This window comes from Coregonus clupeaformis, chromosome 7 (assembly GCF_020615455.1).
Source record: "Coregonus clupeaformis isolate EN_2021a chromosome 7, ASM2061545v1, whole genome shotgun sequence".
Lineage (NCBI taxonomy): Eukaryota > Metazoa > Chordata > Actinopteri > Salmoniformes > Salmonidae > Coregonus > Coregonus clupeaformis.
In genome coordinates this window covers 30,020,802-30,164,980 of record NC_059198.1, presented here as the reverse complement: position 1 = coordinate 30,164,980, position 144,179 = coordinate 30,020,802, and the positions used below count along the sequence as shown (strand labels likewise).

The 144,179-nt window shown below is 43.6% G+C and overlaps 2 protein-coding genes across 5 annotated transcripts; both read left to right on the top strand.

Annotated features, from left to right (window-relative positions):
* Positions 1 to 13,104: 13,104 nt before the first annotated feature.
* Positions 13,105 to 33,031, top strand: LOC121569717 (cell division cycle protein 27 homolog). 2 transcript variants are annotated; one of them, XM_041880865.2, is made up of 19 exons: positions 13,105 to 13,321; positions 14,704 to 14,779; positions 15,339 to 15,486; positions 15,766 to 15,891; positions 16,849 to 16,946; positions 17,231 to 17,400; positions 19,181 to 19,398; positions 20,930 to 21,041; positions 21,267 to 21,385; positions 21,710 to 21,809; positions 22,358 to 22,559; positions 22,860 to 23,032; positions 23,255 to 23,407; positions 23,651 to 23,859; positions 29,648 to 29,765; positions 30,024 to 30,152; positions 30,293 to 30,367; positions 30,881 to 31,043; positions 31,415 to 33,031. In XM_041880865.2, the coding sequence occupies exons 1-19, from the start codon at positions 13,295 to 13,297 to the stop codon at positions 31,501 to 31,503; spliced, it is 2,505 nt and encodes an 834-aa protein (XP_041736799.1). In that variant the 5' UTR covers positions 13,105 to 13,294; the 3' UTR covers positions 31,504 to 33,031. The 2 variants fall into 2 exon arrangements, with proteins under 2 accessions (XP_041736799.1, XP_041736800.1); XM_041880866.2 differs by having other exon boundaries at positions 13,109 to 13,321; positions 31,418 to 33,031.
* Positions 33,032 to 35,524: 2,493 nt separating this feature from the next.
* LOC121570250 (KAT8 regulatory NSL complex subunit 1) lies at positions 35,525 to 142,469 on the top strand. Of its 3 annotated transcripts, none has more exons than XM_045221309.1 (15): positions 35,525 to 35,635; positions 71,107 to 72,478; positions 127,888 to 128,029; positions 128,656 to 128,748; positions 129,328 to 129,434; positions 130,860 to 131,046; positions 133,822 to 133,993; positions 135,336 to 135,527; positions 136,365 to 136,547; positions 136,974 to 137,140; positions 137,288 to 137,412; positions 137,751 to 137,808; positions 138,104 to 138,216; positions 138,982 to 139,279; positions 139,532 to 142,469. In XM_045221309.1, exons 2-15 carry the CDS (start codon positions 71,196 to 71,198, stop codon positions 139,799 to 139,801), a joined length of 3,390 nt encoding a protein of 1,129 aa, XP_045077244.1. In that variant the 5' UTR covers positions 35,525 to 35,635; positions 71,107 to 71,195; the 3' UTR covers positions 139,802 to 142,469. The 3 variants fall into 3 exon arrangements, with proteins under 3 accessions (XP_045077244.1, XP_045077243.1, XP_045077245.1); XM_045221308.1 differs by lacking the exon at positions 35,525 to 35,635 and adding an exon at positions 37,589 to 38,016; XM_045221310.1 differs by lacking the exons at positions 35,525 to 35,635; positions 128,656 to 128,748 and adding an exon at positions 37,590 to 38,016.
* The last annotated feature ends 1,710 nt before the right edge of the window (positions 142,470 to 144,179 follow it).

Below are 144,179 nucleotides of genomic sequence, written 5' to 3'. Positions count from 1 at the left end.
AGTTCCCGGAGACGAGCGATACGCACACAGGCGTAAACGAACAGGAAAAATACTAACGCGCACAACAAGTGCGAAAACCTTTCCTAAAACACAAGGAGGGAAAACCAATACAGACACGAAGACAGGAAGCTCAATAACTCAATAACACACAACACATAATCAACGCTAACTAACCACAGGTGTACAACAATCAGACAAAAGCAAACGAACATAGAAACTAGCTAGTACTCCGGGGACAACGACTGCCGAAACCTGCCCGAGCAAGGAGGAGGAGCAGCCTCGGCAGATTCCGTGACAATGCAGCACTCCATCACTCTCCTTCTTGGTAAAATAGCCCTTACACAGCCTGGAGGTGTGTTGGGTCATTGTCCTGTTGAAAAACAAATTATAGTCCCACTAAGCGCAAAGCAGATGGGATGGCATATAGCTGCAGAATGTTGTGGTAGCCATGCTGGTTAAGACTGCCTTGAATTCTAAATAAATCACAGACGGTGTCACCAGCAAAGCACCCCCACACCATAACACCTCCTCTTTCATGCTTTACGGTGGGAAATACACATTCGGAGATCATCCGTTCAGCCACATTGTGTCTCACAAAGACACAGCGGTTGGAACCAAAAATCTCCAATTTGGACTCCAGACCAAAGGACAATTTCCACCGGTCTAATGTCCATTGCTTGTGTTTCTTGGCCCAAGCAAGTCTCTTCTTCTCATTGGTGTCCTTTAGAAGTGGTTTCTTTGCAGCAATTTGACCATGAAGGCCTGATTCACACAGTCTCCTCTGAACAGTTGATGTTGAGATGTGTCTGTTACTTGAACTCTGTGAAGCATTTATTTGGGCTGCAATTTCTGAGGCTGGTAACTCTAATGAACTTATCCTCCGCAGCAGAGGTAACTCTGGGTCTTCCATTCCTGTGCTGGTCCTCATGAGAGACAGTTTCATCATAGCACTTGATGGTTTTTGTGACTTCACTTGAAGAAACTTTCAATGTTCTTGACATTTTCCGGATTCACTGACCTTCGTGTCTTAAAGTAATGATGGACTGTCGTTTCTCTTTGCTTGTTTGAGCTGTTCTTGCCTTAATATGTGTCACGATCGTCAGGGAGAGACCAATGCGCAGCGTGTTGAACGAACATAGTGAACTTTATTATCTTTAGTGATAATCGACACAAATAAACAAAACAAGAAACGACTCGTGAAGTCCACGGTAACAATGACCGACAAGGAACAAAAACCCACAAACACAAAGTGAAAAACAGACAGTTAAATATGGCTCCCAATCAGAGACAACCAGCCAACAGCTGACACTCGTTGCCTCTGATTGGGAGTCACTCAGGCCAACATAGAATACAACAAACTAGAACCCCCAACATAGAAATATAACACATAGAATGAACACACCCTGGCTCAACAAATAGAGTCCCAGAGCCAGGGTGTGACAGTACCCCCCCCTAAAGGCGCGGACTGCGACCGCGCCTCAATACGAGCAAAACGGGAGGGCTGGGTGGGCATTCCTCCTCGGCGGCGGTTCTGGCTCCGGGCTTGCCCACCACCCTCCAATAAACCCCCCATAGCGCCCCTGGTCCGGTCTGGCCCCGCTGGCTGGAGCTGACCTGGACGTAGCAGGAGCGGCTAGCTTCAGCTCCGTTGGGGAGCAATAAAGCGGTACCTGATTTGGCACCGATGACCAAGGCACGGGTTGTGCCGGACTGACGACGCGCACCCTAGGCTTGGTGCGTGAGGCAGGAAAGGACCGGACCTGGCTGTCGATGCGCACCCCTGGCTTGGTGCGTGGAGCAGCAACGGACCGGACCGGGCTGACGATACGCACCCCTGGCTTGGTGCGTGGAGCCGGAACGGGCCTCACCGGACTGATGACTCGCACCCCTGGCTTGGTGCGTAGAGCAGCAACGGGCCGGACCGGGCTGACGATGCGCACCCCTGACTTGGTGCGTGGAGCCAGAACGGGCCTCACCAGACTGACGACTCGCACCCCTGGCTTGGTGCGTGGAGCAGCAACGGGCCGGACCGGGCTGACGGTGCGCACCCCTGGCTTGGTGCGTGGAGCCGGAACGGGCCTCACCGGACTGACGACTCGCACCCCTGGCTTGGTGCGTGGAGCAGCGACGGGCCTTACCAGGCTGACGACTGTGCGAGTAGCAGGAACGGGCTGGACCAGGCTGACGACTCGCACCCCTGGCTTGGTGCGAGTGGCAGGAACAGGCTGGACCAGGCTGATGACTCGCACCCCTGGCTTGGTGCGAGTGGCAGGAACAGGCTGGACCAGGCTGATGACTCGCACCCCTGGCTTGGTGCGAGTGGCAGGAACAGGCCGGGCCGGGCTGGCGACGCGCACCGTATACTTGGTGCGAGTGGCAGGAACAGGCCGGGCCGGGCTGGCGACGCGCACCGTAGGCTTGGTGCGTGGAGCAGGGACAGGCCGGGCTGGGCTGGCGACGCACCCCGTAGGCTTGGTGCGTGGAGCAGGGACAGGCCGGGCTGGGCTGGCGACGCACACCGTAGGCTTGGTGCGTGGAGCAGGGACAGGCCGGGCTGGGCTGGCGACGCACCCAGTAGGCTTGGTGCGTGGAGCAGGGACAGGCCGGGCTGGGCTGGCGACGCACACCGTAGGCTTGGTGCGTGGAGCAGGGACAGGCCGAGCTGGGCTGGCGACGCACACCATAGGCTTGGTGCGAGGGGCAGGAACAGGCCGGACCGGGCTGGCGATGCACACCGTAGGCTTGGTGCGAGAGGCAGGAACAGGCCGGACCGGGCTGGTGACGCGCACCGTCCATTTGGTGCGAGGGGCCGTAACAGGCCGGACCGTACTGGGGACACACACCACTGGCTCTACCCCGGGAACTGGAACGGGCCGGACCGGACTGGTAACACACCCCAGTACCTCACGCCGTGCCTCTAAACCTCCTTTCCCTACTTTGACCAGTGGCCCCCGTAACCTGGTGGCCTTTTGAATACGCCCCTTTTCTGCCTTCGTCAGCCCCGTCGTCCATGCCCTGTGCCCCCCCCTAAAAATTTTTTGGGGTTGCCTCTCGTCAGTCTCACTCCATGGCCGGCGATCCTCCCATGTCCAGTCTGCCTGCTCCTGGACACGCTGCTTGGTCCTTGCATGGTGGGTTTTTCTGTCACGATCGTCAGGGAGAGACCAATGCGCAGCGTGTTGAACGAACATAGTGAACTTTATTATCTTTAGTGATAATCGACACAAATAAACAAAACAAGAAACGACTCGTGAAGTCCACGGTAACAATGACCGACAAGGAACAAAAACCCACAAACACAAAGTGAAAAACAGACAGTTAAATATGGCTCCCAATCAGAGACAACCAGCCAACAGCTGACACTCGTTGCCTCTGATTGGGAGTCACTCAGGCCAACATAGAATACAACAAACTAGAACCCCCAACATAGAAATATAACACATAGAATGAACACACCCTGGCTCAACAAATAGAGTCCCAGAGCCAGGGTGTGACAATATGAACTTGGTATTTTACCAAATAGGGCTATCTTTTGTATACCCCCCCTACCTCGTCACAACACAACTGATTGGCTCAAACGCATTAAGAAGGAAATAAATTCCACAAATTAACTTTTAAGGACGACTACCTCATCAAGCTGGTTGAGAGAATGCCAAGAGTGTGCTAAGCTGTCATCAAGGCATAGGGTGGCTATTTGAAGAATCTCAAATATAAAATATATTTTGATTTGTTTAACACTTTTTTGGTTACTACATGATTCCATATGTTATTTCATAGTTTTGATGTCTTCACTATTATTCTACAATGTAGAAAATAGTAAAAATAAAGAAAAGCCCTTGAATGAGTAGGTGTTCTAAAACTTTTTACCGGTAGTGTAGCTACACACAATAATACCAGTCAATATCAGCATGTGAAGTAGCTAGTTAGCCAACCTGGTCTCAGAGCATTTCGCATTATTCTGTATGTAAATCGGAGACACTCTATTTAGTATGATATGTTACGTTTGGTATGGTTACTTAAGGAAAAAATGGGTGGTTGGTCAGAGTGTATGGGTGGGTGTATAATGCGAACGTCTAGCAAACCAAAGGTTCGAATCTCATCACGGACAACTTTAGCTTTTTAGCTAATTAGCAACTTTAACAACTTACTACTTTTCAGCTACTTTGCAACTACTTAGCATGTTAGCTAACCCTTCCCCTAACCCTTTTAGCTAACCCGTCACCTAACCCTAACCTTAACCCTTTTAGCTAACCATCCATCCAGGGCCTTAGCATCAAAAAGTGAGCAGCAGATAAACAATTTGGTAGAGATGCTCTTTGGGATGTATTAATTGATATTAGAAGGGGTGCCCAAAAAATAAGTGGTGTAAAGTACTAAAGGGAAAGATTCAACCATTTTGAATGTTATTGTTTTTGTGGATCTCTGAGCAATGTTCTATCGATTCCTGGGGTCATTTCATGCTTTCATGTATATCTGAGCTATTGCCGTTCAAGCAGGCAGAAATTTGGCTGGTATGACATAGTACTGCGATAAAGCCGCTCTCACTACACTGGAAGTTAATAGGAATACGACGTTTAGATCATAAAAACGTCTATCATACATGTCAGATTTCAAAACTGGCCGATGTCATAACGTGAGAGGTTGTCTTCTGTTGAATGAGTCATCTTTTTGCAATATTCCTATCTCAAGAAATGTCCACCATATTTCTCCTATTTGTCTGCCTCTTCAGTCCAGGGTGCATTTCAGCTAACCCTTCCCCTAACCCTAACCTTAACCTTTTAACCTAAATCCTAAATGTAACCCTAACCCCTAGCCTAGCCAAAAATTGCAAGCTAGCTAACATTAGCCACCTAGTTAGAATAAGAACAAAAAATGATTTGTGTGCAAAAACTATTTACAAGATATTTACAGATGTTCACTGTTGCAGTGCCAATTTGTGGTCCTTAAACTCCTCTAGTCTGCCAGAGGTCGTCGCGCTGGATGGGGATGGTGATGGAGGCTCTGGTGGCTCTGGTGGTCCACACAACAAAGAAGCAAGTGTCCCTTCCTGTGATGTGGAGCTGCCCTTGGACCTGGTGCCAGTAAGGATGGTCTTCACGGATGGTCTGCCGTGATGCTGTCCTCTTCTGTGCCCCACTTTATATACAACACCCCAACCAATGACTGTGATCTGAGGAACCTTTTTAGCAGCAACGGAGTAACGCGCTTGGCCCTAACCACTGCTTCAAAATTGCTGGCTGTCAACCTCCCTCTCCTCATGGTGTGCCAGTTGAGGTTGGTGCGCTGTCCAACTGTTGCCTGCTGTATAGCCTCCTACTGCTCCACCAACAGCGCCATGCCAGCCAGGATGCCTGCATGCCCCAGGTGCCCTTGTTTTTTAACAATGTCCGGTACAGACAGGGATGACAGGGAGGGTAGCGGTTATTCTGGCTCAGGTTCAAGGAGCCATGCCATTCCGCTGAACCTGCCCCGGAGACAGTTCCTTAGCCACTGAAGATCTTCCTCTGTAGTCTTTGGCTGGGTACAGGTCCTCTACTGACTGCACCTGGTTGGGCACGGCTGGCTCCACTCGCATTCCACATCCGTACAACCAATATCGTGAACCGCAAAAATAGCCAATGCAGCCGCATCGCTACACTTATGAACTCCACAGGGGCATTCACATGTGGTAGAGAAAATCCCCTGGTCACCTACCTGCCAAGAGGAAGGATGTTAAGTGCCACATGCCTTTCAATGCATGACTTTGAACACCTTGAAATGCATTTGTTGTAAGAAATGTGCTATATAAATCAAGTTTGACTTGATTGATGACATAACAGCTGTAGAATATTTAATAAACTGTAATTTACACATGAGGAGAAGTGCAGATTTTCCATAAACCTTTAATTGATAATTTTGGATTTTATCACTTGACATATCAATCAAATAGTGGGAAGGATCATATAAACCAAGACTGTGTGAATGCATGTACCACCCCGAATAAATTAATACTGTGCCTTTGAAGATTTGTCACTGGTCATGAAACTACAATACTGGCTGGATGTCTAAACAAAGTCAATTCTGAATGTCAATATATTTTTTGATTCATTCTCCTCAATGACTACATTCTAGAACCCAGATATCGGTAATCTAGTTAATGATTATATAATTGATTAAGTGGCTCTTTTCTTGTAGAATGTTGACAGCAGTATAGAACACATTGTATTGCTAAGATGCTCAAACATAACTTAATAGCTAATATAAATAATAATATGTGTCGGTGAGCTACACTCACCGACACAGGATAAACGTTATCCCTCATGCTGGCCCTGACCAAACTGGTAAATTGCTCCTCACTATAGCTGCACTTCTCCACATGGCCAGACTTCCCTTTTAATACGCTTATACTCATCCTTGATAAATGCCATGAGGTCTGAAATAGACACCAAAGTCGACATACTGCACAAACAATTATCTAGGCTATGTAAAACCACCGTTGTTTTTATCTACTGCTCTGTTAACTAGATAACTAAAGTGTAGTCAGTGGCTAGCTAAGACTGAGAAACGGGATGGAAGAAGTTCATGGATTGGACAGGTCTCTGATCGCGCTGGTGAACGGTAGCTGACAATGTGGGCTAGAGATGATGTGCAGGAGCTTCCTGCAGGAATATTGGAGTCCTGCTGAGGTCTTCTCTGTTGGTAATTAGCATTTCAAATTTTGGGAGAGTAAATTGAGGCGAATATATTGATAAAACTCACCTTGTCTGAGAGAGAATTACATGGCTATCAAAAAATCACGCCAGGGTAAGCCTACATGAAACACAGACCTTATATGAAGTAGTTCTAAAATCCCAGATGCAAAAATGAATGGGGAAAAAACGATTGGAACCATTACTGGCTTTTACCGTTAGGTTTTATGGGTATTATGACGTGTCCACTGTGCCAGACTATATGAAACGTTGATACCATAGAGAATGATAAAAGCCTCTAGTGGCCAAAAGGCCGTTTTAGCATGGGCAGCGCCATTGAGGGCTTCCACCATTTAAAATTTTTCAAAGTAGTTAACTGAATGAGGATTCTCAATGGCACTGCCCATGCTGTCACAGACACTATAATGGCCAGCCTGGTCTCATAGACTAGATGTAAATCCAGGACATGCAAATTAGTATGATATGTTACATTTGGTATGTTTACATAGCAGGTTACTTAAGCAGTGCTTGACATTAACGCTTGTCCACTTCTCCGGGGCAAGTAAAAAAAAATGTTGGAAAAGCAGATTATAGATTTAAGTTGTCTGAATGGACAAGTAAAAATAATCACGCAAAAATCCCAATATCAAACTCTGATCATAATTAGATCAAAATTGGATCAAAGTGTCCTCCGGATGCGATGTTTTGCTCACTGTCCTCTCAATCTCTGCAGAGCTCATCGGAGTATAGTTATTGTAGGCCTGCATTGACAGGCACGAGCACTCTTTCAATCATGCAGTCGCGAAATGTGTTTTTTAGATCAAAGCGAACCGCGTTTGCACATTTGTTGATAATAATTGCTAGTGAGTTTTTTGACCAGTTATAGCTAATTTCTGGTAAGGAATGAAAATCTTGGAAAATTCATGGTGCGTGCATCACCTGCGTGTGTGCCAGTGGGCCGTTGCCAGAGGAGAGAGAGAGAGACATTTTCGCAGCAGGTAAAATAATGATATACAACAGACTAAATAGCCAATTCAAAACATATTGTGTAGTTTGGCTAGTGATCTCGCTAGTTAACTATTTAGCTATTAGCATGCCCTAATGTAATTGTCATGTCTGATGTGCTAAAATAACTTTCCACTGGCACTCGTGTATAACCGCAAATGGCCAACACACAGTTGATGAAACCAATGCTGCATACTCCGGTTGTAAAACCAACTTTCAAGCGCTCAAAATTGGCTAGGATTCTCCTCTATTCAATACTGGCCATGTAATTCTGACAAAGTAAAATAACATTCTTAGAATGGCCTAATTGACAAGTAACTCCTATGCTGCCAAGATCTCCCCTGAACACTGAATAATTTTAACCTTACAAATAGATAAACATCTTATTTAGCTACCTCGCCCACCTTAGCAATTTGATCCCTGGTTCATTGAATGAGGGAATTATTTTATAAAGACATAAAAAGTATTTGGCTGTAATTGTAATGTTGCAAGGTGGCCAACCCTCCTCCTGGAGAGTCCACGAGAGCTACTGGGAGTGCAGGCTTTTGCTCCAGCCCTGCTCAAACACACCACATTGTACAAAAAAAGAAAGAAAAAAAAAGGACCTTAATAAGCTGATTCTGGTGTGTTTGAGCAGGGTTGGATAAAAATCCTGCACACCAAGTAGCTCTCCAGATGGAGAGGGGTTAACGGACCACGTGTTTTATACAGTAGCCTATCAGTGCAGTATTTTACTTTATGGTGGTTAAGTGCCTTGCTGAAGGCCACAACGGCAGGATATATAATATATAGGATCAGAGACCAGCATCCTTCCATTGTCAATACCAGTGACAATAATGAAGGTTTTTTGTGAAGTGACTTGAGCTTTCAGACAAGTAAAAAATCTGTCCTACTTACAAGTGGCTAAAAAGGTTAATGTCAAGCCCTGTTAAGGCAAAAATGAGAGGAAAGTGGTTGGTAACGTGAACGTCTAGCAACCTAAAGGTTGCGTGTTTGATTCTCATCATGTACAACTTTTGTATTTTAGCAACTTTGCAACTATAATATAATATGCCATTTAGCAGACGCTTTTATCCAAAGCGACTTACAGTCATGCGTGCATACATTTTTGTGTATGGGTGGTCCCGAACCCACTACCTTGGCGTTACAAGCGCCGTGCTCTACCAGCTGAGCTACAGAGGACCAACAAACAACTACTTACTACTTTGTAACTACTTTGCAACTACTTAGCATGTTAGCTAAGCCTAACTCTTTATCATACATTTTGCAAATGCGTGACATAATGTAAGAATTGCATTTCATTTGAAATTGCATTCCATATGAAATGGATGATGGACATCCACAAATTAATACCATACAAAACGTAACATATAATACTAACTGTATGTAAAACTCGGATTTACTTACAGAACAATACGAAATGCTCTGAGACCAGGTTGCAATGGCACATATATAAAGATGAGTCCTATAGGCCCTTTTCACGTGACGTCAGACAACTTCCGTTCTGCCGCGATGCAGGTTATGTTTACATCCGGTGTCGCTTAGGAACGCTTAGCTAGTAGCACATCATTATGGAGTTCACCCAGTCCCTTTCACATCTGCCACCAATACGACTTAACGACGTAGAACGACTTGCTGACAAGTGGTCCCTTACTTCAAGATCGAAGCTTGATAAAGGCTACAAGTTCTTCGTTGAAGGTTACCTGTTTGATTATGAAGGTACGTGTTTATCTTTATTTAGCTTAAATTAGCCCTATGCTAGCGAAGGTTATGAGCTGACGAGTTTCTGTTTTGCAGCCTCTTTTTAATATTACTGCTGTTTGTATCGACCGTAAGATAAGAGTCAGTAATGTATTAATGGCTAATGCTGCGCCCTTTCTCCCAATCACTGTATTGAAACAGTCTCAAGTGTAGTTAACGGTGAGGTGACAGTGAGAGGGCGATGTTACAGGTCCATGAAGAAAAATGAGGAGGCTCATCGGCTTCAGGTTTCTCAGATAAACAGTTCTCTAACATTATGATAAGATAGGTTAAGATAGATAAGTTTTCTTTTTGTTGTGTTTTGCTGCGGTTGCAGATTTAATAAGAATGATTCCACAATGTTCCACTGTGGATCAGTTTGTTTCTCAGTCTGAGCTCTGATTTTGTATCATTAAACTTAATACACAACGAAATTCTTACAAACCGATGTGGGTTGTTGACGGCAATAAAGACTGGGAAAGATTCTGTGATAACTCAAAATGTTCAAATTTTCGATAAGTGTTGGCACTACTTGTCAAAGGTTTCAGAACAGCCAATTTTTCTTAATTAAAAAAGAAATTGGGTTTTGAAAATTGTGTACAGTAGTTTATAATGAAACGCAGAAAAAAATGTTTTGTAAGTACAGCACTAATTGTTATGTCTCTATGAACAGGTTACACTAGACTCTGCAGAGGTTCCTGTGGTACTCAATCACATGTCATGTTCCTGCTCTGCTGGGAAAGCACTATGTAATCACATAGTAGCACTTCTTTTCAAAGTGCTCACTATGTTACCATGGGCTTTAAGACAGTGCCATTGCCTCTGTCATGCACCAGCGCACTGCAGACCTGGCACCGGCCTAGGACACAGGTCAGACATTATTTGTTACACTGATGCAGAACTTTGCAGTTTGTATTGACTTTTGACAATGTATTGTTCATCATTATTATATCACAGGGAATTGTACCAGAGGCCACCAATGATATGGCGGTGTGTAAACCAGCGGCTAAGAAAAAACAAGTGTCAGAGCTGGTGTGAAGTGCACACTGTACCGAGCCTATGATGGTGAGTCTGAATGAGCCCCCGCCTGTACTAGAGCACAAAGACTTTAGTGCATTTCTAAAATAATACAAACATAAAAGTGATTATTATTTGTTACTTTTTATATAGACTTTCAGTGGATATTTTTTTATTTGTATTAGAAGCATGTACGAGACTGGATGAGTGTGGTTGTCTTTTTTAGTGAAAAAGATAAGGTGGCATTTAATGAAATCTAAACTTGACATATCTCACTTTCATGCCAGGGCCTATTCCGGATCCTCACGTCATGGCCAGTGCTGAGAAACTGAAAGACATCCGTCCACAACCAGGGATTTGCAAATTGCTGCACGGGCTTGAGGGCCTTAATTTGGTGGACTCTAAATTTGGCCCTGTGCCATTTGGGTCTGTGCTTTCTTACCAGTGCCCTCTAGAATTAAGTAGAGATATTATTAAACACCCTGGTGCCAGTGAGTTTCCTCAGTTGCCTATTGAAGGTTACAACTTTAAATTTCCCATTGATTTTGAGCCCAACTACATACAACAATGTCATTTGGACAGCCTGATTGTGTCAGAGGAGATGTCTGCTGCTATTGAAGCAGAAACAAGAATGCAGTCAGAATGCCAGCTGTGGAGCCAGGTACGCAAACCCCGACTGACAGCCAGCAGATTCCGTGAAATATGCCATGTTCGTGGGGAGTTGTCTGCCAAGGCTTTGGCAACCCGCATTCTGAGAGGAACTCCTCAGACAGCTGCTATGAGAAGAGGGTTGGATCTGGAACCTGAGATACTGAGGCAATATTCTGATTTTTGTGATGTCTCTCTGAAACAATGCGGGGTCATCATCCACCCTGATTCACCTCACCTTGCAGCCAGCCCGGATGCTAAAGTCTTCTGCCCAACAGAAGCACCACCATTTGGTCTTGCTGAGGTTAAGAGTTGCGATGTTGAAAATGTTACCCAAGTTAAACACCTGATCACAGTTAAAGGCCAGGCCTGCCTTAAGAAGAGCCACAAATACTACTATCAGGTTCAAGGCCAACTCGCCTTAAGCGGACTTCAGTGGTGTGACTTCATTACAGATACCCGCACTGACTTCACAGTTGAGAGAATCTTTAGGGATGAGGAGATTATCCACTCAATGCGACAGAAGCTTGATCATTTCTATTATAACATCTACATGGATGTCTTCTTAAGTTATAAAACATAAGGCAGAATTTTATGTGTAAATAGTGTTAAGGTAAATGTGGAAGGTGAACCTTTGACATTTTTTTCTTTAACTGCAAATTAACTTGTCATATACTGTATATCTCCTATGTACTGAAACACATTTTGAAAAGGATTGTGATGTAAATGTCGACATGTTTTTCTTTAACTGCAAATGAACTTAATTGTGTTATATACTGTATATCTATGTATTGAAATACAAATTTTGAAAAGGATTGCGATGTTGTAAATGCTCTTACCAAAATCAAAAAGGATTGGAAGCAGTTGCTTGCAAACATATATTTAATAGTTCCATCAGTGCCATGACACATAAGCACATAACATGGTTAATAGTTGGATATTTTTACAATATATCACATTAGGTTCATTAATAGCTATGAAAAAGTTATTACCCTTAACAAAAACATACAGTATAACATTAGATCAATTAAATTACCAACAAAGTTAATTCATATTTACATTTTTTTGTACATACAATACAGTAATATAAAAGTACTTCTATTTACAGCCCATCTAGCTTACTCAGGAAATATACAACTTCCAGTTGACAAAAACATCAGACTGGTTTGTCTCCTTTAATGTCAAGAGGTCCCTGATAGTTCGACATGAGGCAGCAGATGGCCCACAGCTGATTCACTGAACCCACTGTGGAAAGAGGAACAAGCCCATCCCAGATATGGTACTCCTTCACCCTCCGTATGGCCCTCTCGACTAAAATCCTCAGCCGGGCGATGGCCTGGGTCTTAAGAGTGTCCTCCCTGCTGAGCTGAGGAGATTTTTACGGGAAGATACGGGAATTTCTGTTTGTTGTTTGAACAAAATGGTACACTGCAATAGCATCTTCTCGAAGATTGTGCCATGCTTCGGTGTTGGATGGGATACTGTTGCGATACAGACACCGGGAGAAAAGAAACAGCTAAATTAACATTCAGCTTTGACCAGGAATCAATATTTATCTAGCTATCATGCACAACAGTATTTGAATAGGTGAGTTACTATACATTCATGAATAAACTAACTGCCTAACAAAGGGTTAGATAGCTAGCTAAGTAAACTTGTTACATTACAGCCAGGCAGCAATGTAACGCTACCTTTAACGTTATCGGTATCTGGTACTAAGTTGTTGTTAGCTAACGTTAGCCCACTTTTAAGTAACTAAGGCAGTGAACAATTATGAATTAACAATAACGTTAGCAAGTTACAAACCATTGCATATACGTAAACATTATTACTCTTAACTTTACTAATTTAACTTAAACGTACCTCAGAAGAGAAGTCTCAGGTTACGGGCGAACGGAAGTGAAGTTAACCTGCTACGCGGAAAGGCGGAAGTTAGATGACGTCATCGTGAAAAGGGCCTATTTATCTCTATGGTTGATACACGAGTTTATATTTCCGCTAAAGACTGTTTCGGTTATTTCCGCAAGTCTTCGATTCTATTCGTAAGATGATATGTTCGCATCGGTTTCGGATATTTTCGGGAGCTTTCGGCATGGTCGGTAACGGTCGTGTTCAAATCTTCAGAGCTACTTCTGGCCTGGATACTGAACTAAGAAAGGAACTGAAGAAAGAGGGAAACAAAAAACAGTGGACGAGAGAAGGAGCCTGACAACGGAATGACGGTGCTGCAGGAACCTGTTCAGGTAACGAAGTAGTTTGTTATACCAAGAAGAGAACTGTCACATGCAGGACAAGCGGAATGTATTGTGGCCTGCACTGTTCACTCCCTACCAGAAAGATCCACTACTGCTACACCGAGGCCTGAAAACAAATGGCTTGGCCTAGCCAGTTAACGTTAGCATTGCTTCGTTGTCAAAATCGGTAAACTAGTGCCTGTTATTCAATATATACCACACAGGAGTACTCTTTTATAACTGCCACTGTCAGCTACCAGCCAGGTATCCGAAATTAGATAGCGGTAGGTGCCAGGTAGCTAGGTACTCAGTCACTAGCCATATTTAGCTAGCTAGCTATTTTAACTAGCTAGTTATGGAGCCTCAACGTTTGTTTTGAATTATCTTGTTAATGTTAGCAAACTAGATTAGATAACCTAACGTAACTTGCTAACGTTAGCTAATTACTAGACTATGACAGTACATTGAGTGTTTATTTCCGATAACGTTATCTAAATGAACTAATTTAGATAAGGTTGTTAACTAAACATTACAGCTGATCAGATGGATGATGGTTTACATTATTTCGATGTCATTCTTTCTCTGCAGCATAACAGTAGTTAACGCTAAAGTCGTTACGCTTGCAGCTAAGTTAGCTAACTAACATGTCGTCCGAGGTAACAGTTCCTTCAGGTTGTAAATGGGCATTTTGACAGCTGAATTGAACATATTGAAAACCACTGGCTGGCTAACTACTCAGTACTAGCTAGCTACATGGTAACTGCTGTCTGCATTGTCATGGCGTTTGTTGAACATTTGATGCAGCTAGCCACTTGCCAGCTACCGTAACCTTAAAAATCATCAGATCTGACGTTACATAGCCAAGTAACGTTACCTCAACTAACATAGCCAAGTACCTCAACTTGTGTTAAGGTACTTGGCTAGACGTTACATTGCTAAGTTATCCTGTGGCCACAGATGTTGGTATTGATATCGAACTTTGAAATAACGTTAGCAAAGTGTTTGACACTTGCCACAAAAAACTGGAATTCGACTGAGCCCAATAACATTTTTTTGTTTTTTCACTGAAAAAGATAGCATTGCCTGCCCGTCGAATGTAGTTAGCTAATGGTTGGTTGTTGTGTCAACATTTCATAGACATCTAGCTAACAGCCAGCCATAAGATGGAGTAGTCATCTATAATAAGCTGCAAACTTTGTATTCAAAGACTGTGTTATCAACGCATGTGCTTATTGACTGACTAGGCCATTGATTATTAGTGAGTTGTAAAGCTTGCTGTCAGAGCGACAACCAGATCAGACAATCGCAGTAGGCTGTGACAATAGAGATGCAGATAGGGGAAAAGGGAGACATGACATCATGTATGTGTTTGTTTGTCTCACTGTGTCTAGGCTGCTGTTTGGCATGCACTAAACCACTATGCCTACCGAGATGCTGTGTTCCTGGCCGAGAGACTCTATGCTGAAGGTAATTAAATCTATCCCTCTTGTCTTGAGAAGATATTGTCCGTGCTGCAGCAAAGCTGAGCTCTTCCTCCTTCAGCTTACTGTGCTGACAACTGTACAGTTCCACCTGACTGCTTTAATCCACACAAATACTCCTGAAAGGTTTTGACATGATGGTGGCTTGTGGGGCCTGACACATGCAAAACAGGTTTTAGAAGACATTGTCATTTCTTATAGAATAGCCTGTAGGCTGCTGTTGCTTTAATGTGGAATGCAGAACACTGCAGTGGACTATTAGGCTATAGCGTAGACGTGAGGCGATCAAAATAACACATCAAGTATGAACCTTGGTCACATGCCAAAAGGAATCTAATGCTGTCAGTGCAAGTCAGAAAATGTCGGAGCCAAATGAATAACATTTATATTTATAACTCCTAGTCGTCTGGGAATGAGATTGTGCTTTTGGTGTTTGTGTGTGTGTGTGTGTGTGTGTGTGTCAGGGTATGTATCTGTATGTATGTTCATTTAAGTGCACATTTTGCAAATTCATTATTTGGATGCATCTCTTATCCTCCTCACAGTGCATTCTGAGGAGGCCCTCTTTCTGTTAGCCACATGCTACTATCGTTCGGGAAAGGCCTACAAGGCATACCGCCTTCTCAAGGGACACAGCTGCACAACGCCACAATGCAAATACCTCCTCGCCAAGTGCTGTGTGGAACTGAGCAAGTAAGGATGTTATTCTGTTTCTGATGTTTTAGTCCTCATAGTTATGACATTGTGCATGCTTTGAATCCAGAGTGCCACCATATTATTTTCTTGGCCATGCTGCATACTGCAGCCAAGTGGATTTAGGGTCGTACTCTTCTGTCATGCAAGAATTGAATACAATATTTCCTCAAACAAGGATTAAAGAGGGCCAGTCTGAGGACAAGAGGCCTGGATGGCTCCCCTCCCCTTTGACCCCCGTATGCTCACATCAGTGGTCCGGTCCTCTTCTCTTCCCAGGCTTGCAGAGGGAGAGCAGATCCTGACAGGGGGGGTCCTGAACAAGCAGAAGAGCCAGGAGGACATCGTCACAGAGTTTGGAGACTCTGCCTGTTTCACATTGTCCCTGTTGGGGCAAATCTATTGGTAGGATAACCATGTTCATTACTTCATTGTTGACCAATCTAAAGCATGTTCGGGGAACGTTTTCAATTGAGAGCTGATTGCTTGTGTGCTAGCTATCACATAGCAATACCTAATGTTTTACTATACAACTGAAGTATATCATTGCTAATGGATTATTGTACGTGGTTTGAGTAATAGACATTGGACCCTAGTGAAGAGGGTTGGGCGTAGCAGTACCTTGATGTTTGTTTGTCGAGATGGACACGTTTATTGTATCCTGAAGGAAACCTTGTTAATTGAGCTTCCCATGGTGTTGCTAATGAATTAAAGGGAGCAGAAATTGAGAATTGGAGAGGAGGCATGTCTGTGAATGATATTTGAATGTTACCTTGGTCAATTCAAATTGACTATTTGAATGCAGCAAGGGACTGCAGCAGGATGTGTCCCTTTCTACAGAGATACCGTATTTAGAACATGATGTAAGGTAAGCTCAGCCAGTGGGCTAGAATGTCTGAGCATTTAATTATCACTTAGTCATGAACATCATGTTACTATTTAGACGTGCGTGAACCACAATCAAAATGCTGTTGTCTCAATTTCAAAGGTGTAACCATCTCAAAAATCAGACCCTAAACAACAACGTGGTATGCTGATATATTTCAGTGCTGTTGCATTATTACTGTGTGATGTCAGGAAAACCAATGTAGAGGTGAAGCAAAGGTAATTGGTCTGGTATCTAAGATGTGTGACCGTAATACAACCATAAATGCCCAGTGAGTGGTTGCATCCTCTTATAAATTAGATTTGAGGTACAGGAACAAGCTAATCCTGGCAAAGATATTAGCTGGAATGTTCTAAATTAGATTAACGTGACCGGGTGCAATGTGCTTTGTTGTGTGATTGCACGTGCGTGGCAGTCACCCACATGCATCACTCAATATCGAGAATATCATTTTCTTCCTATTTCTGTCTGTGAAGCAAAACAGATCGTCTGGCCAAAGGTTCGGAATGTTATCAGAAGAGCCTGAGCATGAATCCTTTCCTGTGGTCTCCCTTTGAGTCCCTCTGTCAGATCGGTGAGTCAATCCGCTAGGGTGGGGTGGGGTGGGGTGGGGGGGGGGGTAGTTAGTTATATAATGCATATTAAGATGATAGAGTAGAATATGTTTTTGCATGAACAATAGAGTTTGATTCACTCGTCATAGTAAGAGAAAAAGGAGAAACTTCACACTGGTCCTAATCCCATGCATGATGGCAGAACCAAATCTAGTTCCCTGACCAGTGCTCAGGTTAAAATCCACTCTCTATTCCCTCTCCCTGTTCTTAAACTGATTGTATTAACCTGTATCTTTGTTGTCAGGCGATCGTCCGGACCCGGAGCAGATCTTCAGACTGACGTCCCTGCAGTGCTTCAGCGGCGGGAGTGGAGCCCCTCCCCTGTTCCCCATCAGCCCCGCCCACACGCCAAGCCACAACATGCCCCACCGCCAGGTGGACACGGTGCTCATGGAGACGCCCCAGGACACCTTAGTACGTCCCTTCAACTTTTTCTACGGCCAGGTTTGGCTCTCTTTACAATGATGGCTTACATTGCATTGTCTTGGTACCAAGATGAAGGAGTGTTTGACCTGGTGTTTGGCAAGGGGTTGGGACTGTGGAAGAATGTGATCTGTGAACTCTAGGGGTGTAACGGTACATATATTCTTACTGAACAGTTTGGTACGGGGACCTCGGTTCGGTCTGCACTGTGAAACCAAATTAATACATTATATATAAAAATAACACTAGTAAGCTATTCCTTTTAAAACAACTAGAGCCTATGTGCACGTTGTAATCAAAATTCTAATCTTAATTGGCGCATTTCAAATGATCATTTTGTAAGGAGCAGTCGGGAACTATTAGTTCTGTACTCCATCATTGTTTAAATCTCCAGTTTGGGAACATTTTGGCTTCCCAGTAGAAGCAAACATTTATTGAATTTAGAAGGAAATCAACTAAATGTATTGAATTTATTAGAACATTAATTTGCCCAAGATGATGATAAGACATGAACAAAATGCATAAGTCATTTGTATTTTCCTTTAACTTTCTGAAGAGGCAACGGTGTGGGAATTCACCTGTCTGTGTGTGTGCGCGTTTGTCTGCCACTATGTAACCGTTAGTGATGATGCTAATGACAACAGTCTTCTGGTAGATGGAAAGGCTTTCCCAAAAACCTTCTCAATGAAATGTTAACTACAAAGTAGTCTATGCTTACCTGGCAGAATGATATCATGATTATTTGCATCAATCCAGTGGTGATTTGTTCAGGAAAATCTATAATCACGTGTGCTACAGAATCACCGCTAACCAAGCAAGGCTCTTGCTGGCGCACACCTAAATTTAAAGTTGATCTACACCCAAAATGTGTAATTTCTTAGATTTCTCCCAGACCTCATTGTTTCCTGATGTGGTTTAAGAATTGTTGTGGACCTCCATAATTTTTTTTATTTTACCCCCTTTTTCTCCCCAATTTCGATCATCGCTGCAACTCCCCAACTGGCTCGGGAGGCGAAGGTCGGGCCATGCGTCCTCCGAAACATGACCTGCCAAACCGCGCTGCTTAACACCCGCCCGCTTAACCTGGAAGCCAGCCGCAACTATGTGTCAGAGGAAACACCGTTCAACTGATGACCGAGGTCAGCCTACAGGCGCCCGGCCCGCCACAACGAGTCGCTAGAGCGTGATGAGTCTAATAAATCCCCTTGGCCAAATCCTCCTCTAACCTGGACGACGCTGGGCCAATTGTGCGCCGCCCTATGGGACTCCTGATCACAGGCATTTGGGATACAGCCCGGGATAGAACCGGGGTCTGTAGTGACGCCTCTAGCACTGCGATGCAATGCCTTAGACCGCTGCGCCATTCGGGAGGCCCCAGGACCTCCAATTTTTGAGAGTGAACCTGAATAACGGGTCAAATCTGAGACCTGGAAAAACAAAATGGAACCAGGCAAAAAATAAAACAGATTTTATAGGGCCATACATTATATGGCTCATGATCTATTCCTGGGTTAGTTTGACATCTTTTGCCAACACTAAAATAATCTACAGTAACGTTTGGCATTTTATTTTCCCACTGTACCGAAACCGAACCGTGACCCAAAACCGCAATATGTACCGAACCGTGGGTTTGGTTACACCCCTAGTGAACACTTTATGATAAATAGCACTTCACAAGGAAAGACCTAATAACCTGTCTATCCAAATACCTATCCAAATGTGCACAGAAGAACTGACAACCGCTGTCTCGTTCCCTTTCCCTCCCCTGTAGGAATTAAACAGACTGAACCTGGAGTCTTCCAACTCCAAGTACTCGTCTCTGAACACAGACTCCACCATGTCCTACATCGACTCGTCCGTCATCTCCCCGGACACCGTAGGGCCTCTGGGGACAGGTGGCTCCTTGCTATCCAAACAAGTGCAGAACAAACCCAAGAGTGGGCGTAGTCTACTGGGGGGACCGGCAGCACTCAGCCCCCTCACACCCAGGTACCGGTGGTCTCACCACCTACACACACATATGAGATGTTTTTTCTCAGTAGAGGCTCTATTACATGTGTTGGACTGTTTTATCGTAAGTGGATAGATAACGCATGCCTGTGTCAATCTGCTCATAAGTGTCGTGTGGCACTGTATTTTGAGTGTGTGTGTATTCCCTATGTGTTGAGGCACTCCCGTGTTTCCCACTTCGACTACGTTTACAGTGTCATTATGTAGGGTGTCCACACACTCTGCCCAGAGTGGGTAAACACGCGCTTTGGTGATGAAATGTTACTTCCTTATGTTATAAAATACATTTTACCAAGACAAATATGATTATTCATGTTCTGAATCTTTCAGTGGGGTCTTTCTCTAACACATCAACATTCTATCAAAAAAGTTGGATTTCGTAACCTAATACATCCGTTAATAAGCACTAAGCTCTGTTGACATAGCGGTGCAGGTTTCTCGTAACAACTTTTGAGGATTTAGCATTTTGTGGTTGTCTTTAAAGTTGTTTCCGCGGGTCGCAAAGAGCTAAATTAGCATGACACGACCTGGATTAAATGTAAAAGGCTTTGAAGATAAAAAGCTTGGTATACGCTCAATGCTCCGTTGACATTTCACAGAGATACGTTTGTTTTTGTGAGAAATCTTCTAAAAAGAACAGGAATTTCGCATTAATATGAAAAGCATATACTAAAATGTGAAGGCACTACATATCATGTCTCAAAATCAATATATCTATCTTACCTCTATATTGTTTTATGTCCTCCGGATTTGAGAAGAAAGATGATGAGTTCAACTGTTTGCCTTAATTCTTGCACAGCATCCAGCCTAGCTGACACAATGTTATTTTCCTGTATTTTGACCAGTTTTCTTCTCTGGCCTCCATTGATTTAGTCACCCTAATTTTGGCCATCCTACAAGGGTGAAAACTCCAATAACTTGTGAATGGATTATGATAGAGACATGAGATTTGGAGCATTGGTTTTCTTAGAGGGTTATCTGCCCAATTTATGTTATTCTATCCATTGGTCAAAATATGCGTTTTTGATTGGACACCCTACATTATGGAGGCATATGAATTGGCATTCTGCTCAGAACATTATTCTATTGTCAGCGATCACTCCGCTAGTAATTTGTCCATGGCTTTGAAAATTGTAGTCAAGTAACATTATCTAGGCTATAATTTGATATTGTGCACCTGGCTGCAGTACATACTGGTCTCTCATTCATTCATCCTCCAGCTCCATTGTCCACTGGCCTGTAATTAGGGAGACTGTAATGATAACTGGCTTCAGAAGACATCTTGATTACTGCTTTCCAGATTTTGTCCTCTACGACGGCTTTGTTCTGTGTGGGCTTTTCTACCTGCGTTACAGGCTGCTCTGGTAGTGAGTGGTACTGTAACTGGATGTAAATGGCCTCCATGGGGACTTCTGAATGATAGGCTAAATTATAAAGAGCTGAATAAGTCTGCAATGTATATGATGATTATTTTTATACTGAGAATCCGTTTGAATCCTCTTATTCCCAGTTTTGGAATCTTGCCCCTGGAGCCCAGCCCAGGGGACCCCTTGTATCTGCAGAACTACTCTCACAGTGGCTCGGGGATGGATCCGCCCCCTCCCGGAGTCCCACCAAAGAAGGTACGCTATAATGAAGCCAACACGCCAAACGCTGTGTGGTTCTCCTATTTGGCGTGTTGATCGAAGAGCAACATACTGTGTGTAAAAATCGATCTATGCACGCTTAATAGAAAACAATTCAACTTCAGAGGAGATTCCTTTCATTTCAGTGAAGGATTGAACAAAGTGAAAGTCAAATATGTTTTGTTGGACATTTTTTAATGGCTTGTTCCCACTTTTCCACAGTCTGTAGCGAGAATCAGTCAGGCGGGGACGAAGTCGGTGTTTGCACAGAGTGGTAACAGCAGGGAGGTCATCCCTGTCCCTTTCAACCAGACTCAGACCACTGCCCCCCCACAGACCAGGTATGTGCTCATTACCAGGCCCATATGGACCCATGTTTACAGTATGGAAATGCAGAGATGTTGCCAAAAAAGACAGCTGTCCTCACATTACTTTTTTACGTATTATTTTCAGTGCGAATTCATGCAGGGTGAAATTGTGTAAATGTTATGAAATTGTGATCCATATTTGTTTTGAGTCAAGTGTTGTGCTTTAAACTTGAAACATTGCAGCATTTTTGCATGGTCAAAATGTCACTCATGGCGTTGGTGTTCTGTGCTAATGGTTGTCTAAGTATGAAGACCTGATGACCATTGTTCTGCTCTGTTTGTCTGTGCCTACTGTAGTACTACGCCTCAAGTGCTGAGCCCCACCATCGCTGCTCCCCCCAATGTGCAGCCCAGGCGGAGCTCCAGACTCTTCACCAGTGCCAGCTCTACTGCCAAGGTAACATAGCAGAGACTCCTTGGGAATTTGACATCTTTTTTTATTCAAAATGCATCGTCATGATGATATGGCAAGTGACACTTTGCTTCTTGAAAACTTGACTGCTGATATACAAAACATTATGGGACTGTATCAACAGTGGACTAATGAAAGAAATACCAAAAGATAGTTTGAGTGGATTTTTCCTTTAAACATATAACCAAATACTGGTATTGAGATGGACATTAGGATTTGTGGTGCATCTTTTTAACCAGGAAAACAAAAACATACATTCGCTCTCAAGTCTAGCATTTAAGTAGTGTAATGATATTTATGAGCAGAGATTTCATTTTATATGTATTATTTTGTTTCTTAATAGAATAGAGGTTGGCACAAAACAGACTGGCACTGGGCTGTGCTGCTGAGATTCTTGGCAAAGACGTTCTATTTCCTAGTAGTCTGTCTGTTCCAAATATCAAAAGCGAGGGGGGGGGGGGAGCAGACATGTTTCTGACGTCAGCAGAGGTCTTTGAGATGCTAAACACAAACAAACATGCATTCCTCAACAGGAGAACAGCAAGAAGCTGAAAATGAAGTTCCCCACCAAAATCCCCAACCGGAAGACCAAGTCAAAAACGGGCAAGGGAGGCATCACCCCCTCCAACCTGAACGAGAGCATTGAGATCCTCAAGCTGGACTCGTCCATGACAGAGGGGAAAGTCAGTATGGGCTCTCAGTTCCAGGCCTTCAGTCTGCAGAAGGCTGCTGCAGGTGAACTGGGACACTGTTAGAATGAACTCTCACACATTGACTTTTAATGAGTCTTCTTTACCTGACCATAGCAAGATGTTGAGCTGAGATGTAGGGATACACTGCCATTAAAAACAAATTATGTCAAAGTAATGCAGTAGTTTTCTGACTCTTTAAAAAAAAAAATTATTGAGTTGCTGTTATAATAGTCTTATTAGCCACCTTGTCATACTTTAGCTATGACTAACACAAACACAACGGAACAATGTCCTTACAAAGATGCCATCACAAGTCCTTATCTCCAACCCCTCTGTGTTCCAGATGGCCTGATGATGCTGATGCGAGACATCGGCCGGGGGTACCTGGCCCTCTGCTCCTACAACTGTAAAGAGGCCATCAGCATCCTGAGCCAGCTGCCCTCCCATCACTACAACACAGGGTGGGTCCTGGGACAGATCGGCAGGGCCCACTTTGAGCTGGCCGAATACATGCAGGTAAGGGAGGGCCTTTTGCTAGGTTCACCTTTCACACTTAAAACGGGGATTGTGGGCATCTGAATATAGATGTACTCCTGTCCTTGCTACAATTTCACAGGGTTTAGACTGTCAAATGGATGCAAAGAGTGGACGATGGGCTGTGTATGGTGGCTTTTGCTACTTCTCAATGGCTCGATTAGAAACTTTTCTCACTCTTCGCCTCCTGTCCCCTCCCTGCAGGCGGAGAGGATCTTCTCGGAGGTGCGGCGCATCGAGAGCTACCGGGTAGAGGGCATGGAGATTTACTCCACCACCCTGTGGCACTTGCAGAAGGACGTGGCCCTGTCGGCCCTGTCCAAAGACCTCACCGACATGGACAAGAATTCACCAGAGGTACGTAGTTAACTAACACAGACTGGGACTAACATTTGCATGTACCGTATCCACATGTCTAGTCAATTGAGACCTTTCCATTGGGAAATGCTTACAAGTGATTCTGTCTTGGAGTATGGTTGCCTAAATCTAAAATATCCATATTTTTGTTTCTTCTGCTCCTATTTCTATCATCACTCTTTTCTCTCCTCTTCTATTCCCTCCCTTTTCCCCCTCCTTAACTCTCTATTTTTGTCCCCTTAGGCATGGTGTGTGGCTGGCAACTGTTTCAGTCTGCAGAGGGAGCATGACATAGCCATTAAGTTCTTCCAGCGTGCCATCCAGGTGAACCCGGGATTTGCCTATGCCTACACGTTGCTAGGCCACGAGTTTGTCCTCACAGAGGAGCTGGAGAAGGCTCTGGCTTGCTTCCGTAACGCCATTAGAGTCAACACACGCCACTACAATGCCTGGTGAGTTAGTGTACAACCTTGGAGTGATAGTGGATGTGACAAAATCTGAATTACAATCGTAATAGATGTGAAATGCTCTAATATTATGTTATAATATTACCATACTATTTTATTTTATTACCTCCGTGTTGTAGTAGTCCGGTCTTGCTCTTGAGACCACATATTGAGTGTCTTGTCTCTGTCGGATACATTTGTACTCGGTCTTGACTCGGTCTCGGACATTGAGGACTCGTAATTTCTTCCCGAGACCAGCGGAGTTAAAAAAACTCATAATTATCATCTTCCATTCAGTCAGCGCATAAAACCGCTTCACCAGGCCAAATATATACACTCCTTTCTTGAAACATTAATATCTTAACAGCTTATCTATTATAGACATGTTTGTGTAGAGGCGAACCTATAGGCATTCAGTGTGTGACAGGTTTGTGACTCTGAAAGGACAGCAACCGTAATATCAGCGCACTCATGTAGGAGAGTGTACTTTTTGTAAACACAAAGGTGTAGTGGAGGGTATAGGCAGGTATAAACCCTATACCCTGTTTATTTTCAGTGGGCATTGCTTATACTCACTTCTTAATCCCTACTGATGCGTATCAAAGTAGTGTAGTGGAGGTATACAACTTATCAATTATGTAGTACAATTGAGAAATCATGCAAAAAGTAGCCTACACAATCGCAAAGCATGTGAAAAATATTCACATGCGCGCCACACACACAGCCTAGTTTCAGCAGAATATCATCTGCAGGCAGCAAGAGTGTGCAGCTGTCAACTGGTTTTGGCATGGAGCAGCACACAGAAGAATGACATCGGTAGGCGGAAGGGTAGGAAAGACGTTTCAACATATTTACTAGTAAATGCTAACTAAGGCAACAATGGGTATGCAAACCAGGTATTTAAAAAGTTTAGTCCGAAGTGTTGGTTAGTTGGCTATTTGTGATGTGCAACTGTTATCATGCTCTGTTTGCATCAGGGGCGTAGACATGGATGAGCCTGGGTGGACAGAGGCCCACCCACTGGGGAGCAAGGCCCTGACAGGCCCACCCAATCAGATAGATGTGGTTTAAGCATTGTTGTGGACTTAAAAAGTGTGATTTTGGAGAGTGAAAATCAGAAAAATCTATAGAAAAACTCATTAAAAAACATAGGAAAACAGGATTTTTCACACAGGGTGCCTTTTCTTCACTGGGTGGGCCATTTTGGATTTTTTTTGGCAAAATGTGAGTATACCCACTTCTCCAGGCATCACTACAACACTGCATAGGGCCGATGGAAAGACAGCAGTCACACACAGCATGATGTTAAAGGATAAGCAGTCCATAAACTCGGAAATAATAAGCCAGTAGGTCCCAATCGTAAGAATACAAAAACACAACCATTAAGCATTTCCCAACCAAAATGTACTACAACCACTTCCCATTGCAAAAAAACATTTCACGTTTAGCACACAAAGTAACCAACCGGTGACCTAAAGCTTAAAGGGAACTGACAGCGTTTGAACTACTTTGCAGATATGAAACAAACAATCATATCAGTCAAAAATATCAAATTCCCAGTTTATGCTACAAAACCAACTGTATAAGAGGTTTTAAAAATAGGTTATATTTGACTCAACATTCCATATTTGACTCAACATTCATTGGACACTGTGTTAACAAACCTCCAAACGAGCTTCAATGCCATACAACACTCCTTCCGTGGCCTCCAACTGCTCTTAAACACTAGTAAAACTAAATGCATGCTCTTCAATCGAACGCTGCTTGCACCCGCCTGCCCGACTAGAATCACTACTCTCGGCGGGTCTGACTTAGAATATGTGGACAACTACAAATACCTAGGTGTCTGGTTAGACTGTAAACTCTCTTTCCAGACTCACATTAAGCATCTCCAATCCAAAGTTAAATCTAGAATCGTCTTCCTATTTTGCAACAAAGCCTCCTTCACTCAAAGCCTCCTTCACTCATGCTGCTAAACATGCCCTCGTAAAACTGACTATCCTACCGATCCTTGACTTCAGAGATGTCATTTACAAAATAGCTTCCAACACTCTACTCAGCAAATTGGATGTAGTCTATCACAGTGCCATCCGTTTTGTCACCAAAGCCCCATATACTACCCACCATTGTGACCTGTACGCTCTCGTTGGCTGGCCCTCACTACATATTCGTCACCAAACCCACTGGCTTCAGGTCATCTATAAATCACTTCTAGGCAAATCCCTGCCTTATCTTAGCTCATTGATCACCATAGCAACACCCACCCGTAGTATGCGTTCCAGCAGGTATATCTCACTGGTCATCCCCAAAGCCAACACCTCCTTTGGCCGCCATTCCTTCCAGTTCTCTGATGCAAATGACTAGAACGATCTGCAAAAATCTCTGAAGCTGGAGACACTTATCTCCCTCACTAACTTTAAGCATCAGTTGTCAGAGCAGCTTACTGATCACTGCACCTGTACACAGCCCATCTGTAATTAGGCCACCCAACTACCTCATCCCCATATTGTTATTTACATTATTTATTTTGCTCATTTGCACCCCAGTATCTCCATTTGCACATCATCTTCTGCACATCTATCACTCCAGTGTTAATACTAAATTGTAATTATTTTGCACTATGGCCTATTTATTGCCTTACCTCCATAACTTACTACATTTGCACACACTGTATATAGATTTTCTATTGTGTTATTGACTGTACGTTTTGTTTATTCCATATGTAACTCTGTTGTTGTTTTTATTGCACTACTTTGCTTTATCTTGGCCAGGTCGCAGTTGTAAATGAGAACTTGTTCTCAACTGGCTTACCTGATTTTAAAATGTACTCTAAGGCATTGCTGGCAGAATAGATGGATGCAGTTCAATGCATTATTCATATAATTCACCAATACATTTCTTGGTAGTCCAAAAAATATTGCTATCAGGTTGTAAATCACAGCTGGCCTGGTACATTGTTTGCTGCCTCCATTCGGGATGCATTGTTTCAGTTTCAATTACTCAATATTCTGGATAAAAACGGATGAATGTAACTAACGTTGGGAATGTCAATACAATCAAACTAGCAAGGGCAATGATCACAAGTCAGTCATAACGCGGCTAATAGGCTAGCGTATCTATTTATGTAGCAAGCTAAAAACATGGAGCCTAACGCTACCTAGCTAGCTAGCAGGATGTCATGCCATTGGAGGAGTGGGTGAGTGACTGACCTTTTTTCCCCCTCATATCATTTTTCGGTGGCTATACACAGCTAGAGATGCAGGTGTCATTTGGTTAGCTAGCAAGATCTTGAAACAACTGTTATACAGTTAGCATATCTCTTGCGTTCGCAAATTCACTCTTGCTATCTACTCTGATTTCAGAGTACTCTCGTCTGATTGTGCCAGAGCGCAGGACAACTGATGAATTTACGAACGCGCAACACCTGCTGAATATGACCGGTGTCAGTAAACGTAGGCAAAAAAAGTTATAGTTAGTCAAGAACGCTCTAGATAACATGTAAACAGCCTAACCAGCTCTGCTACGGTGAGTAAAATGGTCAGAGTGAGGTGTTCTCTCATTTGTGTCTGGAAGCAGCTAGCTAGCTAGCAAGCTAGCCAACTTTAGCCAGTTAGCTTGGGTGCTTGGTTAGGACAAGCATGCATGGGCAGGCAAGCTGCAGAAGGATGAGGAGGCTACAATTCCCCATTGTTTAGCTGAAAAAGTTTGAGTGTTTATCTAATGTTCCTTCGTTAGATTCTAGCTCCTCTTGCTCTGGCTAGCATTAGTTGTTGATTATGTTGATGTGCATAACTGAGGTTGAGAGAGCCTGCCTTTTTATGGTTGTTTGATAAATAGAAATGTGAAGAGGACTACCGTGGCGTTTACATATTTGCAGAAATCAATTCAGGTGTATTTTGTGGCTTTTGGCGAATTCGTTCTAATGATCTAAAGTCACGCTGTTGCAACTGCCTGTAAACACACAGTCCAGTTCAAAGTGAATGATGGCTGGCCTGTGTGGCAAATGGCTTGTTTGTATAAAGGTATGTTGTAGCTCTGATTGGCTATAGCGCACCGGTCTGTGTAGACTCCGGTCCCGGACAAGACAGATGTTTTTATTCGGTTTTATTTACTGCACTGTCTATTAATTGTACAAACGCAAGGCCACTTTCCCACTCTATATTGCTATAGAATTTTCATAAATGCCTTAGTATACCTAATTCCTACATTTATGAAAACGTGAAAATGACCATATCGTGAAAATGGTCATTCTTCCTGGGATGTATATGAACTGTTCTTTTTAAATACGATTTCATGTTGCTAAAACGCTGTCAGTTCCACTTTAAATGCAACACTGTTTCACACACAAGTTATTTTCAAAGAGATGGCTATCAACAGCAAGCGTGCCGCAATAAAAAAAACAGTTCCACTCACCAGATGATGATCATTTGAAACTTCTTGTTGAAAGTTATTCTTGAAATAAGGAGAAGCTAACAAATTAGCAACAACATTCTCTTTGATAACACCTGATGCATCTGCTGCAAACTAGCCAACAACAAAAGCTAGCTAGCTAGACCGTGGGAAAACTACTGCTCGCTATTGCGCAGTGACCTGTTGGCCATCAAGAAGGCAGAAGTTTCCATATGTTTTTGTAAAAACGGTCCCACTCATTAAGTCCAAATGTGATTTGGTTGATTCCACTGTCACTCCAAAGTTTTTCCCAATTACAGTTGAATGGCAGATGCCTTTATCTAGTTTCTGATGGCCTAGCGAATGGCTGGCTTAGCTAGCTAGATGTATCTCCCCAGAGACAGCAAAGAAAAATCCTGATTTTGATCTTTTTTTCTCTTCATCGTTAACCCTTGCCTTTCCAACAAAAACTGAAGAGTTTCCTGAGTGGCGCAGTGGTCTAAGGCACTGCATCGCAGTGCTAACTGTGCCACTAGAGATCCTGGTTCGAATCCAGGCTCTGTCGCAGCCGGCCGCGACCTGGAGACTCATGGGCGGCGCACAATTGGCCCAGCGTCGTCCAGGGTAGGGGAGGGAATGGCCGGCAGGGATGTACCTCAGTTGATAGAGCATGGCGTTTGCAACGCCAGGGTTGCGGGTTCGATTCCCACGGGGGGGCAGTATAAAAAAAAAAAATGTATTCACTAACTGTAAGTCGCTCTGGATAAGAGCGTCTGCTAAATGACTAAAATGTAAATGTAAAAAATTAAATCAGAACATCATTGAACATATTATTATTATTATTATTATTATTGTCATTATTTTATCAAACCTTAGCCCTTCTCTGAAGGCGTAGAAGGCCCATTGTTCCCCACTGTGTTTGGTTTAGTAATAATTTGTAGAGTGTCTCTATTTTCCCTCAGCGTGCATTTTTTCACTTCTGAATGTCTAAAGAATCCATATGTTCTGAAATATGAACACAGAAATACTGGACATTTTGAACTCTTACAATCATGGTCTTGAATTGGACTCACATTTTTCTGGTCTCGGTCTTGACTCAGTCTCAGACCCCTTGTCCCCCTCCGGTCTTGGTCTTGACTCGGACTCGATTTGCTCCGGTCTTGGTCATGAATCGGTCTCACTTTAGGTGGTCTCGAACACAACACTGTATTACCTGTATTATGTTATTCTTTGACCTTATGTTATTATATGACCTTATAATGCAGATTAATAAGCTAAAGTCTCAATAAGGAATTAAAACAAATGCGTCATATTTTGATGTTTATGGATTATGGGAGACGCTTGTTATCTCACCTTTCGCTCGTTCTCTCTCTCTACGTCCCTCTTTTTATCCCTCCATTTCCAGGTATGGCTTGGGGATGATCTACTACAAGCAGGAGAAGTTCAACCTGGCAGAGATTCACTTCAAGAAGGCACTTAGCATCAACCCTCAGAGCTCTGTGCTCCTCTGCCACATCGGAGTGGTGAGTGGCCACTACACTCAGTCTTTCAGCTCACTCAGTCTGTCAGGGCACTTTAAGACATTGCATGCTGATTTTTATTTTTATTTTTTTTACTATCTTTGTGTTTTAGAAAAACACTTTTATAATTAATATGTATTATTATTGTTACTATTTTCATAGCCTGTAGTATTTTACATTTGGTACTTGAGTTATATTTCTCCAATGTCCTTTATGGCACGCTAACTAACTCGCTCCATGTTTCCTGTTGTTTCCACACAGGTTCAGCATGCACTGAAGAAGTCTGACCATGCTTTGGAAACCCTGAATAGAGCGATCAACATAGACCCCAAGAACCCTCTATGCAAATTCCACAGGGCCTCCATCCTCTTCGCTAATGAAAAGTACAAGGTAGGTCCATATGGCATTTCATAAGCCACCACTGACTAACCTACTTTTCAGCAGAATTCCTCTTCTTCCGTATTAATATTATCATTATTTTCTATTGGTTAAGTCTAATCAAAAAATTATATTTTGTGTTTGCTTTTCAGGCTGCTCTACAAGAGCTTGAAGAGCTGAAACAAATAGTGCCCAAAGAGTCCCTTGTTTACTTTTTAATAGGAAAGGTAAGCAAATGTAAACTTTTTTCTTTGTGGGGATTAAGAGGACAGGAGCAGACCGTAAGTGAAGAATTTACTGTCACTTTGATACTCATACTCAATAATAGACCATAATACACTCACCTCTCAAATCTCATACAGTCTGACTTTGTGCAATGCACTAAATAGCTATGAGAGGTTTATGACATCAAATGTTATTTGTCACATGCGCTGAATACAACAGGTATAGTTTAGATCTTACCGTGAAATGCTTTCTTATGAGCCCTTCACCAAGAATGCAGTTTTTAAAAGGTAATAGAAATTTGCTATATAAAGGAGAAATTGGATCACAATAAAATAACAATAACGAGGCTATATAGGGGTACCGGTAATGAGTCAATGTGGGTTAGTTGAGGTAATTGAGGTAATATGTACATGTAGGTAGGGGTAAAGTGACATATTTCCTAGTTTACGAATGTATTCATATGGATGGTGTGTCCTGCTCTAATCATATGCTTTCCTCCCTATTGCTCCCCTCAGGTGTATAAGAAGCTGGGCCAGACCCACTTGGCATTGATGAACTTCTCCTGGGCCATGGACCTGGATCCCAAAGGAGCCAATAATCAGATCAAAGAGGCCATAGACAAGAGGTACCTCCCTGACGACGAGGAGCCTGTCACTGAGGACTACCCCTATGACTCAGGTACAACCACTGTGACTGCCATGACCGACTGATGCATGGCTATGACCATTTAATTCCCTGTTAATGACGACAATGACCTGTACATTTGTTATGAGCTGCATCATCATTTATGAATGTAAAGTATTTGACAGCCTTAAAATTAAACATTGAGTACTAGTAGTAAATAATTTTGAGTCAATATACTTCAGAATTTGAATAGTATATGTTAAACACTCCAGAAAGGTGTGGCCTAGCACTAAAGTACAGATTTTAGGGCGAGGATGCCAATATGGTCAGGCTTCTGTCTATTCATGTTACTTCAGGAAAGAAGCTGAAAAGTTTCAGACTGTCAGGAGCCATGCTTTGACCTCTGACCTCCACCTTGTCCCCAGCAGCTGAGGTGGAGGAGTCGCAGGAGAGCAGTATGACCGACGCAGACGACACGCAGCTCCACACTGCCGAGAGCGATGAGGTCCTGTAACCCTCCTGACCCTACCCCTCCACCCCGACCCCTCCTTTGGACTTAAAAATCATGCCAACCTGGAGCTAACCTCTGGACTCCAGTATTTAAAAAAAGAGGAAGAAGAAAAAAAAGGAAAACAAACTGCTGCTAATACAGTACCTCCAATTGTTTGTTTTTTTATTTTTATAAATCATCTGCTATTTCTTGGTTTTGTTTTCTACCACCCCACCACCACCACCATCCTCGTCCTTCTCCCGTCATGCCTTAGTCCTCGCTGGCTTATCATTCTCGTCGGGTCCCATGCAGCCATGTGTTTTTGGTTTGTTTTTCGTAGAATACCTCATCAGCACCACATCGCCCCATCAGTGCTGATTTTGAATGTCCCACACCTCATCATTGAAAGACATCACTTTCACTTCTTTTAGGTTTGGAGCGCTGCGCTCATGCCCACGGAAGAAAAATAAAGTCCCTGTCTTAATGTTTAGGTTTTTTGTTAATTTTATCAGCGTTACTCTGAATAAACACTTGTGTTATAGCCTATAGCTCTTTGGTTCCTCTCTCCTGATTGGTCTGTGAGTAAATGTATGGGAGAGGAATGAGGACAAGCACATTTCTCGCCTTTTCTCCGGGGCGTTGGGATGTCCAAGGTGTTCCAACCATGGCTATGGCCCGGCGAGTTTCAGCTAAAGCAGACAGAGAATATCTCCCGACTTAAGATCTAGCAATGCCAGATGTCTCGATCACAGATAAATAAATAAAAGTGACATATTTAACCATGTTTGTTTCAGAAGTGCCTCTTATTGACACTGATGTGAAAAGCCAGTGGTTCGTCCAACCAGTCAACAAGATTCGATGTGCTGTTCTTTTGAGGTGATACATCATAAAATACTTCTAGAAACAAATGTGCTCAAATATGATAATCATCCACAGGTTTAGCCTGAGTGCCAGTCTGTTTGAGCTTTCATGCCATCATTCATCGTCATGTCAAACATGTTTTGGCTTGACAATGACAGTAATGGAGTTGAAAAGAGCACAAACCGATCTGGGACCAGGCTACCACAGGTTGGTCCTCACTGACCACACTAATACAAGGTATGATGACGGGGATTAAATGCCCAGTTTCAATATTTGGATGTATGTGATCCCCTAGAATTAAATCACCCAAACAGCCAAATGTGTGTTTGGGGAATTTCGCATTGATTCTGTGTGTATGTATAAAATGTTTCTTGATGTGCTTCTTAATGTACAGTTGGGAAAGGCAAAAATCTCAACACCTCATTCAGAAATATTGCCCCATATCGAGGAGTTGAAATGGCTTTCCTAAAGTTCTGGTGCTTTTTTTCTAAGGCATAGTTTATGCGATAAGAGCAACTTAAAATTTGACCTCCGCACAGCCTGGTCAAAATATGTTCTCATTTTGCAAGTGCGTTGGGGTCTTAATTTTAAATGTGTTCTGTCTTTGGGGATAATGTCTGTTCATGTATATATATATGTGCTATTCATTTTAAGGATATTTGAAATTATAGAATAAACTACTTTAAACATGTCTTCGATTTGACTACCTTGTACTCCCCCAAAATGTGATAATGTCAGTAAATGTAAGACTTGTTGGCTGCGTCTGCCTTTACAAACAACTGATAAGACAATGTGTCTTAGTAGATGCTAATCAGAGCAAATTGACCAATGATTGGGGGACTGAACAACAGTTTATAGCCTAGTTATTACAAGCAAAATGGTTAAGTATGGATTTATATAAAGTCTCTCATAATTAATTGCATCGAGAACACTAATGATTAGTTCATGATTTATAAGTGGGGGAAACCAAGATTGTTTCAGGACAGGAGATGAAGGAAGGATATGTTCATCATTGAGGACCTGGATCAGAGAAGAACTGGGATGAGCATCTGCTGTATCCGTGCCCTCACTGACATACCAGGACATTGCATCTTATGCGAGCAGGAACTTGGAGCCAGTGTATGGAGGTTAGGAAGGTTATTCTCTTCTCATGTAGAAGGACAGAAAGACCTCTGCAAGTGGGGCCTGACTTTCACTGACAATGCACCTAGTCCGTTTGTCAGGTTTCAGGTCATCAACAACTGGGCCACTCCACATAGGCTAGCACCATTATCTCTGGATAATGCCATTTTAGTCCAGCTATGTACTATTCCACGCTACAGCAGCCTGAAGAAAAGCCCCTTCAAATGACAGTGATTCAAATGGGTTTAATTGTTGTGACCCAGCATCTGCTTGTCAACACATCTAAAACCGTATTAGGTTGCTCAAAAAGCAAATAAACAGCTTCGACAGTTCTCAGTGGCTATTACTAGGTACAAATTATGCTCCGTTTAGCCAATTAAGGGGTTGAAATTTGGAGACTAAATACAAAGTAATTTGTGGTAAATGATTTGGTGGAGACCGGGATAATTTGGTCAAATTGACGTTGAAGAGCAATTGGCCAACTCTTTAGTCTAACCAAATTATTTTATTTTAAAGTATTGCACTGTTATTGAGCTTGTATATGAATGACAACAACTGGTAAACTTCCATATTATTCACTTTCAACTGGACGCCCATCCCGTGCAGAATAGCAGATAAATAAGCCAATTGCCATCGCTGCATAACCAAATTGACGAATCACAGAGCTAGGCAGGCGGGTAATTCCGGTTCAAGACTGGTTGAGTTGTGCAGGTAAGTGAACATGAATTCTTCACTCTGTCATGTTAAAACTGAGTTTATCTCAGGTAATTTTACAAAACGGATTATGTTAGAGGATAAATGAATAGAGATGGGATAGAAGTGTGTTATCTTGTATGTTATTGATTTATTTGATGATCCAATTTGAAATGCTAAGGTAAAACTGCTAACGTTACTGTGGGGTTGCAGTCAACAGGCCAAATAGTGTATCTAGCTAACGTTAGCTATCGTTCGTTGGGTGTCGTACAGTAGGCACACACACTTGCAAAATTATATACACTATATATTAAAGGATAATTGTGATAACATTGTGACATATTTACAGTAGAATTTCCCACAGTAAGTCACAGTGCGTGATATTTTGTATGGTTAGCTACGTTTATAAAGTAGTAATAGATTTTAGCGCAGGGATTGCTAGCAAGCTATGCTAGCTGCTCGGTAGCTAACTTACTTAGACAAGGGCCGTGGAGTTCGTTAGCCAGTTCGCTAACTATTAGCTAGCCAACATAGTTGATTATGGGCTACAGCCCGTTTCAACGATAAAATCAGTCAAGCTAACAAGAGTATTGAGTCTCAAATGAATACACTTTATTCTTAATTTAGAAGACTGTGGAAGATTGTGCCCTAGTCTAGTGTTACTGTAGCTGCACGTAAATCTTCACCAAAATTCAACAAGATAATTTGCAGAATAATTTTAGAATAAGGCACAATGCCAGGTCATTCTATAAATATAATATGATTGTCATACAGACTCAGAACAACACTTCTCTATAAATGGAAAAATAAATCACATAATGTTCTATGCAAATAGTGTTTTTAGACATTCTTTGTAGTGGCCATACCAAGTAGGCCTATGTCAGTCATATGAGTTATAGTTTTTTTGTTGTTGTCATTTTAGTCATTTAGCAGACGCTCTTATCCAGAGCGACTTGCAGTTTTTTTAGTGAGTGCATACACTTTTCAGGTATATTATTATATATTATATATGATTGATTTATAATGCCATTTGTTTGTATGTACAGGTCCCTTGGACAAAGAACTGGAGGGATTACCTTGTGGAAGTTACAGTGCATTCGGAAAGTATTCAGACCCCTACACTTTTTCCACATTTTGTTACATTACAGCCTTATTCTAAAATGTATTCAATATTTTTTTTCCCCTCATCAATCTACACACAATACCCCATAAAGACAAAGCGAAAACAGGTTTTTAGAAATGTTTCCAAATGTATTACAAAAAGTAAACCTGTTTTTGCTTTGTCATTATGCGGTATTGTGTGTAGATTGATGAGGGGGAAAAAACTATTTAATCCATTTTAGAATAAGGCTGTAACGTAACAAAATGTGGAAAAAGTTAAGGGGTCTGGATACTTTCCGAATGCACTGTACCTGGAAGACTCCTGGATATTTTTCCCCTAAGGATGGATTTGGTGGGAGGCGAGCTTTGCGATTGCAAGGTATGTATACATAACACAATGTGACATCATCATGCAGAGAGCTATTACATGCACTGTGCTTGGTTTAATAACTTTAGACAGATTGCCAAAGTGCATTGTTCCATAAATGACTATGGGTGATATTTCACTATTATCTGAAATGATGTATCACTATAACATTGTGTCACTGTCTGGCATAGCAACCTAAAGACTGTTTCACAAATATGGTGTGGGAGTCAGATGCTGACACAGGTGGAGGAGTGGTTTATCCAATATAGGGGGTGTTAACTCTACTAAAGACCACTAGATGGCGGAATGGCACTTTAGTAGAGTGGACAGTAGCAGAATACAGAACAAGTGGAATATCAATGGCGGGGATCATAAGGCAGGGGATATGACATCCATATATAGATGTTGATTGTTGTCTGAAACCGCAAGCAGTTTTGTGTTTGCCTAATGAAAGGAACTGGATTTGTAAGTAATATAGTGAAGGACTCCAATTCGATTCTCCTAGAGGTCACAGGACCATCCTTTGCCTGTATAGAGCTCGCCAGCTTGTAGTCCTAAAAACCGTAAATGAGTTACCTCTGGTTCATTCAGCCATTCCTATGGGGAAAGTATACGGTTTTGGGATAAATGCTGAAAATAAGGTCTGAGGTTAACACAGGCTTAGGAGATCTCATACGTTTTGTTCTATGCAATAATATCAGTCAGTTAACATTACCTTTATGAATTTTTAAACATTTGATGTGCTTTTTGTGCTTTTTTTAATTACATAAATGCTTTAAAATTCACAAAAAGTTGATAAATATTCTCATAGAATAAAACGTATAAGATCTCTTAAGCCTGTGTTTACCACAGACCTCATTTTCAGCATTAATCCAAAAACCCTACAAAACTCAATTCATTTTCCCATAGGCTTTGTCCAACTAACCATGGCGGAGTTAGTGCCAACAAAAAGACACCATTACTATTGCTCTCTATTGGTTACAGTTACACACATAGCCTATCTATGATTTTTTCTTCTTATTGGGCTTTGTTGAGAAGGCAGAGACACAGTTCAGGGGTGTATTCATTATGTCTTGCAACAGAAACCGTTTACTGTTTAAGAACCAAACGGAAGAAAACAGAACGAAACAAAGAGGGACCTACCTGAATTTTTCCAAAATAAACTCTAGTTTTCATTTAATATAATATGCCATTTAGCAGACGCTTTTATCCAAAGCGACTTACAGTCATGCGTGCATACATCTTTTTGTGTACGGGTGGTCCCGGGGATCGAACCCACTACCTTGGCGTTACAAGCGCCGTGCTCTACCAGCTGAGCTACAGAGGACCACGTTTTGCGTATGGAGTAATGGAGTAAACGTTTTGCAACACCCATATATTTCCTCTATGGGGGAATGGGACACACTCTTTTCACGACACTTTGATACAAGATGATTTTCGTAGCAGGTTAGGAGACCATTTTCCCTAACCCTTTTCCTAACCTTAACCTCAGTCTCCTGACCTGCTACTTTAAATATTCTAACCTGCTGCGTAAGTTCTCCTTACCTGCTATGAAAAAGTAACTTCGGTATCGAATTGGTGTGAAAAGAGTGTTTCCCATAGGGGAATGCTTTGGTGCACATGCTATCATAACATTGGAGGGTAGTGTCATAGATATTTATAAATAACCTGTGTCCTGGTTATGACCCCATAACCATTCACTTTCACCAATCCTTCAGAACCACGTTTTGATTCGGGGTTATAATGAAACTGGATCCATTCCGGCTCCTGGGTGAAATGTAATAACTGCAAGTCACGGTTTAATTGAGCCATGATGGAAGACACAGCAACCCAGTTTCAGTCATGTAGAAAATGGAACGCTTGACTTTGGCTCCCTCTAGCGGAGACAGGCTGAAGTTCCACTCTAGTGGCGAGTATGTGTAATGTCTCCCGCCGCGGTTTTGCTCTCCGGTTCTGTTTGTCAGACTTAAAATCCGAGGGAGAGGAGCGAGCCGCCATTTTCTGTGTGACGCTCTCCCTAAAACGGCAACAATAAAAACGGATTACCGGGGAAAATACATAGAAAAATCGTCGATAAAAGGCGTTGGGAAATATGACAAGACCAATTCGAATTGAATACAACCGCCTTTGAAATAAACTAGATTGAGTATCAATAATTGCACAGAGAGAAGAGAGCAAGCTGACTCGGTTCCTCAGCTACTCGTTGTTTCGCCCATTTCGTGATTCCGGGAGTAACACGGGGTTACCGAATTTGGAGCGCACGAGACGGATTTTGTGAAGAGGCATTATAGAATTATTTGTTTTTCCACATATTTTGTTCCCTTGATGAAATTACTATCAAAGTGCAGGATTTGTTTCTAAAAATTTCCCCGGACTCGGCTCCTCATCACGTGGTAGGTTCCTCCTTTTTTCTTTGTTACTTTTAACTCCGTAGTAAAAAAAGAACTTTGAAATGTTTTAACATCATTTAGCATTTCCCTTGTTAGGTAACCTGCACACCGGTCATTTCACATTCATAGTAATGCACAACTAGTTTTTGTGTGATTTTTATGTTGCATAACTGGGTCTACCTTCCTTTGAAATCCAAGTTCTAGCTACAGACAGTGTAGGTAGGTTTGTTACTCTTCTTTTACTGCATTAGCTGTAGCTGAACGTTCTGCAAAGGTTACAACATTATAGTAATCTACAACTAGCCAGTCAAGATGAGCCATGATATTCTTAAATTATGATTGGGAGAGTGATTTGGAAAATAGAGCTGGCGAGACACAATCATAAAACATTGTACCAGCTACAATTGTGTCAATGTCATGTGTGTCAATGAAGCTCTTGATTGAGTTTCCAAATTACCTCAAGTCAGTCTATTGGCATACTGATATAATGTATAGAGAACGTCTAAAAACGTAGTTTGCAAGCTTGCTGTATTGGCCACGATATAATGCATCTCTCCGCGCCGCCGCATTCTAAACTTAATCGTGCATAATGTACACACCCAGGCAATTCTATCGAATGATCGCAATCGCGTGAGAGGTGAACCATTTTCGCAATCCTTCAACGTTAACCTAGAAAATGCGTTGTCGCATAGATTACATTGTAATCATGTTGGATACATTTCCAATTGAGTAATTTATGGTGAGGTTTACATAATGGCGCAGCCACTGGCAGTTGCAGGCGCCACGTTTTCCACTAATTGTTTGATCAAAATAATTTCCTTTAGCAGAAAATTTAGTTTGCTAAATAATTGTACAATTTCAATTTAGCCTAAATTCTGACTTGGCGATATACACAAGGCCTCTAGAAAACAATATAATAATTGTATTCAATATCAACACATCAAGGTTTTGCCATGATCTCAACCGTCTCCTATGTGCTTGTATACTGTCTAACGTCAGTGCAGATAGTGTAATTTTGTCCCATCCCTTTATCAACCAGGAACTGTGTTTATGTGAATCCCTTTAATTGCACACTAACCTGCTCAACCCCAGGTTAGAGTGTGGCATGATCTGTAGTTTTCCATTATATAATGTGTTATGTTGCATATCCTTGCATCATATGTGATCTCAGCACTTCAATGCTGTCATTGTCTGATGTGATAACTTGCTCCAAGATCAAATAATCTCACCAATGTTTATCTTGTGGGGAGGGGGAGCTTATTTTCGTGATGATTGTTTGCTGTCATTATGGGTGGGTCCTCAACACTACAGTACACTCTTGGTGTAGCCGAGCAAGTGAGGCCTTGACTGTTGTGCTCTGCTGCTGTACTGGTGCCTCTGCAGTTTGCAAATCCATTGACTGAATTTCAAGAGAGATCAGGGTCTGGCTGACATGTGTTTTTTGGGAAATGGTTTCAGGAGGTTAAATACACATAAGCGGGACTAGCCCTGACTGTGGAGCGTAGAGAGAAAAAAGCCTACTGATTGCACATATTAGCGAGACAGGGTGACCTCCCCCACGCCCCTGTCCCCATTGCAGCCCACGTGTTGGAGTCAGAATGTGCTGCTGAAAGTGTGAGTCCTCTCACTGCCTGTTTTCACTCCTTTTATTTGTTTTGAAAAGCCATACAATTGACAAAGCAAGACTCATTGACCCTCTAGATCTGGGTGGAATCCTATCAGCCCTCTTCCAGATGTGTGTGTGGTATTGGCGCAACCCTAGGAGGAGGCTAACACAACAAGTATCTAGATTATGAATTTGGAGGCCATTGGTTGACCCAGAGGAAGGTCAACCAACAACATGAATGGAAAACAGCATGGATTCAAGCCACCCACTCAGCTTTTTTCCTTCCCAGCAATGATAACCTTATTTTAGGGCACAGTGTCCCACTTTAATCAGTTTTTCAGGGCATTCCACTCCAAGAAAATTGGTTAGTATTGTTGCAAATGTTACATACTGCCAGTGCCAACCAAAAGTATGAAATTATTATGCTTTGCTGGTTGCATTTTAAGTAAGAAATGTTGCATTATTTAACACTGTGTTGTGGACTAAGAAATAGTCCTATTGTAAGTTATTACAAAGGTGTGTGTAGACATTTTTGGCCTTGATTTAGGCTATCCTAGCACATAGCCACTTGGAGCATATGGCAATTTCCTTAGCCTATATTCTAGATCCTTCTATGTCCTAATTTAGCATCTAACCAATCAATATAGAAGCAGAGTTGCCAGGAAACCAGGAAACAACCAATAGAGGTATGGCTGGTTACTGCTGTAGGCTACAGACCATAATGTGCATAAAGCAACATCTATTTCTCTGGCTAGGCCTAAATGTATGCCTATTCCTGATGATTATGCAAATCTATATAAGGATCTGCTGTGTGTTTTCATAGGCGCACTGGGTTTGGGATTTATCCTGTCAGATGATTGAGTTGGAGAGATGAAAGCAGAGCCTGTTGGTATTTCTGCTGTTATTACTTGGTATTGTTCAGACCCCCTCAGACGGTTAATGTCTGGCTTCTCTGAAGACTTCAGCTCATGATGAATAATCTGTTCCAGTCAGACACACTTGAAATCAGTCCGAGCAATCACAGCTTTATTCATACATCAAAATGATCTGCTATTGTGGTTTTCTGTAGAAGCAGTTTTTGTCGCTCATGTTTTTGGGTTGCAGGTATTGTACACCTTGGTTTGGCATATTCTTGATCACGTTAGGATATTCTGCTGTCGTTTATGTGGAAACACACACACACAGTAGTCTCTTTCCTGGAATCCTGACTGAAGGATGAGCTGAAGGGTGACATTTGGCTCACTAAAACAACGCCGTTGCTGGTTGTTTTGATAGTACAAACCTAGTCTGCCGAGGCCAAGTACACTCAGACGCACACACCCTCCCGTTTCATGCCCTCAAGCCAACATCCCCCTCCCTCCACCTCAATCCATCTCTCCCCCATCTCAAACCAAGGGGCAGTGCCTCCCTCTGAACATAACCTTGCTCGGAACACACCTGAAACAATCCCTTTGTTCAAACTCTTCCCAGAATGCTCCATTCCTGAAAATATTTTACCTTTTTTTCCTCCTGCCCCCTCACATAAGAGGAACATGGACCAGCCAGCCAGGTGGGAGAAGCAGGAAAAAGTAATCAACCCCACTCAACAAGGAAGGAAAAAGGCGATCAATGTACATGGCCTGAAGAGAAACTAGAGAAGAAAATTACTTGAAAATCCCCAAATAAACTTTGATTAAAAAGGGAGGGGGAAAAAGATGGGTTAAGAACAAGGGCAATGGCCTAATTTACCAGACTCCTGCCTGGACTTGTCATGGCTCCTCTGTAGGATGATGAAAGTTAAAGGCCAAAGTGTTTCACCCCTCCAGGCCTGACTTCAGACAAGCGGGTTGCCCAGACCCCAGAGGTCAGGACAGTGTCGAGAGGAAGCCTGACCACTGGTAGGCTCAGCAGGGAGTGGTCCGACTGATGCACTGGCCCCCATTCGCTCCTGTGCTGAAGCCACCAAACCAGTCTGGAGGTCGAACCATATGCATCATATATCATTGAGTGAATTGTGGAACACAGAAGCACCACAGGTTTGCTGGTTCCTCAGAGTTTTACTTCTCTCTATGCCAGCTAGCCTATTCAGCCACTGGCTTTTGTTTTTGTTTGTGTTTTTAAAACCCTACAGTCAACTAATTGCCCCAGCTGGGAGTACCTCAGACAGCTGGTTGAAATCACAACCTTTGAGATTAGAGGAGCAGAGGAAACTCTGAATTATTTACAGACCCAGTTCCGTTTTTCCCGTTTTCCGGTGTGTATTTCTGTAGCTTTTTTTCCCTTCTCATGGAAAAACCTGAACGACTAAGAGACTTCAAAGGCAGAAACCACTGGCACAGTGTTTACAAAACCAGGTGCGATGTACCGTGTATGCGGAGATGAGTGAGTATACCCACGGGTTGAACCCAACCTATAGTCTAAAGTTCAGTGTGCTGTGGCCTGTGCTCCCTGATGGCCTAATGGCCCAATTAAAACATGCTTCCCTTCCTCTCTGGGTCGTTCCATATGATTTCAATCACTTTTTGACTACACCCCTTTTGATTTGAATGAAAATGTATATAGGCCTAGATATTTGCCCCCATGGTAGAAGTAGGGCTGGGCGATATGGACATAAGATCATATCATGGTATAAACAAAACAAATCTGATGGTATTTGACGGTATTCCATGTTTTTGAATATTAAAAGTTCTAAATTTGCTTTATGAGTTTTGTGACCCAAGGGTAGCAATGCATACATTCTAAGTGATTTTAACGGGTCTTTCTCCATTCTGATTGATTGTTTTATACCTGCACTCATTTGAGGTCATTTCCACACTGCCGCGTAGGGCTGCACGATATTGGAACCTGGCGCCGACGAAGATGACGAGCTCTGCGAAACTATTTTGTTTTTTTATGTATTATATTTTTTACATGATTAGCTCATTATTAGTTTTGTATCATTACATACAGCCGGGAAAAACCATTGGATATCAGAGCGGCGGTAACTCACCATCATTACGACCAGGAATACGACTTTCCCGAAGCAGATCCTTTGTTTGCTCTCCCCAGGGCAATTGAACTGATTCCAGCGGCTGACCCAAAACATCGCCAGCGAAGGAGAGGCACTCGGAGCGTCGACTTAGGAGGCGCGCACAACACCCACCGCTTCCAAGTATACTACTTGCTAATGTTCAGTCTTTGGATAACAAAGTCGACGATCCCAGGGCAAGGATTTCTTTCCAGAGAGACATCAGGGCCTGTAACATACCTTGTTTCACGGAAACATGGCTCTCTGGGGATATTCTGTCGAAATCGGTCCAGCCAGATGGGTTCTCAGTTCATCGCGCAGACAGAAATAAATATCTCTCCGGGAAGCAGAAGGGCGGAGGCGTGTGTTTCATGATTAACGACTCATGGTGTAATTGTAGTAACATACAGGAACTCGAGTCCTTTTGTTCACCCGACCTAGAATATCTCACAATCGCATGCTGACCGTATTATCTCCCAAGAGAATTTTCTTCGGTTATAGTCACGGCCGTGTATATCCCCCCTCAAGCCGATACCACGACGGCACTCAAAAGAACTTCACTGGACTTTATGCAAACTGGAAACCACATACCCTGGGGCTGCATTTATTGTGGACTAGGCTTTGAGGACTAGGCTGCCGAAGTTCTATCAACATATCGACTGTTGTACTCGGCTACTAAAATCCTCAACCATTGCTATTCGAACATCTGGGATGGTTATAAGCCCCCCCCGCCCTCTTTTCGGCAAATCTGACCACGACTCCATTTTGCTCCTCCCTTCCTATAGGCAGAAACTCAAACAGGAAGTACTCGTGCTAAGGACTATTCAACGCTGGTCTGACCAATCGGAATCCACGCTTCAAGATTGTTTTGATCACGCGGACTGGGATATGTTCCGGGTATCTTGCGGAAATAATTTAGACGAATACACTGCAACGGTGACTGAGTTTATCAGGAAGTGTATAGGAGATAATGTGCCCACTGGGACTATTAAAACCTACCCTAACCAGAAACCGTGGATAGATGGGGGCATTCGCGCAAAACTGAACGCGCGAACCACCGCATTTAACCATTGCAAGGTGACTGGGAATATTACAAAAAGTGTAGCTACTCACTCCGCAAGGCAATTAAACTTGCAAAACATCAGTATAGAGACAAAGTGGAGTTGCAATTCGATGGCTCAGACACGAGACGTATGTGGCAGGGTCTACAGACAATCACGGACTACAAAAGGAAAACCAGCCACGTCACCGACACCGACGTCTCGCTTCCAGACAAGCTAAAAACATTCTTCGCCCGCTTTGAGGATATCACAGTGCCACCGACACGGCCCATTACCAAGGTCCTTCTCGGTGGCCGACGTGAGTAAGACATTTAAGCATGTTAACCCCTGCAAGGCTGCCGGCCCAGACGGCATCCCTAGCCGCGTCCTCAGAGCATGCGCAGACCAGCTGGCTGGTGTGTTTACGGACATATTCAATCTCTCCCTATCCCAGTCTGCTGTCCCCACATGCTTCAAGATGGCCACCATTGTTCCTGTGCCCAATAAAGCAAAGGTAGCTGAACTTAAATGACTATCGCCCCGTAGCACTCACCTCTGTCATCATGAAGTGCTTTGAGAGACTAGTCAAGGATCATATCACCTCTACCGTACCTGTCACCCTAGACCCACTTAATTTGCTTACCGCCCCAATAGATCCACAGACGATGCAATCGCCATCACACTGCACACTGCCCTATCCCATCTGGACAAGAGGAATACCTACAGTTGAAGTTGGAAGTTTACATACACTTAGGTTGGAGTCATTAAAACTTGTTTTTCAACCACTCCACAAATGTCTTGTTAACAAACTATAGTTTTGACAAGTCGGTTAGGACATACTGCTCAGGAAGGAGACATAACCTGAAAGACCGCTCAGCAAGGAAGAAGCCACTGCTCCAAAACCGCCATAAAAAAGCCAGACTACGATTTGCAACTGCACATGGGGACAAAGATCGTACTTTTTGGAGAAATGTCCTCTGGTCTGTTTAAACAAAAATAGAACTGGTTTGGCCATAATGACAATCGTTATGTTTGGAGGAAAAGGAGGGAGCTTGCAAGCCGAAGAACACCATCCCAACCATGAAGCATGGGCTTTGCTGCAGGAGGGACTGGTGCACTTCACAAAATAGATGGCATCATGAGGAAGGGAAATTATGTGGATATATTGAAGCAACATCTCACGACATCAGTCAGGAAGTTAGAGCTTGGTCGCAAATGGGTCTTCCAAATGGACAATGACCCCAAGCATACTTCCAAAGTTGTGGCAAAATGGCTTAAGGACAACACAGTCAAATTATTGGAGTGGCCAGCACAAAGTCCTGACCTCAACCCTATAGAAAATGTGTGGGCAGAACTGAAAAAGACATGTGCGAGCAAGGAGGCCTACAAACCTGACTCAGTTACACCAGCTCTGTCAGGATGAATGGGCCAAAATTGACCCAACTTATTGTGGGAAGCTTGTGGTAGGCTACCTGAAACGTTTGACCCAAGTAAGCAATTTAAAGGCAATGCTACCAAATACTAATTGAGTGTATGTAAACTTCTGACCCACTGGGAATGTGATGAAAGAAATAAAAGCTATTATTCTGACATTTCACATTCTTAAAATAAAGTGGTGATCCTAACTGACCTAAAACAGGGAATTTGTACTAGGATTAAATGTCAGGAATTGTGAAAAACTGAGTTTTTAAATGTATTTGGGTAAGGTTTATGTAAACTTCCGACTTCAACTGTATGTAAGAATGCTGTTCCTTGACTATAGCTCAGCATTCAACACCATGGTACCCTCCAAGCTCATCATTAATCCCGAGGCCCTGGGTCTGAACCCCGCCCTGTGCAACTGGGTCCTGGACTTCCTGACGGGCCACCCCCAGTAGGTGAAGGTTGGAAACAACATCTCCACTTTGCTGATTCTCGACACTGGGGCCCCACAAGGGTGCGTGCTCAGACCACGCCTGTACTCCCTGTTCACCCATGACTGTGTTGCCAAGCACGCCTCCAACTCAATCATCAAGTTTGCAGACGACACAACAGTAGTAGGCTTGATTACCAACAATGACGAGACAGCCTACAGGGAGGAGGTGAGGGCTCTGGTAGTGTGGTGCCAGGAAAATAACCTCTCACTCAACGTCAACAAAACAAATGAGATGATCTTGGACTTCAGGAAACAGCAGAGGGTGCACCCCCTATCCATATTGAAGGGGCCGCAGTGGAGAAGGTAGAAAGCTTCAAGTTCCTTGGCGTACACATCACTGACAAACTGAAATGATCCACCCACGCAGACAGTGTGGTGAAGAAGGCGCAACAGAGCTTCTTCAACCTCAGGAGGCTGAAGAAATTTGGCTTGGCACCTAAAACCCTCACAAACTTTTACAGATGAACAATTGAGAGCATCCTGTCGGGCTGTATCACCGCCTGGTACGGCAACTGCACCTCCCGCATCCGCAGGGCTCTCCAGAGGGTGGTGCGGTCTGCCGAACGCATTATCGTGGGCAAACTACCCGCCCTCCAAGACACATACAGCACCCAATGTCACAGGAAGGCCAAAAAGATAATCAAGGACATCAACCACCCGAGCCACTGCCTTTTCACCCCACTATCATCCAGAAGGCGAGGTCAGTACAGGTGCATCAAAGCTGGGACTGAGAGAATGAAAAACAGCTTCTATCTCAAGTCTATCAGACTGTTAAATAGCCATTACTAACACATTAGAGGCTGCTGCTGCCTGTTGAAATCACTGTCCACTTTAAGAAATGGAACACAAGTCACTTTAATGTTTACATATTTTTGCATTACTCATCTCATATGTTTATATACTGTATTCTATAATATTCTACTGTATCTTAGTCCATGCCGCTCTGTCATTGCTTGTCCATATATATGTGTATATTCTTAAATTCCATTCCTTACTTAGATTTGTGTGTATTGGGTATATGTTGTAAAATTGTTAGATATTACTTGTTAGATATTACTGCACTGTCGGAGCTAGAAGCACAAGCATTTCGCTACTCCCGGAATAACATCTGCTAAACATGCGTATGTGGCAAATACAATTTGATTTGATATTGGCAAACATTGTAGGCCTTATTTTACAAATGTTACAATTGTGATTTGACTTGTGATTTAGAGCAAAACACTTGGGTGAACTGTTGGAATTATGTAAATTCTAATTCTATAGTTAGAATATAATAGTGAGCACTTTGAATACAGTGTTTGACATGACAACAAATAAAAATGCCAGGGAGGAGTAATTGTGACATGGTAGGAACCAAAGTGTTGACAAGTGCTTCTTAAGGGACCCTATACTCTTTGGCTACATTGAATGTTTTCTCTTAGCTACTTAACATATTCTTGCTTCGCGTATTCTTCTTTGATTTAGAAGATACTGTTGCACGAACAACATGCTGATTTAGGTCTACACCATCACTGGTATTATCAGGCTGTATAGCTAGTTACGTTTGCTCTGACTCATTTACATTTATTAGCTAGCCAGCGATTAGCATTAGCAATTAGCAATTAGCGGCTAACAAGATTTAGGCCCAACTTGCTAAGAAAATACAAACTAGCTGTTTGCAGATGTAAGAAACACAAACTAATAGTATAATTATAGACCGCTAGTGGGTTTATATTATGGCGCAAAGTGAAAACAGCATCATTGTCATCAACATTGTTGCCTGCGCTGCATTAACCATGTAGACTGAACGCAAGTGTCTCGTGGTTGACGAACAACAAATGTGCTCCTTGAGTGACGCGGTGCTAGGTCTGTGGAAAGCAGCATGAAGAGTGAGCTGAGAGAGATGACTGAAGTAGCGAAGTAAACTAAAAAAATGAATGTTCCACACGGCGTATCATATTTAAAGAACCGAACATTCAAATACCGTTTTATAGAAGGTAAAGTAAAAACCCAAACCGGTCCGTGCATCAGTAACGGTATATCGTAAAATACAGTATACTGCCCAGCCCTGGGTAAAAGTGGTCAAAGTAACTTTTTGGACCTGAATGGCAAAACATTTAGGAGATAGAGGTGCTCAAAGTTGACCCATTTTGCATACCCCACCCTACCATAAGCCACCCAACGGTTGAGTTTGAAATCATTTAAGCTTACAAACAGGGTTGCCAAACTATTTTTTAATTTATTGGGGAAAAGTGTTTTAATTCAAAAATAAAAATGTTTAATATAAATTATCTAAAAACGTGTGAGCTCCGATTTTATTTCATTTTAGCATATTTTGTAGCTTAGAACTTTTTGTAGCTTAGCATTCAAGAGTATGCTGTGTCTCAACTGATGGCGGGCACAACACAAACATCTCAGATGATGAATTGTTAGATATTACTGCACTGTTGGAGCTAGGAATACAAGCATTTCGCTACACCCACAATAACATCTGCTAAATATGTGTATGTGACCAAGAAAATTTGATTTTATTTAAAATAGGTTCGAAGCTATAACATAAGCGAAAATGGGAGGGGGGGGGAATCGCAGTTAGGCTAATCGTCATTCAATGCAAAACATTTCCCCCCCCCCATTCCTACCATTTGGCATTTCGCTACACCCGCTATAACATCTGCTAAACACGTGTATGTGACAAATAACATTTGATTTGATTTGACACCAGAGTATGTGAGCGGAGCTGAGCGTTCCCAATTTGACTGGAGCGTGGGACGAGATTCCCAAAGGCTGGAGCGTCGGCCTTCTCGCCCGCTCCAGGAGCGCTCACTTCACGAGCTCAGGGCATGCCCGCTCCAGCATGCATTTGTAGTCTACTTGTGTGCTGCTATAGCCCCTTGCTTTAGCTACTGTCATGGAGTTCACTAAATATTTTCATAAAGAAACTAATAAAACACAGGTGCTAAATCAAGGTGACTTACAAAGATGAGGACCAAGCGCAAAAGAGGGAGTGTCCACAACTAAATAATCATTGTGGAATCTGAATATACACTTATCCCAAAAGCATGATGGTGTACTTACTACGTGCACATGCTAAAAGAAAGGAATGAGGTGGGTAGATAAGTGTTTATAAACAAAAAATCAGATCTCTTAAAAGTTTAGTTATTATATCTATACAATAGGCCATAATTGATTTGGCCCAATAGGCCTGGCATATTCCCACGTTCAAGGTGCTTTCCGTTTTGATTGGGGTATTTTGCCTAAAAACCTTCAGGCCTACCTAATAGAAAAGATCAAAATGAAATCTCTGCCCAGCCTGGCAAGAGTGGCCAAAAATGATGTTTAGCATCCTCAGTGGCTCTGCAAGTGTGGAGAGGATATTCTCCGCTGCTTGCCGGCTCTCCAGGCACCATCGCATGAGCATGAAGCCACAGACTGGCCATGAGTAGTTTTTTGTTTAATTTGTATTTAATTCTAAGTAAGTCACAGCCTATATGCACAATTTCTAGACTAGAATGATTTAATACAACGAAATGTTTAAATGCTGAGCCCTTTATGTCCCTACCAGCCTAGTGTGTCGCACTCACAAATGCTTCACAGTGTATTTCTTTGTAGGCTATAGCCTTGAAATAATATAGCCTAAAGAATTCATTTTCGTTCCTTAGGCTCCCTTTCTGGTTCCTGACCTATTTAGAGTGTTTATGCTGTTTTAATATGACGTGTAGCCTATTTGAAATGATGTTCGCTTCTTACATTCACCTTTTCATGTTTATTCAAATACCCTTCATTCAAATCCATATGGTTTGGTTTCAATACTTAAAAAACAATTTTATAGGTCCAGGTAATCACAAACATAGATGGCTATTGGTTAAATTGTGATTGTAATGAATGGAGCGAATTTGGCGCGGGAGTTATTTTTTTTTCGTGAGCATGGTGCAGTTTTTAGCAGAGCTGTAGGAAAGGAAAGCGTTGTGCACCGCTCCATGAGCTTCCAACTGCTGAACTACGCTCACATGTCTGACACACACACACGTCAAACACGGACTAATGCATGGACACACAGTCATTATCAGTGTAGCCTGGGAACTTTGATCCGGACACATTAACTGCTGCATGTAGGAGAAATCCTTATCGCATTTAAGGACTAGGTTTAATGAGAGTTGGTGGATGGTTCCCACGGATGGCAGAGATAGAGGTTACGACCTTCAGCTGCAATACGAGTAGCTGGAGAGTCTGATGGATTTACCTGGTACTGGACCAGGTAAGGGAGAATCATTGATGTTTCTCAGAGTCAATAGGTAGGATATTGTTTTGTTGTAAAACATTTTTTAAAATAATTCTCACAATAGGCCCTATTCAGCATTTTGATTATGATTAAGAACCTTTTTCATCAACATTAGGCCTTTATGGTTAACCATCATCAATGGTAAGTACAGTATATTGTGTTATGACATAATTACAAGCCTGTTTTCCTAATTTAAACATTTTTAGCACAGCCTACATTCTTTCCTCTGTACTGGAGGTTGAACCATTTCAGGTTTTACTGGTGCTGCCTCTGCGATGGCTGCCTCCACCGAAGAATAGCCAAATGGTATTACATCTATGCATTGTGCTCAGAATATGTGATGGGTGTAGAATACGCATCATGTCTTGGTGGGAGGGGCCTAATCAGAATAAGGTGATCGTGTGAAATACGCATCTTCGCAGGGCATGTCCTAAACGGAGCCTGCGGTTTTTTGGACAGGGTATCGCTGGGTGGGTGGTGCTTTTTATACGCCTGCAACTGGTTAGACTGGGATGGTTGGTCTTACATGGCTCTGTAACAGGAGTCCTGTTTCCAACTCTCGGCTCCGCACACTGAGAGCAATATGGCTCAGGGTCGTCCATGAGAATGTGGATTTGTTCGTAACAACGTGTGTGTTTATAGAGCCACTCTTGTGGAATAAATGTGTCAAATTCAATGGTGAGGAGGAGTCTTGCTTTTTTCAGTGCGTTAATAGAATGTGACAACCACAACAAAAATAAATGGGATGACGCAACCCCATGATCTGTAGTTTTGAAGGACTGCCGTTGCAGTGTTTACTTCAAAAACAAAAGTTTTTTTTTTAGGCTTGCTGTTGCCTTTGTTTTTCTTCAGGATCATTATTTAGGGACTAGACGGCGCTCTCGTTTGTTAACTCCTGTAGGCTTCTGTTAATGATCTGCCGTAACAAGGCCCTATTGGAGCGAGGTCATCATATGACGAGACAGTTTCCATCTTTCCTCTTGTTAGGTTATGCCCTCAGAATAACTGGAGGATGCTGGAGAGTGGAGAACATATGTTTGACAGCCTAACATATGTTTTTGAGCTGAAATGACACTCTTGGTCAGTTCATTGAGATTTGAGCTGTCCTCTTTCCCGCCTTCTCTTCAGTCTGTGATTGACAGTCTGATTGGTCCCCTGCAGGAGGCCTCTCAAAGGTCACGTCTGTGACGGCTCTGTCTTTGTAGACCTAGCAGTTAGTAGCTCAATCACTAAACTAAAATTCAAAAATTGACTCAGCTTTTCAACATGGCTATTTCAAGACTTCCTGGTATTGTTCAAAACTTTTTAGGCTTATGAATGTCATAGTAGTAGGGCGTTAAGACAATGGATACATTTTCCTTAGTACTTTCATAACATAATAATTTTTAAGTAAATAAATAACACTAATACGACATTTTATTGTGTGTGCGACCAGCTTTGATAGATCTTTAAGCTAGCCTTTATTGGCTTTTCCTGGATATGTGCCAATACCTTTGACCATGTTACCTCAGCCACCTATCTGCACTTTCTTCCATGTTTATTTGCCTCATAACACTTCTTTCCTTTTCCTGTTCTTGCATAGTTCTCTTCAGACGCATGTTATGAAATCTTAAAGCAAAAAAATAAGCTTATTGTAGTTAGTATTAACCACTAGACCTGTCTTTGTCATAAGACAAGGCTTTCAGTTGTTTTGAAAAGTTTGAGCTTTTTATCTGAAGCAGACAATGGATGCCAAAACAATGGGTGCGTCCCAAATGGCGCCCTATATAGTGCACTACTTCTGACCAGAGCCCTATGGGGACCTGGTCAAAATAAGAACACTATATAAGGAATAGGGTGCCATTTGGTACGCCGCCAATATTTAATTCCATTAATATCAGTTTAGTTCACCGGGACAAGCAACTTCACTTGTAAAAAAGTATTATGTCCTTTTTTTGCACTACCGAGTGGCACAGTGGTCTAAGGCACTGCATCACAGTGCTAGCTGTGCCATTAGAGATCCTGGTTCGAATCCAGGCTCTGTCGTATGGGGCGGCGCACAATTGGCGCAGCGTCGTCCAGGGTAGGGGAGGGAATGGCATGCAGGGATGTAGCTCAGTTGGTAGAGCATGGCGTTTGCAACGCCAGGGTTGTGGGTTTGATTCCCAAGGGGGCCAGTATGAAAAAAAAAAATACATGTAAATGTAATTCTAAGGCTATATTGTAACAACAGCCACTTTGATTTAAAAAAAACCCGCCAACATATTATTTCGCCATTATTACACACAAACATTTTATGTAATAAATGGATTACTAGTAAGAAGTGATGTGGTATATTGCAAAGTTGTATTATATATTTTGTGACCCCAAGTCTTTTAACCAAAATATCAGACAAAAATGTTCAGCTGCCCCTTTAAGGGTGGGAGGTTACTGCGGCAACGAGGGCACTCGAGCTTCTTGCTCCAGTCATCAGTGACAGCAGTGTGCCTGTGAGATGGAGAATCTGACTAGTAGCCGTTTGGTCTTCGCTGAGGGAACTCAAACATTGAAATACAACCTTGCTTGTGCGCAAAACAATATAAATAGCCAAGAAACACAAGGACAAAGTCTCACTTTAGTAGACTTTTGAATAAGTTAGACCAACTTTTATGCCTGTTCACAGCTCTTCTAAAAAGTAATATTCAGCACTTCAATCACAGTGCGCACAGCTCCCCAGCCAGGAAGTTGCTGTGTGTCACACTAGGTGGGATATATATTATAAGATATACAGTGCATTCGGAAAGTATTCAGACCCCTTCCCCTTTTCCACATTCAGTTACGTTACAGCCTTATTCAAAAATGGATTGAATAAATAAAAAATCTCATCAATCAACACACAATACCCCATAATGACAAAGCGAAAACAGAAATACCTTATTTACATAAGTATTCAGACTCTTTGCTATGAGACTCGAAATTGAGCTCAGGTGCGTCCTGTTTCCATTGATCATCCTTGAGATGTTTCTACAACTTCATTGGAGTCCACCTGTGGTAATTTCAATTGATTAGACATGATTTGGAAAGGCACACACCTATCTATATAAGGTCCCACAGTTGAGAGTGCATGTCAGAGCAAAACCAAGCCATGAGGTCGAAGGAATTGTCCGTAGAGCTCCGAGAGGGGATTGTGTCGAGGCACAGATCTGGGGAAGGGTAGCAAAACATTTCTCCAGCATTGAAGGTCCCCATGAACACCGTGGCCTCCATCATTCTTAAATGGAAGAAGTTTGGAACCAGCAAGACTCTTCCTAGAGCTGGCCGCCCAGCCAAACTGAGCAATCGTGGGAGAAGGGCCTTGTTCAGGGAAGTGACCAAGAACCCGATGGTCACTCTGACAGAGCTCCAGAGTTCCTCTGTGGAGATGGGAGAACCTTCCAGAAGGAAAACCATCTCTGTTCAGCACTCCACTAATCAGGCCTTTATGGTAGATTGGCCAGACGGAAGCCACTCCTCAGTAAAGGGCACCTAAAGGACTGTCAGACCATGAGAAACAAGATTCTCTGGTCTGATGAAACCAAGATTGAACTCTTTGGCCTAAATGCCATGCGTCACGTCTGGTGGAAACATGGCACCATCCCTACGGTGATGCATGGTGGTGGCAGCATAATGCTGTGGGGATATTTTTCAGTGGCAGGGACTGGGAGACTAGTCAGGATCGAGGGAAAGATGAATGGAGCAAAGTACAGAGAGATCCTTTATGAAAACCTGCTCCAGAGCGCTCAGGACCTCAGACTGGGGCAAAGGTTCACCTTCCAACAGGACAATGACCCTAAGCACACAGCCAAGACAACACAGGAATGGCTTCGGGACAAGTCTCTGAATGTCCTTGAGTGGCCCAGCCAGAGCCCAGACTTGAACCCGATCTAACATCTCTAGAGAGACCTGAAAATAGCTGTGCAGGGACGCTCCCCATCCAACCTGACAGAGCTTGAGAGGATCTGCAGAGAATACAGGTGTGCCAAGCTTGTAGCGTCATACCCAAGAAGACTCAAGGCTGTAATCGCTGCCATTGAAGCTTCAACAAAGTACTGCGTAAAGGGTCTGAATACTTAGGTAAATGTGTTCATTTTAGTATATATTTTGTAACTGTTTTTGCTTTGTCATTATGGGGTATTGTGTGTTGATTGAGGGGGAAAAAACAACTTAATCCATTTTAGAATAAGGTTGTAACGTAGAAAATGTCAAGGTGTCTAAATACTTTCCGAATGCACTGTATATTATATGATTCTTAGTTCTTTGTGTGATTAGCTACCAGCTATGAAACAAAACAAACACTTTGAAAACAGTTAATGCAGCATTTATTTTTCTATACATGTGCTTATACAGTGGCTTGCGAAGGTTTTCACCCCCCTTGGCATTTTTCCTATTTTGTTGCCTTACAACCTGAAATTAAAATGGATTTTTTGGGGTTTTTTATCTTTTGATTTACACAACATGCCTACCACTTAGAAGATGCAAAATATTTTTTATTGTGAAACAAACAAGAAATAAGACAAAAAAACTACTTGAGCGTGCATAACTATTCACCCCCCAAAGTCAATACTTTGTAGAGCCACCTTTTGCAGTAATTACAGCTGCAAGTCTCTTGGGGTATGTCTCTATAAGCTTGGCACATCTAGCCACTGGGATTGTTGCCCATTCTTCAAGGCAGAACTGCTCCAGCTCCTTCAAGTTGGATGGGCTCCGGTGGTGTACAGCAATCTTTAAGTCATACCACAGATTCTCAATTGGATTGAGGTCTGAGCTTTGACTAGGCCATTCCAATACATTTAAATGTTTCCCCTTAAACGACTCGAGTGTTGCTTTAGCAGTGTGCTTAGGGTCATTGTCCTGCTGGAAGGTGAACCTCCGTCCCAGTCTCAAATCTCTGGAATACTGAAACAGGTTTCCCTCAAGAATGTCCCTGTATTTAGCGGCATCCATCATTCCTTCAATTCTGACCAGTTTCCCAGTCCCTGCAGATGAAAAACATCCGCACAGCATGATGCTGCCACCACCATGCTTCGCTGTGGGGATGGTGTTCTCGGGGTGATGAGAGGTGTTGTGTTTACGCCAGACATAGCATTTTCCTTGATGGCCAAAAAGCTCAATTGTAGTCTCATCTGACCAGAGTACCTTCTTCCATATGTTTGGGGAGTCTCCCACATGCCTTTTGGCGAACACCAAACGTGTTTGCTTATTTTTTTCTTTAAGCAATGGCTTTTTTCTGGCCACTCTTCCGTAAAGCCCAGCTCTGTGGAGTGTACGGCTGAAGGTGGTCCTATGGACAGATACTCCAATCTCTGCTGTGGAGCTTTGCAGCTCCTTCAGGGTTATCTTTGGTCTCTTTGTTGCCTCTCTGATTAATGCCCTCCTTGCCTGGTCTGTGAGTTTTGGTGGGCGGCCCTCTCTTGGCAGGGTTTGTTGTGGTGCCATATTCTTTTAATTTGTTAATAATGGATTTAATGGTGCTCCGTGGTATGTTCAAAATTTCGGATATTTTTTTATAACCCAATCCTGATCTGTATTTCTCCACAACTTTGTCCCTGACCTGTTTGGAGAGCTCCTTGGTCTTCATGGTGCCACTTGCTTGGTGGTGGCCCTTGCTTAGTGGTGTTGCAGACTGGGGCCTTTCAGAACAGGTGTATATATACTGAGATCATGTAACAGATCATGTGACACTTAGATTGCACACAGGTGGACATTATTTAACTAATTATGTGACTTCTGAAGGTAATTGGTTGCACCAGATCTTATTTAGGGGCTTCATAGCAATGGGGTGAATACACCACTTTTCCGTTATGTATTTGTTCGAATTTTTTGAAACAAGTAATTTATTTCATTTCACTTCACCAATTTGGACTATTTTGTGTATGTCCATTACATTAAATCCAAATAGATATCCATTTAAATTACAGGTTGTAATGCAACAAAATAGGAAAAACGCCAAGGGGGATGAATACTTTTGCAAAGCACTGTACCTGATTTATCACTCTATTTGTATTCACAAATGCGAGTGACATGCTTGCACTGTGGAGCCCTGACCACCCACCTAAGTTGCTGGTGAAATAGACATCTTACCCGCCAATGCCAAAATCTACAAACATTTGGCGGGTGTTAATTCTAGGCCCTGTTTCTTGCACCCCTTTCATCCTTTCAATGTCAGCCTGCTAGTCTTCCAAACTACACAGAGGGGCAATTCCACCGTAACGGAATAGCGCTGAGACTCAGATCTTTCACTTAAAAGTTTATGCCAAACAAACACCATTGATTTCAAAGTAACAAACCATGCGACTCTGCAGAAGGACTACTTTTAACAATTTACACTGAACATTAAACAAAAACACATTTACTGGAAGAACTGTGCAGATATAAAGTTTGGTACCAGAATTTCTCCAAAATCTCCATGTGTGTCACGGTTTCGGCCGAGGCTGCCTCTCTTCCTTGCTCGGGCAGGCTTCGGCGTTCGTCGTCTCCGGAATACTAGCTGCCACCGTTGAATGTTTCTATGTTCGTTTGCTTTTGTCTGATTGTTGTACACCTGTTTCTCGTTTAGTGTAATTAGTGTCCTATAAGTTCTCGTTGTGTTTTGTCTAGTGTTGTGTGTTATTGTTTTCACTGTCGTGGTTGTTGCTAGACGTATTTTGCATTTTGCTCGGTTGAGCTGTTCCTCCATAGTTTGGAGTGTTTTAGTCGCACCTGTTTGTGCGCGCGTATTTGTTTCGCCTGCGTGCGGAGTTTCGCCTTCGGGCTATTTAGTGTTTGCACTGTGAGTATTCACTAAAGTCTTTGGAATATACTTCTGCGTCCTGCGCCTGATTCCACCACCACACCCACCTACTACATCCCTGACAATGTGTTTTTTATGGGACCACAGTTTCCCAAAACTCTGTTAAATATCTGGTCTGAATTAAGATTCAAAGATGTCTGCAGAAAGACTGGTGTGTCAGCTATATCATGCAAAATATTTTTGCATGATATAGCTTGACTTTGAAAAAAGCTATTTTGGTTATTGAACTACAGTAAATTAAGTGGATATACACCCGGTAACATAATTTCATCATGGATCCCTAACCTGTACTACACAGAAATGCATAATTATGGATATAAATGTCATTCTCTTCATGGTGATGTACAGTTGAAGTCGGAAGTTTACATACACTTAGGTTGGAGTCATTAAAACTAGTTTTTCAACCACTCCACAAATTTATGGTTAACAAACTATAGTTTTGACAAGTCGGTTAGGACATCTACTTTGTGCATGACACAAGTAATTTATCCAACAATTGCTTACAGACAGATTATTTCACTTATAATTCACTGTATTACAATTCCAGTGGGTCAGAAGTTTACATACACTAAGTTGATTGTGCCTTTACACAGACTGGAAAATTTCAGGAAATGATGTCATGGCTTTAGAAGCTTCTGATAGGCTAATTGACATCATTTGAGTCAATTGGAGGTGTACCTGTGGATGTATTTCAAGGCCTACCTTCAAACTCAGTGCCTCTTTGCTTGACATCATGGGAAAATCAAAAGAAAAACAGCCAAGACCTCAGAAAAATTATTGTAGACCTCCACAAGTCTGGTTCATCCTTGGGAGCAATTTCCAAACGCCTGAAGGTACCACGTTCATCTGTACAAACAATAGTACGCAAGTATAAACACCATGGGACCACACAGCCATCATACTGCTCAGGAAGGAGACGCATTCTTTCTCCTAGAGTTGAACGTACTTTGGTGTGAAAAGTGCAAATCAATCCCAGAACAACAGCAAAGGACCTTGTGAAGATGCTGGAGGAAACAGGTACAACATTATCTATATCCACAGTAAAACGAGTCCTATATCAACATAACCTGAAAGGCCGCTCAGCAAGGAAAAAGCCACTGCTCCAAAACTGCCATAAAAAAGCCAGACTACGGTTTGCAACTGCACATGGGGACAAAGATCGTACTTTTTGGAGAAATGTCCTCTGGTCTGATGAAACAAAAATAGGACTGTTTGGCCATAATAACCATCGTTATGTTTGGAGGAAAAAGGGGGTCACTTGCAAGCCGAAGAACACCATCCCAACCGTGAAGCACGGGGGTGGCAGCATCATGCTGTGGGGATGCTTTGCTGCAGGAGGGACTGGTGCACTTCACAAAATAGATGGCATCATGAGGAAGGAAAATTATGTGGATATATTGAAGCAACATCTCAAGACATCAGTCAGGAAGTTAAAGCTTGGTCGCAAATGGGTCTTCCAAGTGGACCATGACCCCAAGCATACTTCCAAAGTTGTGGCAAAATGGCTTAAGGACAACAAAGTCAAGGTATTGGAGTGGCCATCACAAAGCCCTGACCTCAATCCTAAAGACAATTTGTGGGCAGAACTGAAAAGGTGTGTGCAAGCAAGGAGGCCTACAAACCTGACTCAGTTACACCAGCGCTGTCAGGAGGAATGGGCCAAAATTCACCCAACTTATTGTGGGAAGTTTGTGGAAGGCTACCCGACATGTTTGACCCAAGTTAAACAATTTAAAGGCAATGCTACCAAATACTAATTAAGTGTATGTAAACTTCTGACCCACTGGGAATGTGATGAAATAAATAAAAGCTGAAATCATTCTCTACTATTATTCTGACATTTCACATTCTTAAAATATAGTGGTGATCCTAACTGACCTAAGACAGGGAATTTTTACTAGGATTAAATGTCAGGAATTGTGAAAAACTGAGTTTAAATGTATTTGGCTAAGGTGTATGTAAACTTCCGACTTCAACTGTATCCTAAATAGGTACTAGGCCTACACAAAGGTATACAAATGCAATATACTCCTTTGCATATTTGGGTATTATTCTATAAACTGGCTATTTTAATGAGCTCCGCTCCCAAACAAGAACACATTTTGTTGGACTGGACCAAATTTGAACCAATCATAGACGTCTATGTTTCAGCAGTTTTGACATCAAAGTACAGCACAGTAGAGTACAGCACAGAACAGAGTTCAGTACAATAGAGTTATGTAGAGTTTTGTGCAGTGCAGTAGAGTACTGTAGAGTATAGTATACTACTCTGTACTGTACTCTACTGTACCGTAGAGGACTTTACTTAACTATACTCTACCCATCTTTAAAAAATATTAATTGTACTGAACGGTGCTCTTCACACTTGTGAAACATAAACGTCTATGATTGGTTCAGATTTGGTTCAGACTGGACCGAATCTGGACCAATCATGGATGTCTATGTTTGGGCCAAATCAAGGCCGTTCCGGACCGGAATCAAAATAAACATCTGTGGACGTTTAAATTAATGCCGGTCCAGACTGTACCAAAAACGTCTTCAGTGGACGTTGAAATCAAGGCCAGGGCGGACGGACCAAATTTCTACTACTTTTCGACTTCCATGGATGTCTGGTGTTGGTCGGTGCTCAGTGGGTAAGAATGCGGTTTACAGTAAATGGAAAGAGAGGGAGCTCGTGTGTGTGTGTGTGTGTGTGTGTGTGTGTGTGTGTGAGAGAGGGAGAGAGAGACACACCAAGGAGGGCCTACAGCAGCACCTAGATCTTCTGTCGGACCTGGGCCCTGACAGTAAATCTCAGTAAGACAAAAATAATGGTGTTCCAATAAAGGTCAATTTGTCAGGACCACAAATACAAATTTCATCTAGACACCGTTGCCCTAGATCACACAATTAGACCCAACCCAATCATGAGAAAACAAAAAGATAATTACTTGACACATTGGAAATAATTTACAGATAAACAGAGCAAACCGGAATGCTATTTGGCCCTAAATAGAGAGTACACAGTGGCAGAATACCTGACCACTGTGACTGACCCAACATTTATGGAAAGCTTCGACCATCTATAGACTCAGTAGGCATAGCCTGTCTTCTCTTGAGAACCAGGCTGCCTACGGCGGCCTCTCAATAGCAAGGCTATGTGCACACTGCCCATAAAATGAGGTGGAAACTGTGCTGCACTTCCTAACCTTCTGCCAAATGTATGACCATATTAGAGACACATATTTCCCTCCGATTACACAGACCCACAAAGAATTCAAAAACAAATCCAATTTTGATAAACTCCCATATCTATTGGGTGAAATACCACAGGGTGCCATCACAGCAGCAAGATTTGTGACCTGTTGCCACAAGAAAGGGGCAACAGTGAAGAACAAACACTATTGTAAATACAACCCATAATTATGTTTATTTATTTTCCCTTTTATACTTTAACTATTTGCACATTGTTATAACACTGTACATAGCCATAATGACATTTGAAATGTCTCTATTCCGTTGAAACTTTTGTGAGTAATGTTTACTGTAATGTTATTTTTTTATTTTATCTATTTCACTAGGAGAGAGGGAGAGGGATGGGAGAGAGAGATTTGACAACCAGATGACAAAGAAAACTGTTATGAGTTGAACGTAATAGTATGCCAGTGGAAGGGAGGACTGTGGTTTGTGACTACTATGATTTCCCATTTTTTCCCCTCATCAATCTACACACAATACCCCAAAATGACAAAGCAAAAGCAGGTTTTTTGACATTTGTGCAAATGTATTAAAAATAATAACGATAATCACATTTATGTAAGTATCAGAGCGGAGTGGAGTGGTGAGAATCTCAGCTCCTTGCTCACGGAGCTGTTCACCCCTCCGCTCCCCCCGCTCAAAGCCACATCAGTCCGCTCATTATCGCTCAGCGCTCAACGCAGTTTGCATCGCGCTCCACTCAAATCCCCCCCTCGCTCCAAAAAAGGAAAGAAATCTGCATGTATTTCACTTTTAGCTTAAACCACAGCCTTACTTTATCTCCCCGAGTTTGTTGCATACAGACTCATCTCGGATTATCCATTCTGTCTTGAAACGGGGATCTAACACTGATGCTAAAATGAGATGTTAATCAGTATAGTATATTCCATAGCGAATTGACACGTTGTTTGCCAATGTTTCTGAAAAAGCAGCGATGCCCATTGGAAGTGCAGCGTGAGTGTCATCGGTGAGCAGGGATTTGATTTCTGTGACAGCAGGGAGGATCATCCCCAGGTTCCCCAGCTCCTTCTGCATTTTGTCTGTGAGGTCTGCCAGTGGCGTCAGCACACTGACAAGGTGCATCAGCTGCCGTACTTGATTCAGGGTGATGTTAGCAACATTAGACTTGAGTTTGTTTTGCCATAACGTGTCTTTTTGGAACAACCGGATGAACGACTGAATAATCCGCAGCTGGCTGCTCCATCGAGTGGCGCAGGCATTTGTGGGGTGGACACCTAATTGGTCGGTTTCCTCTGTGTTCAGGGTGCTCTTGCGTACACTTTTCACCAGGTGCCCGACTTTCACTAACAGCCTATTAATGTTGTCGTGCTCGTTAACGGCGTCTTTGATCGCCAGCTGAAGCATGTGAATGGGGTATCTCAGATGTAAATTTCACACAGTAAAGTACTGATTTATCATAGTTTCTACATTAGAGGTTATCACTTCCACATGGACTTGCGAGGGCGCAGGTGGTCCCTCATCCTCCTCTTCATGTTCTGCGCTGCTGCTGGCATCCGCGGTCACTTCATCCTCCGCCTCCTCTTCAGTGCCAGGGAGGAGGTTAAACGCCTTGATCATGTTGCTGGCACTGTCAGTGACGACCCGTCGTTGCACGTTCCAATATTTGAGTACACTTTCATACTTTTGGTAAATATGATCTGCGGTATGGTGCCCCTGTATGTGCTCACTGCCCAACAAAACCGTGTGCCCCCGGAACGTCCCATCAATTAAACTGGCCATGATGCTAAGGAAGCTGTGCCCTCTTCTACTGGTCCAAATGTCCGCTGACAGAACGAGCCCATCACCATTTTGCAGTAGGTCTTGCAGTTTGGCTTCCATCTCTTCCAGGGCATGTGGCATGAGCGTGTCCCGTACGGTGTTGTAGCATGGGGGGGGTGTAGCCCGGTTGAGCTACACCCCCCCGCGTTCTCCTTTACTCAGCGGTTCATAGTCAAAATGCTACATCCAGCTCTCTTTTTCTCTCCCTTGTTATGGTTGGGCCTTTGTGTGCAGTGAAGAAACTTTTGAATTCCTCAACCCTTTTCTCTTGTTGCTGCTGCTGCTCCTCTCGCTCTATAAAATACAAATTCATGGACGACACAAATTAAATTAAACAGATGGATTCTGGGTCAGGCTTGAGCATGCTTCAGACTCGTAATGTGAGCGAGCGAAATTGGATCGGGACATAGGGCAACGCTCTGCCCTTTTAAAAATGCTGCTCTGCGCTCTGTCCAAAATCCGTCCCGCTCGCGCTCCACGCTCGCTCCCGCTCCACTCCGCTCACATGCTCTGGTAAGTATTCAGACCCTTTACTGAGTACTTTGTTGAAGCGCCTTTGGCAGCGATTACAGCCTCGAGGCTTCTTGGTTATGACTCTGCAAGCTTGGCACACCTGTATTTGGGGAGTTTCTCCCTTTGTTCTCTGCAGATCCTCTCAAGCTCTGTCAGGTTGGATGGGGAGCATCGCTGCACAGCTATTTTCAGGTCGCTCCAGAGATGTTAGATCAAGTTCAAGTCCGGGCTCTGGTTGGGCCACTCAAGGACATTCAGAGAATTGTCATGAAGCCACTCCTGCGTTGTCTTGGCTGTGTGCTTAGGGTCGTTATCCTGTTCGAAGGTGAACCTTCACCCCAGTCTGAGGTCCTGAGCGCTCTGGAGCAGGTTTTCATCAAGGATCTCTCTGTACTTTGCTCTGTTCGCCTTTCCGTCTATCCTGACTATGATTATTCAAATTCTATAGTTAGATAAGTGGGCACTTTGAATACTCTGTTTGACATGACAACAAATGAAAATGCCATGGAGGAGTTATTGTGACAGGGTAGTAACCAAAGTGTTGACAAGTGTTTCCTAAATGACCCTAAAATCTTTGGCTACATTTAATGTTTTCTCTTTGCTACATTATGTAGCTAATATATTCTTGCTTTGCGTATTCTTCTTTGATTTAGAAGATACTGTTGCGCAAAAACATTCTGATTTAGGTCTACACCATCACTGGTATTATCAGGCTGTATAGCTAATTACGTTTGCTCTGACTCAGTACGTTTATTAGCCAACTAGCGATTAGCATTAGCGGCTAACATTATTTAGGCCAAATTTACTAAGAAATTGACAAACCAGCTTTTTGCAGATGTAAAAAACACAAACTAATGGTGTAATTATAGAACGCTAGTGGATTTATATTAAGAAGCAAAGTGAAAACCGCATTGTTGTCATTAACATTGTTTCATGTGCTGCGTTGACCATGCAGAGACTGAACGCAAGTGTCTCGTGGTAGAGGAACAACAAATGCGCTCCTTGAGTGATGGGGCAGGTCCGGGTCTGTATGAAAAGTGGCATGGAGAGAGATGGCTTAAGTAGCCAAGTAAACTATAGAAATGGACGTTACACACGGTGTATCACATTTAGCAAACCAAACATTCAAATACCGTTATAGAAGGTAAAGTAAAAACCCAAACCGGTCCGTGCATTAATACCGATATATCGTAAAATACGGTATACCGTCCAGCCCTAGGCCATAGTGCACTATATTTGACCCTGGTTGCATCAAACATCCTCCAGAATGTTCTCTGTAGACTACTTTGCTGCCTGGCGAAGGGTAAGGGTATTGCTGAGTCATTGCCATAGTCTGAGCTCACTTTCTGACACGACAGCCCAAGCGAGGTCACCTTACATTCCAAACACTCACTGGATCTTTACTCTCCTGGGTTATGAGTGTGACGCTGAGCGCCAGCCCAAGTTGTTTCTGCCTACTCGTTTGTGTGTGCGCGCGCACATACATATCCGTGTGTGTGCGGACGTTTGTGTGCGCAGGTTGGTCAACATACAATGATTTTCTCTCTTGAATGTGAATACAGTGTTCTCTTTATAGTGGGAGCTCCATCATGATTACATCCCAACTGTAACATAGTTTGGAGAGTGTAGGACGGGACTTCCCCAGACAGCCTCCCTCATTTCTATCCCTCCCTGCTGCCTCTCAAAGGCTTAAGTTGATGAGAGGTTTTTCTATGTAGAGACACATGGGAAAGCACCCATTAAGAAAACCTGCGCCTGCAGTTGCTGATACAAGAGGTAACTGGCAGCTCTGGAAGACTACGTACCAAGCTGTTCTTGTCACACACAGACAGTTTTAGGCTATTAGATTATTCTTGTTTGTCCTATGTAACTCGGGCCATATTTGCAACTTCATTTTACTAAGTACAGTACCAGTCAAAAGTTTGGACACACCTACTCATTCAAGGGTTTTTCTTTATTTGTACTATTTTCTACATTGTAGAATAATAGTGAAGACATCAAAACTATGAAATAACACATATGGAATCACGTAGTAACCCAAAAAATTTTAAACAAATGAAAATATATTTTTGATTCTTCAAAGTAGCCACCCTTTGCCTTGACAGCTTTGCACACTCTTGGCATTCTCTCAACCAGCTTCACCTGGAATGTGAATTTCCAACAGGAGTTCCACATATACTGAGCACTTGTTGGCTGCTTTTCCTTTACTCTGCAGTCCAACTCATCCCAAACCATCTCAATTGGGTTGAGGTCAGGGGATTGTGGAGGTCATCTGATGTTGCACTCCATCAGTCTCCTTCTAGGTCAAATAGCCCTTGCACAGCCTGGAGGTGTGTTGGGTCATTGTCCTGTTTAAAAACAAATGAAAGTCCCACTAAGTGCAAACCAGATGGGATGGCGTATCGCTGCAGAATGCTGTGGTAGCCATGCTGGTTAAGTGTGCCTTGAATTCTAAATAAATCACCAACAGTGTCACCAGCAAAGCACCATCACACCACCTCCTCCATGCTTCACGGTGGGAACCACACATGCGGAGATCATCCGTTCACCTACTCTGCGTCCACAATGACACGGCGGTTGGAACCAAAAATCTCAAATTTTGACTAATTAGACCAAAGGACAGATTTCCACCGGTCTAATGTCCATTGCTCATGTTTCTTGGCCCAAGCAAGTCTCTTCTTCTTATTGGTGTCCTTTTAGTAGTGGTTTCTTTGCAGCAATTCGACCATGAAGGCCTGATTCACGCAGTCTCCTCTGAACAGTTGATGTTGAGATGTGTCTGTTACTTGAACTCTGAAGCATTTATTTGGGCTGCAATTTCTGAGGCTTGTAACTCTAATGAATTTATCTTCTGCAGCAGAGGTAACTCTGGGTCTTCCTTTCCTGTGGCGGTCCTCATGAGAGCCAGTTTCATCATAGCACTTGATGGTTTTTGCGACTGCACTTGAAGAAACTTTCAAAGTTCTTGACATTTTCCGTATTGACTGACCTTCATGTCTTAAAGTAACGATGGACTGTCGTTTTTCTTTGCTTATTTGAGCTGTTCTTGCCATAATATGGACTTGGTCTTTTACCAAATAGGGCTATTTGAATTTTTTTTGACCTTTTAGTCATTTAGCAGACACTCTTATCCAGAGCGACTTACAATTAGTGAGTGCATACATTTTTCATACTGGCCCCCTGTGGGAATCGAACCCACAACTCTTGCGTTGCAAGCGCAATGCTCTACCAACTGAGCTACAGGAGGGCCAATGGGCTATCTTCTGTATACCACCCCTACCTTGTCACAATACAACTGATTGGCTCAAACGCATTAAGAAGGAAAGAAATTCCACAAGTTTTGATGTCTTCACTATTATTTTACAATGTAGATAATAGTAAAATATAGAAAATCCCTGGAATATGAGTACGTGTGTCCAAACTTTTGACTGGTACTGTACATTCAACTTATGTAGCCCTACTTGAATCAACCTGTCATTCACCCCCCCTCCCCGTCCGTTCACAAGGGAATTGTGAACACATACATTGAGCAGGGAGGGGATGTACCGTAGCCTACTTGTTTTCTACTGTAGAGAATGGTGAGAGGTTTATTCGATTGAGGTTTGTGGGTTCGTTTCCCACGGGGGGGCAGTATGAAAATGTCGCTCTGGATAAGCGCGTCTGCTAAATGACTAAAATGTAAAAATGTAAACTGAGATTGAGCCTGGCTGCTGTATTAATGTGCTACTAGCCCTCCACGTAGCTTCTACTGTAGGCAGGCTATGGTTACGTCCCAAATGGTACCCTACTCCCTATATAGTGCACTACTTTTGACCAGGGCCCATTAGGGAATAGGGTGCCAGTCGGGGCATATCCTTTGAGTTTCACTGTGAATTTCTCTGCTTGAGTTTGTGTGCCTGGACATATTCTGAGTGAACAAAAGTCCAGTTTGACAAAAAAGGCTACACTCCTCTACAGAGCAAGGATCTGAATAGCAATGTGACAAATATAACATTTTGCTTAACATTTCAACTGTCATTTTTGAATCTGTTTTCCATTAAAATAAGAACAAATCATAAAATTCCACATCAATTCATAATGCATAAAAATGGTCCTATTACGTATGTACAGTGCTTGACTTGGGCAGGAGCTTACCGGAGGTGAGTACCGGCACCTCACATTTTGTACAGCTTGAGCTCCTGCACCTCTTATAGAACATTAGCTCGAAGTATTGTGGAGCTCCTGCACCTAAATTATAAACAGTCTAAGTCAAGCACTGTATACAGTGGGGGAAAAAATGTATTTAGTCAGCCACCAATTGTGCAAGTTCTCCCACTTCAAAAGATGAGAGAGGCTTGTAATTTTCATCATAGGTACACGTCAACTATGACAGACAAAATGAGAAAAAAAAATCCAGAAAATCACATTGTAGGACTTTTAATGAATTTATTAGCAAATTATGGTGGAAAATAAGTATTTGGTCAATAACAAAAGTTTCTCAATACTTTGTTATATACCCTTTGTTGGCAATGACACAGGTCAAACATTTTCTGTAAGTCTTCACAAGGTTTTCACACACTGTTGCTGGTATTTTGTCCCATTCCTCCATGCAGATCTCCTCTAGAGCAGTGATGTTTTGGGGCTGTCGCTGGGCAACACGGACTTGCAACTCCCTCCAAAGATTTTCTATGGGGTTGAGATCTGGAGACTGGCTAGGCCACTCCAGGACCTTGAAATGCTTCTTATGAAGCCACTCCTTCGTTGCCCGGGCGGTGTGTTTGGGATCATTGTCATGCTGAAAGACCCAGCCACGTTTCATCTTCAATGCCCTTGCTGATGGAAGGAGGTTTTCACTCAAAATCTCACAATACATGGCCCCATTCATTCTTTCCTTTACACGGATCCATCGTCCTGGTCCCTTTGCAGAAAAACAGCCCCAAAGCATGATGTTTCCACCCCCATGCTTCACCGTTGGTATGATGTTCTTTGGATGCAACTCCTCATTCTTTGTCCTCCAAACACGACGAGTTGAGTTTTGACCAAAAAGTTCTATTTTGGTTTCATCTGACCATATGACATTCTCTCAATCCTCTTCTGGATCATCCAAATGCACTCTAGCAAACTTCAGACGGGCCTGGACATGTACTGGCTTAAGCAGGGGGACATGTCTGGCACTGCAGGATTTGAGTCCCTGGCGGCGTAGTGTGTTACTGATGGTAGGCTTTGTTACTTTGGTCCCAGCTCTCTGCAGGTCATTCACTAGGTCCCCCCGTGTGGTTCTGGGATTTTTGCTCACCGTTCTTGTGATCATTTTGACCCCACGGGGTGAGATCTTGCGTGGAGCCCCAGATCGAGGGAGATTATCAGTGGTCTTGTATGTTTTCCATTTCCTAATAATTGCTCCCACTGTTGATTTCTTCAAACCAAGCTGCTTACCTATTGCAGATTCAGTCTTCCCAGCCTGGTTCAGGTCTACAATTTTGTTTCTGGTGTCCTTTGACAGCTCTTTGGTCTTGGCCATAGTGGAGTTTGGAGTGTGACTGTTTGAGGTTGTGGACAGGTGTCTTTTATACTGATAACAAGTTCAAACAGGTGCCATTAATACAGGTAACGAGTGGAGGACAGAGGAGCCTCTTAAAGAAGAAGTTACAGGTCTGTGAGAGCCAGAAATCTTGCTTGTTTGTAGGTGACCAAATACTTATTTTCCACCATAATTTGCAAATAAATTCATAAAAAATCCTACAATGTGATTTTCTGGGAAAAAAAATCTCATTTTATCTGTCATAGTTGACGTGTACCTATGATGAAAATTACAGGCCTCATCTTTTTAAGTGGGAGAACTTGCACAATTGGTGGCTGACTAAATACTTTTTTTCCCCACTGTATGTGTGATGATTGTGAGGTACTTTACAATGGCTATGGCACGTCAAGGGAATTGTAGCTTATTGTTCAGATGGGTTAAATGGGAACTTAAATCTGGACACTGACTATAGGTCTATAACCTCTCACATAGTCTTAATATTAATTCCTGCAGAATTAAGCATTTGTTGCTGTAAAATTATACACCAAATGTAGGCTACATTTTGACTGGGGAACAGGAGTGGAGAAACATTATTTCTTTCAGCATCTTGCAGAATGCAAATGCTCAGTTAGCACCTCTACAGACGGTATCTATCTTTATCAGCATCATAAAAGCTGATTAGTGTTTCAACCACATACAATATGCATCCAAAAGGAACTTAAATCTTATCAGAAACATGTTAGGTTGTTTTCACAGCTTTCTATTTCCTTACAACCAATGTCATTAGGACATTTAGCATTTTCTCCCCGGTCCCTAAAAGGTTTTGCTCCACGAAAGAAGCAGAGATGATAGCGAACTTTACCGATGTCAACTAGATTGAAGCATTCACTCTATCGATTTATGATATTCTGTTTAGAAGCTGCATGTATCAAATTATAGACAAGTTGACTAACATATAGCCTACCAAAATGTTTGAAATTATAAGCAGAAACACATCTAAATCAGGCCCCCATGTAAAATATTTTTTTCTCTCTGCCTGTAGCCTAGAAGGCATTTGATATGTTAGCGGGTTAGGGTTGGGTGCGGGCCTCAGATTTTCACTTTATCACATATAGTTGGGCGGTTGCGGATGGGTTAGCAATTGCCGGCTGGTGCGGGTGAACAAACGGCTGACACTAGTGTGTGTGTGTGTGTGTGTCCATAAACAAATAAACACCTGGGACCCTGTCCACAACTGGAGAGTGATTCCACCCCTCCATTTAAAGTGGGGCCTTCCATCCCCACCTTACCCCTCATCATATGGTAGCAGCACAGATGAGATTAGCACGTTTAACTTGACCTCTCATGCATGTCAGATAAACATACCCCTCCACAATGTTCTAGAATCTATTCACTACTTAAGCCATCTCCCATCTCCCCACTCAACCAGCAACGTGGGGGAGCAGCCTTACGAAAACAACTCACCAAAGAGCATTTCTATAAAGTGCTTCCAGAAATGGCTTGAGATAAACTCAAATGCCTTAGCCCTCCCCGTCCCTCTATTCTACCCTTTCTCTCCTTTACATTTTCCCTCAACATTTTGTGAGTAGATAGGCCCCTATCTGCATTGCTGTTCAACATTCCCCACCTACCAATCATGCAGATCCATCCGATTGGTTGCCCTGACTGTCAGTCAGCTTCGATTGGTTGCCTTGACTGTCAGTGTTTTCCTGTCAATAAGATGTGGTTGGCCAGACTGGGGACAACTTGTTTCCTCACACCTCTCCCCTCCCCCCTAATGCAGCAGCTCCACGTCCCAGCCCATCCATGGCCTTCACACGCAAGGCCTTTTGAGTAAAACATGATCACAACAAGATTAGGACAAATAATACATATGTCCCGCCTCCCCTCGTCAGTTCTTAGCAGCTGCCCTTATTTTGAAGGTGTTACTATTTGCATTTTCAGTTTCTTTTTAGGAGCTTCTTGTCTTTTTGCTTGCTAGCGCTGTTGCTTAAAATAGTGCAGCTGTTCAGTAATATTGAATTTAGTGTCATTCAGGGACACAGCGATAGGTCAATATTTGCTCATTTACTTGTGACAGTTAAGAAAACACCCTCCCCCGTTGAGGAACATTCACTATTGTAACATCTTTTTGTTGAGTCAAATTGAAAAATGAATTTTACATCTAGGAAATCGGAATAGTTTGAATGCCTGATTTTACTGGGTCAAATATCCCAGTAAATGCTTTGCATTTAGCTTGAAGATGAAATATGGGGACATTTGTTTTTGCACTCTAATAAAGACATAGGCTACATGATTGCATAAAACAAGCCTACGTGATTCTTTACATTATTGCATTTCTTTACATTATTGCATTCTTTGTAGACAAATGTAATAAAGCTGAACACAACACTGCCTTTTTTTGTGATTTTAAGCTTAGGCCTAATTTAATAGGAAATGATGGAGCATGTAGCCTAGCCTATTATGCTGCTGCACAATGTTACCCAACACCTGTCATCCATCACCACACCCTTCGGGGCTCTGCAGTGTTACAGCACGGCACCCTTTCAGAAATACATACAAATCTGCTCTCTCTCTTAGTTGACTTCTCAGAAAATGAATAGTGATTTCATGTAGTGTCGTGTCACCCTGGCCTGTATTTTTTTCATGACTGAACATTTCTTCTGCATATTTTTCCTTCCACCATTATGATCTACCTCCCTTCTCCTCAGTCTGTACCCTCCCTTGTTCTTGAATTACATTAGCCAGGCAGCCTGCCAACATCTAACCAAATTCCACATTGAAATGGTGAGCTTAGCTTGGCTATGGGGTCTTAAAAGCCCCTCTGAGCTCTAGGAGAATACTTTGAAAATACCGAAATTACCCCTGGTCGGGTACTTTTCCCTTTTCTCTTCACACGGCTCCTTCCTTTTTTACCCCGTTAGCCTACCGCTCGGCTGCTGAAATCCCCCTTGTCCAGATGTGTTTCGGTAGGCCTTCGCTCCAGGTAGGGCTCTGACCTACATTTGGTGAGATCAGCTGTTGCTCCTGTGTCCCACGCAGACATAAATTAAGCTGCATAGCTCCTCTCAATGTAGTACGGCTGGTAAATGAACCCCCCCCCCCCTTCACTCTCTGTCCCTCCAGCTATGGTTTCATCTACACACCTGCTCCTCTGTGCTCCAGAAACATGTCATTGATGTCTGATGTATTCAAAGCTTCACTGTCTGTCAGCAACCGGTTTTCTTGCAGAGTAGTAATGTGGGATTAGGACCAGATCATTATGACTACTATAGGCAAATTTGAAGCGTCACATAGAATGCTCTTGGTGTAGTCGAAGACTGGTTTGGATGACAGTGAATTATGATTTATCAAGGATGAACGGTTTAAATGGCACATGGATGTTGTGCTGTGTTTTGAATGTAAAGCTCTGTCTGACACACACTCTCTCTACCCCTCTTTCTCCCTCTCTCTGCCTCCCTCTCTCTCCTAGGCTGTCCTCTGGCGAGGCGGTAGGTGGGTGGTGTGGAGCTGGCCTCGGCACCGGGAGAGGCCCCCTCGCCCGCCCCCTCCCTGTGCTGCATGGCTGCGATGGCGCCCGCTCTAACCGACGCGCCGGCCGAAGCTCACCGCATCCGCTTCAAACTGGCTCCACCCTCCTCCAACCTCTCCCCGAGCGGCGTGGAGAGCAGCGGAGGCACCAGTCACATCCTCGTCTCCAGCAACGGCGCCGTCAAGCGCAAGGCCTCCGAAGAGCGCGGTCCCCACGGGGGTTCCATCACAGCTAAGGGGAGGGAGGAGTCGCCGCGAGGCAACGAGGCTCCTTCCACACCTCTTGGGAAACTACAGCCGCTGGTGGCGTCGTACCTGTGCTCGGACGTGACGTCCGTTCCCTCTACCAAGGAGTCACTGAAGCTGCAAGGCGTCCTGCTGCAGAAACACGGCCTTCTGCCCAGCTTCCTGCCCAGGAAACACAAGACACTGGAGATCTCAGAGGTGCAGCTCAAGAGCATCATGAGTAGCAGCAGAGGAGGTGGTCTCCCTGCCCTGTCAAGCCCGCCGCCACCGGTCAACGGCGTGGCCAAGAAGTTGGCCAAAAACGGGCCGGACCGGGACAGTATGACAGCGGTCAATGGCGGTAATAACTGGCCTCCTGCTGGACATGGACTGGACTCCCCAGTGCTCCAGCCCCAACCCCACACGGCTGCCTCTAGAGGAAACTCTCCTCTCAATGGGGGAGGGGAGCACCAGCAGCCCACAGGACTGTCCTATAACCTTGCCGGAAACCCTGAACAGCCAGCACACCCCGCAGCCTCCACCAACACCCCCATAGACTGCCCCGACAGCAAACCCTCCGATAGGCCACCATCGCTGGCCAGTGACACATCATCCCTTTCCCCAACGGACCGACAGACCTCCCTGGGTCTGGGCAGCCTTGGAATGGACATTAAGGAGCGGACTCAACAGAGCCAGAGCCGGCAGGGCGAGATCGAGGGGCGTCTGAGGCGCCTGAGGAAGCGCCTCCAGGTGGTTCAGGCCAAGCAGGTGGAGCACCATGTCCAGCAGCAGCTGGGGGGCCTCCTGGAGAGCACGCTGGGGCCACTGGATGCCCTCCGACCTGGCGGAAGACGAGGAGGCCAGGACGCCCCCCTCACCCCGCAGGAGAGGGAGGGGCTTGGGCGATTCTTGAAGGACGGTTCTGTACCAGCGGAGCTGGAGCGCCTGTCCCTCAGCGGAACCACCAACCTGAGGTCCACGGAGAGCGCCTTCGACTCAGACGCCACGGAGAGCAGCTCCGGAGGAGAGACGGATGTGGAGGAGGACGAGCTCACCAGGGTGGACATCGAGCAGCGACACATCTCTCTGTAAGTACCTAGTACCTGGACAAAAAAAATTAGGGGGGTTGTTCGTAGGAAAATTGGGTTTTGCCGCTTAACAGAAAATGAAATGGATAAAGAAAGAGTGGAATGGGCCTTTTGAAATGAAGGTATGTTGACTAAATTGGCATTTACGATGGGGAGAAAGCAGAGAGAGACGGAGACTGAAGTAGTGGAAAATACAAAGATGCTAGAGTGAGTGAGTGAAAGGGAGGGACTCCGTCCTGGCTTGGTTTGTTGGGTTGTGTTAAGTTGTTAGCCACTGGGGATCTGTAGCCTCGTTTTAGCAGAAACACAATGCCAGTTTCAGGGTTCATCTCCAGTTTACCACTCTCTGCTGCTGAAAGGTAGCCTTATACAGGCCTGTTCATGTCACATACAAGCGCGTGTATGTGAAGTCTACATTTTCCTTTTCCTGTGTTCATGAGGATGTGGCTTGTGCTCTCATTTGTGTGGAAGGTGACCCTGATGAAGTGATGGCTGATGGGTAATGAAAGTGAATGAAAACCCTGTTTAATAACAGGACTGCACTGCTGTGGTGCAGTGCAGTCCTCTGTTTCAAACACACTTATGTCTTCAGGGATAAGCCTGGCTCTAATGCACTTATCAGAGAAAGAAACCACAATTTTCTTCAGAGAAGTGAAGGCAGAGATATCCAGAAGAAAAAGCTAGCTTGGCCCCAGGTTAGATTAATTCCAGTGCGGTTAATATCCAATGTCTGATATTGCTGATATTTTGCCTTGTTGACGCCATTGGATGAGGCACTTAATGTGATCAACGCAAGAGTAGATTTTAACCCATAGATGGTGTTTCCATCTCTTTTTACAGGCAGATGAAATGATGTGGGAGTAGATGGGCATTCCACCCTGAAGTATTCAGTATTGGTCCTATGTTATTTCATGTTACGTTACCTTTTGAATAGCAGTGGCTAGCTCTTGCTGGTTATGCTAGATGTTCCTATTCAGTTGGATTGGCCTTTTCTTTATGATCCTCAGTTGAGTAACATGTGAGCACCTTGTTTGGATCTTTTTATAGTCAGCCCTGCAGCATTTCTTTCTGACTCCAGCTCTACAAGGCCCACTGATTATTGTGTGTAGTGAGTGGCCCATGGGCACCCTAATCCCTCTATATAGTGCACTACTTTGTACCATGACCCATAGAGCTGGGATCAAAAGTAGTGCACAAAATAGCGGATAAGGAGCCATTTGGGACTCCATGTGAGCCTGACTGTGGGTCAGAGTCACAGAGGCCTTGTTTGAATGTGAACTAAAGCTAAAGACGGACAGACTGCATGAGGGATAACCTACATTCAGGCATGATGAAGGCAGTTGGTCAGTCACATGGCGAATTGCGTAAGACCAAATAGGCTTACTTCCAGCCAGATTATAGTGAGCGAGAGAGAGAAAGGGCGAGAGAGCATGATGACACTGCTGCTGTTTTTTACAGACTCTGTCTGACTGTCCCTGTGGGAGTAAATAGGGGCGCCTGCACCTTTAAGACGTGACAGGGCGGGGGGGACTTTGTTTTTATTAAATGTTTTCTTGTACATGACTCATAGAATGTTATGGAAGGGGATATGATGAACAGATATAACATATTTACAAACACTTCAACTCACCACACAGACCCATTCCTGCTTTTCATAGTTTAGGTTGGCAGCTTGTTGATTTTACCACCTTGTGGTGTCTGTCTGGATATCTGTTATGTCTCTTGTGTAAGGAAAGCTTGTTATTTCCAGACCAGTTGAAGTTGCTATGGTGGTGGTGATGCAGCCACAATATGGTCATTTTAACATTTAGCTCTGAGCAACCCTCTGAGGATCAGTTTGATTTGTGTGATCTGTCTTGTATGTCTGTCTGTCTGCACACAGTGTTTGTCCTGACACACACATACGTACACTAGGGGTGTAGCGGTTTACCAAACCCCCACGGTCCGTTACATATTGTGGTTTTGGGGTTAAGGTACAGCAGGAAAATGAAATGCCAACAGTTACTCTAGTTAATTTTAGTTTATTTGGCTAAATACCATATTTGTGGCCAAGTCCAGTTTCTGTGACATCATTCACAATGTTCCTGGCATTGTCTGTTGTGACAGAGATTGTTATGTTGGGCCTCTCAAGTAGAGGTCTAAAAAGTTGGACCCGTTCCGAAATGGACCTGGGGCTTTCCCACCCGGACAAATATGCATAAATACATTTTTCACTATAGAGACCCGTTCCGAACCGAGGACCACCAGTTCTATATAGACATGGTCGGATCAGAGTTAGGGAAGCAGCAGAAAAGTCCATTTGTAAGCTACTTTATTAACCAGAGCTTATACAGCGCGAGGGAGAGCAGGTGGAGAAGGGGCATTGTGGTGTGTGAGAGGCAGAGGGACAGCAACCAACCATAACAAGCCAACTTGCGCTAGAATACTAACTTCTGGCTTGTCATAGCTAGGTTACTTATCATCCAATATGATATGAAAGTGTGCGCTTTCTCTTTAAGACCCATGATGTCATTTCGAGGCTTGAGCAAAGATGATATTGAGAGACGTGAGGCGGGGCCCATAGGACGATGAAAATGAAACATTTTTGGTGACAATCAGCTTTGAAATCAGCAATATTTTGCTTTATGGCTTGTATATTATTTTAAAGGTACTAGGGCAGTGAATTCATGTTAGCTTCAGCTGTAAGCTACCAAGGAAAGCTAGCCTACAAAGCTGGGTTCTACCGGTATCTTCTTGCATTGTAAAGTGTTCTAGCCTGTAATGGATATTGCTTTGCGAACAGTAATTACGTCTCAAAATGTATACATACCGTGTTGCATTATTCAAGTTTAACTTCTTTGCAGCATAAGTGGTGATGTAGCCCAGACTACCAGTGAGTACAGTGGTTCCTCAGGATGGGCTAGAGCTAGCAATGAGTAAGTGGAGTAGGCACGGAGCTCTCGCTCTATAAGGGGACATCGGCTGCGCTGATAGACATACTTGATTCTCAATCAGTCGACGACACGAGACACATTTGACTGAAGTACCGAAGGTAACAATTCTAGTACCGAACGGTTTTTCATGTTCTAGTATCGAAAAGGTTCTGCAGTTTCGGTATACCGTGCAACAATGCACACACACACTATATAAAGAGTTGTCTGTTGCTAAGCAGTGATGGTTACCCCGGGAGTGTTAACTCCAAGGTGTTTGCCTTCCTTGTGAAAATCTTAAAAGCAGCGCAGTTCCGTCTTGTTTTGAGTTGGTCTCATTTTACAACCCAATCGTTACCTTTGACACAGAAATAGTAGGGTCTCTGTGTACGAGTCTTCTTATTTGTGTGTGGCCTTTTGTACGTGTCATAGTGACGCAACAAAGCTTATGTAAAGATTAGCGTAAGTGAGGGTTCTACTGGAGGGCTTGATGGTCAGTTGGCAGGGCCTAAAACATTTTTTTTTTGTATACCAGCCACTGTGGCAGGTAGATTAAACAAATAAAAGCCACTCCAATTATTTTAACTAGCCAAAATATTTGTTTTGCCATAATTACACAAAGAAACACACAAAAAAAAACTGATGAGCATGCTTAGTAATGTTTCTAAAACAGGTAATGTATTACTAGTAAGAAGTAATGTGGTATATTGCTCGATTTAATTTAATATTCTGTGACCTGAGTATTTTAACAAATGTTTAGCTGCCCCTTTAAGGTTACCTTGCTAACAGGGCCACTCGATGTCATCACATGTGCCTGCAACAATGTCACTAGTAGAGGCCAATGATGTCTCTTTTTGCTAGCTGTGGGAGCAAACTCAAACATTGAAAAGCAACCGAGCTTGTGAACAAAACTATGTAAATAGCCAAGAAACACGAGGACAAAGTAGTAGACTTTAAAGCAAATTAGACTAACTTTTATGCCTGTGCCCATTGCTTCTAAAAACGGGCTTTCAGCACTCAGTGCTCACAGCCTCCCAGACAGGCAGTGTTGCTGCGCAAGGTGGGATAGCTATAACGTTAGGATTCAGGTTTCTTTGTGCATTACCAGATATGAAACAAAACGTCAGAAATACTTAGAAAACCGCTACTGCACAATGTATTTAGCTATAAATCACAACTCGCACTTGTATCCATACTTGACTGTTTTTATGAAGCGCTCACACTGTGGAGTCCGGAGTGTTACCACCAACGTGGCTGGTCGAGAGCATCCTGACTGGTTGCATCACTGCCTGGTATGGCAACTGCTCTGCCTCCAACCGCAAGGCACTACAGAGGGTAGTGCGTACAGCCCAGTACATCACTGGGGCCAAGCTTCCTGCCATCCAGGACCTCTATACCAGGCGGTGTCAGAGGAAGGCAAAAAAATCTGACTCCAGCCACCCTAGTCATAGACTGTTCTCTCTGCAAGCGCACGGCAAGCGGTACCGTAGCGCCAAGTCTAGGTCCAAGAGACTAACCGGTGCCCCCGCACATTGACTCGGTACCGGTACCCCCTGTATATAGCCTCGCTATTGTTATTTTTACTGTTGCTCTTTAATTAATAGTATTTTTTTGTGCGTTTTTTTGCGGGGGGGGGGGGTATTCTTAAAACTGCATTGTTGGTTAAGGGCTTGTAAGTAAGCAGTTCACTGTAAGGTCTACACCGGTTGTATTCGGCGCATGTGACAAATAACATTTGATTTGAATTAGACATTCTTTCTTTCTACCCGCAGGTGGCCGGTGTTAATTTTAGGCCCTGTTGGTTGGTCTTATATCCTCCTTTTGTAATCATTCACCTTCGGCTACCTTCCAGGCAAGGTCTTGTAGCACCCTGTAGGCCAAATGTTTCACTCACTCCCATAACCCACTAGGCCTAAATATTATGCATTCATGAATAAAATTGCTATATTATTTCATTGCAAAATCAATTAACTTATGTTGCTTTCAGTTCTACCTAACTGGGGTTGTGTTTAGATTCATATCTACTCATCCATAGGCTTAATATGTTTATGAAATACTGTTGCGTTGAGAACTATGTGCATTCTGGTGACCTTTCTCCTCCCTGTGAACCCCTTTCCCACGTCAAAACACCCTCGGGCAACCCGTCTTGCTCCTGGAGTTTTTTTGGGGAGCAACAGGAGCATGTTTGAAATGCAGGACAGGTCACCTGTGCAGGGAAGTGTCCGATAAACATGGCCTAGTAGGCTCTTGGCCCGTATCCACAAAGCGTCTGAGTAGCAGTTCCTTCCTTCAATCCCTTCAAATGATATATGGAGAGCTTGGTCCTTATCTTTCCTCCCACTGATGTTAAACTTGGTGTGAAATATATTTAGTGATGGTGGGGTCCATATCATCTTATTCATTATGATCTACAAGCCAAAACTGATCCTTGATCAGCACTCCTACTCTAAGACACTTTGTGGAAATGGGCTCTGATGTTCTGCTCCTTCAGCCTTATTGCTGCAGTGCACTGACTCAGGATGATAAAGGCCTATTCTGGTGCATTCCACTGTCTGCTCCATTTTGGCCTCTTCCAGAGACCAGCGCGTCCTATGGTCCCCAGTAGCAGCTGTCTGTCTCAAAGTCTGGGCCTTGCCAAGTCTCCATTATGCAAACCCACTGCCTTTGATAACAGGATGTTTATATTTTTTGTAGTGCAGTTTTTTCTCGGTCTCTTCCTCGTCTGTGCACACATCTCAAAGGCTCCTCTTCATATTAAGGAGATTCTCCACAAAGCCTCTTTCATGTATTACAGGTGCAGCTCAATAAATTAGAATATTGTGGAAAAGTTTTAAAGAATTTCAATAATTCAATTGACAAAGTGAAACTCATATATCGTGGATTAATTACACAAAAAGTGAAATAGTTCAAGCCTGTATTTGTTTTAATCTTGATGATTACGACTTACAGCTCATGAAAACCCCAAATTCAGTATCTCAGAAAATCAGAATATGACATAAAACCAGTGAAAAAATGAAATTTAATACAGACATGTCGGCCTTCTGAAAAGTATGTTCTTGTACATGCAGTCAGTACTTGGTTGGGGCTCCTTTTGCATGAATCACTGCATCTATGCGGCGTGGCATGGAGTCGATCAGCCTGTGGCACTGCTGAGGTGTTATGGAAGCCCAGGTTGCTTCGATAGCGGCCTTCAGCTCGTCTGCATTGTTGGGTCTCGTGTCTCATCTTCTTCTTGACAATACCCCATAAATTCTCTATGGGGTTCAGATCAGGCGAGTTTGCTGGCCAATCAAGCACAGTAATCCCATGGTCATTGAACCAGGTATTGGTACCTTTGGCAGTGTGGGCAGGGGCCAAGTCCTGCTGGAAAATGAAATCAGCATCTCCATAAAGCTTGTCAGCAGAAGGAAGCATGAAGTGCTCTAACATTTCCTGGTAGACGGCTGAGTTGACTTTGGACTTGATGAAACACAGTGGACCAACACCAGAAGATGACATGGCTCCCCAAATCATCACTGACTGTGGAAACTCCACACTGGACTTCAAGCAACTTGGATTCTGTGCCTCTCCACTCTTCCTCCAGACTCTGGGACCTTGATTGCCATATGAAATGTAACATTTTCTTTCATCTGAAAAGAGGACTTTGGACCACTGAGCGACAGACCAGTTATTTTTCTCCTTAGCCCAGGTAAGACGCTTCTGACGTTGCCTCTGGTTCAGGAGTGGCTTGACACGAGGAAAGCGACAGTTGTAGCCCATTTCCTGGATACGTCTGTGCGTGGTGGCTCTTGATGCACTGACTCCTGCCTCAGTCCACTCCTTGTGAAGCTCCCCCACATTTTTGAATGGCCTTTGCTTGACAATCCTCTCAATGCTCTGGTAATCCCTGTTGCTTGTGCACCTTTTCCTACCACACTTCTTCCTTCCACTCGACTTTCCATGAATATGCTTGGATACAGCACTCTGTGAACAGCCAGCTTCTTTAGCAATGATCTTTTGAGGCTTTCTCTCCTTGGTGTTGATGACTGTCTTCTGCACAACTGTCAAGTCAGCAGTCTTCCCCATGATTGTGAAGCCTACTGAACTGGACTGAGAGACCATTTAAAGGCTCAGGAAACCTTTGCAGGTGTTTTGAGTTAGTTAGCCGATTAAAGTGTGACACCTTGAGTCTACAATATTGAACTTTTTCACAATATTCAAATTTTCGGAGATATTGAAATTGGGGTTTTCATGCGCTGTAAGCCGTAATCAACAAGATTAAAACAAATACAGCCTTGAAATATTTCATTTTTTGTGTAATTAATCCATGATATATGAGTTTCACTTTGTCAATTGAATTATTTAAATTCTTTAACTTTTCCACAATATTCTAATTTATTGAGCTGCACCTGTATAGTACTGTTGTGTCAATGCTGCTGCTGCTGCAACTCATTCTCACATGGTCTCGGTGCAATACCTTCCTTCCTTCAAGCCCTTCAAATGCAATATGGAGAGCTTGGTCCTTATCCTTCCTCCCACTGATGTTAAACTTGGTGTGAAATATATTGAGTGATGGTGGGGCATGTGAATGCGGACCTAATGCAAATTGAGTGTGAGATTAGTTTGTACCAATACTTTCGGCATCCCAAGTGCAAAACAGTATTTTACATTCTTCTGCACCAAAACAATGGTAAGGAAATTGGGAGAGAGATTACTTTATGATGTGTGTGAAGGTTTTAAATAAGTAAAGCCTTCTCTCAAGCACTTACCGACCTCTTCCGTCTGTTACTGGTGTGTTAGCGCTTAGTCCTGATTGGTTCCCAGTCTGTCTGTTTTATTACCATAATTGCAACAGTTTGGGTTTCCTGTCATGCTAGCGCAGCTTCCTTTTTTGAATGGCTGTTTGGCACATAAAACTGTAGCCTAGGCCTACATTAGGCTAGTTAGCATGGGAGGAACTAAGCTCCTTCTAGCCAAACAATGGAACAGCCGTTGCCTTTTGTGCCATGTCCTTCAATTATTCTGTGTGCTTCACCGGGCCGTGCCAAGAGTCCTTGTCCATGTGATTTAAGGACCTGAGTCGCTCATTTACAAATGGATCCACTACGTCGTTGCTCCTTCATGCTTGCTTCCTGTTGGTTGACTTTCCAGTTTAGCCAGTTAACTCGCAGGATCCTCGAAGCAAGCGGGTTGGTTTGGATTTCTTCGCGTGCGGGTTCTCATCTTTACAGTGGGGAAAAAAGTATTTAGTCAGCCACCAATTGTGCAAGTTCTCCCAATTATAAAGATGAGAGAAGCCTGTAATTTTCATCATAGGTACACGTCAACTATGACAGACAAAATGAGAAAACTAATTCCAGAAAATCACATTGTAGGATTTTTATTGAATTTATTTGCAAATTATGGTGGAAAATAAGTATTTGGTCAATAACAAAAGTGTCTCAATACTTTGTTATATACCCTTTGTTGGCAATGACACAGGTCAAACGTACACTGTTGCTGGTATTTTGGCCCATTCCTCCATGCAGATCTCCTCTAGAGCAGTGATGTTTTGGGGCTGTCGCTGGGCAACACAGACTTTCAACTCCCTCCAAAGATTTTCTATGGGGTTGAGATCTGGAGACTGGCTAGGCCACTCCAGGACCTTGAAATGCTTCTTACGAAGCCACTCCTTCGTTGCCCGGGCGGTGTGTTTGGGATCATTGTCATGCTGAAAGACCCAGCCATGTTTCATCTTCAATGCCCTTGCTGATGGAAGGTTTTCACTGAAAATCTCACGATACATGGCCCCATTCATTCTTTCCTTTACACGGATCAGTCGTCCTGGTCCCTTTGCAGAAAATCAACCCCAAAGCATGATGTTTCCACCCCCATGCTTCACAGTAGGTATGGTGTTCTTTGGATGCAACTCAGCATTCTTTGTCCTCCAAACACGACGAGTTGAGTTTTTACCAAAAAGTTATATTTTGGTTTCATCTGACCATATGACATTCTCCCAATCCTCTTCTGGATCATCCAAATGCACTCTAGCAAACTTCAGACGGGCCTGGACATGTACTGGCTTAAGCAGGGGGACACGTCTGGCACTGCAGGATTTGAGTCCCTGGTGGCGTAGTGTGTTACTGATGGTAGGCTTTGTTACTTTGGTCCCAGCTCTCTGCAGGTCATTCACTAGGTCCCCCCGTGTGGTTCTGGGATTTTTGCTCACTGTTCTTGTGATCATTTTGACCCCACGGGGTGAGATCTTGCGTGGAGCCCCAGATCGAGGGAGATTATCAGTGGTCTTGTATGTCTTCCATTTCCTAATAATTGCTACCACAGTTGATTTCTTCAAACCAAGCTGCTTACCTATTGCAGATTCAGTCTTCCCAGCCTGGTTCAGGTCTACAATTTTGTTTCTGGTGTCCTTTGACAGCTCTTTGGTCTTGGCCATAGTGGAGTTTGGAGTGTGACTGAGGTTGTGGACAGGTGTCTTTTTTTACTGATAACAAGTTCAAACAGGTACCATTAATACAGGTAATGAGTGGAGGACAGAGGATCCTCTTAAAGAAGAAGTTACAGGTCTGTGAGAGCCAGAAATCTTGCTTGTTTGTAGGTGACAATACTTATTTTCCACCATATTTAAAAATAAATTCATTAAAATTCTACAATGTGATTTTCTGGAATTTTTTTCCTCAATTTGTCTGTCATAGTTGACGTGTACCTATGATGAAAATTACAGGCCTCTCATATTTTTAAGTGGGAGAACTTGCACAATTGGTGGCTGACTAAATACTTTTTTCCCCCACTGTATATCCATCTGTCTTTTCTTCCTTTTCTCTTCTTTCCCTTCTGTTGATAAGGTCACCTGGTGTGCCTGTTCATCAGTCTGTCAGCCTGACGCCAGGCTCTTTTGTTAGCCCGTTTCTAGACGTTACCATGCAACGTGTCCTCTCCGCAGTCCGCAACAAATGTCGCCATATCCTGGGTCCTGTTCAGCTGCACCCCTGGGCAGTGAATGGGGAAAAAACCCACCCGGACTGACTCAAGCTGCTCAGTGCTCAACAGTAATGTGGCGTCTCAAATGGCCCTCATCTGCTCCTCTCACACACTACTGGTCCATCTGTAATGACCACCTTATCTCTCCCCAAAGCAAAGGTACACTACAAAATGGTTTTTGCAATGTTTCCCTTGTTATAAGTAATCATTTTGTGTCCTCTGCATAAAAATATAAACGCAACAATTTCAACGATTTTACTGAGTTACAGGTCATATAAGGAAATCAGTCAATTGAAATAAATAAATGAGGCCCTAATCTATGGATTTTACATGACTGGGCAGGGGTGCAGCCATGAATGGGCCTTGGAGGGCATAGGCCCACCCCCTTGGCAGCCAGGTCCACCCACTCGGGAACCAGGCCCAGCTAATCAGAATGAGTTTTTCCCGACCAAAGGGCTTTATTACAGACAGAAATGCTGTTTAATCAGCTTCTTGATATGCCACACCTGTCAGGTGGATGGATTATCTTGGCAAAGGAGAAATGCTCACTAACAGGTATCTAAAAACATTTGTGCACAAAATTGGAGATAAATAAGCTTTTCTCCTATGGAAATGTTCTGGGATTTTTAATTTCAGCTCATGGAACATGGAACCAACACTTAACATGTTGCGTTTATATTTTTGTTCGGTGTAGATAATCATTGTCTTATTGTTCATTGTTCTTATCTAACCAGAAGGTTTCCAACAAAACAATATTGATTTAAAAAGAAGGCAGTGTTGGGTTGCACATGGGGCTTTAGACGTCTGTTTAATCAGTCTGGAGATTACGAGTCTGCTGGATTAGCAGACACACACCACCACCAGCACCACCACTAGATTAATAGGATGGGATTGAAACGACAACACGCCTGCCTTCTCAGGATGGCTTTCTGGAGCTTATGGTAGAAGATATGGTTCACCCACCCCCTCCTCCCCCATAATGAACACCTTGGGGGTTGGATGGTAGTGTTTTCCTCATCAGGTTTGTGTTGATTAGGGCACAACGTAACAATGTTTTGCAACGGAAAACGAACATGAGCGTTTATTATTGGACAAGTCCAGGTAGTCCCTTCTTCTTTCAGTCAAGTTTCTTCCATTTAGTGCCTAATGAACACAACCCAGCTGAAGGGTTCAACTGATGTTACTGCAAGGCTGTGCCAATGCATCTGATCAAGTTTAGGCCTATCCCAGGGCCAGGGGACAGAATGCTGGTGCCTTCCGTTGCTATCAGATGTATTGGTCTAACTGGTTTGGGAATTTAAATTGTGCTCTACTAAAACAATCGCAAGCACACTGATTGAATAGTTCGCTAGGGCAACCACCACAAAAATGGTCTCGTTTAAATAGGCCGGTGGGCCTTGTCCTTTTACAGGTACAAGACAAGCCTGAAGTGGTATTGAAATGTCTTGTTCTTGGTTCGTTAATGTTTCCTATGATTCATTGAAATGGAAGCTGCTATATGGCACACCCATAGCATTGCTGCACAACACAATGACAATGGGAAGCAATAGCTACAGAGTAAAATTATAAAGTGGTCTTAAGACTCATTCTTACTCAAATGCAATCATATTTATGTTTAATGCCTTTTTTACATCTGCAGTTGTCTCAAAGTGCTGTACAGATACCCAACCTCAAAGAACAAGCAATGCATAGGCAGGCAATGGCATTAAGTAATTTTTTCCAGGGAGGTTGGCCTCGGGTCTCTTTGTTCTCTGTTGCATTTGTAACAGGCACATATTGTATGCTTCCCAGTGTGCACTTTGGGAGTCTGTTATAATGTAGGCCTCATGAATACTCCTGGGATGTACCCTTGGGATTTGGCACACATTATGATGGTAGAGATGGTAACCTGGCTTTTTAGTATTACTGGGCAGTAGCCCCTTTTTAAAAATGCATGAATCGATTAATGTTCAAATTGGTATGGCGGTCAAGTCCTCCATTCGGTGTGTTTGCAGTCACTATGACACTCCGTATCCGCAGTAGTGCTCTCCAGAGTCATTCACTCTCTGTGATAGCAGGAAATGCCATACAAATATTAGTTAACCACCACCACACACTTCTCTGCCTGTGGTGGTGTGACTGCAAAGATTTGAAGCATAGCCGTTCTCTCTCTCCCTCACCCTCTTTCTCACTATCTCTTTCTTTCACCCTCTGTCTCTCTCTCACCTACCCCCTCTCTCTCTCACCACTGTGTTTGCTCTTCGCTAATGGAGTCAAGAGAACCGCTCTGGCTCAGCGCATCATCTCTAAAGATCATGGAGGTTCTCTTAGAAAACCAGCATATCTTAAATCCTAGGACGAATACCACCGAAAGATGGATGGGGTACAGACAGTCATGTTCATGTGTGGTTTCAGGGGATGGTAGGCTACTAGGTTTAGACCGTATTCTCAAATGAATGGGAAATGGGAGTCTCGTTTTCCATGATGTTCCACATTTCCATAATATCGTTATATAGACTGATGAATTGACATCAATCTTATTTACATTCCAGGGGGACAGAAAAACATGTCAACAAGAGGTGTCTCTTTACGTGCATCTTTTTTTGTGCAGTAGACAGAGTAGGCCTATATTTGGTGCTCTCTTTTGAAAGCTTCTGTGAGAAGGTGGTATAGCTACAGCAGTGTTTATCAGACCCTGAGACATCCCCAAAATCGGTCTTCTCACGAAAACGTGTGTAGCGTCCGACTGGTTTGAGCTACAAACTAATGACTATGGAAAGGGGAGACTCACGAACACGATGGTGTTCTCAGTTTTGCTCTACGACCCCCACAAGTGTCACAGGACTCATCTGAAGGTAACCCATACAAACAAATGGAAGTATGGAGGTAGTTTTGTGCCAACAAAAATAAGGGGTTAAATACACTGAGTATACCAAACATTAGGAACACATCGCTAATATTGAGTTGCATCCCCCCCATATTGACTCCAATGCATCCCACAACAGTGTCAAGTTGGCTGGATGTCCTTTGGGTGGTGGACCATTCTTGATACACACAGGAAACTGTTGAGTGTGAAAAACCCAGCCGCGTTGCAGTTCTTGACACAAACCGTTGCGCCTGGCACCTACTACCATACCCCGTTCAAAGGCATAATCTTTTGTCTTGCCCATTCACCCACTGAATGGCACACACACGCAATCAATGTCTCAATTGTCTCGAGGCTTAAAAATCCTTCTTTAACCTGTCTCCTCCCCTTCGACTACACTGATTTGAAGTGGATTTAACAAGTGACATCAATAAGGGATCATAGTTTTCACCTGGATTAACCTGGTCAGTCTACATCAAGGAAAGCGCAGGTGTTCTTAATATGTTGTATTCTCAGTGTATGTGTCCAAAAAAAATAATATTTTCTGAGGTTTCTTGAATCTGCTAGATATAGGACAGACACTTCAAAACCTTATTCCTTATGATACATTTTGACTGTCTTTTTTCGCCATTTATGAATGTGCTATTCAATGCGTTTCAAATGGATATAGTATACTGAACAAAAATATAAATGCAACATGTAAAGTGTTGGTCCCATGTTTCATGAGCTGAAATAAAATATCTCAAATGTTCCATACGCAAAAAAAGCTTATTTCTCTCCAATTTTGTGCACAAATTTTTTTTACATCCCTGATAGTGAGCATTTCTTCTTTGCCAAGATAATCCATCCACCTGACAGGTGTGGTATATCAAGAAGCTGATTAAACATCATGATCATTACACAGGTGCACCTTGTGCTGGGGAAAATAAAAGGCCTCTCTAAAATGTGCCGTTTTGTCACACAACACAATGCCATAAATGTCTCAAGGTTTTTGAGGCAGAGTGCAATTGGCATGCTGACTGCAGGAATGTCCACCAGAGCTGGTGCTAGATAATTGAATGTTCATTTCTCTACAATAAGCCGCCTCCAACGTCGTTTTACAGAATTTGGCAGTACGTCAACCGGCCTCACAACCGCAGACCACGTGTAACCACGCCAGCCCAGGACCTCCACATCCGGCTTCTTCACCTGCGGGATCATCTGAAACCAGCCACCTGGACAGCTGATAAAACTGAGGAGAATTTCTGTCTGTAATAAAGCCCTTTTGTGGGGAAAAACTCATTCTGATTGGCTGGGCATGGTTCCACAGTGGGTGGGCCTGGCGCCCAAGTGAGTGGACCTATGCCCGGCCTTGTGAAATCCATAGATTAGGGCCTAATTTAATTTATTTCAATTGACTGATTTCCTTGTATTAACTGTAACTCAGTAAAATCGTTGAAATTGTTGCGTGTTGCTTTTATATTTTTGTTCAGTATAGTAAACACCAAATTCAATATTTGATCAAATAATTTCTGTATATCATTTTTTTATACCTAAAGGGGTCCTAACAAATAGCTGAATGATCCATGGTATGGCCAGCTTAAAACAATTCCATATTTTAGCAATTGGGTACTTTTCTACCACTGACACACATACACAAACACACACACACACACACACACAGCTAGCTGCAGCAACAGTGTGGGCGGGCGTGAAGGAAAGCTTTAAACATTCTGCCTCTACAGTTTCTTTCCCCCAGCAGCAATGCAGCGAAAACACTGACTCTGCAACCTGCCTTTGCATCATGTGGGTGCACCTGTGTTTTTGTGTGAGCGTGTGTGTAGTGTGCATGTTAGTGATGTGCGGTTCGAATGATTCGTAGTTTCTGGATTACTCTTTTTACTGACTTGAGAGTCATGATTAGTTTTTCTTAGTGACGCGTTCATTTAAGTCTTTCGTTTGACCTGCTGGCCACAATTAATTCTATACAGCAGGATTAAAACGCACTCCTCCTCTGACTTTGGAGACGTGCTCCGACCAACAACTGTCTGTCATATATGGGTCTTTCTATAAATAAAGGGGCCAATATGGGATAAACATTTCTAAATGGTTTGAAACAAAAATAAGAATGATTTTTTTAATGCAGTTCCACATTTACTTAGAGGAATTTACGCAAATTGGCCCATAACTCCACCTATACAACAACATAGGCCAAGGATTACACATCCTTCAGAGTTCATACAGACATTGGCATTAATAAGTATTTAACCCCCTCTCAATCAGAAAGATTTCTGGCTCCCAGGTGTCTTTTATACAGGTAACGAGCTGAGATTAGGAGCACACTCTTAAAGGGAGTGCTCCTAATCTCAGCTTGTTACCTGTATAAAAGACACCTGGGAGCCAGAAATCTTTCTGATTGAGAGGGGGTCAAATACTTATTTCCCTCATTAAAATGCAAATCAATTTATAACATTTTTGACATGTGTTTTTCTGGATTTTGTTGTTGTTATTCTGTCTCTCACTGTTCAAATAAACCTACCATTAAAACTATAGACTGATCATGTCTTTGTCAGTGGGCAAACGTACAAAATCAGCAGGGGATCAAATACTTTTTTCCCTCACTGTATAGGGCCTAATAATTATTAGTACATTGTAATATATTTGAAAATAATGTGGACTTGCCTGACTAAATAAATTGGATGCATGCATGGTGATTTTTCTGTGGCTGACGCAGGCACAGATAATAAAGAGAAAGTGACCAAAAACCACTTATTTTGTAATGGAAGGATTTGTATGCAAAGCCAATTTGAAGCCAGCATTAGATGTTGTCTTCCTTATAATAACCGCACGTGGTTTTACCTCAATAGAAAGGGGCGGGAAACAAATGAAAGTGGCCACACCACAGAAAAATGAATCAAAAATGAGGTCCCGGATAATTATAAGGGAGCAGGAGAACTTTTACATTGGCTACAATAATTACAAGGACACTTCAAGGACCATATTTAGGAAATGTCTGATTTTCAAGGTAGGCCTATTCCAGTAGCCAAATTTCAAGTTCAAGTAGGCTATTTCAAGACCCTTGTATTGTTTAAAAATGCAGATGTAACATGGTTACCAAAATGTATTTGTCATGTTATTTTATTATCGGATCATATTGTGAAGAAGCTCACTAGGCTATGTAATGTGTGGTCATTATATCCAGAATATTTAATAGGAAGAGTGTTGGGTGATGCCCAATAGTCGATCCTACACAATTGTTTTAAGTATCAAGGGAAGGTGACTCTTTTGTTTAGAAGCATTTGATTTTGCAGTCGCATAAATTATTTTGGATTTGTGTGCCCATAAACTGTTTTCACACCGTAACATATGGAGACACGGAATGTTACGTAGTGACACTGCATTTCTGAGATCTCTACACAAAAAACTGCCCGACAGCTATATCCAGGATTCGTACAGGGTTCAAGTTCAATGTCTAATTTAACAGTTTAATATATGATATAACAACAATTTACACTGCCATAAATGGAAGGACAAAAGTAATGTTTAATGTCACATGATTTTGGACAATTCCGTCAAGACACCAACTGTGAGAAAGGGTTAACCCTTTCAGGTTTTAAATAATCTCGTGAGTTGTATTGAATATAGCTATGTTCCCACCTTGTATCTTAATGTAATGACATGAAAGAAATTGGCAGATTATTATCAATGACTTATCAACAGCTGTAACAAGTTGTCCAGCGTAGGAACTCCTCACTGGTACCCTAGTTTATCGAAAGAGCCATATGCGCACAGGCAATATAGATAATACTGCAGGCAGCATAAACAAGAAAAATACATGTTTAGATCTGATAATTGATCGCATGGTGCAAGAATTAATGCAATTCATTGATTATGGAATGTTATGATGGACACGGCTTTGTAAAACCAAAACATAGACCACCTCTGCTCAACAAAGTCGAACTTGAGAATGAATCGTTTGCGGTGCTGCAGTTCGCAAACGATATTGTGCTTATAACCCTCACAGCAGTCAAGCAATGCATCCGCCAACAGTCGTTCACAATCTAGTCCGGTTGCGGCGACAATTAGACCTTGTTTAAAATGTACCAAGAAATAATCGTATTTGTAGGCCTATGCCTAGCAATCAACACATGTTCATTGTTTAAGCACGCTTTTACAAGTTTGTCACAAATTACAGCTCCAATAATCCCCTTATTGTGAACAAGAGGTTTGTAGAATCATTACTATTTTGAGTTGTCAGTTCATCGTTCACCGGTAAGGGGTCCTGCGTGGGTATTACTGACTCAAATGAACTAAATAAGTCAAAATATTTGTTATTTTGACTGAACAAGTCAAAGATAAGTCAGTAAAAAGAGCCCAACTTCCCATCACTGTGTGTGTGTGTGTGTGTGTGTGTGTGTGTGTGTGTGCGTGTGCGCGCGCACCTGCCTGTGTCTTCCACACGTGCATGTGTTAGAAATAAGTAATCCTAACCTGACCAGTTCCTTCCTTTCCCCTTCACAGGTGATAACCTGGATTACATTTCTAGTGGACAGTGCTTCCTTTAAAAATAAACTTGTGTGTTCCTTCATGGTTGAGAGCTTTATTCATTGTGGCTGCAGGTGTACACCTTGCCTGAATCTGCATGAGTCTGCATTCTGCATATAAATGACCTCTAAGCCATTTGATTGGCCAAATGTCCCTCTGCTGCACAATTTAAAGGGAAGTGTGGACTGTGGATGAATTTCCCACCCCTGCCCCCACCTACTTATATTAACCTGTGGTTACTACATTGCCTCCCTTTTAAGAGGAACTCCTAGCTCTACAGTTGGAGATATGCTGGGGGCTGCAGTGGCAGGTGAACTGGTTAGTGGTTATAAAACCTGGTCATGTCCCTGTGAAATGAGTTCCTCTGCTGCTCGAGAAGGAATTGAAGAACCCTTCGCTGTGGTGTGTGTGCTCGAGGGGTCGGGTAGAGGGGAGCAGGTCGCACATGTAAAACATCTGTCACAGTTCAAGTATCAGGAACAAAATAACAAACAGTGTAGTTGGGCTCAGCGCTATTGTAACACGAATACCACAGCTCATATTCTGTTTGTGTGTATGAAAGGTTAGGCGTGTTAGTGTCAGGTTTGGATTAACTGCTAACGTGCGTTGCTGTAGTAGCATGTTATGGAGAGAGAAAATAAGTGCGAACCTATTGGAGTGATGCCTCCCTCATACACAGTACATAATATACAGTCGTGGACAAAAGTTTTGAGAATAACCTAATACTAATTTTCACACAGTCTGCTGCCTCAGTTTTGATGATGGCAATTTGCATATACTCCAGAATGTCATGAAGAGTGATCAGATGAATTACAATTAATTGCAAAGTCCCTTTTTGCCATGAAAATGAACTTAATCCCAAAAAAACATTTCCACTGCATTTCAGCCCTGCCACAAAAGGACCAGCTGCGAGAATCATGTCAGTGATTCTCTCGTTAACACAGGTGAGAGTGTTGACGAGGACAAGGCTGGAGATCACCCTGTCATGCTGATTGAGTTAGAATAACAGACTGGAAGCTTTAAAAGGAGGGTGGTGCTTGAAATCATTGTTCTTCCTCTGTTAACCATGGTTACCTGCAAGGAAACAAGTGCCGTCATCATTGCTTTGCACAAAAAGGGCTTCACAGGCAAGGATATTGCTGCTAGTAAGATTGCACCTAATTCAACCATTTATCGGTTTATCAAGAACTTCAAGGAGAGAGGTTCAATTGTTGTGAAGAAGGCGTCAGGGCGCCCAAGAAAGTCCAGCAAGCGCCAGGACCGTCTCCTAAAGTTGATTCAGCTGCGGGATCGGGGCACCACCAGTGCAGAGCTTGCTCAGGAATGGCAGCAGGCAGGTGTGAGTGCATCTGCACGCACAGTGAGGCGAAGACTTTTGGAGGATGGCCTGGTGTCAAGAAGGGCAGCGAGGAAGCCACTTCTCTCCAGGAAAAACATCAGGGACAGACTGATATTCTGCAAAGGGTACAGGGATTGGACTGCTCAGGACTGGGGTAAAGTCATTTTCTCTGAATCCCCTTTCCGATTGTTTGGGGCATCTGGAAAACACCTTGTCCGGAGAAGACGAGGTGAGCGCTACCATCAGTCCTTTGTCATGCCAACAGTAAAGCATCCTGAGACCATTCATGTGTGGGGTTGCTTCTCAGCCAAGGGAGTGGGCTCACTCACAATTTTGCCTAAGAACACAGCCATGAATAAAGAATGGTACCAACACATCCTCCGAGAGCAACTTCTCCCAACCATCCAATAACAGTTTGGTGACGACCAATGCCTTTTCCAGCATGATGGAGCACCTTGCCATAAGGCAAAAGTGATAACTAAGTGGCTCGGGGAACAAAACACTTCGACATTTTGGGTCCATGGCCAGGAAACTCCCCAGACCTTAATCCCATTGAGAACTTGTGGTCAATCCTCAAGAGGCGGGTGGACAAACAAAAACCCACAAATTCTGACAAACTCCAAGCATTGATTATGCAAGAATGGGCTGCCATCAGTCAGGATGTGGCCCAGAAGTTAATTGACAGCATGCCAGGGCGGATTACAGAGGTCTTGAAAAAGAAGGGTCAACACAGCAAATATTGACTCTTTGCATAAACGTAATGTAATTGTCAATAAAAGCCTTTGACACTTATGGAATGCTTGTAATTATACTTTAGTATACCATAGTAACATCTGACAATAATATCTCATAACACTGAAGCAGTGAACTTTGTGAAGACCAATACTTGTCATTCTCAAAACTTTTGACCACGACTGTAGAAGTGCCTGTGTGTGAGAAGTAGCTGTGTAAATAGAATAGATTGGCTGCTCAGGTATCCTGTTGTCTGCAGCAGAAAGTGGAGATTGACTTGTTTTAAAGGGCAGCTCCCCCTGTGCATTGCTCCGGAGCTGTCAATGTGAGCCACCGCCGTCTTTGTTTGTGTCACCGTGTGTATGTGTTTGTGCGCACATGTGGGTTGTGTGTTTTAAGTCAGAGGCTCAGAGACCGATCGAGCAAGCTTTATTCGTTCAACAAACCAGATGTCACATCGCCCTCTTTGTTTCTCCTCCCTCTCTTTAACAGATACAGGAAGTGTGTATGCATGCATTTGTGTGGTGGTGGTGATGTGTCGTGTGTTTGTGGCAGTGTTTCCTGTTGTGCATCACTCTCCAGTCAAGCTAAGGTGGCTGACAGACCCGTTTGTGTGTGTGGGGAGCTGAGAGAAGGAAGGAGGAGTGCCTCCATTGTGAACTGTGGTGTATCATTACACATAGGGTTAGATTTCTTTGTTGACCTGCGCATCTCCTCCATTTTACGCTTGCTTGGTTTCTTTCTATGTTTGGATATTCTGTTTTATCAGGCCTTACTATTCCAGTGGGAGCATTTTATAATAATATTATCATCTATGATAATATTTCTACACCCAAGGCTAATAAAGACCTCTGTGACTCACATCGTATACCCATTGGACTACACAATGCACCCTGGTAAGAAGAAAACAGAACATAGAAAACGAAACAGGGACAGTGCTACCAACTAATACAAAATGGAGCCTTTATTAGTCAACCAACCTCTTTTTATGGACGTGGCTTTTCTATTTCAGGCAAAGCAGCATATCCCCTCTTGCTTTGCTTGTCAGATTCTTCAGGGCCTTCCTCCTCAGAATGGCAGAATTACTTTGGGACATCAGTCTGATAACGCTTTATCGGCGAGAACTCCTCTGACCTTTTGCGAGACAAAGGGTTGATTGAATATGACATTTGGATGCTCTATCAAGGTTGCCGTTTTTAATTCATACAGAACTTAGCAGCCTTGGGCTTTGTCGCCCTACCCTTTGCATGGCGTTCATCAAAGTGAGCTTTTGCTGTACAAGCTATACGACAATTTATTCCAGACGTTGAATAGCGAGGCCTATTCGTGACGGCCTGCCCATGTTCAATGGAGCACATTCTAGTTTGTGTGGATGTACTGGATAGTGTTGGATGCGGTCGACATTTCGGCGGCAACAGTTGCCTACCGTAGTAAGGTGCTTGGAGGCACAGCGGAGGTATAAGCTAGTATGCTCATCAGTTCCTGGTTTCAGTTGGTAGATGCAGCACATCCTTGGTTTCATTTGGAGTGCTGCTGCCCCGCCTCCTCCTCCTCCCCTATCCCAATAGGCCTAGCCCGAGCTCAGTGTGTGTGAAGAGCTCTTCTCTCCCGTCTCTGTGTGCTGCCTCAGTACCTACAGCAGAGTCCCTCCCTCCCTCCTCTAGTCCTGTCTATCCCTCCCTCCCTCTCTCTCGCTCTCTCTCACACCCCATCTGTACCTGGCAGCGCCCGCAGAGCCTGGCCCATAATGAAAGGGCTCCAGTGTGTGTGTGGTAGTGTGAATAAGGCTAATGTGCCTAGTTTGTTAGTGCCCGCATGCCTATATGGCACTTTTCTGATTGCTTGTGAATGTGTGTAGTTTGCAAGGTTTGTGTATGCAGTTTATTCCGCTGTGGATGGTGGTCTTGGCCTATGTACTTGTTCTCTCTTTTCTTAGCTTTTTTAGAAAACCCTTTGACTTTTAATAACTTTAATAAGGATCTAAAAATAAAAGAGATGGCACTGCTATTCATTTGGTCTCCATATCTCTTAGTCTCCAGTATATTTGTAGTTAAGGGGGAGATGGGGTGGTGTCCTCAGGCCCCCAGGAGCATGCTTCATCCCTGGGCCAAACGAGTCCTGTGTCTGCTGCTCTGTGGAAGGAAGGTCTGCTGGATGGATAATGAGATTACAGGGCAGAGAGAGAGGCGAAGACAGGCTGGTTGGGGTTCAGGCTGTCTGCTGCCTCAGGACCACTGGGAACCGCACCGCGCTGGTCCACTATACTGTAGCACCCCAAGGCCTGAATCCTCTAGAAACACAACATCCTCATATTGCGGTGGATTTTCATTTGCTATAGGCTACTACCCCCATAATGGTCCCTCACAGCTCAGAGTGGGTTTATTACAAAATGGAGGCAGTCCTTTTTTTAAGACCAGGCCATAAACAAATTGATTTTTCACGCTATACATCTGTTGGGACAGGACGACTTCTGGTGCCCTCCAAACTTGGAGGTTGGCAGATTTGACGCACTAAAATATACACACTAAACTAAAGGCCTACACACTGCTACACAATACAACTATTCAAATGTCATTATAAATGGTGTAATTCAAAGGTTACACACGAGAAAGGGGAAAATGTGAAAACAAACGCAAAGGGTGTAATTGGACAGGGTTTTGGCATCAGATTTTAAGAGGTCTCGTTATGTTTTCCTCAAGTTGACACCCCCACATGGTTTCTCTTAGACCATTATATGTTTAACAAGAACTTGTGACTACATTTGAAATTGCATGTCATTTTACAAAGAAAAAGAAACAGTCAACAGAAAGCAGCTTGCATATTAACCATACTAGCATGACATCATCAGTCATGGGGCCGCAGATAACTCAATATTTGCACATTTTCCCCAGGTTGGGGGGGGTGTGTATCAATCTGTCTGTGAGTCAGGCTTTACTTAAGTCACTCATGTAATCCTAAACCTGTTGAAAGCGCTTGAAAGACTACAAGCCCCGTCGCTCCCTGCGTGAGCCTCCTTCCCCTGCCTTGTGCGTAGGCCTATATGCACACACAGTGGCCAGTTTATTAGGTACACACATCTAGTACTGGGTCGGACCACCATTTGCCTCCAGAGCAGCCTGAACTATTCGGAGCATGGAAAAGTTGCTCAATTGATATCAAGGGAACTAACATGTGCCAGGAGAACGTTCCCCACACCACCGCCACCAGCCTATACCGTTGACATCAGGCAGGATGGGGCCATGGCTTACACCAAATCCTGACTCTGCCATCAGCATGATGCAACAGGAACCAGGATTCGTCGGACCAGACAATGTTTTTCCACTCCTCAATTGTCCAGTGTTGGTGATCCCGTGTCCACTGTAGACGCTTCTTCTTGTTTTTAACTGATAGAAGTGGAACCCTGTGTGTCGTCTGCTGCAACAGCCCATGAGGGCAAGGGCCGACGAGTTGTGCTTTCCGAGATGCCGTTCTGAACACAACTGTGGTCCGCTTGTTAGCTTGCACGATTCTTGGCATTCTCCTTCGACCTCTCATCAACAAGCTGTTTTCACCCACAGGACTACCGCTGACTGGATGTTCTTTGTTTGTTGCACCATTCTTGGTTAACCCTAGACACTGACGTGCGTGAAAGGCTCAGGGGCCGGACCGTTCTGAGATGAAACGTTGATTAATGTGCACTGTCCCTGTAAAAATAAACTTAAACTCAAACTCAGATACTGGAACCGGCGATCATACCACGCTCAGTTGTTTAGGTCCCTCATTTTGCCAATCAGTCGAACAGTAACTGAATGCCTCGATTCCGGTCTGCCTGCTTTATATAGCAAGCCACAGCCACATGACTTACTGTCTGTAGGAGCGAACCATTTTTGTGAATGGGTGGTGTACCAAATAAATTGTTAATTCAGAGGAGGCACTAATGCGTTGGAGATAATCTTGTTGTTTTCTGACGTTGTCTGGGGACAACAATACAAATTCCTGGACCGGTGGACTGTACCATGGAGGAAGCCGCTGGGTTCTTGGTGAGTTTATTTTCCGGCAGGCAGGACAGACGCTGGGAATGGGGGCAGAGAGAGCAGTCTACTGGGCTCGGCTTAGTGTTTGTTTGGAGAGAGGATTCCTGTCCTGATGCTGCCGTGGTAAAGATTTGGCCCTGCCAGAAGCTCAGTGACTCAAGGGCTCCTCAGCCTTCCGCCCCCTCCTCAGCCCCCTTGGCCCTTCTCATTCAACAGCCTAGAAAGTGGACTAGATCCTCAGAGGTGGACTAAGAAGACATGCACATTTGGTATTGGCTAGGCCTACTCATGCAAATCAACTGAACTACTGCCAATTTATTATGAGTATTTTAGTAAGCGTGGGCACTGGACATGGTGCATGCATACTCCCTTCCCTGTTGGACCTATGGCAAAATTCCACGGTTAAAGTAGTGGACTATATAGGAAATAGGGTGCCATTTGGAATGCAACCCATGTAGCGTCAAATAGGGTCAGTTTCATTTAATCCCCCAGTCCTTATTTCAACCGCAGTCCTTTCAGCAGATGAATTGCCATAAAAATGTTTTGCATCTGGATCATTCTATTTCATCGGTACACAACGCTTTCCCGTGATTGTAATGTGCTGGTCTTTGTCCACACTTTTACATTGGCAACTGGTTAAAAGCCCAGGCAAAAAACTGTTGGTCATCTCCCTTGCCAATCGGACATAAAACCATACGACACAGAGAGGAAGCTAGGCTAGGATGCTACATTGAGACGGTCTCCTCCAGGGTTGGTGCAAAGCCTAGAGTGAGGGAGGGCCCAGCCTGGGCCTTGCAGTGAGGTAGCTGCAGCCTGCCTGCCTGGCCTGCTCATTAATACATAGAGGAGAGGAGAGCTGCTGCCGGTCAGATGGTGCGGTAGTCTGGAGGTGGAGAGGAGTGGAGCCTAGCGCCCGGCTGTGACACAGCAGACCAGCCCGCCCCAGCTCCCGCTTCTATTTAAGGCATTTGTCATTTGTAGGCCTTCCACGAACTGGAAAGGGTGTTTTGGTTTCCATGGCAAAAGATGTTCAAAGGGTAGGCTAGCCGAGTCATGGCTCATAACCTATGGAGGCAATTTACAGTGGGGGAAAAAAGTATTTAGTCAGCCACCAATTGTGCAAGTTCTCCCACTTAAAAAGATGAGAGAGGCCTGTAATTTTCATCATAGGTACACGTCAACTATGACAGACAAAATGAGAAAAAAAATCCAGAAAATCACATTGTAGGATTTTTAATGAATTATTTGCAAATTATGGTGGAAAATAAGTATTTGGTCAATAACAAAAGTTTCTCAATACTTTGTTATATACCCTTTGTTGGCAATGACACAGGTCAAACGTTTTCTGTAAGTCTTCACAAGGTTTTCACACACTGTTGCTGGTATTTTGGCCCATTCCTCCATGCAGATCTCCTCTAGAGCAGTGATGTTTGGGGCTGTCGCTGGGCAACACAGACTTTCAACTCCCTCCAAAGATTTTCTATGGGGTTGAGATCTGGAGACTGGCTAGGCCACTCCAGGACCTTGAAATGCTTCTTACGAAGCCACTCCTTCGTTGCCCGGGCGGTGTGTTTGGGATCATTGTCATGCTGAAAGACCCAGCCACGTTTCATCTTCAATGCCCTTGCTGATGGAAGGAGGTTTTCACTCAGAATCTCACGATACATGGCCCCATTCATTCTTTCCTTTACACGGATCAGCCCCAAAGCATGATGTTTCTACACCCATGCTTCACAGTAGGTATGGTGTTCTTTGGATGCAACTCAGCATTCTATGTCCTCCAAACACGACGAGTTGAGTTTTTACCAAAAAGTTCTATTTTATTTTCATCTGACCATATGACATTCTCCCAATCCTCTTCTGGATCATCCAAATGCACTCTAGCAAACTTCAGACGGGCCTGGACATGTACTGGCTTAAGCAGGGGGACACGTCTGGCACTGCAGGATTTGAGTCCCTGGCGGCGTAGTGTGTTACTGATGGTAGGCTTTGTTACTTTGGTCCCAGCTCTCTGCAGGTCATTCACTAGGTCCCCCCGTGTGGTTCTGGGATTTTTTCTCACCGTTCTTGTGATCATTTTGACCCCACGGGGTGAGATCTTGCATGGAGCCCCAGATCGAGGGAGATTATCAGTGGTCTTGTATGTCTTCCATTTCCTAATAATTGCTCCCACAGTTGATTTCTTCAAACCAAGCTGCTTACATTTTACATTTACATTTTAGTCATTTAGCAGACGCTCTTATCCAGAGCGACTTACAGTTAGTGAATACATATTTTTTTTTATACTGGCCCCCCGTGGGAAACGAACCCACAACCCTGGCGTTGCAAACGCCATGCTCTATCAACTGAGCTACATCTCTGCCGGCCATTCCCTGCCCTACCCTGGACGACGCTGGGCCAATTGTGCGCCGCCCATGAGTCTCCCGGTCGCGGCCGGCTGCGACAGAGCCTGGATTCGAACCAGGATCTCTAGTGGCACAGTTAGCACTGCGATGCAGTGCCTTAGACCACTGCGCCACTCAGGAGATTCAGCCTTAGACCACTGCTTACCTATTGCAGATTCAGTCTTCCCAGCCTGGTACAGGTCTACAATTTTGTTTCTGGTGTCCTTTGACAGCTCTTTGGTCTTGGCCATAGTGGAGTTTGGAGTGTGACTGTTTGAGGTTGTGGACAGGTGTCTTTTATACTGATAACAAGTTCAAACAGGTGCCATTAATACAGGTAACGAGTTGAGGACAGAGGAGCATCTTTACATTTTAGTCATTTAGCAGACGCTCTTATCCAGAGCGACTTACAGGAGCAATTAGGGTTAAGTGCCTTGCTCAAGGGCACATTTACGTCATTTAGCAGACGCTCTTATCCAGAGCGACTCACAAATTGGTGCATTCACCCTATAGCCAGTGGGATAACCACTTTACAATTTTTTTTTTGGGGGGGGGTAGAAGGATTACTTTATCCTATCCCAGGTATTCCTTAAAGAGGTGGGGTTTCAAATGTCTCCGGAAGGTGGTGAGTGACTCCGCTGTCCTGGCGTCGTGAGGGAGCTTGTTCCACCATTGGGGTGCCAGAGCAGCGAACAGTTTTGACTGGGCTGAGCGGGAACTATGCTTCCGCAGAGGAAGGGGAGCCAGCAGACCAGAGGTGGATGAACGCAATGCCCTCGTTTGGGTGTAGGGACTGATCAGAGCCCGAAGGTACAGAGGTGCCGTTCCCCTCACTGCTCCATAGGCAAGCACCATGGTCTTGTAACGGATGCGAGCTTCAACTGGAAGCCAGTGGAGTGTGCGGAGGAGGGGGGTGACGTGAGAGAACTTGGGAAGGTTGAACACCAGACGGGCTGCGGCGTTCTGGATGAGTTGTAGGGGTTTAATGGCACAGGCAGGGAGGCCAGCCAACAGCGAGTTGCAGTAATCCAGACGGGAGATGACAAGTGCCTGGATTAGGACCTGTGCCGCTTCCTGTGTAAGGCAGGGTCGTACTCTCCGAATGTTGTAGAGCATGAACCTGCAGGAGCGGGTCACCGCCTTGATGTTAGCGGAGAACGACAGGGTGTTGTCCAGGGTCACGCCAAGGCTCTTCGCACTCTGGGAGGAGGACACAACGGAGTTGTCAACCGTGATGGCGAGATCATGGAACGGGCAGTCCTTCCCCGGGAGGAAGAGCAGCTCCGTCTCGCCAGGGTTCAGCTTGAGGTGGTGATCCGTCATCCATACTGATATGTCTGCCAGACATGCAGAGATGCGATTCGCCACCTGGTTATCAGAAGGGGGAAATGAGAAGATTAGTTGTGTATCGTCAGCGTAGCAATGATAGGAGAGGCCATGTGAGGATATGACAGAGCCAAGTGACTTGGTGTATAGGGAGAATAGGAGAGGGCCTAGAACTGAGCCCTGGGGGACACCAGTGGTGAGAGCACGTGGTGCGGAGACAGCTTCTGCCACGCCACTTGGTAGGAGCGACCGGTCAGGTAGGACGCAATCCAGGAGTGAGCCGCGCCGGAGATGCCCAGCTCGGAGAGGGTGGAGAGGAGGATCTGATGGTTCACAGTATCAAAGGCAGCAGACAGGTCTAGAAGGACAAGAGCAGAGGAGAGAGAGTTAGCTTTAGCAGTGCGGAGAGCCTCCGTGACACAGAGAAGAGCAGTCTCAGTTGAATGACCAGTCCTGAAACCTGACTGGTTTGGATCAAGAAGGTCATTCTGAGAGAGATAGCAAGAGAGTTGGCTAAAGACGGCACGCTCAATAGTTTTGGAAAGAAAAGAAAGAAGGGATACTGGTCTGTAGTTGTTGACATCAGTGGGATCGAGTGTTGGTTTTTTGAGAAGGGGAGCAACTCTCGCTCTCTTGAAGACGGAAGGGACATGGCCAGCGGTCAAGGATGAGTTGATCAGCGAGGTGAGGTAGGGGAGAAGGTCACCGGAGATGGTCTGGAGAAGAGAGGAGGGGATGGGGTCAAGCGGGCAGGTTGTTGGGCGGCCTGCAGTCACAAGTCGCAGGATTTTATCTGGAGAGAGAGGGGAGAAAGAAGTCAAAGCATAGGGTAGGCCAGTGTGAGTAGGACCAGCAGTGTCATTAGACTTAACAAACGAGGATCGGATGTCGTCAACCTTCTTTTCAAAGTGGTTGACGAAGTCATCCACAGAGAGAGAGGAGGAGGGGGGGAGGATTCAGGAGGGAGGAAAATGTGACAAAGAGCTTCCTAGGGTTAGAGGCAGATGCTTGGAATTTAGAGTGGTAGAAAGTGGCCTTAGCAGCAGAAACAGATGAAGAAAATGTAGAGAGGAGGGAGTGAAAAGATGCCAGGTCGGCAGGGAGTTTAGTTTTCTTCCATTTCCGCTCCGCTTTCCGGAGCTCTGTTCTGTGAGCTCGCAATGAGTCATCAAGCCACGGAGCTGGAGGGGAGGACCGAGCCGGCCGGGAGGATAGGGGACACAGAGAGTCAAAGGATGCAGAAAGGGAGGAGAGGAGGGTTGAGGAGGCAGAATCAGGAGATTGGAGGGAGAAGGATTGAGCAGAGGGAAGAGATGATAGGATGGAAGAGGAGAGAGTAGTGGGAGAGAGAGAGCGAAGGTTGCGGCGGCGCATTACCATCTGTGTAGGGGCAGAGTGAGTAGTGTTGGAGGAGAGCGAGAGAGAAAAGGAAACAAAGTAGTGGTCGGAGACATGGAGGGGAGTTGCAGTGAGATTAGTAGAAGAGCAGCATCTAGTAAAGATAAGGTCAAGCGTATTGCCTGCCTTTTGAGTAGGGGGGGACGGTGAGAGGGTGAGGTCAAAAGAGGAGAGGAGTGGAAAGAAGGAGGCAGAGAGAAATGAGTCAAATGTGGACATAGGGAGGTTGAAATCCCCCAAAACTGTGAGGGGTGAGACATCCTCAGGAAAGGAACTTATCAAGGCGTCAAGCTCATTGATGAACTCTCCAAGGGAACCTGGAGGGCGATAGATGACAAGGATATTAAGCTTAAATGGGCTAGTGACTGTGACAGCATGGAATTCAAATGAGGAGATAGACAGGTGGGTTAGGGGAAAAATTGAATGTCCACTTGGGAGAGATGAGGATTCCTGTGCCACCACCCCTCTGACCAGATGCTCTCGGGGTATGCGAGAACACATGGTCAGACGAGGAGAGAGCAGTAGGAGTAGCAGTGTTTTCAGTGGTAATCCATGTTTCCGTCAGCGCCAGGAAGTCGAGGGACTGGAGGTTAGCATAGGCTGGGATGAAGTCAGCTTTGTTGGCAGCAGAACGGCAGTTCCAGAGGCTGCCTGAGACCTGGAACTCCAGGTGTGGGGTGCGTGCAGGGACCACCAGGTTAGAGAGGCAGCAGCCACGCGGTGTGAGGCGTTTGTGTAGCCTGTGCAGAGAGGGAGAGAACAGGGATAGGCAGAGGCATAGTTGACAGGCTGTAGCAAATGGCTACAATAATGCAGAGGAGATCGGAATGAAATGAACTAAACATCTGGAAGAAGAGAGAGCAGGGCCTCCCTCACCAAAACTTCCACCTCAGAAACTATAATTGTTTCACTGAACCACCCGAACAAAAACTCTCCCAACTTCCACCTTTAGAAATCAGAATTGTTGTGAACCACAGCGGTTCAATGTTTAAAGGAGTAGACTCAACCCACTTTATTCAGCTAGCTAACTATGACACCATAGCTAACTAGCATGCTAGCATCCAATAACACACAGTTTAGCACCAACACTTGGTCACAACAAACCACCAATAGTGTGTTAACACACTAAGCAGATAATTCGTGTCCGTGTCTAGTTCCTTTCATAACGCAGCAATAATTAAACGTTGGCTAGCTTAGCACAAATATATTGTATTTAGCTGCCACAGTACAGCACACAATGGCTACTGTGTTGACTCTGTTCGAAAAACGGCTAGCTAGCTAGCTTCGTGCTACACCGAAGACAATGCCAACCTACAGTAACTACCCACAACAGCCCACGATGCCTAACTATGACACCATAGCTAACTAGCATGCTAGCATCCAATAACACACAGTTTAGCACCAATACTTGGTTACAACAGACTACCAATAGTGTGTTAACACACTAAACAGATCATTCGTGTCCGTGTCTAGTTCCTTTCATAACGCAGCAATAATTAAACGTTGGCTAGCTAGCATAAGTATATTGTATTTAGCTACTACAGTACAGTTAGCTGGTCGTGTTGGCTAGCTAGCAATGGCCACTGTGTTGACTTTGTTTGAAGAACGGCTAGCTAGCTAGCTTCGTGCTAGACCCGGCACCGCCGAAAAACAATGCTAACCTACAGTAACTACCCACAACAGCCCACGATGCCTAACTATGACGCCATAGCTAACTAGCATGCTAGCATCCAATAACACACAGTTTAGCACCAATACTTGGTTACAACAAACTACCAATAGTGTGTTAACACACTAAACAGATAATTCGTGTCCGTGTCTAGTTCCTTTCATAACGCAGCAAAAATTAAACGTTGGCTAGCTAGCACATTAACATTGGAAACAACTCTCCACCGTTGTTAAACGTTACCAGTAGCTACCCGCTAGCTAGCTAGCCTCGTGCTTTCTCCGGGCTCCGCCGTAAACAATACTTACCTACAATAATTACCTACGGAAACCTACAATAACTACCTAAATAAACTACCTACAATACCTAACTACAACTACCTACCTACGATCAAATGCATGGTTTAAGCTTTACTCAACACCATATAAGAAGCCAAGCTTACCTCAAGCTTACCTCCTGCTAGAGAAAACACAACCTCTCCCGACCACAGCGTTCGAAGTAAGTGTATGTAAACTTAAAGAAGTTGTTACAGGTCTGTGAGAGCCAGAAATCTTGCTTGTTTGTAGGTGACCAAATACTTATTTTCCACCATAATTTGCATATAAATTCATTAAAAATCCTACAATGTGATTTTCTGGATTTTTTTTCTTCTCAATTTGTCTGTCAAAGTTGACGTGTACCTATGATGAAAATTACAGGCCTCTCATCTTTTTAAGTGGGAGAACTTGCACAATTGGTGGCTGACTAAATACTTTTTTCCCCCACTGTATATTACTGATTCTGATTTTGACTCCACCGCAAAGTTGTTTTGTCCTTTTGAAAATCTATAGTGGATTACGGTGTGAGCCACCATTTTAATGTCCATAACAGATATAGTTCTGTATACCCTGTCATCCTTCTCATACAACAATAAAGGGTGGCTGTTTAGATTTGATTCGTACACCTCCTCTTTTTGAGGAGATTCGTACACCTCCTCTATGTATTTCTTAGTGTTAACATCTATATTTCAAGGTTGTATGTTTGTAGGGCCAACATCCCTGCATCTGTCTGCTTGTATGGCCAGTATGGACTGTGTGTCGTGTACTGCGTTTGTTGTCAAAGCGTCGACTAGGAGCTTGGCTTACTTTGATGTGGGTAGCTTTGATCGCTGCTCCCATCTGTTGTTGTAATTTGCACAGCCTTCCCCTCCCCCTCCCGTTCAACAGTCACTGTTCTGCTCTGCTGGGTGACGTCCCTGTCTCCCTGTCTCTGGCCCTATCTTGTCATCAGCATCACTGTGCTAATTGAGCTAGTAGCACACAAACACCACGCCGTGACCATTGTTACCGCTCTGCTCGGTTCTGTCTGGGTAATGTTTTTTGTTATATTCTCTGACATACAGACAGGCAGGAGGAGAACATGGTACACTGTAGGTAGCCCTAGTCTAGTTTTCAAGGCCTGTGTACTGTCTGTTTAGTCTTTTGAGTAATGTCTGGGTTGTATTCTATGCAGGTACATACAGTTGAAGTCGGAAGTTCACATACACCTTAGCCAAATACATTTAAACTCAGTTTTTCACAATTACTGACATTTAATCCTAGTAAAAAGTCCCTGTTTTAGGTCAGTTAGGATCACCACTTTATTTTAAGAATATGAAATGTCAGAATAATAGCAGAGAGAATTATTTCTTTCAGCTTTTATTTCTTTCATCACATTCCCAGTGGGTTAGAAGTTTACATACACTTAATTAGTATTTGGTAGCATTGCCTTTAAATTGTTTAACTTGGGTCAAACGTTTCGGGTAGCCTTCCACAAACTTCCCACAATAAGTTGGGTGAATTTTGGCCCATTCCTCCTGACAGAGCTGGTGTAACTGAGTCAGTTTTGTAGGCCTCCTTGCTTGCACACACCTTTTCAGTTCTGCCAACAAATTGTCTTTAGGATTGAGGTCAGGGCTTTGTGATGGCCACTCCAATACCTTGACTTTGTTGTCCTTAAGCCATTTTGCCACAACTTTGGAAGTATACTTGGGGTCATTGTCCACTTGGAAGACCCATTTGCGCCCAAGCTTTAACTTCCTGACTGATGTCTTGAGATGTTGCTTCAATATATCCACATAATTTTCCTTCCTCATGATGCCATCTATTTTGTGAAGTGCACCATTCCCTCCTGCAGCAAAGCACGCCCACAGCATGATGCTGCCACCCCCGTGCTTCACGGTTGGGATGGTGTTCTTCAGCTTGCAAGCAACCCCCTTTTTCCTCCAAACATAGCGATGGTCATTATGGCCAAACCAGTTCTATTTTTGTTTCATCAGACCAGAGGACATTTCTCCAAAAAGTACAATCTTTGTCCCCCATGTGCAGTTCCAAACTGTAGTCTGGCTTTTTTATGGCAGTTTTGGAACAGTGGCTTCTTCCTTGCTGAGCGGCCTTTCAGGTTATGTCGATATAGGACTTGTTTTACTGTGGATATAGATACTTCTGTACCTGTTTCCTCCAGCATCTTCACAAGGTCCTTTGCTGTTGTTCCTGGATTGATTTGCACTTTTCGCACCAAAGTACGTTCATCTCTAGGAGACAGAACGCGTCTCCTTCCTGAGCGGTATGACGGCTGCGTGGTCCCATGGTGTTTATACTTGTGTACTATTGTTTGTACAGATGAACGTGGTACCTTCAGGCGTTTGGAAATTGGGTGAACCAGACTTGTGGAGGTCTACAATTATTTTTCCTGAGGTCTTGGCTGATTTCTTTTGATTTTCCCATGATGTCAAGCAAAGAGGCACTGAGTTTGAAGGTAGGCCTTGAAATACATCCACAGGTACACCTCCAATTGACTCAAATGATGTCAATTAGCCTATCAGAAGCTTCTAAAGCCATGACATCATTTTCTGGAATTTTCCAAGCTGTTTAAAGGCACAGTCAACTTAGTGTATGTAAACTTCTGACCCACTGGAATTGTGATACAGTGAATTATAAGTGAAATAATCTGTCTGTAAACAATTGTTGGAAAAAATAACTTGTGTCATGCACAAAGTAGATGTCCTAACCGACTTGCCAAAACTATAGTTTGTTAACAAGAAATTTGTGGTGTGGTTGAAAAACGAGTTTTAATGACTCCAACCTAAGTGTATGTACATTTCCGACTTCAACTGTAGGCTATACTAATTCTTACGCCTCTGTAAACACCGCAATTACACCTAATCGTATTTTTATGAAGCAGCATGTAACCTAGTTTGAATACGACCCTGCTGTCAATTGTTGAGTGCTTGCTATGAGCAGTGCCTGGGAGGAGGGATTTTCTTGTCAAGCAAATTCATATTGCGATCAAGTATTAATAATACGTCCTGTTGCCAAGTAACAGAGCGCATTTGGCCTTCGGTGGTAGTTGTATTGAGAGTTCATTAATCTAGCTTTTCGATTTGAATATTCAAATGATCCTTTTTATATTTTGCTCTCATTGACCTAAATGGGCCCAAGGTGAATGGGAGAGCATGCAACACTGGCTTGAAACCTCCCCTGTGTAGCAATCTAGAGAGTCACCTTTCCACCAATCACAACTTAGATTGACAGCCTTGTCGTCATATCATAGTAAAAGCCTACTAGATTTACCACCCATCAACAGTAGTACACATCAGTATATTAATTGTTTCTCTTAATTTGATTGTAAATGTTACAGCATTCAACAAAACAGAAAACTGAAATGTCACAATACGTAAGACTTGCATTGTTTTGATTAATGAGATAAGTCTGTTGACAGTAAAACAGCGATAGTAGCTCCAACGTGATAGGTTGGAGATTAACTAAACATAAAATAGCCTAATAGGTGCAAGGCTGTCAGCCCTATCGAAGCCCACGCAGAGAGAGAGAGCAGTGTGCTGGCAGGACAAGTAGTTTGAAGCCATTGGCACTGAAATACATTCACATGCAGCAGAACCGGATACTCCTTTCCTCCTCCTCCTATCACCAGCCAAAGGCAAGATGTCTTCCTCTGTTGCTGGCTGGCACCACTCTACGAAGGTGTGGTATTGCTAGGCAAGATTCACAGTAACATGCAGCCGCCCAGCCTCCCTGTGGGAACCTATTAATTAATATACTGTAGGTTAGGACAACACATTTGTTGTACCCTGCAGGGTTGGGGGCAATTCCATTTCCAATCTTGTCAATTCAGGAAGTACACTGAAACTCCAATGCCAATTGAGTCTAGTTTCCGGAAACTAGGCTTATGTCGCATGTCACTACTTCACAGGAGCGCCATTTGAACATAAACCTTTTCTTTCTTTTTTCAAATGTGTTTTTTGGTAGAAATGCCTTCTGGTAAATGTGAACTTTCATGTGCCTTTAATAACAAATTTGTATCCCCATCTGTAAATACGAGTAATATGGTTAAATTACAAGCCTAGTTGGTTAGCCATGGAAAGCAACCTTCCCGCTAGCCATGATTGGCTGAGATAATGAGTGGGCTGGACATGCTGAGAGATGAGTTCAGATTGGTCTGCAATGTGGCACGCTTCTGTCTATAATATGAGCTGGTCAGTATGTGTAGGTAATCCTATCTAATGCAGCTTTTTTTTTTACGATATCACGTAGTAGAACTGCATAAGTGTTGCTCTCCACTTTCTGGAGGACCAAGGTTTGAAATCAGTGGAATTAGAGTATGATAGCTAAGGAGATTAAGAAAATTCTGCCGTTTGATTGCAAATATGCAGACTGAGTCGAAAAGAGAGCACACAGAAAGAAGGCTGTATAAAACACCTGTCTCCGGATTACATCTTCAAACTAAGGGCAACCATGGCATCGTGACAGAGAGGGAAAAGCGTCCATCCATGTATACGGGTAAGAGAGTCTAGCTAGCTACATTTTCAGATATTACACGTTTCTAATTTTGATAGAAAGTCATTTTCATTTCAAGTTAGTGGACTGTTAGCTAGCTAGCTAACGTTAGCTGGCTCGCTAGCTAGCTAACGTTACGCGTATGATCTGTGTAGTAATATTCGTATCTGAGCCATTTGCATTGCTAGTTATAGCCTGGTGTTCGCTAACATTGAACCTGGTTGGTTGGCTACCTGCAGATTCACGCAGGGTAGTAAGGTTATGAGTTGGGATTATGGTTCATTGTTTAGCTAGCTAGCTACATGTCTAAACAAAAGACTCCACTATGCAAGTAACTATTTCAATAGAATGTTTATGATGTCACTGCAACAACTGTTGCTACACGTAGCTGGTCAATTCGCTCTGGCTATCTACTCTGATTTCAGAGCACTCTCGTCTGAGTGTGCCAGAGCACAGAATAACTGACGAATTTACGAACGCTGAACACCCATTGAATATGGCCGGTGTCAGTAAACGTTGGCAAAAAAGCGTAATTAAATTGTTGCCAGCAGCACAGTTGCAGTTACCAACACTCTGGATAACATAAAAACAGTCTAGCCAGCTCTGCTATGGTGAGTAAAATGGTCAGAGTGAGCTGTTCTCTCATTTGTGTCTGGAAGTAGCTAGCCAGTGTTAGCCAGTTAGCTTGGGTGCTTGACTGCTGCTGTTAGGTCAGAACGCTCGGATCAACCCTACTTTTCGGCCAGAGCGTCCAGTGTGCTCTGAATTTACGAACGGCCAATCTGACAACGCTTTGAGTTTACGAACGCCCAGAGCACACTCTGGCACTACAGATTAAATTTACGAACGCACCCGTAGTGTATGCCAGCCTTTAGTCTTGAAATCTTTGGTTGTTTAGTTCATAGCCTCACATGTGAATCCTTAACGAGATGGGTGGGGCTAAAGCTTAAAATGGTGTGAAAGATGCTCTCCAGTAGGTACCAAAACATTCAAGTGCCGTTGTCTCAAAAGTGAGGTTACAGGTTTATCAACTTTCAAAGCAGAATTACTTTCCCATTGTTCCTCAACTGTATTGTATGATATACCAGTTTCTAGCTCTGAGTCTCTACTTTTATCCCCCCCCCCAAAAAAAAAAAAAATACATTTCAAATTTTGTTACGTAAGACTGACTCGAGCCGGTCGGTCACAATTATAAAAAAATATATATATAGTACCAGTCAAAAGTTTGAACACCTACTCATTGGGAGCACCATCATGATTACATCCAAACTGTAACATAGTTTGGAGAGTGTAGGACGGGACTTCCCTAAACAGCCTCCCTCATTTCTATCCCTCCTTGCTGCCTCTCAAAGGCTTAAGTTGATGAGAGGTTTTTCTATGTAGAGACGCATGGGAAAGCACCCATTAAGAAAACGTGCGCCTGCAGTTGCTGATACAAGAGGTAACTGGCAGCTCTGGAAGACTACGTACCAAGCTGTTCTTGTCACACACAGACAGTTTTAGGCTATTAGATTATTCTTGTTTGTCCTTCTATGTAACTCGGGCCATATTTGCAACTTCATTTTACTAAGTACAGTACCAGTCAAAAGTTTGGACACCTACTCATTCAAGGGTTTTTCTTTATTTGTACTATTTTCTACATTGTAGAATAATAGTGAAGACATCAAAACTATGAAATAATACATATGGAATCACGTAGTAACCAAAAAAGTGTAAACAAATCAAAATATTATTTATATTTGAGATTCTTCAAAGTAGCCACCCTTTACCTTGATGACAGCTTTGCATTCTCTCAACCAGCTTCACCTGGAATGCTTTTCCAACAGTGTTGAAGGAGTTCCCACATATGCTGAGCACTTGTTGGCTGCTTTTCCTTCACTCTGCGGTCCAACTCATCCCAAACCATCTCAATTGGGTTGAGGTCTGGGGATTGTGGAGGCCAGGTCATCTGATGCAGCACTCCATCACTCTCCTTCTTGGTCAGATAGCCCTTACACAGCCTGAAGGTGTGTTGGGTCATTGTCCTGTTGGAAAACAAATGATAGTCCCACTAAGCGCAAACCAGATGGGATGGCGTATCGCTGCAGAATGCTGTGGTAGCCATGGTTGTTAAGTGTGTCTTGAATTCTAAATAAATCACTGACAGTGTCACCAGCGAAGCACCATCACACCACCTCCATGCTTCACGGTGGGAACCACACAAGCAGAGATCATCCGTTCACCTAGTCTGCGTCTCACAAAAACACTGCGATTGAAACCAAAAATCTCAAATTTGGACTCAACAGACCAAAGGACAGATTTCCACCGGTCTAATGTCCATTGCAAGTGTTTCTTGGCCCAAGCAAGTCTCTTCTTCTTATTGGTGTCCTTTAGTAGTTGTTTCTTTGCAGCAGTTCGACCATGAAGGCCTGATTTACGCAGTCTCCACTGAACAGTTGATGTTGATGTGTCTGTTACTTGAACTCTGTGAAGCATTTATTTGGGCTGCAATTTCTTGAGGCTGGTAACTCTAATGAACTTATCCTATGCAGCAGAGGTAACTCTGGGTCTTCCTTTCCTGTGGCAGTCCTCATGAGAGCCAGTTCCATCATAGCGCTTGATGGTTTTTGCGACTGCACTTGAAGAAACTTTCAAAGTTCTTGAAATGTTCCGTGTTGACTGACCTTCATGTCTTAAAATAATGATGGACTGTCGTTTCTCTTTGCTTATTTGAGCTGTTCTTGCCATAATATGGACTTGGTCTTTTACGAAATAGGGCTATCTTCTGTATATCACCTCTACCTTGTCACAACACAACTGATTGGCTCAAACGCATTAAGAAGGAAAGAAACTCCACAAATTAACTTTTACAAAGCACCTGTTAATTGAAATGCATTCCAGGTGACTACCTCATGAAGCTGGTTGAGAGAATGACAAAAGTGTGCAAAGCTGTCAAGGCAAAGGGTGGCTACTTTGAAGAATCTGAAATATAAAATATATTTTCATTTGTTTAACACTTTTCTGGTTACTACATGATTCCATATGTGTTATTTCATAGTTTTGATCAAGGTAGTGGGTTCGATCCCCGGGACCACCCATACACAAAAAATGTATGCACGCATGACTGTAAGTCGCTTTGGATAAAAGCGTCTGCTAAATGGCATATTATTATTATTATTATTCTACAAAGTAGAAAATAGTAAAAATAAAGAAAAACCCTGGAATGAGTCCAAACTTTTGACTGTTACTGTATATTATTAAATGTGGAATTAAATGGAATTTGGTTTACTTTCATAATTGACTCGAATTGAAATGGATTTGACCCCAACCCTGGTGCGTCTGCGGCTAACATCCCTAGCCTGATCTAGTGAAAAGTTATTGTATGACGACTGGAACACCAAGTTAAAAAAATTGATAGATCTTGATTATTTTTGTCTTTTTTTGTAAAAAATAATATATTATTTAGCTCCGTTTTTTCAGCCAGACTGTATTTAAATGCCCCTGATGAGCTCCAGCCATCTCTGCACAGCATGGTGATGTGTCTCCGGACAAGCCTGGGCCAATAGGGACGTGTGGAATTGGAACATGTAGAGGAGTGGAGCCTCGACCCGATATCTGAGTTCCTTACTAACCCCTGTGGGTTGTGCAATCAGACACGCAATGTTTCCCATCCTTGCATCTGGACTGGGTTAGCCAACACTACGTCTATCCTTCCTAATACCAACCTACAACAATTTCATAACACTCTCTTTATTCACTCTCTCCTCTCTTCAGCTCTCACCCTAATTCATCTCTCTACTCGCTCTCTACTACTCTCTCTGTCTCTTCTACTTTCACTCTCTACCTCATTATTTCTTCTTTATGTAATGACTCCAACATTCCAGCCCCACTTAATCCCGTTAAGTCACAGCAACTATGCTTTAGGCCACGCCCCCCTCTGGCCCAGGCCCCAGCCACGGTCTGGTCTGGTGTCCCAGCAGCACACATTCTGTCTCTCCGTTCACCTAGAAACTCAACGCTGGCCGGGGACGTCACAGAGCACAGAGAAGGCCCCGGGAATACAGGCCTACACTCTTCGGTCCCCGTCAGGTCTGCAGCCATCGAACCGTTTGCTTTGAATCATCTGTGGCCTAAATGTATTGCAGTATAGTCCTACCCCTTTCAAAAAACGCTGTAGGTGTTGCCTGGGTATTGCATTGAGTTATCGGTATTTAGTGATTCCCCCACTTTATTTCACTGGAAAGCAGCCGTGCTTCTCCTTGTATGGATCGAAGCGTCCATGTGTTTTATTAGCAGAGAAAAGTGGGAAATACATTCCAGGAAGCCAGGCGCTAAAAGACAAAACATAAACACAAACATGTGCAATTGGGTTTCGACATCATATCCTGTCAATCTTAGTTTCCTGTTCCTTCCTAGAATTTCCCCAAAGTAACTCTCGCTGAGTACACAATACCTCTGCCTGTTGCCCCATATTACAGAATCCTGACAACATATTCCAGAATCATGACCGTTCAAATCTGTGTTCCAGCATTCCTCAGCTGCCTGGTTACAGCAGAGCAGACAGGGAGGCATGTGACCCTCGGGTTAGATCTGTCTCCTTCCCCAGATAGGAAGGAATCCTCAACCTTGTTCTATAACAAATATTTTATTTTGCAGTGCAGTTCAGCCCTCGAAACAGTGTGCAGAAAAAGGAATTAATATGCAAAAACCGTAGTCTGAATATTCAAATAATTATATGTTATGAACCTAGCAAATATGTAAGCCAGATGTGTCCTACCTTTTGGTAGGGTCATAAAAACAAGCCTTGTTGTGTCTGGGTCTGTGCCCCAGTTAAAACATTCACAATCGTTTACAAGACTTCCAAATGCAGCTATTATTCCTCACTTATCTCCTCTCTGCAAGACATTGACCCTCATTGCAGTGAAGTCAAGAATGACACCACTCTCTCCTCCTCTCCCATCCGGCCCTGTTTAGAACCTGTGGAATATATGCTGGTCCAGGGTTGCGTCCCAAATGCCTCCCTATCGCTATATAGTGCACTACTATTAATGTCAAAGTAGTGCACTATGTAGAGAAAAGGATGTAATTTGAGACGTAGCCCAGGTTTTTGGCTGGCTGGTGGTTATGTCTCTCACGGTGTCTATAGAATCAGGTCTGTTATCGGGGTACCCAGAGAGGAGCCTATCAGCCTGGCCGGCCTGCCTGGTCCAAGCGCAACTGTCATACAACAGGAGTTATTTACTGGGTTCCACTGCCTTATCTCCCACACCATAGGGGGCTAATAGTGGGAGGGGGGTTTGAGGCAGGATTGGGGGGAAGAGCGAATGGAGGCAGGGTTAGGGGAGAGTGGCAAAAAGAGGATGGTGGGTGGGGCTAGAGGATGGTGGTGGGTGGGGCTAGAGGATGGTGGTGGGTGGGGCTAGAGGATGGTGGTGGGAGGGGCTAGAGGATGGTGGTGGGAGGGGCTAGAGGATGGTGGTGGGAGGGGCTAGAGGATGGTGGTGGGAGGGGCTAGAGGATGGTGTTGGGAGGGGATAGAGGATGGTGGTGGGAGGGGATAGAATTAGAGTATGGGAAAGGGGGAAGGGATAGAGAGTATGGGTGAGGGGGGAATATTCAGTGTGGGGGAGGGGGTGAAGCGGTCACTCGCTCGGGCACGCATCGACCATGTGTCCCCCAATGAAAAGGAGCAACACGGTGGGAATGTGCCTACAGGCAGAAATGTGGCGGGTGATTGTGGGGGCTGGGGGTGTGTGAGTGCAGAGAGGTACGGATAGGGTGCTTTTGTGTGTGTAGGGCCCCCTTCAGAAATCAAGCATGCTGTCAGATTGGCATGCCAGGCAAACTTGAAGCCAGCCTACTTTAAAGTTGCTTCTGTCTGGCTGTGTAACAGAGTTAATATACTGTACATTGTGGATCAACATCCAGTCAAAATAATTGAGTGCTATGGTCTCTTTTCACTTTGAAATGTAGACAATTTTCTGATGAAATGTAGACAATGCCACTGTTAGATTGCATTTCGATTGTGAACATTTTTGTCCTTGAAGAGAAGACTAAGCTGAAATGACAAGAAGCTGCAGTATGCACGACATGAGAGCTTAATCATTCTCACATAAACCCCTTCTGATTCACAGACAGTCTTAATCATCCAGTGCCTTCAGAAAGTATTCACACCCTTTGAATTTTCCCACATTTTGTTGTTACAAAGTGGCATAATAAAAAAAATCTGTCCGTTTAAGCTAGATGCCTATGTCGCACTTCCACATCTGCAGTGAAAGGTGACAGTGCTAGAGCAGAGTTTGTCAGACCATGAAATTGCTCTTCTCACAAAATCGGCAGTACTCACAACCAGCCTCACAACCACAGACCACGTGTATGGCGTCTTGTGGGGGCGAACGGTGTGCTGATGTTAAAGTTGTGAACAGGTGGCCCCATGATGGGGTTATGGTATGGGCAGGCATAAACTATGGACAACAAACACAATTGCATTTTATCGATGGCAATTTGAATGGATAGAGATACCGTGACGAGATCCTGGGGCCCATTGTCGTGTCATTCATCCACCGACATCACCTTAGGTTTCAGCATGATAATGCATGGCCCCATGTCGCAAGGATCGTTACACAATTCCTAAAAGCTGAAAATGTCCCAGTTCTTCCATGGCCTGCATACATACTCACCAGACATGTCACCCATTGAGTATGTTTGGGATGCTCTGGATTGACGTGTACGACAGCGTGTTCCAGTTCCTGCCAATATCCAGGAGTGGGACAACATTCCACAGGCCACAATCAACCGTCTGATCAACTCTTTGCGAAGGAGATGTCACACCAGATACTGACTGGTTTTCTGATCCACGCCCCCTACCTCTTTTAAGGTATGTATCTGTGACCAGCAGATGCATATCTGTATTCCCAGTCATGTGAAATCCATAGATTATGGCCTAATGAATTTATTTCAATTGACTGATTTCCTTAGATGAACTGTAACTCAGTAAAACCTTTGAAATTGTTGCATTTATATTTGTTCATTATATTATGAACCCTCTATGGAAAGATGAGACTCTCACTAACAAGATGGTGTTCTCCGTTTTTGCTCTACAACCCCCACAAGCATCTTGGGACTCGTCTGAAGTCGGTACAGCCGATCTGCCAACTTCTGTCTGTAGCGTCCGAACAGTTTTACATGTCGGTTATTTTGCTCCCACTGCCCTCACAAGACTCGTCTGAAGGTCCCCCGGTACCAGTTTAAAAAATGAATGGAAGTATATAAGGTGACTGTTTAGTGCGAAAAATAAGAGGTTAAATACATGTAAAAAAAAATATATATATATATATATATATACAGTGGGGGAAAAAAGTATTTAGTCAGCCACCAATTGTGCAAGTTCTCCCACTTAAAAAGATGAGAGAGGCCTGTAATTTACATCATAGGTACACATCAACTATGACAGACAAATTGAGAAAAAATAATCCAGAAAATCACATTGTAGGATTTTTTATGAATTTATTTGCAAATTATGGTGGAAAATAAGTATTTGGTCACCTACAAACAAGCAAGATTTCTGGCTCTCACAGACCTGTAACTTCTTCTTTAAGAGGCTCCTCTGTCCTCCACTCGTTACCTGTATTAATGGCACCTGTTTGAACTTGTTATCAGTATAAAAGACACCTGTCCACAACCTCAAACAGTCACACTCCAAACTCCACTATGGCCAAGACCAAAGAGCTGTCAAAGGACACCAGAAACAAAATTGTAGACCTGCACCAGGCTGGGAAGACTGAATCTGCAATAGGTAAGCAGCTTGGTTTGAAGAAATCAACTGTGGGAGCAATTATTTGGAAATGGAAGACATACAAGACCACTGATAATCTCCCTCGATCTGGGGCTCCACGCAAGATCTCACCCTGTGGGGTCAAAATGATCACAAGAACGGTGAGCAAAAATCCCAGAACCACACGGGGGGACCTAGTGAATGACCTACAGAGAGCTGGGACCAAAGTAACAAAGCCTACCATCAGTAACACACTACGCCGCCAGGGACTCAAATCCTGCAGTGAGAGACGTGTCCCCCTGCTTAAGCCAGTACATGTCCAGGCCCGTCTGAAGTTTGCTAGAGTGCATTTGGATGATCCAGAAGAGGATTGGGAGAATGTCATATGGTCAGATGAAACCAAAATAGAACTTTTTGGTAAAAACTCAACTCAGTCGTGTTTGGAGGACAGAGAATGCTGAGTTGCATCCAAAGAACACCATACCTACTGTGAAGCATGGGGGTGGAAACATCATGCTTTGGGGCTGTTTTTCTGCAAAGGGACCAGGACGACTGATCCGTGTAAAGGAAAGAATGAATGGGGCTAAGTATCGTGAGATTTTGAGTGAAAACCTCCTTCCATCAGCAAGGGCATTGAAGATGAAACGTGGCTGGGTCTTTCAGCATGACAATGATCCCAAACACACCGCCCGGGAAACAAAGGAGTGGCTTCGTAAGAAGCATTTCAAGGTCCTGGAGTGGCCTAGCCAGTCTCCAGATCTCAACCCCATAGAACATCTTTGGAGGGAGTTGAAATCCGTGTTGCCCAGCGACAGCCCCAAAACATCACTGCTCTAGAGGAGATCTGCATGGAGGAATGGGCCAAAATACCAGCAACAGTGTGTGAAAACCTTGTGAAGACTTACAGAAAACATTTGACCTGTGTCATTGCCAACAAAGGTTATATAACAACGTATTGAGAAACTTTTGTTATTGACCAAATACTTATTTTCCACCATAATTTGCAAATAAATTCATAAAAAATCCTACAATGTGATTTTCTGGATTTTTTTTCTCATTTTGTCTGTCATAGTTGACGTGTACCTATGATGAAAATTACAGGCCTCTCTCATCTTTTTAAGTGGGAGAACTTGCACAATTGGTGGCTGACTAAATACTTTTTTTCCCCACTGTATATAAATAACAAAAATCATGCTGTTTCTTATATCTCTCAGATATAGGACACACTTCAAAACAAACTTCCTTCTCGAAAATGTTTTGGAGGACGATTTGTTCCATGTCGTGAATTTGTTATTCAATGCGTTTGTATGGGGTAATGGCAGTAAGGCCAAAAATAATTTTTCATCAAATGCTTTTTTTAAGTATTTTTTTTTTATACCTCAATGGGTCTTAAAATTACAAATTGAATACCTAAATGATCCTTGGTATGACCTTCTTAAAACAATTCCATATAGCTTAGTATAATCTTATGGGTTGAAATTGATTGTCATTTTTTTGTCGACGATCTACACAAAATACTCTGTCAAAGTGGAAGAAAAATGCAAACATTTGTATAAAAAAAATATGAAAAATAAAACGCAAATATGTCTTGATTAGTTAAGTATTCAATCCCCTGAGTCAATACATGTTAGAATCACCTTTGGCAGTGATTACAGCTGTGAGTTTTTCTGGGTAAGTCTCTTAAGTGCTTTCAACACATTCTTCAAGCTCTGTGAAATTGGTTGTTGACCATTGCTAGACAACCATTTGCAGGTCTTGCCATAGATTTTCAAGTAGATTTAAGTCAAAACTGTAACTCGGCCACTCAGGAATGTTTACGGTCTTCTTGTTAAGCAACTCCAGTGTAGATTTGGCCTTGTGTTTTATGTTATTGTCCTGCTGAAAGGTGAATTCATCTCTGTGTCTGGTGGAAAGCAGACTGAACTAGGTTTTCCTCTAGGATTTTGCCTGTGCCTCCATTCCGTTTCTTTTTTATCCTGGAAAACTCCCCTGTCCTTAAGGATTACACGTATACCCATAACATGATGCAGTCACCACTATGCTTGAAAATATGGAGAGTGGTACTGTTGTATTGTATTTGCTCCAAATATAACACTTTGTATTCAGGACCAAAAGTTAACTGCTTTGCCACTTTTTTTGCAGTATTACTTTAGTGCCTTGTTGCAAACAGGATGCATGTTTTGGAATATATGTTATTCTGTACAGGCTTCCTTTTCACCCTGTTGATTAGGTTAGTATTGTGGAGTAACTACAATGTTGTTGATCCATCCTCAGTTTTCTCCTATCACAGCCGTTAAACTCTGTAACTGTTTTAAAATCACCATTGGCCTCCATTGTGAAATCCCTGAGCAGTTTCCTTCCTCTCTGGCAACTGATCTTTGTAGTGACTGAGTGTGTTGAAACACCATCCAAAGTTTAATAACGTCACCATGCTCAAAGGGATAGTCAATGTCTGCTTTTATTTATATATATATATATATATATATCTCTACCAATAGGTGCCCTTTGTGAGACATTGGAAAACCTCCCTGGTCTTTGTGGTTGAATCTGTGTTTGAAATTCACTGCTCGACTGAGGGACCTTACAGATAATTGTATGTTTGGGGTACAGAGATCCGAGGTAGTCAGTCCAAAATCATGTTAAACACAATTATTGCACACAGATTGACTCCATGCAACTTATTATGTGACTTGTTTATCACATTTTTACTCCTGAACTTATTTAGGCATGCCCAAACAAAGGGGTTGAATACTTATTGACATTTCAGCTTTTCAATTTTTTTGTAATTTGTAAAAAAAAAAAAAAAATACATACATAATTCCACTTTGACATTATGGGGTATTGTATGTAGGCCAGTGACAAAATATCTTTCATCTTTAATAATAGTATTTATCAAAGGCTCTCACTATCTATCCTCCATCACTTGGTCTAAACATACTTTATATGGTAGAGGACTATGGTAGAGGAATATGTAGGCCTAAGGCTAGTAAGCCGTTGTAGAGGATTGGCCCACCATTGATCTGGCCTTGTTATAAAACATGTTTTAAGGGGCAATCTGGGATTCAAACAACAAAGCAGGTCAACCCACCACTGTTTCATTGGCTCTAGGCCTATATCATTAATTTAAAACACTTATATTGCCCCTTTAAACCATGTTTCCCTGTCGGTGCTTATAGCATGTTGGTCTCAGTCGGTCAGTCAAAAAAAAAGTATTTATCACATGCTTCGTAAACAACAGGTGTAGACTAACAGTGAAATGCTTACTTACGGGCCCTTCCCAACAATGCAGAGAGAGAAATAATAACACAAGGAATAAATACACAATGAGTAACGATAACTTGGCTATATACACAGGTTACCAGTACCAAGTCGATGTGCAGGGGTACAAGATAATTGAGGTAGATATGTACATATAGGTAGGGATAAAGGGTCTAGGCAACAGGATAGACAATAAACAGTAACAGCAGCGCATGTGATGAGTCAAAACAGTGCAAAAAGGGTCAATGCAGATAATCCGGGTAGCTATTGGTTAACTATTTAGCAGACTTATGGCTTGGGGGTAGAAGCTGTTCAAGGTCCCGTTGGTTCCAGACTTTGTGCCTCGGTACCGTTTGCTGTGCGGTAGCAGAGAGAACCGTCTATGACTTGGGTGGCTGGAGTCTTTGACAATTCTTAGGGCCTACCTCTGACTCCGCCTGGTATAAAGGTCCTGGATGGCAGGGAGCTCAGCCCCAGTGATGTACTGGGCCTTACGCACTACCCTATGTAGCGCCTTGCGGACAGTTGCCATACCAAGCGGTGATGCAGCCAGTCAAGATACTCTCAATGGTGCAGCTGTAGAACTTTTTGAGGATATGAAGGCCCATGCCAAATCTTTTCAGCCTCCTGAGGGGGATGAGGCGTTGTAATGCCCTCTTCACGACTGTGTTGGTGTGTGTGTGTGTGTGTGGACCATGACAATTCTTTCCTTAGTGATGTGGACAGCGAGGAACTTGAAGCTCTCGACCTGCTCCAATACAGCCCTGTCTGTGGATGGGGGCGTGCTCTGCCCTTCGTTTCCTGTAGTCCACGATCAGCTCCTTTGTCTTGCTGACATTGAGGGAGAGGTTTTTGTCCTGGCACAACACTGCCAGGTCTCTGACCTCCTCCCTATAGGCTGTCTCATCGTCATGGGTGATCAGGCCTACCACCGCCGTGTCATCTGCAAACTCAATGATGATGTTGGAGTCAGACCATTCGGAAGAGCCCTGGTTAGCTCCCTGTATTTTTCCAGCAGGAATGGAATGGGTTTGTAAATGCCCTTCCCAGACTTCTCCATTCCTCGCCCTCTTCTCCTCTTTCACCAGCTTCTCTCCTCTCGGCTCCTCACTCCGCTACTCCCCTCTCCCTCCATTTTTTCCCTGCCTCCTCACTCCCTCCCTCCGCTTCTCGCCTCTTTCACTCCCGCCTTCTCACTCGTCTCTCTCACTCGCGCCGCCTTTGCTGCGCCATGAAGGCTAGTCATGTGACAGGGGAGGTGGGCGTGATTATTATTATTTTTTCTCTCCCAGCACATCAAACCCTTTGTTCTCCACTAAACCCCGCCCATAGACAGACACACACACACAGGCTGACTGGAAGAGCTGCTTTCTCTTCCTCTCTCTCCACCCTCCCTCTCTCTCTCTCCCTCTCGCTCTTTTGTCGCTGCTAAAAGCAGCATGTTGCTCCTGGCTCATCCCACACTGCTAATGGCATTTAGATATGCTCATGTATTTTAAAGAAGGATAGATGATTTTTCTTCCCATGCGCTCGTTCCTTTCCCTTTAATAATCAGATGTTATTTTCCTTCTGACGGTTCAGTCCCTGTTACCTCAGCGACAATGACGATTACCACCCTCCTTTTATTTCCTGTGTTTTTGTTTTGCCTCACTGCTCGCTGCGTTCATTTCCTGGTTGGGCGGGTTTCTCGTTTGTGTGCGTGTGTATACCACTGACTGACATGTAAGCTACTGGCTGGCTTCTGAAAATATCTTAAATATTCATGAAAGTGTTAGATTTTTACATAAATCATAAGGCACTTGGTTTGATGTTGGAGTGGTGGGCTAGTTTGATGTTAAGAGTGCTATATTGAGCATGAGATTCCATTCTATTTCTCTCTGTAGTTTACCAGCTAACAATCATCTGGTGTTCTGGCATTCCTTTACTATGGACATTACTACTGTCTAGCCACACACACACACACACACACACACACACTACAAAACAGAATGGCTGTGACGATACCAGTTTCGTAATATTTTGTCCATGCCAAAAAGGAAAATGCGACCAGGATCAAATCCTTTGGTCCTTTAAAAACATGCTGTATGTAAAATATTGGAAAGTAAATAAATGTCACAATATAATGTTGTTTCCCACATTAGGGCTGCTCTCTTCCAGAAGTTAAATCCGCTTTGTGTTTTGTTTCCTTGCCACGATACTAACGAGGATTGTGATACTGGTATCGTCTCGGCCCTGCAAAACAGCTCCCATTCCTAGGTGAGAGCAGAGTAGAGAGCAGTGTGAATGACTCACCCCGGGTGAGAGGACAGGACCCCACGCTTCAAGGTCACACACACACTTTCCTACCACAAAGCCATACATGCTCCTTACTGATGTTACTCTGGATTTCTTCTCAATACCAGGCAGTGTATCCCTATATTTCCACAAGGGCTTGTTTCACCCAGACACGTCCTCCCAGAGCTCTGTGACCCCTCTGTATGTGTCTCTGAAGTTAGGCCTCTCACAGAGACTTAGGAAGTGTGTCAAATAAAATAAAATGTTATTTGTCACATGCTTCGTAAACAACAGGTCTTGACTAACAGTAAAATGCTTCCTTATGGGCCCTTTCCCAACAACGCAGAAATAAATAAAATAGAGAAATAATAGAAAAGTAATAACATGTAATAATAAATACACAATGAGTAACGATAACTTTGCTATATACACAGGGTACCAGTACCGAGTCCATGTGCAGGCTTACGATGTAATTGAGGTAGATATATACAGTGGGGGGAAAAAGTATTTAGTCAGCCACCAATTGTGCAAGTTCTCCCACTTAAAAAGATGAGAGAGGCCTGTAATTTTCATCATAGGTACACGTCAACTATGACAGACAAATTGAGAAAAAAGAATCCAGAAAATCACATTGTAGGATTTTTAATGAATTGATTTGCAAATTATGGTGGAATATAAGTATTTGGTCACCTACAAACAAGCAAGATTTCTGGCTCTCACAGACCTGTAACTTCTTCTTTAAGAGGCTCCTCTGTCCTCCACTCGTTACCTGTATTAATGGCACCTGTTTGAACTTGTTATCAGTATAAAAGACACCTGTCCACAACCTCAAACAGTCACACTCCAAATTCCACTATGGCCAAGACCAAAGAGCTGTCAAAGGACACCAGAAACTAAATTGTAGACCTGCACCAGGCTGGGAAGACTGAATCTGCAATAGGTAAGCAGCTTGGTTTGAAGAAATCAACTGTGGGAGCAATTATTAGGAAATGGAAGACATACAAGACCACTGATAATCTCCCTCGATCTGGGGCTCCACGCAAGATCTCACCCCGTGGGGTCAAAATGATCACAATAATCCCAGAACCACACCGGGGGACCTAGTGAATGACCTGCAGAGAGCTGGAACCAAAGTAACAAAGCCTACCATCAGTAACACACTACGCCGCCAGGGACTCAAATCCTGCAGTGAGAGACGTGTCCCCCTGCTTAAGCCAGTACATGTCCAGGCCCGTCTGAAGTTTGCTAGAGTGCATTTGGATGATCCAGAAGAGGATTGGGAGAATGTCATATGGTCAGATGAAACCAAAATAGAACTTTTTGGTAAAAACTCAACTCGTCGTGTTTGGAGGACAGAGAATGCTGAGTTGCATCCAAAGAACACCATACCTACTGTGAAGCATGGGGGTGGAAACATCATGCTTTGGGGCTGTTTTTCTGCAAAGGGACCAGGACGACTGATCCGTGTAAAGGAAAGAATGAATGGGGCTAAGTATCGTGAGATTTTGAGTGAAAACCTCCTTCCATCAGCAAGGGCATTGAAGATGAAACGTGGCTGGGTCTTTCAGCATGACAATGATCCCAAACACACCGCCCGGGAAACAAAGGAGTGGCTTCGTAAGAAGCATTTCAAGGTCCTGGAGTGGCCTAGCCAGTCTCCAGATCTCAACCCCATAGAAAATCTTTGGAGGGAGTTGAAAGTCCGTGTTGCCCAGCGACAGCCCCAAAACATCACTGCTCTAGAGGAGATCTGCATGGAGGAATGGGCCAAAATACCAGCAACAGTGTGTGAAAACCTTGTGAAGACTTACAGAAAACGTTTGACCTGTGTCATTGCCAACAAAGGGTATATAACAAAGTATTGAGAAACTTTTGTTATGGACCAAATACTTATTTTCCACCATAATTTGCAAATAAATTCATTAAAAATCCTACAGTGATTTTCTGGATTTTTTTTCTCATTTTGTCTGTCATAGTTGACGTGTACCTATGATGAAAATTACAGGCCTCTCTCATCTTTTTAAGTGGGAGAACTTGCACAATTGGTGGCTGACTAAATACTTTTTTCCCCCACTGTACATATAACTAGGAATAAAGTGACTAGGCAACCGGATAGATAATAAACCGTAGCAGCAGCGTATGTGATGAGTCTAAAGAAGTTGGTGCAAAAAGGGTCAATGCAGATAGTGTGTGGTAGTGTGATGGATGGAGAGGGAGCCTCACCAGAGAGGATGGCACAGGGCCACTTAACCTCCCCTCTTACCGAGAGGAGACACGTCCCAGACAGCGTTCATGCAACCGAGAATGTCAGCTTAAAGTCGAAAGAGAAAAGCGAGTGACTCATGTTTGGCAGCTACTAATCCATGGTGTGTGTCAGTAAATATCACTGTACTAGTCAGAGATAGAGAGTGGCACTTGTTTTCCTGATTGTCATCACACTCACACAGAATTGTTGTATTATGGTATTGTCAGAAAGTCAAGGAAGAGGCCTGTTTTGCCGAACGCCCTCGCCGGCTCTGAGCGCTTATTGAAATGAGTCGTAAATAAATGTAACATGTCTTGTTATTTCTAAAGAACCTTGTCTGTGTTTCTGGAAGTCAGAAGGGGCACTTCACATGCCCTCTGTGAGAGTGTTGTTATATTACACACACACACATCATGTTTTGTGTGGGAGAGACTTCTTGTCAGAGCTCCTGTCCTGGTTTTAGTTTTTTTGATTTTACTTGTGTGTTTTCCTGTGTGGGTGTTTCTGTGAACGTCAGTGTTATTGGTTGTCCCTGTACTGGTGCTTTTCCACTGAGGCTTACCCCTACACCAGTAGGTCGCCAGTGTTTTATGTTAATGTAAGCTCTAGTGTAATTGTTTCCATAAAGAGTGTGACACTAAGACTTGGGGCGAGCAGAACCAAGAACCTCTGCATCATTCAAGACAGTATCTCTCTCCCGCTCGCTCTCTCTCTCTCGCTTTCTCTCTGTGTCTTGAGTGAAAGAGAGGGAGCGAGAGAGAATGTGATTGTGGCTACTTCCTGCTTCCTGTTCCTGTGTGGATCACAGAAAGGAGCGGGGAGACTCATTGTTGGTACAGCAGCAGGCAGGCAGCAGCCAAAACTCCTCCCTCTGTCCCTTCCCCTCTCTCTCTCACCCTCCCTCTCCACAGCCCTACAACACACAGCATTCTCCCTCTCCTTCTCTCTCCATAGCCCTACAACTCATGGTTCATTCTCTCTTCCCTCCACTGCCCCCGGTGGCTGACTGTAGTACTGCAGTACTTGGCCTACTACAGTACTACCCATCCCCCACACTCACCACAGCCCATGTGGAATTTCTTTAATTTAAAAAAGAGACTTGGGGTAGAAAATAGCACTGTTAATTTAAAATGAACAGGATAAACAGTGGATTCAGGGGTCCTGGTCCAGATTTGTGTTTGTTTTGTTAGACAGGAAGAGTTAATTGTTTCTCTCCTATAACTTGTCTTTGGTTCCCCACCACCTTCCCTCTCCGCAATGGCCTTGTATATAGGTCCATGTGTGCTTTTTTTTTTGCTAATCAGAGTATATAATACAGCACCTATGAGTAGATGATTATTCAGTCCCATGTGTTACTGCTCACTGGCTACCTTCATGGAACTGGCCACGTCACACTTCAGGGACCTTTTCCTATATCACACTACAAATGGAAATGGTAGGCTGCCTTACTTTCGTTTTCCTACAGTTGTGTGTGTGTGCGCTAATTAGTCTGCATGTGTGATTGTGTGCTAATGAAGAGAGGGAGTATACAGTGCATTCGGAAAGTATTCAGACCCCTTGACTTTTTCCACATTTTGTTACGTTACAGCCTTTATTCTAAAATGGATTCAATTGTTTTTGTCCCTCATAAATCTACACACAATACCCCATATTGACAAAGCAAAAAGTGGTTTTTAGAAAATGTTTGCTAATTTATTTAAAATAAAAAACTGATATCACATTTACATAAGTATTCAAACCCTTTACTCAGTACTTTGTTGAAGCACCTTTGGCAGCGATTACAGAGTCTTCTTGGGTATGACGCTACAAGCTTGGCACAAATGTAATTGGGGAGTTTCTCCCATTCTTCTCTGCAGATCCTCTCAAGCTCTGTCAGGTTGGATGGGGAGCGTCGCTGCACAGCTGTTTTCAGGTCTCTCCAGAGATGTTCGATCGGGTTCGAGTCCGGGCTCTGGCTGGGCCGCTCAAGGACATTCAGAGACTTGTCCCGAAGCCACTCCTGCGTTGTCACGGCTGTGTGCTTAGGGTCGCTGTCCTGTTGGAAGGTGAACCTTTCGCCCCAGTCTGAGGTCATGAGTGCTCTGAAGCATGTTTTCATAAAGGATCTCTCTGTACTGTGCTTCGTTCATCTTTCCCTCAATCCTGATTAGTCTCCCAGTCCCTGCCGCTGAAAAACACCCCCACAGCATGATGCTGCCACCACCATGCTTCACCGTAGGGATGATGCCAGGTTTCCTCCAGACGTGAAGCTTGGCATTCAGGTTTCATCAGACCAGAGAATCTTGTTTTGGCAAACTCCAAGCGGGCTGTCATGTGCCTTTTACTGAGGAGTGGCTTCCATCTGGCCACTCTACCATAAAGGCCTGATTGGTGGAGTGCTGCAGATATGGTTGTGCTTCTGGAAGGTTCTCCCATCAGCACAGAGGAACTCTGGAGCTCTGTCAGAGTGACCATCGGTTTCTTGGTCACCTCCCTGTCCAAGGCCCTTCTCCCCCGATTGCTCAGTTTGGCCGGGCGGCCAGCTCTAGGAAGAGACTTGGTGGTTCCAAACTACTTCCATTTAAGAATGATGGAGGCCACTGAGTTCATGGACCTTCAATGCTGAAGACATTTTTTGGTACCCTTCCCCAGATCTGTGCCTCGACACAATCCTGTCTCGGAGCTCTACGGACAATTCCTTCGACCTCATGGCTTGGTTTTTGCTCTGACATGCACTGTCAACTGTGGGACCATATATCTGGGACCATCTTGTTTCCATTGATCATCCTTGAGATGTTTCTACAACTTGATTGGAGTCCACCTGTGGAATATACAATTGATTGGACATGATTTGGAAATGCACAGACCTATATATATATATATCTCAAGGATGATCAATGGAAACAAGATGGACCGGAGCTCAATTTTGAGATTCATAGCAAGGTCTGAATACTTATGTAAATAAGGAATTTGTTTTGTAACTTTTATTTATACATTTGTAAAAAATCCTGTTTTCGCTTTGTCATTGTGGGGTACTGTGTATATTGATGAGGATTGTGTGTAGACGCTTTGGGGCATTCATCTGAATGTGTGACATGAAATCTCTCTGAGTCTTCGAAATACATTTTCTATTTTACATTGCCACATTGTGAAAACAGCATATTTAGCTAAACCAGTCCTCCTAGGCCTACGTCTTCCTCCTAGGCTTAAGTCTCTGTGTCGGTATAAGAGATTCTGGGAGCGAGAACAATAGCCCCTTCTAAACAAAAAGTGACCTTGTTTGGTTGGTCTGTATCGATTATTGATAGCTGTAAAGAGGGTGAGAATGAAAGCCGTAGGGTGTTTGGGAGGGTATTGAACCAGTGTTGTGTCCCAAGTGACACCCTATCCCCTATATAGTTCACTACTTTTGACCAGAGCCCTATGGGCCATGGTCAAAATGAGTGCACTAAATAGGGAATAGGGTGCCATTTGGGATGCACACATAGTGTGTTGAAAGGTTGTCCTCTAAATTCCAGTCAGTGTAAATGAGGAGATGGAGGGAGGGAGAAAAGGAGGGGGTGGGGAAGGAGGAGGGGGGCCTGTAGCAGCAGAGGCCTCACTGGTCTCCAGCCATCTCACCAGACTGATAGGAAAGTGGGTTATGTAACACTGGCTCTATAGAAAGAACATAGCAGCCCTCTCTTTTTTTTTCTCGCTCTAACTCTACATGCCCCTTCACTTTCTCAGTTTCTGATCATCTCTCTCTTCCCTACCCTCTCTTTTACCCCCATTGCACTGATTTCTTGCCCTCATTGTCCCTGTCTTCCCTGTCACCCCCTCCCACCCTCGTTTCTCTCTGTCTCTCTCCCTCCCTCTTTCTGGGACAGAGTGTGATCGAGGGTAATCTTGAGTCATGTCACAGAGTTCAGAGACCTCTTCCTACCCAAAATGTCCTTCGCTCACAGCGCAATCATGTTGAAATCTTGGCTTGAACACAGCACATTCAGGGTTGGGGAGGCAACTACTAGGCGTGCAGACCCAGGTGTAGAACACATGGGAAGGGGATTCAGTGGAAAGATGGCAACTACAGGTTTGTAACTAGGTACATGTTGTGCTGCTACTGCTATTGAAATGTAAGAACACTAACAAAGTCGAGCAGCTTGGGGAGCCAAGAGAAAGTGTCGATTTAATTAGACTAAATGTCATCAGTCACTGGGGGACTGGAAGTGTGTGTGTGTTAGGAATGGGCATTTGATTTCACTATTCGAATAATATCGTGAATGATTTTGATTTCACTATTCAAATAATATCATTCATTTTCTAATTCAATGGGGACTTGCTCGCGTGACTCAGGAGAGGTGGTGCACTTTGCTTGTTGGAAGGAGGGAGAGGGGGATTTTCCATTGATTAGAAATCTCCCACTTCACTTGCTACACAAAGAGCCTCTGACTGTAAAGCTTCTTTGATTGACCGACAACAACAAGCTAGAGGCGTGAATAGTGTCTAGGCTACCGGTGCGTCTTTTTTATGGGGCCCATTCAGAAAAACTGTCATAAAACTGTTGTTTAATAAAAATGTTGTATGGTCTGTCCTGGAATGTAGCAATGTCACACAGATAATTAAATCAAATTTTAGACAAAGCCTTTAAAAAAAAATACACTTCAGTAACCGAGTACTAAAGCCGTTCGAATAACCGTGCCCATCTCGTATGTGTGTGTGTGTGTGTGTGTGTGTGTGATGGCTTACATTTTAGATGTAATAACGAAGGTCTGTGGCTAGTGTTGAGTGGAGGTGGGTGGATGTTTTTGAGGCTTTTTTCAATTACTGTTATTTGTGTGACGCACCTTTACTTCATTCCAAAAGGCCTTGTCACTGACCTTCATAGCCCTCACTGACCTTCCTCCAAACAAGCAATCACACTACCCACACACAATCTCTCTCTCTCTCACTCACACACACACCCTTCTCTCCTGCCTCTACTCTGACCCTGTCCTCCTCTCTCTCTGCCCTACAGATGGAGACGTGCGGAGGGGCGCTACGCGGTGGATAGGGCCTCCATAGTCAGCCACTGGAACTGGCTGCAGGCCCACGTGTCCGACCTGGAGTATCGCATCCGCCAGCAGACCGACATCTACCGCCAGCTTCGCTCCAACAAGGTCAGCACCGCCACCACACAATAAATACAACACTGGTTTTTCACACTGATTAAATTTTTTTTGTTTAGTAATTAAATGTTTCTCTATGATCAGCACCCTCAGTCTCAGCCACCTGGGTTGCCCTGGCAACAAGCCCAATAGTGGAGGGGGAGGGAGCGAACCTGGTGAAAGTCATGTCATTGGTAGATGGGGATGTAGAAGCAGGTCATGTGACCTAACATGTCTCTCGCACCCCACGCTCAAAGTAGCTCAGCTCACACCTCAACGACAGATGAGAAAAGTGGGAATGCTTTTCTATTCTGTTCTTGTCAAGAGTATGGTGCGCACCTCGATACCTCTGACATGTCAGTCTGCTTTTATCCCTCACTCTCTTCCCCGCTCTTATCCTCTGCTTCTTTCTTTCTTTCTTTCTCTCACTTCATCCATCCAACAGTAATTTCCCAGTGGAATATCATAGCCTTCCTGGTAAAATCTATAGTAAATTGTCTCAACAGCTTGTTCATGGTGCCCCTTACCTTGTCTGGCTACACCAAAACCAGTTACTTTGGTGCAAAGCCACAGTTATCTCTGGTATTATGAATCAGAAGGACTGAAGAGCTCACCCTGGCCTATCTGCGCTCTCGTAGGGTTCCATAATGCTGGCAGAGACCTCCCTCTTTGACGTGTCACCCGAGGACGGGGAGGTGAAGGCGGAGCCTGTTGGTTGCCCGGTAATACAGGTAAATGAGTCTGACGATGTAACTGTCCAATCAGATCCTCAACAAGCCTGTCTTAATTTCTTAGACATCAAATCGCATGTCCTAAACATGCCCTAATTTTCGGTGAACATGTCCAAAATTCAATTAGTACTACATCCTCTTAAGTCATGTAGTATAATGTACTGTATCATAGCGAAAGGGAGAACAAATGCGAGTTTTCCACTTAGTGTGGTCCCTCCTTACCAGTTCAGGGGAGAAAGAGAAGAGGGAGGGAGGGAGAGATGACAGCGCTCAAGATGGCACCCTGGCACTGTGCCCAAAAATAGAGAGATGGGAACAAGACTCGCCCACAGAACCCCAACCAGCCTCCGGGACTTAGGGGGGAGGGGGGGAGGTCCCAAAACAGTGGTGGTCTTTGTTTTGTCATGCCAAGTGTGTTGACCTTTCTATCCATTCAGTTGTGGCCCGATGAATTCACTAGGAGCCCATTCAACTGTTCTGGGCTAGGCTGTAGTGGAATGGAGTTGAGGAGGTTGGGTTGGAAGAGAGTTTAGAAGGGGAGTTCAATGGTAGCCGTGCCAACCTTGTCTTTGGTTCCAGGAGTGCGGCTCAGACGGTGGGGCGGAGGGTCCCGGATCGGTCTCCGTGGAAACGGGCCCGAGGAAAGGATGCACGTCCGGGAGACAGGTTAACGGGATCATCAACAGGTACGACACGACCGAATGAACCCTCTTACCCGTCCAGTGTGTGGATCCTGCAGCAAGGCCTCCTCAATGCCAACCACTCTGTCTGAACAAAGGGGGGGTGTGAGGGGACATGATCCATGTGGGAATTGCAGCTGCTCATTGTCCTTCCCAAACATACTACAGGGTTTGTACACACAGCACTGTACAAACATGACAAACATGTACATACATGTGTCCATGCTGCAGCCATTGTTTTCCTCAAGTGGAATGCAGAACTGTGACTGGAAGTTATTTGTGTCATACTTGAAAAATCATTATGTCACTGAGTAATATGTATTCACACTCATTATAGTGATAAATGGGATGGGAGTTTTCCCCCATACTGTTACATTGAGACCTACCAAATAAGCTACTCAATGGACAATCAAAAAATAAATCCATAATTATCATTATGAACATTATCAGTAGTAGTAGTATTATGCTGAGTCATGTATTGCAATGTTGAAGAGTGACTGTCCCTCCCTTCCCTCCAGCTTATGGCGTGGGTCTATAGACCTACATTGTCCATATTTATTAGTGCTGAGCGATTAACCGAAATGTTGGTTATTTTTTGGGTTTTAAACAACTAGTTGACAGACATCGGTTCAATTATTTGAATTCCATTTTGTTCTGTTTTTTTCTGTGAGCTCAATGCGCACATTGCACAGTTTCTCTAGAGATAAATCAGATCCAGCCTGAACTGTGCGATGTAGTAGGGAGTTGTAGTTTCCAACAGGCCATTATTCTACATAGTTTAGCTCATAAAATGTGGTCATTTACTAAAATGAGCATAATCCATTTTACATCTACTTGTCCGGTCTCTGTTTCTTTTATGTCTACTACGGAAGAGGCAGAATGAGCGATTGTGAGGGGATATAGAGAGCAGCTGTTGCTTTGTGAGGTGTCGCTACCTGAAAATACATGATCTAAGTGATTGATAGTTGGTATTCAGCTGTCATAGTATGCCTTATTTACTTTGAAGAACTACAAAATAGTGATTTTGTCAGACAGCATAGGCAGCAGCTCTACAGAGATGAGATGATGACTTGGTATTAAATAATAAAGTAATAAAAATGTAATATACACAACTGAAATATTTTATTAAAGTAATGTGAATAAATTATGCTTAATAAGTGATAAGCAGTAATGATGGGCAGTCACTAGCATCATGGGACTTTTATTAATTGTTTTATTCTGTGTTACAGCATTCAACCCAAATAATCGAAACCGAAAATGTGATTTTTATTTATTTATATAATCGAACCGAAACCGAACCGACCTCGAAAAGCACTAATCACTCGGCACAAATATTTATCAGCAGCTCATGGATCTAGATGCACTGCTGTGCACAGGGTTTCGCTTTCTATTTTCGTGTAGCATAGTATTGATGAGTGACTGTCCCTCCAGCCTGCGGCCTGCTTCTCCAGAGTGTTTTGACCTGGAGGAGCAGCTGAGGAAGCAGCCCTCGTCCCAGCCCCAGCCACTGTGCTCCCCTCAGGATGACACGTGTGTGGCGGCCCGCACACGCCCCCTCCTCAGCTGCAAGAGACGACGCCTCGTCAGGCCCAGCACTGTCACCAACCTCAACCGCAAGGTTGGTGTGTGTGTGTGCACGCTTTGCTGTTTGTGTGTGTGTTCTATCGTGTGTGTGTAATATTGTTTGTGTGTTGGCTTTCACGGCTACATTGTCATTTAGTGTGTTTTTTGCTTATTTTTTTTACTGGGTAGTGAATGAGTGTATTGTTTGGGCTAGTATGACTGTCAGTGTCCTTGAACTACAGAGTGGTTGGCTGATATTTTGTGTGTGTGTATAGCCTATATATTTATGTGTGTGTTTATATGGATATGCCATCTGCAATGTGTGTCCTTTTACTCATGGGTGGTGGATTGGTGTGTGTGTTTATTTGTTAATGTGTAATTGTGTTTCGTAAGCAACTTTTCATAATACTACATGGCTCGACATTAACGCTTGTCCGCAAGTTAAAATAATTCACTCAAATCACAATATCAAACAATTACTCACATCAGAATTGGACCAGAGTATCATCCACATGCGTTGTTGTGCACTGTTCTCCCAATTTCTGCAGAGCGCATCAGAATATAATTGTATTGCATTGACAGGCTGGGTATGTCAATCACTTTTAAAGATCAAAGTGCAGAGCTGCATGTAGCCACGTTAGCACATTTGTTCATATTCCTTGCTAGTTAGTGAGCTATTTGCCCAGTTATAGCTCATTTCTGGTCAGCAAACAGGGTTCTTATGGTCATGAAAATCCTTGAAAAGTCATGGTGTGGGCATCACCTGGTGTGTGCCAGTGTGATTGGGCCCCAAGGAGAGAGAGGGAGACATTACAGCAGGTAGGCCTATAAAATATTGATAGACAACCAATAAACTAGATAGCCAATTCAAAACATATCGTGTTGCCTGGCTAGTTATCTTGGTAGTTAACTATTTAGCTAAAAGCATCTATTAATGTCATTGTCATGTCCGATGTCCTAAAAAAACGTTCCAGCAGCACTCGTCGTGAATAATGAACGAGTGTGTTAATAAACCAAACCAAAATACTCCTGTTGTAAAACCGCCTCTCAAGCACTCAAAATTGGGAGTTGTGTAGCTCAGTTGGTAGAGCATGGCGTTTGCAACGCCAGGGTTGTGGGTTCGATTCCCACAGGGGGCCAGTATGAAAATGTATGCAGTCACTAACTAACTGTAAGTCGCTCTGGATAAGAGCGTCTGCTAAATGACTAAAATGAAGATTTTTTTTTTTTTAAATTAAATAAATCTGACACATTTGGAAAGATTATATTAAGCATTGGCCATGTCATTCTGTCAACGTTAAGATATTGGTATGGTTGACCTATCCCAAATGACACATGACTCCCAATGCTGTCAAGTAGATCTCCACTGAAACCTGAATATTTTAGCCTTACAAGGCAGATAAACATGTCTTCAATTAGTTACCTTGCTTTGAGGTAGCCAACCTTAGCCATTTGATCCCTGATTCATTCAATTAAGTATTTAGTTGTAATTGTAATGTTGCAATATTTTTTTGGCCAACCATCCTCCAGGAAAGCCTTAAAGGGGCAGTGTTCTATTTTGAGACAGGCTTGAATATGCAAAGAAGCCTATTGGCAGAGGGTAGCCTACATTTTTGTGATTCTCTGTATGGTAATAATAATGATAATTGTATTTTGTAAAGTGATTCCTTGCATCATACAACACAATTTGAAGTCACCCTTTTGGCCCGTTGTGTTACAGACCATCATTATTTGGGTGACAAGTGAATTGAGCTTTCGGACAAGTACAAAATCAGTCCTACTAAGCGCTAAAAAAGTTAATGTATGCCAGTCTGTGTGTCTTGATTTACAAGTGTGAAAGGACATGCGAGCATCTGTGTTTGTACTAGCATTGAGTGTGATTACATGTGGGGAGTGTTTGTCAATGTACTAACTACAGCATATGGGTTAGTGGTGAGTGATCATCAGCCCTCCACACCAGAACATTTAAGGATCTGCATTAGAACGCTCATAGTGAGAGAACACACCCTCAGTGTGTATATAGGCTAGATGTCTTCTACCTCTGTGTTCTCCAAAGAGGTCTATTCCTTCATGTGGCCTTGGAACAGGTGGCTAGTCTCCCGACGACACAGGCAGGGCTGAATGCTGCTGACTCCTGTTCTGTTAAAAGCAGAGGTGTTGTTTTATCTCAGACTAGGAGGAGCCGCCTTACAGACACCCACAATTCAAAAAAGGTTTGACTGGACAAGGGGAGCTTATCCTAGATCAACACTCCTACTCTGTTCAGTAAAAGGAAACGCTGCCATAACGTGAAGGTGCTGTGAACAAGCTCTCCTCTCAGCTCCTAGTGTTTCAGATAGTTGCTAAAGCAAAAAACTAAACAGGGACTCTGGCTTATCTTGGTAAACCAGCACCACCGCAGTTTCAAAGGCTTAGCCTACGTTATGGCAGTAAAAGCTAAGCTAGTGGTGCTATGTATGTTTGAATGTTTTATTTCTTAAACAATTGAATCTGGTCCGATTTTGATTGCCTTACAAGAAGGCAGGCGTTGTAGAAAGTACCTATGTTCGCAGCGGTTAAATTTTTAGAGACATTAGACCCAGAGTTGATATTGTGCAACAGTATGTTGTTGTTGGAACAGGAATATGATGACTAGTTTTGTCCGAGCTACGTCAGAGACTGTTTCCCTCTGTTGTGTACATGTTTCCCATGTGTCTGGATCTTTTACGTTTGTCCTTGTTATTGTATTGAGAATTTGCGCTCAGACTCAATTACTTAGGCCTACCTGGTTAAATAGGTTTAAAGAATCATCCCCCTTTCCTTCCCCTCCCTCCCTCCCTCTCTTCTCCAGGGCCAGAGGATGGGCGTCCCGGGTCCTCGCTGTGGCTGCGAGGTCAACCCCCAGTGTATGACGTGTGGCGGCCGCACCCCCTCCTCCTCCGACGTCCAGTATGAGCGCCCTCTACTGGAGAGGCTGTCCCAGTTCGACCCCTGCGTGCACCCCATCCTCTCCCTCACAGACGGTAAGATTGATCGGTTTGTTGATGGATTGATTGAGTTCATAAAAATACATCCAAACCAGCTCCAGCTGGAGACAACATTGCATTAAAAAGGGTATGCCTAATAGCTACGTGCGCCACATCTTCTCTCTCACAGTTGTAAGTAGCTCTGCCCTCGTCATGCCCTGGGTCAAGGGTCAGGGGTTGGCTAACAAGGGACGGGTTGCTGTGCCATCCTGTGCTTGCTGGGTAGTGGAGCAGCATAGTTGGTTTATAAGTGATAAAGATCCAGTATTGAATACTAGGCCATTATATAGACTATTTTCTAAGTAGAATTTGGGATGTAGCTTTGATGTATCGAGAACATGCAGCACCACGAGCTTCAATCCAATCAAGGGTCATTGTTCCACACATTTCATATAACATATATTTAATTCTCACTGATTTCCACTAGTGAGCTCCCTCCCACACTTCTCTACTGCTGTAGTAAAGGCCTGTTTCTGGGCCTGTAATGTGGGCCTGCCAGTGCTAAGATTAAAGGCAGGGGGAAATAGGAAGCGGTCCAAATCCTCAGGGGAGTCTGCGGGGGTGGAGGGGCTTCTTGAGCTTCCAGTCTGGACCTGCCGAAGTCCTCCCCCTGGTGGATTGAGTGAGAAATCCACTCTGACGCTCTGTCAAGGCACTGCTGCTCACTGCATCCACCCTCCCCCTCTCGCAGTCCCAGATGTGCCTTTTCCACATGAGAGGAGCTAGCTAGGCCTGAGATATGTGAAAGCGTCAAAAGTCTGCAGTGTAATGAGGTGTAAAGGACTGGCTGGAGATGGATGGTGCAGTCAGAACTAGGTCAACTGGTGAGAGGGGATGGTTGGTGGTTGAAAAGCCAATGCAGTCTGACCATGCGATGCTACTGTCTGTAGGTGGTAGCGAGGGGTCCAATATGGCTGCTGTAGCTGTTACACACAATGGTGTTGGCCTTTTTAATAGTGCACAGTTGATGGGGTTTGTAGTTTTTACAAGTTTGATCTGATCTGTAGTTCCCCTAGAATATATGCCTATGCAGTTGTCAACACCTGATTGGTGCTTTGTTTCTATTTTGCCGGGCCAATGTGCCCTGTTTAGGTGTAGGTTTATTTGAACATCTTGCTACATATGCAGAAACAAACATAACATTTGATGTCATACAATGTAAAACACAAGTAAAATATTATGATCAGCCTAACTATGTACAATGCATTCTCAATAAATAAACATAGTTTGAGAGCTCTTGCCAAGAGCTTATAAAGATTTTTTTTTTTTATAATGTAAAAGAAAAAAAGGTTTTCTGCTGCTAACCACAAATCCCCTCCCTCTCCCTCTGTTTGTGTAGACGTGACAATGAGTCTGCACCTGCAGCGCGTCCTCAAGTCCCACTGGAACAGCCGGCCCCTGGAGAAGATGAAACCCCTGAAGAAGCTCTCCCTGAAACACAAGCTCTCCACGGGACGCCTCCATGACCCCTCCGCCTCCTTCACCTCCAAAGACAAACACAAGATGACCAACTCCCTCCTCTCCACAGTCCGTAAGTAAAGCCTCATCACCTCTAAAAGCCTGAGACTTTAAGCCAAGCACCGGGGTATTGCCTCACAGTGGGAAAGGCTCGTATAGCCATTTGTCCCTAAGCATGTTAATTTTCTACACCTTAAATGTTGTGTAATACATTAGATTAAAATGTACACTGTAAGGTGATGTATAGGAAGGATCTCTTAGTTTTGCAAAGCTCTTGAGATATGTTCAGTATTGGCTGTTCATATACCAGTGTAACAACACGAAACGTAAGAGGCCCCACCAGCCTGAAATTTGACCATCCTACATAACAAGCCTTTATTTTGTTTGGTACTCTGTTGTATTCAGGTGTGAGTGTGTGGCCCAGCATTTCCTGGTAAATACAGTGACTCAGCTGCCTAAATGACAAAGCAGTGTAATTGATAAAGAAGCTTAGGAAGTTTTCTGCTTTGAATGCATGGACCCTATTCAGAGAGCACAGATGGATGGAACATGATACACTGATAATAATTTCATTACAACGTTACATAATTAATGCTCAGTGCTCTCCAGAGCTCTGCAGCACAATGTTAAAATGTAGATTTCTAAGCCAGTTTTGTTCGCATTTTTACTCTCACGCAGACCTACTCACAGACCTTGCCGAAAATATGACCGCTTTAGTGTTGTGGTGGGGTCTAGTTTATGAGGATGTTTTTACAGTCAATTAACACTGTTAGACAAAATCAGAACTATATATTGACTGGTCGTGGCTAAAGTAGAAAATGTATTCATATAATAGACAGTATATCTGTGTGTGTGTATACAAAACATACACACTGCCTAACCCTCCATGTTGCTCCATCCTCCTCCCCAGGCCTGTCTCATCACAAGGTGCGTTCAGAGAAGCTACACAGGCAACAGCTGGACAGCCTGCTGGGGTCCACCAAGCTGGAGGGCCGCCCCCACTACCGAGGGGAGCGGGGCCACGGGCCCTACGACAAGAGCCACGCACGCAAGAGGCCCCGAGAACACTCACTGTCTCTGGACAGGATGGACAGTAAGTTGCCTGCAGTCTATTTATTTTCCTATCTCTCTCTTTCTTTCTCTCTGCCTCCCTCTCTCTAAGCACCTCTTTCTTAGCTTGGGCAGCTCAAATGAGTTCTGAAGGGTTCTCCCTCAGGTAATTGTCGCACCGCTCAGACAATTTTTGTTTTGTTTTTCACTGTACGTTTGACCCTTTCCATCTCGCTTACACCTTTTACAAGGTCCATCTTCTTTAATCAGTATACATTTTATCCAGTGTCAGTTACGGATTTTTTAAAGGCTTGAGTACTTGAGAGATGGATGTATATCAGTCGGGAGGATTCTAGGGTATTTCATGATTTTCTCTACTGAGAGGAGCTTGCTGTCAAACGTTGGTTTGGTTATTACAAAGAAATGTATTGCATTAGATCTCTCTAGAGCTATCTCGCTCTCTCCTCAGACACCCCTAAGCTGTACCTGGATGGGGGCAGTCTGTGCCCGTCCCTATCTGCTGGGCTCCACACCCCCACCCACAGCTCCCTGCTCCGACAGCTGTCAGCCTCCTCAGAGACCTGCTCCATGCCCTTCACCCCCTTCAACAGCAGCCTGAGGGACAACAGCACCCCGGTACGATACACACACATCTGGCCTGTACATCTGTGTGCGTATGTGTGTACTGTGTGATTGAAACAATAATGGTGAAGTAATCATGGTAGAAGTACCTAGAAGTTGGATTGACAGTGACTGACCCTGCTCCCCTTCTACCCCGTACAGCATCAGCCCATCCGCAGGAGGAGGGGAGAGAGCTCCTTTGACATCAACAACATCGTCATCCCCATGTCTGTGGCTGCCACCACCCGCGTGGAGAAACTGCAATACAAAGAGATCCTCACCCCCAGGTACGCAAGACACAAAATGGCCGCCATGCCTACCTCGGCATGAGGAAGTTGCCTAGAGACAGGAAACTAAGCACAGATCCAGTTTGGGGATTTCCCCCGTCTAATAGATTAATAACGGTTAGGATGTGGGACTGTAATGCTGATCCTAGATATGTCCAGAAGGGCAAATAGCAATAGTTAGGATATGATTTGGGGGACTGTAAGCTGATCCTAGATCTGTGCCTAAGAGAGACTGCTCAGAGCTACGCACATCAGCTGTACACTCACTCTCACACACACACACTCGCACGTTGGTGGTAAATTACTGATGTATTAATTATATGGCTTCCATTTTGCAGTTGGAAGGAGGTTGACATTTGTGCTAAGCCAATCGCTGAGGAGGCTGACATTGAGGAGGTAAAAAGGATTTTCTCTTAATATAGGATACCAATATCTATTTTGACCTTTTCAGAATCTCAATTGGTGTAGTTTACTGATGCAGACCAGAAGAATAATTCAGTTGCAGTGTTGTCCAAAGATGTCAAACATCTAGATAGAGCTGCCACCAACCTCCAAATAACTGCTTCCTTTACACTATATAGCTCTAATGCAATACATTTCATGGTAATAACCAAACCAACGTTTGACAGCAAGCTGCATTCATCAAGTGTTACAGCACTAACTTGGAGGGCTGATCTTTCTCTCCCTCAAGGTTGAGGACCTGACAGACAATGCGTTCTCCCAGCTGCACCAGCCCTGCGAGGACCAGGAGCGTTCCCGCTGGAGTTGGACGGCCAGCGCCATCGCCAAGAGGAGAGGCAGCCGGTCAGTGACACACACACAACAATACACCCCCTACCCAACAACAATACACCCCCTACCCAACAACAATACACCCCCTACCCACAATATGAGTTGCAAGAACACCCCCCTACATGGTCTGCCATAATCCACCCACTCCCCATAACGCTCTCTACGTTAGCTTTTCCAAGAAGGAGTGGATGTGGAGGTTTTTCTAATTTCTTTATTAATCCAGCAATCAGTCCTTTTGGTGTGATCTGTAGCAGAGATGAGGTTCTGAGCTGCATATTGATTGTGATTCTCTTATCTCTGAGCCTGGGACAGTACGTTATACTGCAGTGCAGCACAGGGAACACCTTGGCATGTAGCCTAGCGGTTAAGAGCCTTGGGCCAGGCCGCTGGTTCTGATATCCCCGAGCGGATTAGGTGGAAAATCTGCCAATGTGCCCTTGAGCAAGGCACTTAACCCTTATTTCTCCAGGGTCGCCGTCAATAATGGCTGATCCCTGGCCTTGACCCCACTCTCCGAGGGTGTCTCAGGGGGAGTTGGGATATGCAAAAAAAAAAAAAAACATTTCCATTTCACACACTCGTACAGGTTACCCACTTGTACATGCAGTGAAACAGGACAAATATAAGCACCCCCTATTTGACTTTTGGCCTTCTGGAATCTAGATGATAGGTTTCTCTACTTAAGGCTATTCTTCACCTTTCTGTTCAATTGAAGTCTAGCTGAAGATTTCATTTCTGTTCTTCATGTCAAGTTTACTCCCCTCTCCCCCCTTCCAGTTCGTATGTCAGTGGACGGTCGGACGGTCGCACCACTCCCCTGCAGGGTGGCACCAACCCCTCCACGCCGCAGCCCTCCTCCCCAGACACAGCCCACTTCCATGCCCTGCAGGACTACGGCAGCGCCGCCTCCCCCTGCTCCCCAGCCAGCCCCGACCTGCTGTCCTACCCGTACACCCCAGGGTGTTACACAGCGGGAGTGTACTCCTACACCCCTATAGGCTCCAGGGACTCCCACCGCCTGCTCTCCAACGAAGACACGCGCTGCTCCACGCCTGACGGCACCTACGAAGAACTGGTAGGCTCCCCATGGCACATACACTTTAATACTATACACACGTTCACACACTTCAGCTGTTTAATCAGTGTGTATGCCGTCTTTGTGAGTAATGTGGCAGATTGTAGAGGATATATGAGAAGGCACCAGGCCTTTGGGTATAAATGTACACAGACAGACCAATAATCTTTGTGATAAGTGAGTGATAGCCCTGTGTTAAGCGGTGTGGTTCTTGTCAAGTCTCTGACGTGAGTTTCCTCTCTCCCTCTCCAGGTTCCCATCCCAGTACACCCGTGGGACCGGAGGAGCTTCCCCCTGGAGAGCGACCCACCACCGGAGCCCGAGGAGCAGCCAGGGAACGCCGAGGAGCGCCCCTACAGAACCATGCGCCACATCTCCGGCTGCAAGACGGGCTCGTCCAGGTCCGAGTCCGACACCGGGGGTCCCCCCTCGCCCCTCCTTTCCCCTGACGACAGCAGCAAGCAGAAAACCCCCTCCGTCACCACCCCCACCACTACTCTCACCAGACCCTCCCACCGATGAACGAAGGCTCTCACCGCATAAAGGACTCGCTACTTTTTCCTTTCACAAGACTCAAAACAAGAACTACATCAACAATGGAATAATGGACTCCTGTTGTTTGATATTCAAACATCAGTCAAATTCTTTCACAGTTTTTAGTGAACATAGACCAAGACCCCCATCAGAAATCAGTTTTGTTCTTTCTTTTCTTGGTCACTGAAATGGAAAAATATATAAAAGTGAAGGGAAAAGGAGAGAAATTAGACTGAAAGCTGAATTTGTGATGAGCAGGGCAATAGTTGCTTCCTGTTTCTGGGCCAATGGGCTGAGGGCTAAGCAGCCACTCAGGCAGTGTGTGTACCTTTCTATCCCCTACCCCATGTCAGTTTAAAATGGAGTAAAACAAAAAACAGCAATGCCTTGTTGTCATAGCTTGTATTTGTTGTGTCCCCTTGAATCAACCTAATAATATTTGTCCCTCCCCAGAGAACCGGAGTGAACCTGAAATGATCCAGTAAGCACTTGTTTTACAGAGCTGTAGTAGTAATCAGTTTGCCATTTTCCTTGAAGTCTGTCTGCTTTTCTTTCCTCTCTGTTTGTCTGCATTGGTATAGTTGTTTGATACATATAGGTTTAATAAGATATTTCCTTTCAACCCCGTCACATAGACTGATAGAACAAGTGGTTGTGAGCGGTGTATGAAATAAGTTTAGCACATCAAGTGACACCACCCTCAATATGAGATTACACATACACTAGTTTCAATAAATCATTCTATCAGCCAAACCAAAGTGAAACAAATAAATAATCATGTGGATATGTTAACTAATATAACGACAGAAAAAAAACGCATTACCTCTACTACATAGGAATTATCCTGTAGAAATGGAGGGAGTTGATGTGAGTGTCTTTGTTCAACTGTGTGCATGTTGGATTTCTGTCTTCATTTTCTTTGTTGTGTGCGTGCTGTTATTTCACACTTTTCTGATTTGGTTTGGATAATGTGCAAGAAATCACTAAAGCGTGCAGTCAGGTTCCAATTACAAAGAAAGCTCCTCTGTTTTTGAATGTAGTATTTTGGCTTTATCTTGGATCAAGGCCCTTCAATATTCGCTCCACCTAAAATGTCTGTACCCTAGCTATTGACACGGGTTGGCGTAGTTCACATCCGATGCACTGTTTCCAGCTTGTAATACATAATTGCCATGTCACTCGGTATAGTAAAAGAAAACATGAGGGGAAAATATGTAAATGTACCTAATTCGACTCGGTCCTGTGTCACTATCCGTTTTTTGAACTGGACAAGGCAGATAATGTCAATGTACCTGTTGGCTTGTTAATGCAGTTCCACAATTTGATTAAAATCACTCACGCTCTAAGTCTTATTGGGGGTTCAAATGTCATGTTGGTTCAGTCAAATGCTTTTCATGTAACAATACAAACTCCCCAAGTGTGGGTTGTGTTCATTAGAGCAGACAAACGGAAAATGTTCTGAAAAGTTATGTAATGGTTAACGAAAATTAGCGATTCTTATTGGACAAGTCCAGGTAGCCCCTGCCTGTTATATTCCGTTTGGTGCCTACTGAACACGGCCCAGATCTGCCCAGTCAGCTGCCCTAGTTCCCAGCACCCCCTGCTTTGTCCCTCCCTGCACATGAAGTGGAGCATTGTACAGAAAGCATCTAGACTAATCTCTCCATCTAAAAAGGCTTTTTATGTTCAATTCACTTGAAGTCAGAAGGCTGTGGTCATCACACACATATGAGGCTATGTAGGGCTTTATCAGTTGTGGAGTCACTTTGACCATGCCCATCTCACCAACCCTCCCACCCGCCTGGCCCTTTCTATTTGGTCACTTTGTAAGTCTGATTCATGCTCTGCCCCAGCAGTCAAACCCACCTGTTAGTTAGCCAATCGTAAGCCTGCATCAACCTGTGCCCCAACCAATGCCCTGCTCTTGTTCCAATTACCGCTAGTTTGGAATCATGTCATGAGACGTGTGTCTCACAAGAAAAAAATATGAATGTGCGAGAGAGAAAAAATCCTTCAGATCACTGTTCAGTTGAGCCTTTATTATTTTGTCTCCACCCTCTTCCCTGATTCTGCTGTCTGTAATTTCAAGGAGGTAACATGAGGCATTCACTGGTGAATCCTTTGAATCATTCTCCCACAGGAGTCTGTCTGTCCACTAGTCCCCTTGGTCGGTCCAGACAGACAGACAGGACTCAATTTCTAGGGACCATCGATGCCTGTCCTTGTCCCCTTCCTTCTCCTCACAGAAGTCCCCCCCCCCCGTCATGAATCATGATCAACTATGGTTTTCTGTCTGCGAGTGCGGATCGATGTACAATAGGGTTTGACTAGCGTTGAAAAGCCGATATTGTATTGTCTGGGCTATTTTCATACTTAGAATTTCCAACGTGGTGAATGGGGGTGGGTGAGTCGTTTATCCTTTAGCATGTAATAGTTTGTACAACAAAAAAAAAAGTATATTTTGTAAATAACTTAACTGTGTTTGATGTTAAGGCTGTAGCTATCCTGATTGTATAGGGAGAAGACACGACAAGTACAAAATATTGAACACTTTTTCTTTATGCAGAGGCAAAAAAAAAAAAGTTTATGGATGATTGACGAATCCGACGGGCAGGCAGCGTTTGTGCTTCTCAAAATAAAAGTGAATTATATTGTATCAACCTTGTGTTCCCTATGATCCTGTCAATTCTGTGAGCTTGTAAGTTCTACATGTGTAAAGCACTTACATATTTCACCAACAAGGTACGTTTGACAGGAAACACCCTAACTCCTTAGTGTCTTCACAAATGTAATGGGAAAGAAGAAACCTTTAACATTGCTGTTCCAATACTGACTTTATTTCCTAATCCACATTTACAGCAACAAGTATTATCCATGTAAACCAAATATTAATAAAATGCACATCACAATCACGACTGTCAAGATTAAACTGCAAACTCAGCAGAGAAGGAGAAACAAAACGGGTCATGGAGAGGAGGGAAGCTAGTTAACATATCATTGCTCCCTTTAAGAGGCAAAAAGGAAAAGTAATTTACTACACTGAAAAGCCCCAAATTACCCTGTATTTTCCACGTTTTCTTTCCCTTTAGTTGAGTTAATGACAAGTCCTAGACCTACATACCACCCTCTGCACTAACTTTCTTCCCCTCGTCACGACAGATTTAACTACAGTACAATTAGCCATTTGCTTAAAATGTAAGTCATTTTAAGAAAATGTTTAAAGAATTATAAACCTTTTGAGTTTTTGCTGTCCTTTCAGACTAGTAAACCACTCCTTCAGATTCACTTACTGTATGTGGTTACTTGGAAAAACTAGAAGAGTGAGATTACGTTTCAATTTTCAGCTTCTAAATAAGACTAATTTGGGAAAAACAGCCTTACACTTGTGCGTAACATTCACCACACACAAAGTGCATAGGGTTGTTTTATGGTACCTTTTCTACAATACAATAAAACCGTCTAAAAGGATATGTGGCCTAATGTGAGTATCAGTCTAAGTATCCCTACCTATATCTACCTCAATTTCCTGGTACCCTGTGTATATAGCCAAGTTATCATTACTCGTGTATTTATTCCTTATTTCTCTGCATTGTTGGGAAGGGCTCATAAGTAAGCATTTCACTGTTAGTCTACACCTGTTTACGAAGCATGTGACATAACATCTGATTTGAGTATTTTTGGGGCACTTCAACAGTGCAGAACTTTCGGTAGTTCATATGCTAAAATGTCTTATCTTTAATAGATTTGTTCTATCGTAACAATGAATATAATCCGCTTAACACCCTTTTTATATATCAGCACAGTACATATTGTTCATGTTGACCATGAGGAATGAGGAGGAAAGCCAGCAAGATATCATTGACTTACAGTACCAGTCAAAAGTTAACACCCCTACTCATTCCATGGTTTTTCTTTAGTTTTACTATTTTCTACATTGTAGAATAATAGTGAAGACATCAAAACTATGAAATAACATATGTAATCATGTAGTAACCCAAAAAGTGTTATAAAAAACATTTTGATTTGTTTATTTGAGATTCTTCAAAGTAGCCACCCTTTGCCTTGATGACAGCTTTGCACAGTCTTGGCATTCTCTCAACCAGCTTCATGAGATAGTCACCTGGAATGCATTTCATTTAACAGGTGTGCCTTCTTAAAAGTTAATTTGTGGAATTTCTTTCCTTCTTAATGCGTTTGAGCCAATCGGTTGTGTTGTGACAAGGTAGGGGTGGTATACAGAAGATAGCCCTATTTGGTAAAAGACCAAGTCCATATTATGGCAAGAACAGCTCAAATAAACAATGAGAAACGACAGTCCATCGTTACTTTAAGACATGAAGGTCAGTCAATATGGGACATTTCAAGA

What these genes read in the sequence shown, in the direction of transcription:
- LOC121569717 (XM_041880865.2), top strand. Translation starts at nt 13,295, where the DNA reads ATGACGGTGCTGCAGGAACCTGTTCAG. An exon ending in TGCTGCAGGAACCTGTTCAG is followed by an intron (nt 13,322 to 14,703) that starts GTAACGAAGTAG and finishes CACTGTGTCTAG; the next exon opens with GCTGCTGTTTGGCATGCACT. An exon ending in AGCTGGCCGAATACATGCAG is followed by an intron (nt 23,033 to 23,254) that starts GTAAGGGAGGGC and finishes CCCTCCCTGCAG; the next exon opens with GCGGAGAGGATCTTCTCGGA.
- LOC121570250 (XM_045221309.1), top strand. Translation starts at nt 71,196, where the DNA reads ATGGCTGCGATGGCGCCCGCTCTAACCGACGCGCCGGCCGAAGCTCAC. An exon ending in GAGCAGCGACACATCTCTCT is followed by an intron (nt 72,479 to 127,887) that starts GTAAGTACCTAG and finishes TCTGCCCTACAG; the next exon opens with ATGGAGACGTGCGGAGGGGC. An exon ending in AGGAGGCTGACATTGAGGAG is followed by an intron (nt 137,809 to 138,103) that starts GTAAAAAGGATT and finishes CTCTCCCTCAAG; the next exon opens with GTTGAGGACCTGACAGACAA.